Source organism: Rhamphochromis sp. 'chilingali' (assembly GCF_963969265.1).
Source record: "Rhamphochromis sp. 'chilingali' genome assembly, chromosome: 20".
Taxonomy (NCBI): Eukaryota; Metazoa; Chordata; class Actinopteri; order Cichliformes; family Cichlidae; genus Rhamphochromis; species Rhamphochromis sp. 'chilingali'.
The window spans coordinates 19,600,974-19,745,152 of record NC_137947.1 but is presented as its reverse complement, the minus strand read 5'-3'; the positions used below and the strand labels follow the sequence as shown (position 1 = coordinate 19,745,152).

General features: G+C 42.3%; 2 protein-coding genes and 1 long non-coding RNA gene across 11 annotated transcripts; 2 read left to right on the top strand and 1 right to left on the bottom strand.

Moving 5' to 3' along the window:
• Positions 1-39,093: 39,093 nt before the first annotated feature.
• On the top strand, positions 39,094-58,358 carry LOC308388405 (methylated-DNA--protein-cysteine methyltransferase-like). Of its 2 annotated transcripts, none has more exons than XM_080869117.1 (6): positions 39,094-39,185; positions 41,426-41,571; positions 50,354-50,514; positions 54,931-55,070; positions 57,532-57,687; positions 57,791-58,358. In XM_080869117.1, the coding sequence occupies exons 1-5, from the start codon at positions 39,168-39,170 to the stop codon at positions 57,658-57,660; spliced, it is 594 nt and encodes a 197-aa protein (XP_080725243.1). In that variant the 5' UTR covers positions 39,094-39,167; the 3' UTR covers positions 57,661-57,687; positions 57,791-58,358. The 2 variants fall into 2 exon arrangements, with proteins under 2 accessions (XP_080725243.1, XP_080725242.1); XM_080869116.1 differs by having other exon boundaries at positions 39,102-39,185; positions 41,423-41,571.
• Positions 58,359-67,360: 9,002 nt separating this feature from the next.
• LOC308387993 (transcription factor COE3) lies at positions 67,361-133,638 on the bottom strand. 8 transcript variants are annotated; one of them, XM_080868417.1, is made up of 16 exons: positions 132,911-133,638; positions 132,465-132,621; positions 132,091-132,154; positions 131,753-131,808; positions 129,732-129,805; positions 127,988-128,056; positions 93,768-93,849; positions 91,629-91,770; positions 86,761-86,894; positions 86,490-86,616; positions 75,921-76,009; positions 70,797-70,862; positions 70,398-70,569; positions 69,844-70,029; positions 69,254-69,421; positions 67,361-67,950 (listed from the first exon to the last, which is right to left on the bottom strand). In XM_080868417.1, exons 1-16 carry the CDS (start codon positions 133,039-133,041, stop codon positions 67,919-67,921), a joined length of 1,749 nt encoding a protein of 582 aa, XP_080724543.1. In that variant the 5' UTR covers positions 133,042-133,638; the 3' UTR covers positions 67,361-67,918. The 8 variants fall into 8 exon arrangements, with proteins under 8 accessions (XP_080724543.1, XP_080724547.1, XP_080724544.1 ...); XM_080868421.1 differs by having other exon boundaries at positions 69,332-69,421; XM_080868418.1 differs by having other exon boundaries at positions 86,761-86,891.
• Positions 133,639-133,766: 128 nt separating this feature from the next.
• Positions 133,767-140,445, top strand: LOC308387994. Its single transcript, XR_013970023.1, has 3 exons — positions 133,767-133,840; positions 135,441-135,576; positions 138,050-140,445. It is a non-coding gene; the product is annotated as an uncharacterized lncRNA (long non-coding RNA).
• Positions 140,446-144,179: the final 3,734 nt, after the last annotated feature.

Below are 144,179 nucleotides of genomic sequence, written 5' to 3'. Positions count from 1 at the left end.
AGGGGGAAGAGGAGGGCTGTTCTGGAGGTAAAGATTTGTTAACCCTCTTGAACTTGACAAGAGACAGGACCGAGGCACAGATTAGCCTCTCAAAGCTGGCTTTTGCAAAAGGTTGCTGTGAATATGCGAACATTGGTGTGAAGTGGCGCGTGTGTGAGTGTGTGCCTGTGCATTTGCGTTTAAACAAGTTTGCCTGTTTGCACATACTATATGCAGACATGTACAGTCATAATGACAGCCGCACATTAAACGGTATGTAATTACAGCGATGAAACCATTTAATTATGTTGTAATTACATTTTACTTCTCTGCCATTACCATATGTGTCGACAGCAAAGATTTCTTTTTCATTTGATGTCATTAGATTTCATTGCAACTATTTCGCAGGGCTGCACCACAGCTTAACTTTCATCAATTCAACGAAAGAAGGAAAACACATCGACCCAAAAAAGTCCCCACATGTTTAAATGATTCAAAAGCTTCTAAATGGAAATATCTAACGGGGCTAAACTATTGAGGCGCTAATACTACCTTCATGCACGGGGGTCACGGGCTTGAACATCACATTACTTTTTAAGAACAAAAAAAAAACATGTAGGAAAAGTCCAATGATTTTGACCACATCAAGCAACAAAGCAACAAGGGAATGAGGAAATGACAGGACAGTGAAGTAGGAAGAGGAGGTGGAGAGTGGGGTGGGGGAGCAAGAAAGCACAAAGCCTGGGTAAACACAGCTAGGTCTGCATCTGGAACCAACTAAAAAGATGCTTAATAATGCAGAGCCGTGCAGGCGGGCCCTGTGCAGCTGTTGTGTGCGCAGGACCATGAAAGACTCTCCATCTGACAGCTGGCTCCATCTAGCTGGCTCCATCACCCTCTCCGTCTCTTTCTCTCTCTCACTTGCTTCCCTCTCTCCTCTGTGGTCCAGAATGGCAAGGAGACAGCAGATTAGGGATTAGCCAATCCCTGCCATCCTCATCTGTCCCATCTGCTTGCCAAGCAGCCAAGCTTCTGATTCCAGGGAGAGACGGGACATTACTGGGAGAAGTGGGGAGAAGGGGATGTGAGACAACAGAGGAGACAGCAGGAGCGAACGGGGGAAAGTGTGGAGAACTGAGACGAGGCAGAACGACACAGGTTGATGCTGGAGTGGGAGCAAAGCCGGACCGAAGAATGGGTGGGTGTCAGGCACGGGACGGCAAGACGAGAGTGGGATAGACAGAGATTCCCCTGCTAGGTGGACCACAGCTGGGGAATAAAAAATTAGAGATTTGACCATTTCAATGATCTTCAGGTTACTTTAACAATTTAAGTCAATGCCACGATACATGCCGTGGCTCTGTAATCTCATAAAACATTCAAAGAACCTGCCACTCTGAATATTCAACAACTTTTCAATCACCCTATCTCAATCTGCGACTCTTTGCTACAAGCGGCACATGAACGTATATTACATTCTGTGAAGAGATTTCACCTGAACAAAGCTGGCAACCTTTTATAGTTGCTAAAAATACACTCTTGTATTTTGTCTCAGTATCAAAGAGACCACTTGTCTTTTTAATAATCTGCCAGCTCACATTTGGCAGACACCAGAAAGCACACTCAGAGAAATAATTGCTGTTATCTGTTAGAGTCAATAAAACCTCTACAATTGCACTATTTGAGATAAGAGTGCACTCCTCGCCATGTGTTCCCCCCTAAACGAAGTCCTGCTAAATGATTTAGATATACGCTCACTAAGTATCTGCTTATACATTATGAGTGTAATAAGCTCCAGGCAATTGCAGGCTATTGGAAACATCAGTCATTGAACTAAATTGCAAGGAAATAGACACACATGCAAATGCAGTTTTGGCCCCAAATCATTTAGATATCAATATTATGGTTTCTTTTCATTTTGTGAACGTTTCATGGTATTTCACATATTTATCTTTGGCAACAAGTTAATGTACTGTAAACGTATATCCTGTAAGTATTACACTGTCAGATGCACATTAACGTAAATAGCAGAAGCATTACAGTTTTTGTTTAATATCATGTGAATGGTTTGGATTTAAGGGACCAAGGTCTGCTCGGCAGCTGGGGAATTTTTTTTTTTTTTAAGTTTGCTTTTTTTCTCTAGAAAGGCACCCGGTAGCTTAACAGGCCCTCAGCTCCAGTACCTGGTTCCCTCTGTGCACACCTTTAAATCACACCCAGGATAGTTGCCTTGTCAAAGCTCTCTCAGTAAGCCAGGCATCTGAGAAACATTAAAACACTTCCTCATGCAAGCCCGAGCCTCCCACAGGGCAACGAACAGGAGCAGAGCCTTTCTCTCAGGCCCAGTATCCGGGGAGGATACTGCTCAGTACCGTTTGCAAAGTCCCAGCTCGGACAGCGGTGGTTAATATTTTAATAGCCTACGGCTGAGGTAGTTATCATCCAAGTGTATTCTTGTTGGTGGATTTAAAAAACCCACTCTCGCTCCCTCTCTCTCTCTCTTTCTCACAGTTAAGAACCCGATTTGAGTTTTTAATTATTCTTTTTTGAATTCCCCAACCAGCTCTCCTCTGTTCTTTTTCATTTGTGCTGTGCAGTTTTTCCAAGACTCGTGCCCAGGGAATCCCTAACAGTGTCCTACTTAACTTTTCACTTTCTTTCCTGTGATTTGTTCTTTTTTTCAGTTTGAGGGACTATTACTGATCAATCCCCATCTCTCTAAACACCTGCATTTATATTGATCAGTCATCTGTTTTAGCTTCTTTTGAACTGAAGGGAAGACTTGTCAGTACAGGTAAAAGTGATCAAATCCCCTTATGAAGCCACAGCTCTGTACCGTGAAATGCTTTACTTGGGAACAATGTTTGCCCGCAAGTGCTACGCTTTGGAGTTAAATGAGCACCACAACAATTTCCACCATTGAACTGGTCTCCTAGCACAACTTTGGAATGACTTTGGTGTCTCCACAGTGTACGATAGTGTAGGTCTTTCATTTAAAACCAGAGGAAGGGAATCAAGACATGTGCGCGCTTGTGTGTTACTGCCTTCACTGGCATGTACATGAGCGTATTTGCATATGTTTGCATGCGAACATTTGTGTCCATGCAAATGTGGGTCTACAAGTCTTTTTCCATATACGTGTGTGCGTGTGTGGCTGCTCCGAGCCAGCCGTCAGCACAGCCTGCAGGGAAGGGGCCAGGGTTACGGCATCAGCTGCAAGCAGGAATGAGAATGGCTGAGAGTCAGACAGACACTGCCGTGGGTTATTATGTTTGAGTCAGACCAAGCACTCCTGGGAGTACCGAAAATATTGCTGTTACAGTTGTAACATTATCACAACAGAATAAATAAGAGCGGACCCGGGACACCCAAGGAAAGATTTAAAAAGGAATATATGCATGGGCCAAAACAGAAGTGGAATAATTAATTAAATAAATCTCATCACAGCACTCCTCTGCACACTTAATTGAAGTGCGCTAAACGCAGCGAGTGCTTTCAAAATTGAGAGGATGGGTCAATCCGAACCTCTGCACCTCCATAATGAAAGAGAAAAAGGAAGATAATAGCACACATAACCTCAAGCAATTAAAGGGCTCTAGAATGTGGTGAACAAGCTTTGCCCTCTTGGACACTGTTGACCCATGGTGCCCAACAAGGCCCCCTGGGAAATAAGCACTTATTAAAAATGGAGGAACAGCCACAATCCCACTGTGGCTGTAATATACTATAGAGTAATTTAATTCTACTTACATGTATCACTTCAGCTTCCGTGTAGAGAATGAAGCAATTCAGCATTTCATTTGACAAAATATGACCTGTCAAGAGACTGAATAATAACACTGTTAGATCAGATGTGCGGACTTGCAATCCAGTCTTGTGCGTGGTTCCAGAAAAAGGTCCTGCCATTCAGGAACATAGCATCTCGACATAATTGTCATTTCCTCTGCTATCTCGAAACATGCATCATCGTACAATAAAAAGCAATACATAAGAAAAAAAAAACCTCATCTACTTAAGGGATTATTTTGAAAGTCTCTCTTTACCCTCCAACAGACTGATGAAACACACTTCCATGCTTGATTTGATCATTCTTCATAAAGGAGAGAGGGGGGGGGGGGGGAGTATACAGCGAAATCACAAGTCCTGGCATGGTTTTGGGAATATTGGTTGTACCCTTCTCAAGAGTCAGGAAAATCCCTTGGTATGGATGCTCTTTCTTTGTGCTGTGTAGCTTCATCGCAAATAAACATACTGTCTGTTATTGTTTTCCCATAAGAACTTCAGAGTTTTAAAAGTATATTTTTTTCTTTTGCTCTTCAAAATGAAATACAGGTCAGTGTCCTACATAAGTTTGCTGGAGTTTCGAAAACATTTCTGCATCATATTTTAAACGTGAGTTTGTGTTTTTGCCAAATTTGTCAAATTCACTATAAGTATATCCATTTTTTAAATCGTTGCTTTATATAAATGATCATTATTGTAGATATATGTTTAAATGTGAGTCTGGAAAAACAGCTCTGAGACGCAACCATGAATAAAACAACTGCTTTAGGGGAACAATTTGGGATGTCTGATTTTCTCTGTGGGTGTTGAGATGAATAAAAAAGGGCCCTTCTTGAGCATGCATGTGTGGTTGTCTTTGGGAGAGCGGCCATGCCCTGTGGACAGATAAAGGAGTGATAGGACACCGGGGGATAGGGCAAGGACACGTGGCGGCCCGCCCCTGGTCATTGGTGACAAGAGCAGGGGGACGTTAAACACACACACTGGGCTGACTCCACACTTTGATTTAGCGTTTTTTGCCTAATGTTACAAAGGGGTTTACAGAGGCCCATTGGAGATGGGATCAGCAGATCTCACCAACTGTCGTCATAAAGAAGCCTGCGGAGGGCTCAAACCTCGGCTCACATGTGATGCACGAGCTAAGCGTGCGCGAGCGTGTGAGTGAGAGGAAGAGAGAGGAAAAGAGGGGTGGTCCGTAGACCATAGAGAACAATACACAAAGGGCATTTAATGATTCCATATTGATGCTCTGTAAATGGCTTAATTTGTCTGAAGATGCGCAGCAAAGGCAGTGTTGTGGTGAAAACTGTATTGACTCAAAACACATGATTTAATACATATTAATATTGGATGAATAACTCATTAGACAAATCATAATACTGTGTCATAAATAGATTGAGGGCTTTTAAGAATTTATGGAATATTGGATTATTTTCCGGAAGACTACAGCGATACAGACCCAACTTGCACTGATAAAAGTCTTACACCGTAGATGCAGGTAAATAATCTCGCTGCCTTCTTCTTCTTCTTTTTTTCCAGCTAGTTACTCTCACTGTGGGCTGGGAGCTGATCTCTGCTCCAGACACTTTCAAGTCTACTTAATGTAGCCTACATGGGCTTCACAGGCTGTTTCATGCTCTTATGGAAAACAGGCCTTTGAAATCCCTCAGCAGCCCAATCTTAATCTCATTTGTGAATATGAGCCGAGCCACGACAGGACCAGGAACATCCTCGTCTTCCTAAAGCACCATTTCATTTGTCAGGAGATTTGGGGCGGTTGACACTAGAGGAGTGATTTAATTGATTTTAATCACACACCTGAGATAGGGAGAGTGAGGGGGCTGCCCTTAACGATTATTCAGAGGGCCCATCCCGTGCTGTATCTGTGCTTTCAGCCCTCTGTTTGTTTTGATACATCAGCATTTTGATGGATAGGGCTTAGATTATGAACTTACAAAGCGGTCTGGAATTTTAAACATGACCTTGGACTTAATATGCCAATATGAGGAATAAAACCATTGTTTGTCAGAGGGATGTGCATCCGAATCTCGCCCGCTTTTGTGAAAAAGCTTTTCACCAAGCAGCAGCATGCAATATGGATTTTCTATTTCCAAATGTTGCTGTCAGCTTCCTGACAATATTGACTTATTATCTGCAGTTGACTGTCTTCTCAATGTTTAACGGACACACACTGTGAAAATGTTCCACAGGCAATGCTCAACTTTGTACCACTTAAAGATGAATTTTTCCCTTATGCCTCCTCAGGAAGTTGGAGCATACTCCCTTCCCCTGGCGTACCACAGTAATTTGTTATGAAAATCTAGACCAAAAGCAGAGGGGGAAAGCAGGACCACGTTGTTGCAACCCATTAGTTGGGAAAGCTGTTTGGTGAACATTATAATGCAAACCAACCCAAGAAAAAAAGAGTGTAACACAGCCTGGGGAGAGAGAGATTTAAATATGTAATAAACTAATATTTCATTTATTTCCCTCACATGGGAACCTGACCATTTAGCAGCAGCATAGTCAGATCAGAACCCTTCTCCTTTAATGAGTTAAGCCAGCAATTATACACATCTTGGAAAATATTTAAAAAATGGATTTGGAGTAGCCATTGAAGTGTTTCACTATACAGCTTTTAGTATTGTTTGTTGTTATTGTCTTGAACATATCTATATAACTGCAATGTCTTTTTTTTTTTGGATTCTCAGTTGTGCTTTGACTTGAATTGAGAAAGTAAAAAAAGAGTTATAAGGGTGTATTTTGCTGTGCATTTTATGCCTTCTTTTGCCCTCATTCCTTCATTCACGGCATTTCTCTGAGCTTTGGTTTTCCCTGTTACAGAGGCACCGTGGAAGCCTGCATGTGTTATTATGTGATTTTGCCCTGTCTTTTCAGCTCCGCGTAGAATACAATGGCATTCATTCTTGATGAGGTTGCTGTCACTTTTAATTTCTGCTAGTTTGGGTAAAATGAATGACAGTCAGCCTTGTAATAAATATAACATGCGCTGCATTAATTTTTCAGAGAACAAGAATGGGAGGCTCCTGTTACTAATTCCTTTTCAAATGTTTAGATTTATGGCTTTCTCAATGAGTGAATCTTTTTCAAACTTTGTGGCAGAAATATATTTCCATCTCATTAATGAGCAATTAAGGAAAAGGGGAGTATACAGCCAGAATCTCCATACTAAAGGACACGTCTTTGATGAATCTTCATGGTCTTCGCTTCTTGTGTGTGTATGTGTGCATATTATTGCACGTGAATGACTCTACTAATTTTGTGTGTATATCAAGTATTTTTAGCTATTTTTTTTCTAATGCCAGCACGTACATTACAATGGTTCTTGAGGAAGGTCTGCATATGAGTAATGTTAAAATACATGAGCCCATATAAATGTAATCTGCAGTGTGTGTGTGTGTGTGTGTGTGTGTGTGTGTGTGTGTGTGTGTGTGTGTGTGTGTGTGCGCCCGCGCGTGCATGCATTTCCACCTCCCCAGATAGATTTTAATTACTGTTGACTCTTATCCCTGAGTTTGCACTGTTCCTGCTGTCTGGATATCATCATTGACAGGTCTGCTCAACTAACCCTCAGACAGTCGGGGAAAGCCTCAGCATCACCTCAGCTTATAGCCACATCAGCAAAAAAAAAAAAAAAGAACAAAAAAAGGGAAAGATTTTCAGGACATAATGGTGCTTCTCAGTCAACGTTTTCAACCCAAAGTGAAAGTAATGATGGCTCTCTAATAAGCTCTTTATCAGCCATCTTTGTACTTTGTTAGGCAGGAAATTCACTCCAGCAGTTTTTTATCACCCTGAATAAGTTTGTGTTGAGTCCCTACTTTGTGGCAAAAATAGACTTTAAAAAAATGAGAGAGGAAAACGTTTGGATATGCTCAAAAGAAGTCCTCTCTCAAAGGCAGAACATCCTCAAAGAAGTTGGGGGAATCTGATATTCTTTTTAATGTCTGGAAAGCTGTTGAAGACATGAACTACTGTATGTCCTTGTAGTGGCTCCACTGTGATGATATATTACAATGGTCCAGGTTAGCCACCGGGTATCCCCAAATATCAAATAAAAGTGACATATTGGACTAAATAAATGCTCATTCTCTTTGTTCAGGTGGGCAGTAAATAAAATATAAAATTACAGGTCGTAAGCAGCTAATCCGTAACATCATGTGGTGAGATTAGTCACAGATATTTTAACAGTTTCATTTTAGAAAGAACAAGGTGGCCTCAGTTCCATGTGTGCTTTACGCTGAGGTAATAAAACCCTTCTATACAGCTGCAATATGCAGGCCATAACACTGATATACTGCTCAATGAATGCCTTATTCATACTCTAGTAAATATAACTTAAGTCTAGGCAGTATGTAAGAGTAGTAGTAACTGTTATACCTTAATTACAAGCCTGCAGTAGCCACAGTAATTTCAAGAATGTTTTTGAAATTTACTAACATTAATTTTCATTATAATGGCTGTAAAAAAAGAAAAGAAAAAAAAGCATTAAGCATAATTTAGAACCAGGGAAACTAATAAGAAATCAGTGGCAATTCCATTTCCATCCAGGATCTTCTCGGAGCAAATGTCATTCATATTTTAGCCCTTATTAGGAATGTCTGCTCCTGTGTCTCTGAATTATATTTTCAGGATTTCCACTCATCTTGAAAGACAAAAATCATTTGAATTCTGAAGATGGCAGGCATTGACAGAGGAGAGACAGAGTGAAAATATATATAAATGCAGAAATACTTTTTCTTCTGGGCTTTTTTTAATGAGCTAAAATCCCCACTTCTTGCCATTTCCCTGCTTTAATTGATGATTATGTTGTTACACAGTAGAAGCGCTTCCCTCTCTCCTCCCAGTCATTATGATATGGACAGGCAGCTCTTGAAGCTTCAAAGGCAGAATGGAGTGATTTAAGCTCAATTCAGCCATTGCCTGGCCCACAGGTAAAAACCCTTGTAAACAGTGAATGCTAATCGCTAATTAGCCCTGTGGCTGAATCACACAATTTTTGTTTGAGCTGACCGCTGTTACGGTCCTGCTTAAGGGCATGTTGTATCTCTTTTGACGGCCCAATTAGAAATTCAGCTGCAGAACCATAAGGCAAGCTCGTCATGAATATTTAAAAAGACTGCCACAGACGAGCACGAAGGGGGCACTGAACCACATGTCATGGAGGGAATATTCGGCAAGTAACCACAATCAATAGTCTCTTGATGTTCTCTGTATTAACATGATGATTGCTGTTTTTCTTGGGCCTGTAATAGAGGAAGACTACAGGTCAGGGTGATGAGGGGGCTAAAGTAATAAGGGTTGGGTTCACACCACTGAATGTCCAAATTAAATCTCCAGTGGACATGATCCTATCTGACTCAAAACATAGCAGGCACTCAGGAATCAAACTCCAGCCTCGGTGGTTCAACTCAATCTGAAGGGACTGGCAGGTCTGTGCCACTGCCAGGGAATAATTAGGCTACTGTCCTTCACAATATGTCAGGCTAACTGACTGAGGAAATGCTGCGTGCTCTCACTGCACTTTCACTCTACCGCTGTATGGTGAGGTCTGAATATAGAGGCAGCTCATGTGCTGACTCAGTATTGTATCAGGCTATTGTGGAACATATACCGTGTCAAATGCAGACATGTCGCAAAGGGCAATAAAGCTATACCATTATCACCGCTGCACAGGTTCTGCACCACATATTGGCAGGTGTGATGTCAATCTGCTGCTTATGTGTGTTTTGTTAACTTCACTGATTTTTTCTTTTTTGTGATAATTTATTTTTGCATGCCTCAGGATTTTTTTCCTCCCCAAAACAGAAGATGTGTATTAGGAAATAATGGGCTCCTACTTCCTGCTTCAACAGTCATTACAATGCAAGTGTCAGGTAGAGGTTGGGTGTTATGTGGTTAATTGGTATTTTAATACACTGCATCTGCGACACCTAAAACGGATTCTTCATTTCCAATAACACTGTAAAACAGCATGCTGTAAAACAGCATGCTACCTTGCTTAATTATTTCAGTGAATATGAAAAGTGCCTGTTTAAACTTTATTCACCCTCACCTATTCTTTTGTGCATGGAGCCGTGAAACAGCATTCAGAGGAAAACAGGAATTGTGGCAAAGCATTAACAGGCTTGCATTGCCTGTCACTGAATTACAGAGGGTTCAAACACTTTCAAGGTAAACATGTTTTTTGAGCTTAGGGGCAATTGAATAAATTACCATTTCTCACCCTTTCTTTATAGTTATGCACTGTATGCAAGCTGTACATATATATGCAGGAAATATTCCGAATCCAGGCTTGTTTTTGCTCTAGAGGGGGGCATTTCCACATTATCCCAATAAATTCATCTTGTCTACATGATCACAGATAAGAGTCTGATTCTGCTCAGAACACGAGAGCATCATTTGGATGAGCAGAAAACAACAAGTGTAAACCTCTCACCCTCCACTCACTTATCCCGTATCACTCCAGGCAAATTGTTTTTACTCTGGACCCCACGACAGCAACTAAAGACCCACCTGCTCATCCAATAACAGCAAATCAAATCACATAGGCTTCCCTTTCTTGGTTTCAAAGGGACATTCTCTAAGTTGATTCTTTTCATTTAATTCCTGCAAAGGATAGAGGCCCCCCTCCCCACCCCACCCCACACTCACCCTTTATCTGCTCGTGAGAGTGGGGGAAGAAACAGAGGATTATCGATTTGCACTCAAACAGTGGGCCAACCTAAAAAGCCCCAATGAATTGTCACTCATTATTGAAATTATCAGGCACTAATTAAACTGGCAACCCTAAGCCCCCTGGGCTGTGCTCATCTCCAACTGAATTTCAGCTCCTCAGACAGTAATAGGGAGGCAGCATTAGCCGCTACTGGATGCTAATGAGACCTGGAAGCTGTCTCTCCCTCTTAGGGTTTCACAGAAGCAACTGCTGAATGTGAACCGCAACTACAGTGCAGCACTGTTTGTGAGCACTTGATTGGCAGAATGAGCAAGAGAGAGAGCGAGTGTGTGAGAGGGAGATTTAGGCTGGCGACTGTATGAAACTGGATGGTCCTCCGAGTACAGCGTCAACAGTTACATTCAGCAATAATTTTAGTACATGGATTTGAAAGATTTGAGGCTTTTGCGCATAATACCTCCCCCTCAGTCTTTGCTCTGCATATTTCCACCTCGCGCTGTATCTCTTACAGCTGTACTGAAGTTGTTGACTTACTCCTCATGCGCTCTCTGCTTCTCCTCTACGCGAATCAACAGACACAGTACCAGTGAGAGTCTGTCTGACTTTATCACATGGTACACAGCTTGTTAATAACTTCCTCTGACAATTCCTCCTCATCTTTGCTGATGACCAGAGGGACAACTGTGATTGTCATGTTTGTAGGGAAGAAAGAATCTAAACAATGATGTCACGTCAGCCTCTCTATTAAAAGACTTCATATTTTGAGCGGCATAATTAATACTCTTGGGCACGTCGCTTCCAAGTTGGCACTCCAGGCAAAGGGCTGCCACTCACCTGATAATTATTTTTGGAAATGGAGCCCAAATTACAGTGATTGACAAATGCAACAAAGCAGAGACAGCCTCGAGCATTCATGAAGAAAGAAATGAGAAAATACTTAAGTGGTTAATGCACTTTCACAGTGGATTTAAAGTTTAAATCAGTTGTCCTTTTATGTCTCAAATGTAACTTTGGCTCGGGTCAAACTATTTAGCTTCTGTATCCTCATGAAGGAACTGACAAAAAAAGGCCTCTGCAGGAGTAATTAACACTTTTATCATTTCGATTTGCGAGCAAGTGAATTACTTTATTGCTATTTTTGATAGTAGCCTTATGCTCGCATATTTTCAGTGCAGCATTAACCAACTGTTATGTGTCACAGACCTCTTCACAAATCACAGTCAGCAATTCGTATGAATCCAAGTGTGTCCTCACTTCGCAGCTCTCTGCAAAAAAGGCAAACAGTTGTTAGCCTGTCGGGTTGCATCCATTAGATGGTAGATAGAGAAAAGCGGCATGCCTCTATGCTTTTTACACCTCTCGCCATGCGTAAATCAGCCACTCTGTCATTCTACTCGGAGGAGAGGGGGAGGAATTATGTCAAGTTATTTGTTTTGTACCAAAATGAAATATTTATTGGGAGTGAACACCTACCAGGAACAGACGATAGGCCAGGGTGCTTCATCTTCTCAGACTCATATTTGGCTTCCACCTCCGCAAAGGCCAAACCACGTCCTGAGGGTTTTCAGTGATTCAGGGAAGTCCGCTAGCTTTGAATCCACATTTCAAAGCCCGTGCTGAACCGGAGGACTGTGCTGGAACTGGAGGGAGACATGTGTACACACACTCTAACCAATTATATGGTGATCTCCTTGATTTCTCTTTGTGTTTGATGGTTACAAGATACATAACTTCATGCTTCTTTATTTTTCCATGTTTTCATAAAGGCTCTGAAAGATAATCTAACAATTCTAGATTGAAGCGTACACGAGAGGCTGGTTGATTTATGCCTTCGTGGTTGGGAAGTTTTCCACCTAAACATTAGGCTGTGAGGGAGACGTTAAGTTGCACTAAAGTCATCAGGGGTTATTTTGTTTTCCTTCACAACACATTGAACACACATCATTTCCCATAATTTAAGCTTGAAATACTGGTTTAAGGGAGGAAAACGGAGCACTTTCTGGAAAGAAATGCCAAAAAAACATGAAGATGGAAACCTTAAATCCTCCAAGTAAAATCAAATTTTAGGTCCATTTAAGAGAAATAAAGTCTGACAGGAAAACCATGACAAGGCGGTGCGGTTTTCAGAATGAGCACTCAAAACAAATTCCTGCACATCAAATCTTATTGGAGAAAATACTTTTCACAGTGAGAGGCAGAACGGTGGTAGAAGGGGAAGTATTATTTTCCTACAGTCCAAGTAGACCACTTAAAGAGTTGTATTATTGATAGTGGCAATAATGTGGACCTCTGCTCCACGTCCTTCGGTACGTCATTAAACCTGTTTTAACAACAGCTTCCACTCTCCCTCCTCACTGGTAAACCCATTACAGACGCCGAATGCTAAACGCATTAACAGAAAAGGATCGGAAAGCAAAAAGAGAGAATCATTGTACCTTTGTCCAAACCCATTACAACACTGACCCCTCTGACTTCAAAGTAACAATGATTGAGTTGGTGTCATCACGAGCCCAGACTTCCCTGCCAGTAGGCCTACCTGGAAAACTCCTTTTCGGAGAGGGCTCTCGTTTGATCATGCATGCGGGCGACGCATGTCAAGCCGGGTTATTCCCACAGTTAATATTCTTTCATAACCTGCCATGCGAGCTGAACTTGATTATTTTGGCACCTGGGCAAACAGCCACAGCTTTCAGGTGGTTCATACAGTATCAGAGACCCTGGTCACAAGGGTGATCTATTCGCTGAAAAGGCAGGGTTCTGGCAAAAGACTCAGCACCTTGGAGTAATGAAGCCAGCCCTACTCTGCGAGCATGGGCAGAACAGGTTACATTAGAAATGCATGAAGGCCAATAGGTGGTTACCTTAGGTCTGCTCCAACCCATTTATATTCCATCAACTGATATCAAAGCAGGAAAATGTTTTTGGAGAGGAGGAAAAGCGGTGAGCGAGGAGGTATATTGAAATGTCCGTGTATCAACAAAACATGCAAAAATGACTGTCAAATAGCACTGGGCATGTGAAAACGTGCAGTGGTGTCCAAGTCGATGGTTACCACAGAAGGCAAGAGGCGTTTCTTTGGAAGCCTCAACTATGGCTTGGATAAAGGTTGGCTTGGATAATGAATCTTTCCTTTAACAACACTTAAAAAAAAGCTCCATGATTTTTACTTTGCTGTCTCATTACCAGTGTCCACTTGGCAGAAACTGGAGACTGCGCTGCCCAGAATTAAGGCCTGAACCTGGGCAACTTTCCTGCTGTCCACCCACCCTCTCTGCTTTTGCTTTCTCTCTTCGAGACTTGGTGCTTACTTAATCATGATTAATCGCTGCCTGGATAATCAGATACAACATCAAAAGGTTGGAGATGACAGTCCAAGGACGCTTGGGAGGAAACAAGGTATACCAGGCATTCATTAGCTTTGGCATGGCAGTCATACATTAGCCCATAACCCTTTATTGTCCTAATTAGGCTGGAGAGGAGCTGCTAGCATTAACACGACCAATATTATAAATACACTTGCAGCAATATAGTTCACTCGACTTCTGACCACACAGTGTAAGGCGCACACACATGAAAGACCTTTTATGTCTTGCGCTTTAGGTCCGTTGTTATTATTTTCTCTTCTTCCTCTTTCTGCCCAGGTAGCAGTTTGTCCATGCAGTGTATTATGTTAGCTCACATCCAGCCACTAAGCTGGGCAGTGTTTTTGATTTACAATCACCTGCTCAGGACAAACATAAGACAGGCTTCCCCTTCCTCCATTATTTTACTCATCTCACTTCACACTGTGAGGTGCAACCCATACTGTATATTTCATTTCTTTTTTTTCCTCCTCCCTCCCCTGTTTTAAGTCTCCCCGGATGGAGCCTGGCTTGCAGTGCACCATTTTCCCAGCTACAGTAGCAGTGGTGCTGGGCCCTGTTCAACCCCATTATTTCTGGGAGCCAAATTCCCATGGTCCCAGGAACAGGCGTGCCAGCTCTGCCTTCTTGGCTCTCTTCCCTGGTATTGTTTCCTTTGTTACATCCAGAGCTGCATTTCAGCCCGTTAATGTTTGCGCTGGGAGGTCCAAATTCCCAGTGTTCAGCTTTAGAAAAGGTAACTTGAAGTTCAGAATGCAACCACTTTTTTTTTTCTTCCACAAATTACGTCTTTTTCACTTTTATTTCTTCCATTTTTTTTTTGTTCTTTGTTTTGATATAGCATATATAGTAGTAACGGCACTACACTTGTTTTTTTTAAATCCTTACATGCTGGGTAATTTTAAAATCATGCCCTGCAAATGGTTTTGGGAGACCACACTTGTACTGCAATTAAAATGTAATTATTTTTCAGCCGTGTTTCAAAAATACCTCTCTGAAGCTAATTTAATTTTTATCTCTTCTACATTACTACACAATTAAACTAAAGTGTGAAACATCTCCACCTTTAATTCTAGCAACATCACACTAACTCCAGATTGTACAAGCGCGGTCGCCAAATGGCGAATCACTAATATTAACATTTTGAGTCTGACTTACTATTCAAGCATGATGGCATTTCCCCATCTGTAATCCATTTTATCACCCATCATTCCAGCCTTAGCACCCTAACTCCTTTTCTCTGATGTCAACTCATGTAGCCATCATGGCAGCTCACACATGGGATTAAATGCAGGGTTTGTTGGCTCAGCGCAGCATGGAGGGAGCATTTCCGACTGATGTTGGCTGTTCCACTCCGAGCCACAGCACTGTCTCCCAGAGCGCAGACACGACGGTGTCAGGTAATTCTCTGAGGAAGAGCCACACGCCCCTGCAGAGAGCAGTGGGGGAGCCTGTATCACATCTCAGGAGTTGTAATAGCAGCTTTGAAGACTTCAGTCCACTAATCCCACATCATGTGATCATGTGTCTAATAGACCGGTTCCTAATTCACAGCATTGTGGGGGATTTTTAGCTGTCACTTGCACCGGCAGAGTGTTATGTTTAGTGAGAATAAATGTAGGAGACTTCAGCACACGGCTACACTTGGACACACATCCTTTAAAGCGCTCACACAAAGAAAAATACACTGTATATAAAGAACTATAAAAGTAAAGGCAGACATTTAGTTAAAATTTGAGCAGGAAAGTGCAAAAGTAAGAACAGAATTTCATTCATCTTTCTGAAGTCATAGGAATTACGGTCCGCAGTGAAATAAAATGATCAACAAAGAAAACTCTTTGTGCAGGACTAAAGCTCTTCCTTAATAAACAGTTAACAGAATTTATATTAGGTCAGCCTATGATCAATAATAGTATCTCTGGTGACTCTGCAGACAGTGTGATCACACATCACAGAAGATATTCCTTGTAAGAAATTTGAATCAAATACCTTGAAGACTAGTTTCATACAGTAGAAATTGTCTACTCCATAGTCATAAGCTGTCAAATCTTAGAAAAGAGAAAAATGCAACAAGACCCTCTGAGTATAGTGTGTGATCATTGCAGAAGCCCTGGTCTGTTGAGGTTTGTGTGACATTTTTAAGTCCTTTTTGAGTGATTATCTCTAAGGTACTATGCACATTAAATGGCTGAGTTAACCTTAACACATGTAAAATCATTACGCCTATTGACGACAGCAGTGTGTAATCCTGCTTTGCAGTTTGATATTGACACTCATGATCAAATGCTAAGCTCTGCTAGCGGATAGGTTGTCCCTCTCTGGGGGACTGAAAGACAGGCAAATGAAGCAGCACCAGATTGATGAGAAATGAGTGCTCTGTAAATTGTGGTGTGTGTGTGTGTGTGTGTGGGTGGGTGGTTGCATGTAGTGGATGTGTGTGCGTGCACGCTTCTCCTGTAAGGGATACTGCAAAGCCAATCAATTAATACTTAAAGTGGAACCAATTCTTGTTTCACTTGGGAACTTACTGAGGGCTTTGCCCCTTCATTTTAATACTGAGGTCTGCATTCCTAATTATGAACAGTGCAAATAGATGTTAAGCCATGCCAAATTAAATCTTAGTTCATTAGATATAAGCTCTTTAAAGATTGAAAGAAAATATTTGAATTTTTAAAAAGTTTCAATGTGCAGTGTCCCATTTTTAATGAGGGCGTTGCAATGTGAGGGAGGAAAAAAGGGAAATGTCTTTGTGTGGATGAATAATCTCACCAATATGAAATATTAAGTCTCTGTTTTACCCAGTGTTTCTCCTCAGGCTGCAGTGTTAGGCTGGATAATAGAAGATTTTCCTTTGGTGAGGTTCTGCTTTGAATAAAATACAGGGGTGCATGAAGGGGAAGCTCAACTGTCTAGAGGCAACTGGAGTTCTGAATTACATTGTAAATATATTCATTATTCCTCAGAAAAAGGCATTGTTGACAGACGTCAGCTTCATCATTAGAAGCGTTCCGAGCCATCCAGTAAATAACGAAAGTCCTTTTGTTTTTCTGCGGGAAAATTCATGAAACTTCCCAATTTCAATTTTTAACGATGTTTGCCGCCTAGATAAACCTAGTTATCATAATGTTGGTTTTATCTATATTGAATGTGCAAGCTTACAGGAATACTGTTTCTGCAGTAACACTTACCTGTAGCTTTTAACGTGCACAGCTTGTAATGGAGAAAGCAGATGTTCAGCGCGGCAGCACCTACTTGCTGCCTTCCTAACTCCGCTTTCGCACCACATGAGGAGACCGCAGTAAAAATCTATAGAAAGTTTCACACCAGTGCTATTAAAGGAACATTTCTTCACACCCGCTGTCTCCTGAATACGGCATCAAAAGAACATAATGTAACACATTAGATTGACCTGTTCTTGTCTTTGCTCCGCTATCTTTTTGTTATTTCTCTGTCATTGACTGTCTTACAAAGACGGATCTGCTTCTAAAATGGAAAGCTCCGAGGCCCCGTGTTGTAAGAGGTTTACACAGTGTCCATTGTGTAACAGCTGTAAAACACAGACCAAATTATTATTAACTCCGCATGCTGCTCTGCCTCTGCCTCTGATAAAGTGGAATCCCAGAACAACCTTTGGATTTTGGCCAATAACCTTGGAGGGAGATGGTGATTGAAAACAGTAGTATGAATCCAGGTCAGTCATTATGTCTGCACTGCTGAGACAAAGATACAGGACTAAGCTGAGGTTGTGGTGATGCCATTTTATGCATCAAAAAAAAAAAGAAAAAAGAAAAGTGGATACGTGAGGACTAAATCCTCCTTTGTTCAACACTCGAGACCAGTTAGGAAGAAACCGAAATCTAGTTTTCAATAAAGTTTCGGGGAAAGGCGTTCACCACTTTGCAGCCTGATGGGTTTCTAAAAGGGGAAAAACCTGCTTAAAATTTTCATCTGCTTCTGTAATTTCACAATCACTTGGTTTTTTGATTCTCACTTTACCTGTTGGGACATACGGAAATGTCGAATTTGCTCTAGCATCTTTCAGCTATGATATGACACCCAAAACCCAGAAGTGACGGTGTCTCTTTCCCCGCAGGAAAAACAAGGAAGATGATTTGTTGAGGGGCCCCGGGGAACAACTGCGCCTTGAAAACAGGTGGCGCAACATCGCACTGCAGCATGCCTTTAGGGAATATTTGTAGATATTCAGGAAATGCACAAAAACAAAACATTTCCCTTCCACAGATGCCGCAAACGCCACCTACAGTACAACACAGACTGAAGAGGTGATTAACTCAGCTGCTGACATGTTTCCCCTAATGTCATTTTCCTCAGACTTGAATGATCTTTTTAAAGTAAGTTTTTTTCCTGAAGATGAATGCTTGTTATGACTTTGGCTCTCGTATATTCAACACGGACGGCGGTGAGCATGAGCAATACGTCGCTCGTCTCGTCAAGTCTCACCAACTGAGTCACTCACAGCTGAGCGAGATAGGTCAGCAAGAACAATTTCTTCATTTTGACAAATCACTCCAAAATGTATTAGCAGAGAGGCCAACTGTCAATCCAGTTGCCCAAAGGTCCTTACAGGCCCTTTTGGTGGGTCTGAAAAATGATGTAATCAGCCTGTCCTTCCTTCTTTCTCGGGCTCCATCCATCCTCTCTAAAGGCCCGGTCCCCTTGGCCTCGCTCTGGATCAAGTCCCCATAAGGCCCCCTGACCCCGTTAGAGGCGCATGATGGGCGGCCCTGTCACTTCAAATGGCTGCCGAGGTCCGGTCTGAGAGTAACCCCTCACTGTGAGTAAACCTCCACGTTATTTCTGTTTTATAGGCTACGGGCGGATAACTGCGTGGAATGGATGTGGACAACTTAGTTATTGTCACTCAGGGCGAGGGAGTGAATGTCGTTACTGGGTTGCGAATGGGAGTCGATTGAAAGGTATGAAAAGTTATGTGGTGTAGTTTCGCAGTCTGAGAAAAGTACGGCACATTTCTTACCGGTGTTAGTTCCCACTGACGAGGGAGCCTTGCTGTCACCGAATTGTCTCAGTCGACTGTTATACATTGCAGTGCATGTGGAATTACATAGTTGGCCAAAACTTACCAAAGACAATGTTCAAAGGAGTTATTTAAATTTCAAGGAAGATGAATGACTCATATATGATGTGTATTTTCACTTCTGGAGAGCTGTGCCTTTGATGGCAAGAGGGGAAGACGTGGGTTTGTTATTGAAGTAAAGAATAATAAGGCCACTGCATGTTGGCCGACTCTCCCTGTACAAAGACCTTGATATGAATCCAATGCACTATGTATGCCCCTTAGAACAAGCAGGGATACAGGAAAGCATGTGGCTTTTGATCCTGCTTTCCTTCTGTTGTCTTTCATCTGACCCATCCTCCAAAATTGTCACTAGAACTCATGTAGAAGACCGAGCAGAGATCTACTAATGTAACCCTCCGGGGCTACACTGTTTTTCTTGCTCACTTCCAGTTTCTGAATGCTCCTGGACATTTTTAGTCATTAACTTGCAGAAGACAGTGCCTTAAGTCTTAAAAACCTTCCACTCTGTATGTTGTGGACCAAGTGGGTATGAAGTGCAGCACAAAAAAAACACAATTCAGTTTTGATTCTAACATTTTTGCTACCTTTAAAAAAAAAGCCCTCTCTTCCATGAGTAAACTGTGTTGAATGTTTGAAGAGGTGCCAGGTTAGCTGCAGTATCAGCTCCGTATCCTTCCCCTTAGAGGTAGAGAGAGAGAGCATGTTCTCCTAAGTCTCTGCATGGTGAACATGTCAGCGAATTACACACTGTGAACAACTGATTGAGGCTATGAAGAGGAGGGCATACCAGAAGATAATATGTTTGGTTTGGAGGCGATCCGCTGAACATACATTTTTTCTCCCACATAAATTTTCCTGGTCCGCCCTCTACAGCAGAGTATCCCCCCCCAACACAGTAGCAGCCGGCTTTAATTCTCCGAATTCAGCATTTTGGCTTTATAAATTTTGTCCATTTCACCTTAGGGTAGCATTTGTAATCAGAAGCATGAGTTTATAAGTACAGTAAATGATGCATTTGAAAGTTTTAGTGTTACCACAAGCCTGCAGTGGCTCTGCCGGCTAGGGAGTCTCCACCTCCAGATACTTATGTTCAGGGACATGGGTTTAGATTCCAGGTGGTTGCATGGACGAGTCTGTGAATCAAACCGTGACTTTAGCAGATTGAAAAGCGATAAAATTAAATTGTTACTGTAAAACTGAGCAAAGAAATGTTTAAAAGTTCGCCTCTGAACTTCTCCATTACTGCATCAAATTCCTCCCAAATGTTTGTTTTGACAACGGCTGAGGGCTGAATTCCCGGTGATGAGTCCTATACATATAAACAGGGGCCTATATTTTCGAACGCAGCAACCAGGAAAGGCTATTGCGCCAGTCTTCCACATCGATTTTAAGGCAACCTCGCCACTTCCTAGGTAACAACGAGGCATTCATATGATAATAATCATAATATGTCAAGTATCTCCAGCCATCAGAGATGCTAGTCTCAGTTTAATGATTCTGGGAAATTGAGGATTACCCAGGATATGAGAGCAAGCCTACAGTTTTCATATAGTGTGGGAGGTTGCAGGGCTCTGTATTAGTAATCACAGGGGAGAGCCGAGAGGTGGGAGAGAAAATCTGCTTCTTCTCTTCTCTCATTCATCATAGCAGTCCTCTGGTGAGGAAACATGGCAAATGGCCAAATGAATGCACTTCATAAAGCGCAAATGTCTCCTCTGATGTGCCTCTCACTGAGGATCTGGAGAGTGGGGGAAAGATTTCCACAGATATATTATTGTCAAACTCTGCTGCCCCCGCTTCCAAGTGTTATTATGATATTGTAGGAGATTTTACAATAAGATTTGGTGACTTCACTCATGCAGTTACCATAACAATGTTACAATGATGGCAGCAGTTTTCAATAGCTGCCTAAACTGAATGAAGCATATTGTCAGAGTGGATGATAAGTTTTCTAAAAGAAGCACTCGTTTTTAATGTTTTATGAGGCTGTAATTTAACAGGGTAATCTTAAAATGGAAAGCAAATTCTCACGTGGTACATAAAAGCGACTATAAGTTGAAGAGATGTAAGATAAGATATTGAAAGTGGAACTAGATCACACTACACACAATAAGATGGTCAGTACCACAGGGAGGTGCTATGGATCTGTATCCCTTATTACAAGAAGCATATGTACTGTATTTATAGATTTTATATATTATATGTATATATATTTTTTTCACTTACCAATTTTGAAGCACGTCTGCAAAATGAGTTTAATCTCACATTCTTTATTATTCTGATTTAACAAAAGACAAGATTTAATGTAAAGCAGGAAATCCATGACAAAACCTTGCAAACTTTTTTTTTTAATTTATTAAAAATCTGAAAGGAGTGGCCAGATAATTAAATTATTACAATCACAATAAATAATTTTAACTGCTTTAAATATAGTCGCTTGATATACGAATAATTAAAAATTATTTCCCTTTTAAATGCAATTAAATTGTGTTAACTTTATACACTTTAAAATGTCAGTGAGTGCAGCCCATTTAAAAATAAATAAACTTAGATTTAAATATTTAGAGCCCTGCCTGTATCTGTCTGTTTTTATGCTTTTGTGAAAGCACATTTTGAAATTTCTTAAATAATTTAAGAAGAAAAACTAATTAGGTGAATAAATGAGTGACCCACGAAACACAATAGAAACATTTTTGCTAATTGAAAAATGTCTAATTAATGCTACCACAGGTCCGAAATGTACTTTACCGTGCCTGTGTGGAATAACTGTTTTCTTGAATTTAAAATTGTGTAAGTTCAACCCTCAGCTGTGCACTGAGTTTAAGTTCAAGTGAATGGCAAGACACTGAAAAAGCCGGAGTAAAACTTGCAAAAAAAATGTTAAAGAAATTAAGGTTAAAGTTTATTTCTAAAATCTATAATAATAATAATTACATTTTTTTTAAATCACACAATCATAGCATTAGTTGACAATAGTGATGATGTTCTAAATGTACTAATTAGGTACCTGTGTTTACAGTCTCTATGAGATTAGCCCAATTATGCCTTTTTCATATGGTCCCTTTATATCAGTGTATTAATTGCAGTATTGATGCAACTTAACACCTAATGCCCAAAAAGCATAAATCACATTTTCCATTTAATTGTGCATTTGGACTAATTAAACACAGCACTTTTGTTGCTGTTGTTATTGTAAAATAAATATGCATTATTGTTATTTATTATTTATTCCCTGTGCTGTCACAGTGCAGTTCAAATGCAATTAAATTGTTTGTACATCCCTAAATATATATTTAAATGTTTTGCTATGAAGACGCCAGATATTGGGTTGCATTGTTTTATTGGCAGCAGTCACTTTATCCTTTGTTTGTTTTAAGTAGAAGTAAACAAGTAGACAAAGCTTTTTAGGATTAATTTGAATATTTTCAAATATGGATGCCTCTTCAAATGAGATCTTCATTCGTAACAATACTGTACAGTTGCCAATCATGGCATACGTACAGTATTGTACTGCAGCTTTGCTTCATTTATCATGCCAACTTACAGTTACATTTGGACATCTAAAGTGAGACTGTAAGGAAACGAGTGGCAAGAGAGGGCAAAGGAGGCGGGAGAAAGGGATCCAAGAAGGCTTGGCTTGTATAATTACACTCTCAAGATGGCATATTTACCGTCTCTGCCAGCGAGGTCATGCCTTCTGTCGTAGTAAACGTAGTGAAGTATGAAAGAGCCAATTACAGCACACTGGGTGACCTTTTAACAACTATTACCACATCCCATCAACACATTATCATGATGGAGATTGTGATTCCACGAGAATTACAACATTATCCTGTCACTTCTAGACCAAGACGGGCTTGTTGTGTGATGGCAGTGACAGCGCAGCTTTGAAGAATCAGCACAATAAAGGAAGACAAGTGAAATGAAAAAAGAGATTGAGACAGAGAGAGATATGGAGGAAGGATGAGAGGGGGGTTAGAACAATAGCCCCGTACAGTACATTAGCTGTGGATGTCAAGCACCCCAGTCATTCCCAATGAAAAGCACAACAAATAAGACGTTGGCCTGTTTGTATTCATTATCAGTCAGCACATGCCCCGGCTCCTGCATTAAACATTAGACTGCCTCTGATGTCTGCTTAACAGTTTAATTCCCTCCCCGCCGCTCAGCCTGTCATAATAAACCCAGCGAAGCACACACAAAGTCAAATAAGAGTGTGAGGGGGCCGCCTTTGTGTGTATGTGTGTGTTTGTATGCCTGTTTGTTTGTGCGTGTGTGTATGCGCGGTTGAGTGACATACAGATCATTCATAATAGCCCGTGCCCTCTATTGCCAGTCTTGCCTTTATTGTAGTTTATCTGATCACAGATTAAGTAGATTGTAGAGTGGCAGTCCCGTCTGCCCATGATCTGTGGGAGTGTGTGTGAGTGTGTGTGTGTGTTGGAAAGAGTATTTATATCTGTGTATTTACATCAATGTTACAAGTGCATTTTTGAGTATATGTGTGTATTCCTGTTTAGTTATGTGCGCTGATGTGTTTGTATTCCTGTCTGTGTGTGTGTGTGTTTTTTTCCTTTCTTTTCCTTTTTTTTTTCCTGCGCACTCCCTATCTCCTCGCCACAGCCAGAGGTTGGCACGAACACCACATGGTCATAACAGTCTCCTTGAGAAGGGGACCAGCCTCTTAGGCTGGCAGCCTGGCAGCCTGGCACAAAGACGCCAATCTCAGTCAAAAAGGAGGAGACCAGTGGGCACAGAAATCCCCCATTCAAAAGAGATGATTGGATTAATTAGATAAATCCACTGTATCCAATGCAATTGTGTGTTGTCCAGAAATATGTTCATGTTATTGGTAAAGGTATGGCCTCTGACATGAGCGTTCACACAGTAACACTGGCATAAGGGTGACCATCTGCTCCCTAATCTGACAGCGCCGGAAATATGAAGTCCTTCACTTCCAATAAACATTTATATTAGATTTATTCCACTTTGATAATTTAATCCACTTATGAATTTATTCAGTGTAGCCGGCTGTGCTAATCACTAGCTATGAAAACACTGCAACAAAAGCTGTCTTCTAATATTAATAAATCACAAGCAGTGGTGCACTGTAAATATGTTTCAGCAACATTATCAAAGAAGGGGAGGGTTTCTCTTATTTCTCTCTCTCTGGGAAAATATTGTAATTACCCCTTGGCGTTGTAAGGGAGAAAAACAGTTTGGGCTTTTACTTTTTCATGACATTTGAACAAAGATATATAATATGTAAAAATAAAAAAAATAAAAAATTTAAATATCAGCGGTTGTCTATTATTCATATGCTAATGTGTTCTCCCTGAAAAGGGTGTGACATTAGTAATTCAACACGTTATTATTGTATTTGGGGTCCCTTTTTTTTCCTGGTGGAAAGCTTTTATTTGCCTTGTAAACGAGAGTAGAGTAATACAATGCATGTATGTCTTTTAAAAGCCATGTTTAGCCAGCAGAATGTTAACTAAGGTAAGCAGTGTTGTTTTAGCCCCTCAGTAACCACGCCAATTATCTGTAAACTTATTTTTTTCGACTTCCATGCATACTTAATGCATCCCCTGTTTCCCTCACACCATCTGCCCCCCCACCCCCTCCGTGCCCCCCTCTCGCTCACCCCACCCCACCCCCTCTCCTGCTCCCCTCTCTACCTCCCCCCCCTCCCCTCTCCAACACTCTGGAATTTTTATGAGATAGGACAAAAATGGGCACTTCCCTTATTAACATCTCACAGTGGAAATCAAATATGCAAGGAAAGTAGTGTATCTACTAATTAGTGCTGAATTCATAATTACTGTGCTCATTGATGGAGATACATTTGAATACGTTCATTTCCTTAGGGAGAGAGGCAGGCTGTCCGGGATAGACTGGGAGAAAAAAAAATCCCCTTCAGCCCCCCCTCCCTTTTCTTTTGGAAATTAGGGATCCGTGGCACATGGCGATACTACCAGACTAAGATCCGAAGTGCCCGCAATTTTCTTCAGATATAATTAATCAAGTGAAGCATGTAACCTAATGAATGTGTTTGATATCCGCTCCTATTCAAATATGGGCTTTATCGCGATGTGTGCCGGAATTGCTTAGAGCTATGCATAGACAGTGACATTGCTTGGAAATGTTCTTCAACAGTTTCTCTTTGCGTGTAAACAATATCCATGCTTGTCAAGGCATGAAAAAAAAAACAGACAGAGAGACACATTTTAATTGCAGTAAATTAATAACAATTAAGCCGCAGGATGCTGGGTATCTTGACAGTGCTTTGTTGTTACCCTGGAGATAATTTCACTGAGTGCCTTGCAAGTCTGACAAGCAGGTGAAAAGGTAGAAAAGAGAGGGGAAAAAACTGGCATTTTCACAAATAGGACCCAAACAAGAAAACAACTCTGGCCTGACTCTTTTTCACAGTAGATTACATAGATACAGACTTAATTAACCAAAACATTGACTTTGCAACTTGGTGAATTATTTTAAGCCTTTGACCATGAAAGTTGATGGATGATTGGAACGTTCAATCGAAGAACTGTCTGCCATGTGCACCAAAAAATGAAAAATGTGGACGCGAACGCACTTGCAGTGCTGTGCAAGAAGACAGATAGACAAACGGACATTGCGGGAGGAAGATCTATAAGTCCTTACTGTGACCTCAGAGTGTCAGACCAGCAGAGTCACGTGATGGACAAAGGCTCTCTAATTAACAGAGAGGACTCTGGAAAGCCTCTCTGTAATGAGGCACCATGCTGGACGGGCCTCCAGTGAGGCACTAGGCCCATATGCAAGGCCAGCATTGCAGGAATTTACATACTGCAGGTCAATTGAACATATGCACACTCAAAACTGACTAATGACTTCCACTAGCGCTCTGATTTTATTTCACAGACTGCTCTGAGGACGAGCATAGTATAGAACACTAATGAGGATAACACTGGGAGGCAGATGAATGCAAGCATTAATATATGTACTGAGACATGGGCTCAGTATTAAACCTGGTTGCTGGGGAAATTGGAACAACCACAACATTTCTTTGGGTACAACTTCAAGCTGCATGACTGAACCTTCTGCACAAAGGAAGCTTTTCATAGTGTGGCTGATCAGCAGGGAGCAAAAGGCAATGTCCAGTAAAGTGCCCATCCTTGTCTTTTTGCCGCACATTTACTCTCAGACAGCTGATGCCCAGTACCTGTAAGGCCACCCATTCACTATTAAACTCTTCCCCCAGCACCCCGCAGTTTGGACAGTTTGGGGGCTCGGCGGGGGTGTGTGTGTCCATCTGTGTGTGGCCGCATGCTCGTGTGCCTGACTGCTCGTGTGTGCGTGCATGCATGCAGCCTTCATGCATGTGTATGTATGTGCATGAGGAGAGGGGGTTTATGTTGAGGGGGTGGTGGCGAGGAGTTGGAAGGTGTTAAAAGTAAGAGTGCTGGTGGTGGTGGAGGGGGTTGGGAGGGGTGGCTCTTATTTGGCTGGGTGTAAAAAAATGCCCCCAGGTCTCCTGATGGAAGAGACAGGTATTAGCTCTGAGACCTCCATAGTCCCAGCTTGCCATTAGTTTCCTCTCCAGCTGCACCAGGATCCGGACTATGAATCTGCCATGGCTGGTCATTCATCAGTTTCACAGTCCGCACCAGCACACACACAGATTCCAATAACAACACTGTGAAATAGTGAGTGAGTGAGTAAGAGACACAGACGGGGAGAGAGGCATAGAATGAGAGAGAGTAAAAGTGTGAGAAAAATATCTTGTCATACAGACCCTTTGACTCCTGCAAGTGTGTAAAACCACTACATACTGTACCTTTGACTCAAATGGTAGGGTACATTACCACATCAGCATGTGTATACACGTGTGTGTGTGTGTGTGTGTTTGCTCACAAGCATGCATGACCAAAAAGACCCATGTTCAAATGTTTGTCTCTGCCTGATTGTGTACATGTGTGTGTGCAGTCTTCCACAAAAAGGTGATGAGACACGATATAAATTAACTCTGGGTTCTGCGTGCTGTCGTTTCGCACAGTTGAGTTTAGCTCAGGTCCCATGGAGTGATGTGGAACTTCCTGTCAAACAGGAAGCATTTAAACGTTGGCTAGAGAGTTATGGAATTGCCTGTAGAAACATATTGAAGGAGGTCAAACACAGAGGTCAGCGGTTTCCTTGACTTCCCATGTCAAGGTCCCACTCGTCAGACCCTTCAAGTTTTCTTTCTCTTGTGTTTTGTTTAGATTGTAACTTGCTCCAAAATTCTTAGTTACATAATCGTAATGAATGAATGTAAGTAACTCCCTGTTTACATGTTATGGTAATCAAAAGTTTCCCAAAAAAATTGCAAATCAATCAAAGCATTTGATTTCATCCACATGACCTACCAAGCCAGAAGAATCTTTTTTTTTTTTTTTTTTGTGAGTGAAGGCCACACGCTCTGTCATGTAGTGTGTATGCTAACTCAAAAGGAAGGACAGGTCCTAGCGATTCGGTCGCTTGGGTTGATGTGACCAGGACATGGCCATGGCAGCAGTGAAAGCCCGGTTGAGCCATAGTGACACGTCGTCTCCATCCATCTTCAGTCTGAAACATTTTACGCTAACTGACAGAGCGTGGCGCTTGCTTACCCACCTCCCAGAGGAAATAGTCCAGACTGGTGTCTTCTTGACATGCACTAAAGAGTGAGCAGTCCAGAGGTCCAGAGGGGCATTGTGTATTCAGTCCAAGACGAAAGGTTAGATCCTCTGAAAAGAAAGAGTAGTTCAGTATATATTGTTGAAAGTGACAATGACTTTTTTTGGTGTGTTATTCAAGCAAATAAACAATTCTGTCAGTCCTTTCAGATTTTTGTCCTTGTTGCTGTTATTGTGAAAGTGATGCTGCATGCAAGAATAATGTGTGTATTTGTTATATGAAAATTTTCATATGGAATGTAGTAGATTAAGCTTATTGATGAACTACCAAAACAGAATTTTCTTAGTAATTGTGCAATAAAAATATCTTACTGGATGTTAAATAATCTGTTTGAACAGGTAAAAAAAAAAAAAAAAAGGCCAGTGCTTTTGCTTTTCCTAATTAATATTGCATATGTTTGACAAATATAAGCAAAAAATCTTTAAATATTCCACCTATGCAGTGTGCTCGCTGACAGACTAAATTTTGTCTACACTTCTGTTCATATCCTGTATCTCGGTCAGGTACCAAAAGAAGAGGGGGGGGAGGTAGAAAAGGAGAATTGAGCAGTGGCTGTAGTAATAAATCACACGATCGCTGGTGACATTCATACAATACGGATACAGTGTTAACTCAATGAGTCGGACAGCCCTAGCCTGTTCCTCCATCCTGACCTTGCCTCCCTGTCGTAATCAATCATGTTGGCACGGCACACACGCTCCTTATTTATTATTACTCTGGACCCGCATGTACAGTAAACAATGAGTAGAATACATTCGAAAGACTGAGAGAGTGGGGCGCTATTATAAGAGAGGAGGTAAAGGTCCGGTGGAATAACCGGGGGGCATATATGTCCAGCTGGCTGGTTATAAGACTACTGAACAGGACAGTGAACAACCAGCATGGCCAATAGTGGGCTATATTGTGCAGAAATAACCAATACTAAGCGCACATTGCACCAAAAAGGTCCCATTATTGTCACTAGATAAAATTGTGCTGCTGTTGATGTTGTAAAACAACATAGTGTCACGTCTATTGGACTGCTTTTATTTTTTATTTTGTACATGAGTGGCAGCACTCTTGGATAAGTGGACGCTTTTTAAGGGAAGGTGGTGTTAAAGCTTTTCTCAGGTCTGTCCTTACTTCTAGATCACATTAAGAAGCCGTCAGACAGATGTCACTTATTTCTATGCCGTTTGACTGTTTTCCTTTTTGAAATATTCTAATTTTGACTTCTGTTATTCTCAGGTAGCAGGTGTATATCCTGAGTGACAAACCATTTTCTTTGTAAAACTAATAGCTTACAAAGTAGTGTAAATTAACAATGACCCAATGTGAAGCCTTCATAACACCACCATAACAATCCATGAAAGCCAGCCAAGCCAGACGTCATACAGTCCCATATGTAGCCTATGCAGGGGGCCTGTCTTGGCAACAAAACAGGGCCCCCATGTACAGCAGAGGGCCCTGAACTCTTCATGAAGGATGGCTGGCTATGAGGAGGGCCGAGGGGGAGTCAGTTTAAAACACATACCATATGCAGTTAGGAAGAGCCTCATTTATCAGCCCCTGAAATTCCTTGGTTTTTACACCTCAGACCCCCCAGCACTTTCTCTCCTCCCTGAGGGGTTAGCCACCTCCTAACTGTACACCACAGATGACAGGTCGCTGAGACCTGGCTTTAACTGCAGACCACAACTCGGATTTGTCTCTCCGTGGAAATAAGAAAGAACTGATTATGTAAGAAATCTAGTGATATGCTGTTCATCGGTAAGCATTCGATAAATAAACCATGAAATGAATTGCATAGATCCTGTTGCAGTTTAGAGCTTATTTTTTTGTTTGGTTTTTTTTTTTCCTCTTAAGTCCATCAACCTTCCCTGTCTTTTTTCGCCCTTCTCCTGCCCTTCCTGTCCAAACTCTTCTTCGCAGTTGGACATCATCTGGCCCGTGAATGGCACATTGTTATGCCTGTTCCTCAGTGGCCGTCTGAGCAGATGCCATGAGCAGCCGCAACACTGGTCCCTGCACAAGGTTGGTAGCTCACATTCAACACGAGGCTGTAAATTACATCCCGCTAACACACAAACACTCTGCGCTCAACTGAGTTTCAGCAGTTCAGAGCACCACTGAAGAAGCATAGCATATCCTGATTTTGTTTCAGCGAAGACCAGTTTCAGGCAGCGGGGGAAGTGGCCCCTGTGGTGCACAACCATGGCCTAGACGAAGAGATCATGCACAGACAGCTGGGCTTTGAACTTCTTACCCCCACGTTCCTGGGGTCAACAGCTTGGTGGCCGCAAGGGTCAGCCAGCAGCAAGAAGCCGTCTTCTAGTAAACTGCCGAACTTATTTTGACTGGGTCCCTGTGGCACGATTACCCCATGGTGACTGGAGGTGCTCCTCTTCTGAGGGATCAGGTGAAGCAAAGTTTAGAAATAACACTTGAATAATATGCCTGCACATTACAGTGTAAGCAAGGAAAAAAATGCTACAAATGCTTTCTTTATTTGAAGTCTCTTCGATTTAAGACTTAAACAATTATAAAATACCTGCCAACAGTTTCATGTTTTATCTGAGCAAAACTTCAAACAAAATCACAGAGTTAAGCTTGCTAGAAGTTCAGTAAATAACACTATAGATCTGAGATGACACACAATAAAGTGTGATTTGTTATGATCCAGGGAAATACATGGCTCAAAATCCAATCAAAGATATCACCAAAGTGTATTTGAGGAAGAATCATCCTTGTTGCGACTTGCTACAGACAATATTTACACACTCAAATCCCACGTCTTGTCAACGGATGCATAGTGGATTGCTAAGATATATGGGTTACTTTATTCATAGCACTTCAATTACAAAATCATGTATTGGGGGAAGAATAAATTAATAATAAAACCCCCTATCTGAACTTCTAATATTTTGCTTGGCGAAGGGAAACGAATTACCCTTTTCAGAACTGATGATGTATTACTAGCGTTTGATCCTTGGAGGTTTAACCATGCTCACATTCATTACTTTCAAGTGCTGAGGTGTATCTGCAATTAGAAGCACCTTGCAGTGGATTTCTGACACTCCCGCAGACTTGAAACACCAGATCATAGAATCATCACAGCATTATACTGCAGGAGAGGGGACGGTGTCTCCTTCGAATGGAGGCAAAGATGTGGGGGGGGTTGGGCGGTGGGGTGGGTGCGGGTGCTTAATTTAACCATGTGCCCATAAGTGAGGGGAGACGGTAAGCAAATGAGGACCTTTCATTAAATCAAAGGTGATTTTTGTTCTGCTAATGGGTGCCCCAAAAATCTAGTACAGCAGCGAAACATGTGATCATTCTCTGTGGAGCCTGCTATACTGTTACCGACCGGTCAGGGCTATTCTTATAACAGTATGCATAATGTAATGAGCATGCTTGTTTAATTTAATCACACTGAGTGGACTGTGTTAGTATTTCTTTGAAATGACAAAGCCATACAAGAATTTGGTTTGACAAAAAAAAGAAAAAAGGAATAAATAATAAAACCAATCAACCAACTTGCATAGTAAATGCATTTGCATTTTCACAAATGGCAACCATTTACATGGTATAGTGATTTCCTAACATGGAGACACATAAGCATGTGTGCTTCTGCAGTGTGTGTGTGTGTGTGTGTTTCTTCACTGTACAGTCCAATTTCAAATGTGGATGTCCAACTCTCAAATGCTTTTGGAATTATTGTTCTCAAGAATCGCTGTCATCCTCAAGTCCTGGTCATGGCAGGGCCAAAGCGGCCACTGTTGTGAAACACCTCAGAGAAGCAAAGGAAGTTTAGCCAAAAAACACGCTGAGCCATTATGTTAAAGTAAACGACAGCACTTCCTAATGTCATTTGGCAGAGCTAGCGCTCAGCAATTAGGGCCTCTCTTAATGCGACGCTGGGAGCATTTCTCCTCAAGGTTAGCGCCTCATTTCCCCACGATGGGTCTGCAGGGCCGCACCAGATGCATTGTGGGAGCTGGGGGGCGCGAGTTAGGACAGGTGTCTGCCACCTTGGATATCTCCCCTCGCAGCTGGCACCAGCTGGCACCCCCAGTGCCCCATCCGGACGGTCTGCTCTCCCTTCTCCGTGGAGGAGGAGGAGGAGGAGTACGAGGGGGGCATGTCAAGGGCAGACCTGGTACAAGCTCACTCACAGGGCACCCATGCCATGACATGACCTGGCCACTAGGGGACCTGCCAGCACTGAGGGGTAGGAGTAATGCGGTGCAGCCATGCTCGTTCGGAGACCTGCTCCACTATCCCTAATGGACCGGCGATGATGAGGCCCAGCAGTGCCAGAGGGTCAGAGGCAGCTTCTGTGGAGGACGCTGCTCTTCCCGCTAGAGAGCGGAAGATGTCATGTCTGAAGGTGGTCTCTCTGGATGCACAGCAGCTATTTTGCCAGGAGGTAAATTGTAGAAGAATTACTGTTTCTCCAAATTACAAACAAGAATCCATGGAAATGATATTGTGAATGTACATGCATAGATTTAAACAATTATTATTTATGTACACATTAACTAACACTAACTATTTTAAATTTATAGATAAAATTACAGTAATATATTTTTTAAAAGAAAATTCTTTTTAATTTTTGTGAGAAAAACACAAGGAAAATGTATATTCATGCTTATAAATCTCCCCACTTTAGTAGTTAAATAATATTCATTTTCAAAACATGAAAAAAAAAACACAGATGCATTTTTTTTCTTTTGCTTTGCTTTTGCTTTCTTTGTGTGGGGTTAAGGTAAATTATTATGAATGCAAACTGGCTGACTTGTCTCCAGTCAGGAGAAATCACTTCACATTATAAGCACATTATGTTCCAGGCAATACCACACAGTGCTTTTCTACTCATGATGTGAGTTAATTCACTTAATATGTCTTTAATGGGAAGAGGCTTTTCTTAGTGTAAAATGGTTTCAACGCTGACCATTATCTGAAATCAAGCCTAATGATGGCTCCGGTTTATGATAATGACCATTATCACACACGCCACTATCATGCCTGCCAACTGATCAAATGATCTTGCATTTCTTAGCAGCGGTCTGAATTTGTTAGTCATGTAAATTTAAGCCCTTGATGAAGCGTACCCCCCATTTCTCCTCACACCCCTTCTGTATAATATTAGACATCTGATGCTTTTGCTGCTGTTGTGCAGACCTTATATTGAACTAAGCCTGCTTTTGAAGTTCCTAACAGCATATAGCGTATCAACTTTGCCCTCATCAGCCCTTAATGGGCAAACAGAAGCGTGCAGGAATTTCATAGTCTCCTTAGTTAACACAGTCATCAGCTTCAGTATATTAAGGTAACTGCGAGGCAATAATAATAATTTGTAATAACACACACTGGCTCTTGGTATCTGATGCCACATGAATCCTTTGAAGTGCAGACTGTTGATTACTGTAAATGAGAGCTGTTTCAGGGTGGATTGTGGGTAATTATATGCAGTGCACCCCAGGGAGCAGTGCTAGGACCCAGGGGACAGCAGTTCCACAGGAGAGTGAAGCACAGACAGAGCAACACATGCTGGGCCACCGATTCCCAGCATGAAACAAGTCAACAGGCCTGTCTTTTATTTCTAATGTCTGTGATTTACATGAAAGAACCACTGTCACCCAACCGCAACAGAGTGTTGTATACCGCAGTTTGATTGACAGGATTTCATATTTCACTTGTCCCTGCACCCCCTACTCCCTCCCGAAACAACTTGATGATGATTGCAGCATTATATCATAAAGCATATTGCCAGTTTAGCTGCTATAACTCCTCTGCATGTAGTATGCAACACGGATGAAAAAAAAAAAAATCTGTTACACTCTGAAAAATCCAAAAGATAAATTATAAACTAAGTGTGAATTTAAATTAATGATAGGTTTAATTATAATATGAAAATGTATCCAGTGGCTCTTGTTTTTGTTTTTTTATATTTAAAACGTCAATCACATGCAAAAACAAGACACATAATATTAAACACTTAATAAATTTGCACTTTAACATAGTAGCAAGCAGACAGAGAAATTAACGTGAAGTATTTGCTGTGTGTAGACATTAATTATTATAAATGCATTAAGAATGTTGTCAAGCTTTACGGAGGCTAACGGGAGCACGCTAATTTCTATTTACTGTCTGCAAACCGTATATTGTTTATTTACAAACTGCAATCTAGCTGCAAGTGTTTATTAATTTATCAACTACTACTTCTTCTGTGGACAGCCATATGAATGTTTGCGTATAAAAATAATAAATAACTCAATTGTAAAACACAGACTTTCAGTGGTATGTTTATTTTTAAGTGAAATTGTAAACAATGTAAGCTAATGGATATTTCAAAACTGCCCTAGTATCTTCAAGCAGCTAAATTACAGCGTGCTGTAAAATATCTATTAAATGCTTATGTGCTGCCTCCAAATGCTAAACATGCAACGCTAAAGGCACCGATTTTTCCGAGTACATATTTTCTAATTGTCCTTATCTATCAAATATACATTGAAAATTGAATTCAAATTAGGATGCAATGTGAAGCAAAGTTTCCAATCATGCTGGGAGCCCTGCAATCTCTTTCTCTTCACTTGAGCTCATTTCTCCACTAATGACTTTGCCCTCTGATGCAAGCCAAGGGATCATCAAAGGTCCTTGAAACAAAAAGGGAAATATAGCAATTACTGGGACTTTCATCGGCGAGAAAGAGATTAAAAACCCTGTGGTTGTATAAGCACCCGAGAAGCAAACCGAGATCTGTTTCACTATCAAATGTATATTCAAGCACTTCACTGCAAACGTTATTCATCAACATGTTCTTCCTTTCACCACTCTCATTCATTTTTTTCCCCATGCATGATAATGTATTATGTATTACTAATCACATGATAAAAGCCTGTGGTGCTAGTAATGCATGTAGATTCCAAAATGCTGTGCATGTACAAGAAAAGTCATTGCCTTTTTAACAGTGGCCTGAGGGAATGGAGTTGTCCCTTAGCCTCCATAACCATTGACACAAAAGGTCCCCTAACAATTTCAAATTACTGCTTTATTTCTCTCTCTTATATAATCCACCCACATTATTAAATCTACCACCTTCTGGGACTTTACTGATACAATAATATTACAGTGCTAAGATGTTTACATTCGAGACGCCAGCTTTCCTTGTTATAAACATGTATGCCCTTAGGAATTGTGCAATACGTATGCATACTACTTGGCCTAAATGAGGCACAGGTCATTTTGTTTTTAAGAGGGGTCAATATTACCTCAAGCAAGGGGCCAAGGCCAACACCAGAACCTGACTGAGCAGAAAATGGCTCCTGATTCTTACAGATGAGATCTATTATACATTAAACATGCTTGTAAATATTCACTAGTCAGACTATTCAAATGGAAAATATGGTTTAGGTCAAAGGTCTATGAAAATGTTGTCTCCAGAGGAAGTCCCCTTAGAATAGAGGCAATGATGATAACAGGGAGAAACACCCATAGGGGACTAGGGAGAACATTAAGAGTTGTTTTACATGTTTGACTGTGGTGCAGCGATGATACCAGGGAGATAAATGATGGGCACTTATTAGACTGGACTGACCTAGAGTTATGTACCATGCCTAATGGAATGTAACACTCCCATCAATTTTACAAGGCCAGGCTGAATTACAATGAATTAGTGTCCAATAAAGTTTTCTAAATAATTTCGTTCAACTAGTTTATTAGCATAAAGGATTTTTTTTTAAATGTAATAATGTCCGAACAGGTATTCTTATTTAACACGACCACGCTTATTGAAATCTATGAATAGCAAAGCGCAGAAGGTACAGAATAATATGTGAACATCAGTTTTATTAGTGGTTTGTCTCACTGACAGGATCACATGGCTTGAAAATTATTTCATCATGTTCGAGTCCAACAGTGGGACCACGGTGTTATCTTCTATTTTTGTCTCTCTCAGCCGTATATTTCAGAGGCCAGGAACAATGTAGTCTGACAGACATATTCTTTATGAGGGGCTCGTGGTCTCTCTAATTTGACACAGTTGTCAGAGATAAAGCTCCTTAGAGAGTGTGGCCATGCTCTGGGTAAGAATGGGGATTAAATTAACACCCCCACCTTCACATTCTCTGACCCCAATACTGGAGAATAAAACATACATGGTGACTCACTTCAACACCCCAGATCTCCCCTCCAACTTCATCTTTGAATGTATTTGGAGTTTATTCCTAAATAAAACAATGATACTCGGCTTATAGGTTAATATTATTCAAATCCATATTATAAAACAGCTTTGCAAAAGTGACCAAGAGCATAAATTCAGTCTGCTAAAAATAAAAAAATACATACAAAAATTATTTTTATAATCAAATTTAATTATATGAGGAAACAGTGCTGCATACCTTCGGGCATTTTTTTACGATAAATGTGACCAGTAAAAGCAACACAAAACAGCTTACAGGGTGTAACAATACACTCCCACTCCTCGGTAGCTTCCTATCAAATGACCCGAGCACGTAAAATCAAATCAACACTGGAATGGATCATATCAAATTCTAATGAAAACATAATATGCTCTTAAAATGTGTGTTGGCCCGGCAGCCAGTCATCCAGAGAGTCTCCCCCAGATGACGTGATGAATAGGGAACACCGATGGAATATGCATCAAAGTCGAGCTCATGATTTATGTAATAGCAGTCACTTGGACACTGATTAGCTGCTCTGTCAAGCGTGTAATACGAGAGGCACAACCCCTGGTTTATCAGTCATTTATCTGAAGTGCGTCCTGATATTATCACTGGATCCTAATGTCATCATTATGCCGCACAGCATGTGCGGGCCAGTGTGTCATGGTGCCGGCGACACTGCCTGTCAGGAGTTCAAGCCTCTTCATTTGCAAAATGCTCAGACATTCATAGCACTATGTCAACAGTAAAATAGAGAAGCCACATCATACGAGAGATGGAGGGACAGAGGCACACAGGTACACTAAATAAGTGGACACAAGAGGATACAAGGAAATTTTGTCACCTCTTTGTGGCCGTGGAATTGCTTATATGATCATCAGGCTAATTCTTTTGAGAGGAGTGGAATAACAAAGTGTCAGAGTAAAAAGAACAAAATAACAGGTTGCTTCTTTTTTTTTCTGCGTCTGCTTCGTGGTTTGATTTAGAGGAATAGACACATCTACTGTACACTTGGTACACAAAAGACCTCCTCAATGTGCAATGTGAGGCCCACAGAGCCATTTTTCCTGATTAAAATGCACACTCACACACACCACTGTGTGAGACGATGGCGGTTGTTCAGTCTGTCAGGACTTTCCTGTTCTCCTAAAGAATATCTGATATCATAAATGACTTCAACTCCTCCCACGCCAACATGCGAGCGAGGCTGCAAACACAGGAAAAGAGAGCAAGACACAGACTGCCAGTATATGACTGAGCTATGACAATCATACATTACCGGATGGACAAAACTGCTAATAAACAATCGCTGTCATTATTACAAAAAAAGGTTAGGGCTGTTATTCTCGCAAACATCTGGTGCTGTACACTAAAAGGAAGCTGTGCAACGTATAAGTCCGTCAACACCTCACACAAACAAAAATAGTGAGGGAAACTGAACAGGAAAAGGAGCTCTTTGAGTCCCAAACAAAAGATATCAGCCCGGCTGCCAACACAGACAGGGCACCACACCTTGGCAATGATGCCGCTCACAATCAAAGGAACAGTCGTCATCAGTGGAGCCGTGTTTTTAAAGGATATCTTTAAAAGATTGAAAATATGTGTCATTATGGAAAACAATTGAGCCTGGAGCCTTTAGTATACCGAGTTGTTATGTCACTCACACGCACTTTAGGTTGTTTATTTCAACACATAATGGCAAATATGCTTCCTGTTTTTAAACATTAGAATTTTTGCACACCTCATAATAAATGTATATGATTGTAAAATGTGTAAAGCAGCCTTGATGAGCCGGTGGTAATTAAAATTAGCACACAACAAAAATTGCATTACAAAAAAATTAATAAATAATAAAATCTGTCTTAGAAAATATTTAAAATTGCACATTTCTGTCATTTTTAGTAAATGCAATAAAGCAAACACGGAACGGCTTTAGTGGCTGCCACATATGATAATTGTCTGGCCACTGAATGCAGCATTAAAATGATTTCAAACAGTATGGCTCAGAAGATCCAGCAGAGGGGGCTGCTTACTGCAATCATATGCTGATTAATTGAGCTTGATTCTCCCCATGCTGCGAACATAAGTTGTCCCACACTGTAGGCTACATGTTGGTATGTGGTTAAAGGTTACAAGGCTTTATCGAAGTCACCTTTTACCACAGGTAGCCCCTCACATCATTTTTGATGAATATTAAGAAAACACTGATTTTCTGATTATCCCTCATCAAGCCTATATCAAACTAGGTTATGTTCATTTTTATTAATCGTGCATGTTGCTCTCTAATTAGCTAATGAGAGACAAAAAGCAGGTTTAGAGCAGAAAATGCAAATGACTCTTAGAAAATAGCACAAAAAAGTAAATGGCAAGGCTGAGAATCATCCTTCATTGAAATGTCAGAGATAAATGGCTCAAATGTCACATCAATTAAAACGGGGGACAGTTAGTAGTTCATTAAAGAGAGAGCCATATTGCACCGTCGGGTACCGTTGCCAACCCTTACTATCTGGGGCAGACTGGCAGCGGGTCCAGATGGCACGGAAATCCTCACAGATTTCAAAATGGTCTCTGCAGGGGTGGCGTTTTCTCCCCCGCTCCCACCCTCACCGCTGAGATGGGGTGTGGGCCACAGGCCCATGCCGGCCTACACATTCCAAACGGAGGCATGCAGAGAGCTGAAGGCATCACAGAAACAAAAAAATAAAGCTGCAAAGGACAACAGACAGAAGAAAAGAAAAATGCGTGACTGATGCCACACACTTGGTCATAATGACTGAAATATAAGCTTCCACTTAATCTATGACTGCTCCAGGCAACATAAGGCAACCCCCCTCTCCTTTAAACGGCATAAAAACTCTAATAAAAGGATTGAGTGCTGCCCCATGTGTTGTTCATAATACTGACTTTATTAGTTGGTAATACATAAGGTGTTATTGGTTGCTGCAGTCACATAGGTGTTTTTTTATCCACAAACATTACGCTTGAGACCCTAAAGACCTCACTGAGAAGCTGTCACAGGAGATGCAGAATTGGATAAATGTCTCAGCAATAAGTGGAAAGATAACAGTGTTTGAAATTAATGCTCAAAATATGCATTATCATATTTTTTCCTGCTGTAAAAACATCAAGCAAATCAAATATCTAAATCACTACCATTACTAGTCTTCGGCGTACTGGGGACCCCCTGAAGGACCCCAAATCCCAACTTGAGACCTATTAGAAAAGCCTTCTTCTTAAGTCTGTCCCTGGCAAAGGGGAGGAGCGGAGACTTTCTCTGGACCAATTACAGAGCGAGAGCGGACTTTTGCCTCTCGTGATTGGTCGGCTTGACCACGCTGCCTTGAGAAACAGGAAGAGTTCTGCTTTGACATGTGTTTTGCAGAGGGGGGAAGAGGAGTGGGCATCGCAGAGACACCGTTTGGATGCACACGGTTAAATTTGTAAGCACCGGCGTTAATTTACAGCGTTAAACTTTCTCTAACACAAGCTAACAACATACACAAAGCTGAAAGTACGCGTACGCTTAAGCTAACGAGGGCTAGCGTTTGCTAATACGCCTTTCAGACACGAACTCTCGCTTGTTTATTTCATTATTATGATAGGTATATTTTTACATTAAAACAGATACTCACCCAAGGAGCCGTCATCTGAAACAGCACATTAAGGACACATGTTGCATTTTTACACCTGCGCAGTCACGGGGCGCTTTCTACTCAATTAATCACGCAGGTTTGACCAGGAACTAGTCTAATGAGAAACGAGTCAAATGATTGACGAGCATGAGGATGCCGCCAGTGATTTTTTTTTCTTTTTAACAACACAATCTGCTTATTGTTTGTTGTTCCTCACCGTGAAGAGCTGGGTAAACACCCAGGCACTCACTTAGACTACTCTACTGCACCGAAAACGGCACAGAACAAACATGATAGCATTATTTTTAATCAGCGCAGACTATTAGCCAAGGCCATTATTGCCAAAGTCCATTATTCTATCTATGAGTCTATTACCATCTTGCTAAATGGCACGGAGTGTGTGCAGCGCTTATCCAAAGTGCACTGTACCATTGTTTGGCTCAGAAAATTTCTCGCCTTTATTGTCAGTTCAGGCAAACCCCTGATGAATACAGTGAGAGCTGCAAGAGTAGAAACAAGAAAGTTGAAGCAGACGCATTTGTGATCACATACCATGACAGATGTGGTGGTGGTGGTGGTGTTGGTAGTATGCGTGTGTGAAGTGCGGATGGGGGGGGTGGATACGGGAGTAATCTAAAAATAAAAGATATCCATTCTTAAATTAAAAGTAGAGTGTGCAATGAGCAGTGAAGTGTTTTTGTTTTGCTTTGTTTAAGGGCTACAGCTTGTGATTATTGTTTTATTAAACAGTCTGTAATTTTCTGAAGCTCAAGGTGTCATTTTCTCCACTCCACAGCTCCCCAAAATTCAGTTTACGAGCAATGAAGACAAAGGAAAGAAGAAAGTGCTCTTAATTTGAGAAGCTGGATTGTTGAATACTTTTATTTTTAGTAAAAAAAAAAAATCAAATAAAAGGATTAATTATTGAAGTAGTTACCAGTTGTGGTTAATTGTTTCATCTGTAGTTTGTTTTGTTGCTTCCTTAAATAACTAGTGCACAAGATTTCACGTGGTGAGCATTGAAAATTTGATTATGGGACTTAAAAATGTTATAAAAGTCAGTTTAGCAGAGAAAGAGTTTCACATCTGTCAATATGCTAGGCCTGCAAAAATTAAAACAATTAGTTAGTCATTAAAAAAAATTTGTTATTCCTTTTTTAATATCATTCCCTCTTTATAGTCTGTCTTGAAACTTTAATTGTCATGTGTCATTTTTATTTTAATTAAATGCAACAAATAATAATTCATAATGAAAATAAAGTCTAGTCAAAGCAGTGCACAGCTCCCATCAATGTACACACACGTGCGAGTTAACCATTTAAAAACACGTGGTATGTGTAATATTGAAAGCAAAAATGGAGATATTGCATTTGTGCACTTTAAACTTTTCAGATCATCGTTCTGGGAAGGAAAGGTTACTTGTTTGAAACTTACAATCAATGTGACCTTTATTTATTATAACCCCCATCTCTCAAAAACTCACATATAACATAGTCAATCATCTCTCCTTCCCTCAAAGTAAAAATAAAAAAGGAACTGCTGTCTGGTTATTGCCAGTATCCATCTCAGTCGTCAGAAAAGCTGCACGTTTTTGCTGTTGTTAAGGGCTGGAAACCAGAATCCCATCGGAGTTGCACCCTAAGGAACAAATTTAATGCTAGAAAAACATCCCGGCCATCAACCAAAAATGACGGATTGAAAATAATGTCGAGCTATCTTGGGAATCCCCCACCAGACAAGGGAACAGACTGCATTGTTTTTCTCATTTATGTGATATATAGAACAGAAAGAGGGGAAAAAATGGGCGATTTATTGGTTAGATAGGCGTATTCTTTTCCATACACAGAAGAAATATTGGATAGTAATGTGGGGATCAAGTCACATCATGACATTGTTTGGAGGCAAGGTGTTCAAATATGTAAGTCATCTTCCGTTGGTGGCCCGCTAGGTTTTCAATAGATCATTCAATGCAAATATGTGTGGGAAATTGTGAAAGTTGCCACATGAATATGTCAATGAACGTAGTGTAATTTGTACTTCCTCAGCAGGGCAGCAAGATGAAGAAGCAGGGGGAGAGCCAGTGCACTCAGAAGACCATCTCATTGCTGAGCCCCCTGGGGACGATCCAAGTCAGTGGATGTGAGAATGGTGTGCACACCATCCAGATCCTAATGGATGTCGCACCTGCTGAAAGGTACTGTACAACAGCCGGGCTGGTGACGTGATAAACAAAGGTGTGAAATTTACAGGCAGACAGAATCCACTCCTGTGATGGAGTGCCACCATTCCTCATTGGAAGCAGGGCATTTTTGTAGATCCCACAAGAAATATCCTGGAGAAAGTTGGGCAAATATGAGCAGGCACTAGAAATATGAGGGGCACTAGAATACAGTTGGGCTTGAAATTAGATTTCTGATGGCATGTGGTTGTGATTCTTCCTGCAGTATATTTGAAATTTCAGAAAAATAACTTGTTTATTACCCACAAGGGAGTTGATTAGAACTGATGTCTGTAGGGTCAGCAAAGGCCACGGGGAGCATGGACTGTTCTCTCCTGTTTATTTATGTTTCCTTCAAGTTGTATGCAGTAGTTCTGAGTGTCGACTGACACTCAGAAATGTAATATGTGATTGCATTTCTCGGCCTGCCCATCCCTCAAAAGTGTCAGGAACGTTGACAGTCTTACTGAAGCGATTGAAACTGATTAAAGGCAGCATTAATAAGTGCCTCTTCCTTATTTTTACAGGTCCATATCCTACAGCTCAGATTAGTTTTGATTAGATTGAAATTAAATATCCATGTATCGCAGATTCGCATTTGATAAACTTGAATGGTCGGGGAAATTAAACGATTTCCAAATGCACCCGGATAGGAAGTTATCCTTTTGAAAATGTATGTTCAAATTCTAATTTATGGAAACCCATTAATGACCTTGTATATTATACCTCAACATGTGTTTCCTTCTCGACTGTCTGCTATTTCCTAAAATTCATCAAGCAGTAAAAAACATTCCACTTGTTGTTAATGAGTTGAAGTGAGAAAATTAATAATATGGAATTTTGATTATGGAAGATGTCCTGTAACCATGCACAAGCACCTTTCTCCGTCTCCTTGTGAACAGGGTTTAATTTGTGTGTTCAGGTTCAGTAGGAATATGCAAATGAATTTAATGATTCGCATCACTAGATCATTTCTCACTTTAATATCATTTGCTATGTCGGTCATAAGTGAAGCTCTGATCACATCGCTGTATGTTTGCAAAGGTGTGAGCCTCCCACCACCCCCACCCAAGAAAAAATTACTAGTAAAAATGTTTAGATTTTATCTCAACCGGTTGAATATATTGTTATTGTCACAGGACGGGGAAACTAGAGCCACCTTAGATATATGTAGTAACGCAATGTAAACAGGCATTAAGGGAGGCGAGATAAAGTGACAAAATACAGGCTTATCTTTGCAACCGGCTTTACATGTAGATCTCACCAAAGCCCGCCTGTAGCAGTAATAGTTCAGATCAGCCATTTCTATTGATTTATTTATGACATACTAAACAAGGCTCTTTCCAGCTTCGGATGTGTTGTGGTACAGGCTTAGAAAGTCACTGTGATAAATGATCTCTAAGAGCATATTTTAGATATGGGAAATAGATAATGTCCATTCATAGCATAAACTCAGACCTATAGCAGATATTTGCCAACGAGCCAGAGCTTTGAAGGCTTACACAGCCGCGTTTGCCTCCTGCGTTTCTCAGACTTCACTATTGCTTGGCGTTGAACAGCTGGGCCAGCAACAGAAGCATTTGTGGCATTGATAGATAGTTATTGATAAATGCCATTATAGCTACATAAACGCCCTTGAAGTATTGCTTACACACCATGACCGTCAGCTCTTTCTAATAGAAACGTCTCAAGCCCCTTTTGCTTCCTAACTGATCTTAGGAACATTTCCTGAAATCAACCTCCTCTGCCAGTCTAACGACAGCCCTGAAGGCACCATCAGATGAACAAATTCATTACATCTCAACAACCCCTGTTGGGGCCCTACGCACCAGCCTCCCTGTTAACCAGTTTCCCCCCCCCTTTAGTTTTTAGCATGGCTTCAGCGTTCACAGAAAAATGATACGCATTTTGTTTACAGGAGATTACTATTATCTGAAATATGATGCTTCTTGCCTCTTTCACACAGAGCACAGACACATAATACAGAGGAAATCATAGAGCACTTTTTTATTAGGGTGAAAAATGAAAAAAAAGGGCTGGACTCCTGCCCCGAGACATTTTGTGAGCATATTATTTTACAATGCTTTGATCAATTTGTCTGTCAAGCTGGCTGAGATGTGGGGGAGCAGGAAAAAAGCAATTTAGCTTGTGAGGTCCTCAATAGAAATGTACTACAGGAGCCTGTGTATGACATGTTGCATTAGAACCTGAGTAGCCTTTATTGCCTGATAATGTTGCAAGGCAATGCTGATATCAATCACCCTTTAACAGCCAGTGTGATGTGTTTTTATGAAAAAAGAAAAAAAAAAAACTGAAATAATGCATGAAACATTTTTTGGAAAATAATTGATTTAATTCAGAGCTGAGGGATTTCTACTTTTAACAACAAAAAATATTGTGTTGGTAAAAACATGCACAAAATGTGCTAGGAGCTAAAAATTGTTAGGAACAAGATCTTTTCGCATATGCTCCTATAGAAAATTGTAATTAATTTTACACGGATAAACACTTCTGTCTCATTTGCATATAGATATAAACAATATATTTGTGCGTCTGAATTCCCAGCACACTCGGGTCACGTGATCTGCCTAAAATCCTAAGTGGCTAAAACCAAAAATTATCATTATACTTCCCAGGCCATAAATCCCCCCCCCCCCCCCTCCCCGTTTTTTTTCTCTGACACAAAGCCTTATAAATCTGTGTCTGATTTTTCACATTGCACATTGTTTTTAGTTAATGATTTTCATCTGTTTGTTGTTGCTGTGATAGCGGGGAAATGTACCATATGCTCCGGCAAAAGACAAATGATTAGCAAATGAAATTCTGGACAGCTGTCTGACTGAAAGCGTTTGGTTGATAGCATTCTGCTACCATAATTAGCTTAAGCTTTGGGTTAATTAACTTTCTACCTGGATATGCATAATAATAGCATTCTGGAGAAAGCCAAGGACCTTCCAGTATATCAGCAGCAAAGGCTGGCTTTTTATTTTGTATTTCGGCTGCATATTTCAATTTCAAGAGGCGATTTAGCTCGGGAGCATCGTCAAATATTGTAGATTTTACTCCCCAAGCCAGATAATTCTGAAACAATAGGGGTGTATTATGTGGCAGAAATGCCATTTCTGAATGTAATTAAAGCGGATGAAAGCAATCACCGATTTTTAAACGCTTTTGTCTAGCATGAGGCCTACTTGTAAAAAAATACCCATCAAGAGGAGAAAAGAGGCAAGAGAACCCCCAAGTCCTTATATAAGAGGCCTTTGAGACTGAAGTGAAGTACAACAGTAATTAGTCTTTTGTATGAATTTGCTGGCCATGGTCATGATTAGTTAAGCATATGAGAGGACTGCAGGACTGCATTGCTCTTAAGGAGGAGGGTGTTAAAGTCTATTTATCACCAGTTATCCTCACAGCTTTCCATTATCACTGACAACACTGGATGGGGCCTGAGAACAGCCTAATTGTTCTGAGGTGGAGTGTTTTTGTGTCAAATCTGCCACCCCACTCACATTGGCATTCATAAGCATCCAGACATTTTCCATCTATCTATCCCTAATACCCAAGCTGTCACAACAGCTTTTACACACTACCAACGCTAGTGTGAAATATCTGAGGTGATGCATTTATCGTTTTTTGTTTTTTTTTTCTTCTCACACTCATGTAGTGTTGTGAATCAATGTCCTGGTTCACGCTGAATAGCAGTATGGCAAATGTGTTCCTTATTCTGAGGGGCCTGTTTACATGATGTGCTCACACACCGGGAAATATAACAACTCTTTTTATTCCACTGTAATTTTTCTCTCCGCTTCTCCATCTATGGTGTATTTCATCTAATGTAGGATTTTGTTCATTTAAATTATAATTTTGCTTGATATGTAGATATATACATACATACATATATATAGACACTGCTGTGTGCTAAATAAACTGCTTACATTTGTAACTAAAATGCTTTGTCATACAAACCATGAACTGCTGAGATATTGAATGAAATCATCAATAAAGCAAGGAGAGATTTTTTGACGGAGTCCCTTTAGAAACGGTATGAATAATTCATTGTGTAATGATATTCTGATGATTTTTGTTCTATTTTTTGCTGCGGCCTTAGAATATTGTTTTGCATGTTGTGAAGTGTAGTACTCAGCTGCGTATTCATTAAGGTGCTGCTCCCACTGGCCCTTGGACCCATCTGTGCTCTATGTTTATGCCTCCATCTCCCGGGACCGTCCCAATCAGGCTGCATGTGCCATTTCCTGTGTAAACCAACACCTGTGTAACACACTACCTGTAAACCGCCCCACACAGACGAGACACTGACATTCACTCAGATGAAAATCTGCAAATGTTGTGGTTTCTAAAGCGGAGCCTCCAGGGTGAGGTTTTGAGTTGAATGAGAGTTGCTGCTCACTGTGGAGATGCAGCTAAAAGCAGCTCCTGCAGTTTTTTTGTTTCCCTCCCCTTTCCCTGCTGTCGACCGGGAACTTTTTCCAGCATAAGGGTTGCGCTAGTTTGTTTTAGAACTTGATTGGATTCTATATCTGCAACATGCAGAAGTGTACAGTGTGTGACATACTAAGGCAATATGCAGAGAGATGATTCCGCTCTGACATCTTGGAGAGGAGTACGAGTCAATTATGCCCAAGTGTTGTTCTTGCTTATCTTCCTGCGGCACCAAACAAGGATTTAGTCAAGGATTTAGGGGTGAGGGGGCGGTGGTGGGGATCATGGTAAGCGGTTCACAACAAAACACTCAAAACTCTTGGGAGCGGGCACTGATTTAAAAATAAATTACAGAAGACGAAGCGCTAACACTCAAGGGCCCTCAGCAGTGCTGGCGTACACAGGTGAAGATTAGCCTCCTCGCTAATCAGAGGAACAAGGCAGTAATTTGCTCTGAACACAGACAGTAATTAGGACTTGGTGACACTGGATTCCCATAATGCCTTTGTGCTTGACGTGGTCAAATTTTGACAGAGGCTATCCATGCAGGGTCACTGTCCCCCCAGTCTCCCGGCCCTCTTCAGTTGAGGCTCTAAAAGGTCCCTGCAGTTACAGGGGATCCCTAATGTACTTTATGCCTCCCTCACTGGCTCCTTACCATTCGGGTAATTGGAGTCTCTTACTGTGGCACTTGAGAATAGAGGCTAAAAACGCTATTTGAAACTGCTCAGTAGTCTGTTGTAGATAAACATTGCGGCGTCGGGGTGTGGATACACTACATAATGGAGTAAGAGTTAAGGCTCTGGTAATACATGCCTTCACTGACTCCTGTGGCTAGCCAGTTGGGAGAAGACCTAATTGTTGTGTGCTTTGTTGCCTACTCTGCAGTATTTTACCACCACCTTTATGTATTGGATTGAGTGTTGCAGCCTCTTTGGCGGACATTCACTAATAAGAGTTGCGGGATATCTAGAGAGCAGTTTATCCGGCCCAGTTGTTTTTATTTTGAAACAGCGGAGCACAAAACGTGCACCCCAGAACAGAGTAGGAAGCATTCCTAACAGCTTCCCACTTCAAAAGCTCTCGAGTTTAGTGCTGCACTGCCTAGATAGGCATCTGAATGATCTTCCGATGGTTGAACGAGCTGCATTGAGCAAGTGGCTTACAATTGTATCACAGCCTTTGGCTCAGAGACCATCAGGATCTTGACATTCATAGAGACATGCTGTATTTTTTTCCCTTTTTAGACAGTCATTTTAGGCTTTTTTCATGCTCTCTTGAGTCTTTGACGTCTCTGAGTTAAGTATCTGCAGCTATAAGGCTGAGGAAAATATTGGACTGCTCTTGGCCTTTTCTATTTCATCCTCTGACCCGCCATGTTACCCATGATCGGTGAAGGAGAACTCTGGCAGGCTGTGTCAAAAGTGACAGCCGATCGAGTCAGGATGAGCGCCATCACGCTTCACAGGATGGAGGCATGAGTTCTGAGTTTTTCCCCTTTTAGTGCAATATACCATTACACCCTTCGCCAGATTCCTTTCAATTAGATTCTGTGGTTAACCTGTTTCATTCTTACGTCTGCAGCTGATAGAAAAAGTCTTACTGAAGTCTTGTGCAACTAGAGATACAGAAAAAGACTAATTTAATGTCAGCTATTCTTTTCTTTTTTTTTCCCTTTGTCTCCTTTGATTGTTTCTTCCAGGATGAACAAAATAGCCTCCAACATTGTATAAATGCTCAATTCATTCTTTATATTAGAGTTGGAAAACGGGTAGAACTCCAAATGAGTCCCACTTTACGCAACAATGATTTATGGTAATTGGAAATTGATTGTGACAGGAGCACAATATTAGAAAATTTCTCAAATCGCAATCTTCTATCAAGGGAAATATTCTTTTTAGTGCAGCAGATCCTCGGCTAGTTTGGAATTAGTTTCTGATTTCTTTACCTGTGATGAAATAGTAAATGGCTGAAGGACATGGAAAAAAATATGATTTATGTAGTCAAAAGATAATAAAATAACAATTCTTCTTTAACCCAATTTGAATTGTTTGTTCTAACGTCAACACACTCGCTACACACGTTTATTAAAATACTCTTTATAATCACTGCTAATTATAATTCTTGGTTTTCATAGAGCGTTGGCAGTTACTTTAGTACAATATAAAGATTGTTTCCCCTTGGAGAGTTTTGTTGTAATTAGTCCGACATTTATTAGACATCTCTAATCTCTCATTTGAAGGGCACAGCTTCTAATGTGCCAGTCTGGACTCCATAAAGATCACATGATGCTGCCTGATTTCTGATTCACTGAAGCGGCTGGAAATGTTGCAAGCACAAGTGCTACATCTCCACTGCCCACATGCTCTTTTAAAAACAATCCCCCATTGCACCTAGAGGTGACAGACTTCAGCTCAACTGATGTTGTTCCCCCCCTTTTATTTATTTATTTCCTTGTTGTTTGCCAGCCATAACATGTACTGCATTGCATTAACTTTTACTACTGTCAATGTTGTATCAGTCAAACACCTTTTAAAAACGGGTGCATCCGTAAGCTGGGAGGAGAGGAAAATTAGCCACAGTGACAAGTCTGAAGTGTAAGCACAAGGTCAAAGGTGCCAAGCCTTAAGCAAAGGTGCACTAGCCTTTGTCCGGTAGATTGTAAGGGCCTGCGGGTCCAACAGGAACATTTCCACACACAATATCCCCGAGCTGTCAGTGTGCAGCGGCTGGAACATCCTCTCGGAGAGAAAGAGAGGGTGTGGAGGGGCAGAGGAGGTGGTGGTGTGAGGATGCGTGTTGTGGGGGGGTTGAGGGTGTGTAGAGAGGGAACAGTGGCCTGAAGATCCTTGCTGAGAGAAAGAGAAGTTGGGGGATGGTGTGTGTGTGTGTATGTCGGGGTGTAGGTGGTGGGGAGCCAAAAGAGCTGGAGTGGGAGGATAGAGCAATAGAGAGGGGGAAATGAGGAGGGAGAGCTGGGGGAGGGAGGGGAGGGGATAGAAAGGAGAGACAATGACAAGTAGGGGCTGGCTGGGCACTCACCCATGCCGACAGAGATTGCCATGAGCCATGGCCATTGTTTGAGCGGGTCTCAGCACAGAACCCGCTGGTGGGTTTCCAAGTTTTCACCACTCAACTATAAACTGCTGTGTGGTTTATTTAGAAATGAGAGTATTTACACCTTTTACTGTATTTACACCCACTGTTAAACGGCACCCGGGAGATTTTTATCACACAGCCACAAACTAGCAAGCAGAGTGGTTTCTCTGAAAACTGACCTGCTCAGTCATAACACTCCAGTAAACCTCAGCTTCACGTGTCCAATATAAAACGCAGCTCAAACTGTGACCTGCACAAGTGTAAAAACACTTTAGGGCCGCGCTGTTACGGCGTGCAGGAGAGAGACGGTCTGTGTGTTTAACAAAGTAAATGTCTATTATTAATACCGTACAGGACAAGCCAATTTTGAAAAAAGGGGGCACTTAAATGGTGGTATTATTTATTTATAAGTCCTGTACACCAGTTAATGGAATTGGCGGGCCTGCTTTAGATCCACGACACAGCTTGAGGTCCACTTTGGAGTAATGCACATGCTAAGAGAGGACTTTCCCAGTAGGGTCTTTAAGTGTCAAATATGGGTCAGTCTGCTTGCATTGACCTGGGGGGTGGTCAGCAGCAGAGAGAAATTCAGCTGTTAAGTGATGCCAACTCAACCGTCGGCAAATTCCTCCAAGCATCTACTCAAGCTAAGATGCATGTCCAAGTGCGGCGCTTTTCTGGTCAACATCGCTCTGGCCAAAAAAATCCATTTATTCTTGTCATGAACTATAAACTAGACCCAAGCAGAGTTGAAACTGTTGTTAATGCTGTGCTCTTAACTTTTGTCTGCTACTTTTCTGTTTTAAGAACCGTTTTTTCTCCCTTAAAGTAGTTTGAAACGAACTGTTAGCGGTTTCTTATGACCTGACGGTTGTTTGTTTTTTTGTCTTTTTTTCCCTTTCGTACTCTATTATATCTACTCTTGAGAAAATTCTGGATTTTGCCTTTTTATCTTCCTGAGGTTTATTCTGTCTTCCAAAGCTCTGGTATCCGTCAAAGCCGAGCGACATGCAAAAATGTACAAGTTCAGATTTTAAACACGTCTTAATTTACAACTTCAGTTCCACTCAGCAAATTATGTCATCTTGCATCTTTGTCACTCGTGGCATGTTATTACACTCTTGTGACATATTTAGCACTGTTCAAGCAAGAATTGGGTATTATGATTGCTCCTCTGATCCCCACCTCACCTCCCCATCCTGCCTTATATCCCTCACAGGAGCAGCGGGGGCCCCCTGAGCTGTGTGGTCAACGATAGCCTGGCAGAAACGAGCCCTGAGTTGCAGCGCTGCGTTGAATGGCTCCAGGCGTACTTCAGTGAGCTGCAGACCACTGGGAGTCTCCCGCTCCCTGGCTTTCACCACCCCGCCCTGCAAGGAGGTCTGTCATGGATAAATATTTGCAGAGCCATGACTGGGATCAGGCTTTCACTCTTAATTGTCAGTTACATCACTTACACTCACTGGCTCAGTGTGTTATAATGAAGTATTTTATGGCTGAGAGAGAGAGCGAGAGCGAGTGTGCGAGGAAGAGAGCGAGAGCAGAGGAAAAGTGAGTGAGTGGGTGAGTGAAAGGAGAGAGAACAGAACACAGAGCTGTAACTTGGTTCAGTAATCTGTGGCAGCTCTTACCACGCGTGTTAGTCTTGGCAAGCTTTTCCATGATTCTTGGCACATTCTTTGAAACTGATCGAATTCCACTCTTGACATTTTCAGACAGGAAGCTTTTTTTTTTTTTTTTTTTTTTTTTTTAATGAGAACATGTGAATGGTGGTAAAGTTTGAATGAGCTTATTGTTGGCTTGATCAGTCACCTACTGTGAGTGAAATGAAAGCACCCCCCCAAAAATGGACAATTAGTGTCCTTTCAACCGGTAGCTTCGGCGAGGCGAACGACTAAAGATGCAGAGGAAAACAAGAAAACAAAAGCAAACAAAATGAATATTTGATTGCCAACCGTGGTTTCGTTTCGAGGAAATAAATAATATCGTAGCCCGACGACTCATTTTTGAGATCGTAAACAGAAATTTGTTTTCAAAACAATTGCGGGCTGCTCCTTTGTCACACTGAGATGCTCATCGCATTTTAACTGAAAGATTTTCAGAAGCTCTCATTTAGACACAGAAGCACACCTACACAGGAAAAAAAATGACTTTAATATATGCATTTAACAATTGTGCCTCTCTTCCCCTGCAATCAGGCCTTAGTTGCTCTCTAATTTCATGCAGATCTGCAGTGCTTGAGTGATGGCATTTTCAATGAGCAGGTACTCCATCGAGACCCTGTATACAGCTATGAGTCCCACGCTCCCGCAAAGGCAATGCAGAAATACATCAGGACCAATTACGATATCAACTTTCAGTGTGATTCCCTTCGCCACCAAGTGCTTGTGTACCAGCCCCAGGCTCTTTCAAATCGCATCTCATCTGAAGTCTTTGGGGTTTTAATTAAATTTCAGGATAGATGGAATTCTTCATTAGTACCTGATCTGAATAGGTGATTGTGCTGTGTTCCACCTCTCTCCCTCGCCTGTTGTTTTGGGGCTCCATAAATACAGGGTTTAGGCTTGGATTGCTCTCAGTAGTCAGAACCATAGGCCATGCCAGTATAAAAATGTTAAATGTGAGCATCAAGAGTATTTGTCTTTTCAGGGGGGAAAATGGAAGGTTCTTTTTTTCTTGCTTGTTGATTCACAAATATTAAGTATCTTTTCTTTTTGCCTTATTGCTGTAAAAATTCCTCCTCGATCTAGTCGTGCAGCCTCTGCCTGCCTGGGGAAAAAAAAGATACAAGTTTAATCAGGTCATTACAATCTGTGACAACCAACTTTTGTTTGCTCAGTTATCTTGTGGGAGAACCTGAGCGCAACAGCGCTCTCGCAGCACTTGTCATGTAATATTGAGTTGTGACCTTCACTTGAAGTGTTGCCATGTTTATTTACACATTTCTGACAAAACAAGCCACTTTTCATATTAGCTGTCACGATATACCTGAGAAACAGAGGTGACATGAAAGGAGATGCAAGGTGCAGTTTTCTATACCGTCTCGACTGATTGTCATGCACAACATCACACGCAAGTTTGGTCGGCGGGGGTAAGGGAATGGCGAGCGCTCGCGTGCGTTATGCTCAGTTAGCTTGTGTTTGCGCCTGTGTATGTGCGCTGGCTGCCTCAGAAAAACACAGACACCAACGTGGGTTCTTAAAACGATGCATATTCTTATCTCATTAATTATACATCCATATGTAACAGACGAGAGGATCTTAGTCTCGGTAAGCGGCGCGGGGAATGTGCGGGGAGGGGGCCGTACAAAGGGGGGGAAGGGCGCTCTTCAAAGCCCAAATGACTGTGTTCCTGCAGGAGTCTGAACCTCCCCCTGTGCACAGCGCAGGGCGAGATGAGACACTCACCAGGACTCGCCCCTGTGATGTGGAGAGGAATTAGGGAAATGAACGTTTTCAGAATATCGAATAATCAGAGAATCATCAGCACCCCGTCAGCCTTCAAAAGTATGGATCCCTCAAGACTCAAGAGACACTTTGACTGGGAGTCAAAGTCTTCCCTCCCATTAGACACAAAGGATAATGAGGTAGCTGCATTTCCACTATTGTCTTTTTATTCTCACCACCATGTACGAGGTGACTGTCAGCTGGAAGTCGTCTCTCCAAATCTATCATTAGCAGGGCTGATGGATTTCAGTTTATTGTTTTCCTTTTTTTGGCTTTCAAATTGCTCCCATACACAGAATTATGAGCAAATCAATCATATATGTCAATACCATCATAACTGCCGAACGTGTTCGATTTTACTCCGGGTAAATCCATCGCAGCCGCAGTGGCTCTGTCACCTGGCCTCATGGCAGGTAATGACCTGTGACATAATTATGGGGATGTCTGTAAACATGTAAGTGGTTCCTCTCAACTTTTATTTAAACAATTGACACCAGTGCTCCTCGATCTAAAGAGGGTCCTGACCCCAGACACACCGTATTAGGCTCTTTATGAAGTATGGGGCTAGGGGACTGCTCTCCAAGTCATTGCTGGTCCCCTCGAGTGACCTGCCTGAAGTCTCTGTCACAGCCACTGATGAGGGCAAAGTTCTTTAACCTTTGTGCCCTGCAGATAAAAGTACAGACACTTTTTGTCCAGAACTGTAGGAGATGTGAAAGCTTCCAGGAGAAACAGCTGCTCAGGATTAGTCAAAGGTGTACACAGCGCCATAGCTTGTTGCTCGGTCTGTTTGTAGGCAAAAGTTCCCGTCTGCGTCTGCCGGTGTGACTTTGGTTGTTTGTCAATAACGTTTCCATCACTGTGGATTTGTCGTAGCTGCAGTCTGGGCAAGTTGTCATCTACCCCGCCGGTGACAAAAGCGAAATCCTTATGTATCACACACATCATGTGGCCAAATCCGAGCTTTATGAGGGAGAGTAATGCATGAAAGGAGTTTCAGGGGTGTATCTCATCTCCTCATAACATTAAGTCTGTCTGCATAAGAGCCCGTCATCTCGTTGACAGTGTGATTATTACCTGAAAAATTATTAAACAGTACCTACGGGCCTTGTTCAAGACAAAGAACTCACATGGGTGTGCATCAATCAAATGTATCCCCTTTAGGTTTTACACTTATTCCCCCCAGTTTAGGCAAATTGCCTTGTTCGCGTGGCTTTGTGTAGCAGAGAGTGACTATAAGGTAGCGAGGGAGCCTGGGGAGCAAAGGATGTTCACTCTGTAGAAGAGAGACAGGGGTGTGACATGTTTTCACACAATGCCAATTTAGAAGGATTTCACATAGATCACTTGTCATGTGCTCTCTTAGACCATATAAATGAGAGAGAATGGGAGATCACTAATTGAATTTTCATGACTGAGTACATGTATATACTAGAAGAAATTCACCCCCTCTTGATAACGAGACCATTGTTCCTCATCTTGTTCTCAGTGCAGAAAAAGAGTGTTTTGTGCTTTCTGCACAACCTCGGTGCATCGGCGTCTTAAGGTTTTTGAGATGCCTCAAATACTTTTCTTCAGCAATCAGAGCTAGACAAACATGCCTCTCAGTCACCGCCTGGTAATCCAGAAAAAAAAAGAAGAAAAGATAATGCTACTGCTAAAGTGCTAATGAAATCAAAGCCGTTAATGTGGTTGGTTAAGCTGTGGATGATTTGAAGAATTCTGCCATTTAAGTGAAGATGATATAATGAATCTACTCTGAATAGAAAGCAATTAAAAGGACAAATTGGTCTGATTAACCTCAAAGTCATCCCGCTGCCACAAATGGTGTGCAACATTCAAATTATTATTATTAAAAATCTGGAGCAGATTTGCAGTCTTTTTGGCCTCTCTTAATCCTTTTAAATGAAGGAGCGAACTTTTTTAATTTTAGCTGTGACCTTTCAAAGCATAACCTAGATTTTTCTGCCATAGGAATAATTTTCTCACGTCAGCTTCTGTAGCATGTTAATACTAGTTCTAAGGTCAAATTGAGGGACTTCTCTGTGTTTAGGTGCATAATGAGCAGTGTAAAGATGGAAAGAAGAAAAAAGATGGAATTGTAGGGAGCCAGGATGGACATTATAGTGTTCACCAGTAGGTGAAAATGCATTAATGAGTCAAACGTTGGCTTTTTAATTAAAAACAGCAGAGAGTTTAAAAAAATATAACACATGTTTAAAGTTCCTTCATGTTATCAGCCTCTCGGCTGGCTGTTTGAGTTTGATTGATTAAATGAGGAACTCTCTCTTCCCCCCTTCTCCTTTCCCGTCTTTCTGTCACTCTTCCGTCCTCTTGCTTTCTGGCAAAGATTCATTCACCAGCCGCGTGCTGCAGGTACTTCTGAGAGATGTGACGTTCGGAAAGACGGTTTCATACAAACGCCTCGCCGAGATGGCGGGAAACCCCAGAGCGGTGCGGGCGGTGGGAGGGGCTATGAGGAAGAATCCGGTGAGTATGGTTGACATTGATTGACAGGCTTCTGTCTTGCTTACTTTATTTAGTCAGACAGGTAAAGTAACGGTTTGTATTTTTTTTTTTTAACTTTATTAGCGACTTCAATATTTAACACATGCAAGATTAATTATGATTAGTTTTTCGGTGAATTTGCCCTTTAACAGAAAAGTAATTTTAAATTATTCTTAGTTTATATGTTGTATTAATACGTGGAAGCAGATTGCTGTGAACTATAATATTTATTGGGTAGTAATTCATTTTGTACAAATGCATGAAAAAATGACAGAATACATAAAATAGGCAAAGATCACATTTGAGGTCATTTCCTGGTGAGGTATTGTCTCTCCTAGTTTCCTAACTCGTGTGCACGACTGAAGTTTTCCAGTAAAATGCATTTTAAAAAGTTTTCCCCGATGCATGATATGTAATCTAAACTGTAGGCGTGTTCGAGTACGTGCGATGGCGAAATAAACACCTCCCTCTGAGCACAGCTGAGGAGGGAAAGTCTACCTACAGCACAATTTTAAGCCCACACCTTTTGTTCCTGTTCTCTCAAGTCTTTACTGTAGATGTTCGCTGCAAATCTCCGCTTCTTGTAAGAAACCTGGCCCGCATCATTTTGCCCATGAATCCACTGTGTACAAAATGGAGGGCTAGAGGGCAAGTGGTGTGTCTTCTTTTGATCAAACCCTTTGATCAAAGCCTGTTTAACTCTGCCCATGTAGTGCTGTGGGCACCACCGGTGTGCTCTGTGAGGCAGAGAGCACTTCTTGTACAGCAGCAGTGCAGCCAGTGAGATGTTCTCCCTCATATGTGCTTGTGTGCATCCTCGTCTTAGTGCTGGGTCTCCCAGCATGTTGTAATTGATGTTGGGTGGGGACAAAAAGTTATTTATAATGAGAGCGCTCAATTTATAACCCAGAATAAAATGTAGATAAACTAATTAATAGTGTCCTCTGGATTCTCTGTGTACTTTATACATTGCATTAGCCAGTGGCATTGCTGCTAGATGGCTGTATAATACCGCTCCGATTTAGCATCAGTATGTTTTACAGACATTTCTTTCCTCTCGTCCAGGAGGCTGGGAGCCTGAGCCATCAGCTCCTGATTCAGATCCAGAGTCAGATTGTCAGTGTCAATTACTTGTCAGTAGCACTGCTCCACTCAGGCTTCAGCTGTGAAAAGCTCAGTGTGCTCAATCGATCCTCCCCTCTCTGTGGCACTTCTTCTTCACCAGGATTTGAGTATTGATAAGCCTGGTGTAGTGCTCTTTTCCCCCCCAAGTGAAGAGGCAGATCCGAAGGCCTTGAGGGTACCCTGCTCTCCCTCCAAACCCGGGGAACAGTATTGATCTGAATACTCGAGCAGTATTTCTCTGTCTGCAAGGTTAATCTGGGGCTCGGAAAGTTTTATTGCTGTTGATATGGGAGTGGGTTTAATGATGGATTGTTCAGTTTTCATATAAAAGGCTGGAGGTGCAACCGTCACGTCAGCCTAACACAGTTACATTGGAGAAATACAGTCGCAATGCAGCGACGGTTGTGTTGCCTTTCCGGTTAGTATAACAAGAACAAAATGAGGGCAACATTAAGAATATTTTAAAAGAAATAATTGCTGTGATTCATTCCCAACCATTGCCACTCTTCTTGTTCTGAATTCACAATGATCGAAGTGTTTTAGGCTTGCTTGTTTAATCTTTCTCCAGCCATTTAGTTTACAAAGAACTCGGGACCCCCCTGGCAGTCGTCTGCAACAAGAGTAAACGCTCCACCGACTTCCTCTTTTTAATGATCACAGGGTTATCAGATCTTAATGTTGACACCCTCTCGATTGAATATTCATCCTGCTGGTGTTTTTGCCCATTAATTTTTGATTGCTTCTTTGCTTTTCACTATTAAAGAGTAAAAAACATTTATACCCAAAGACTGAGCCATCACCCTGAATGTGGATTTGTGCAGGATCAAACCAGACACTTCTGGTGTGGCACTTTGTTTTCATGCAGTGCATGAATATAAAAAGTGCTACAAAAACAAAAGCAGTTCATATTTCCTGCACGTTGGTTACTTTTAAGTCACATCGTTTATGTGCTAAATCAGAGATTCTTTCATACATAATACATATCTACTATCAGCACTTGCAACTATTGTGGTGCTGTGACAATAAATGTCAACCTGAGAATAAGTATTTGATTTTTTTCCAGCGGTCTAATCTGCGTTCCTGTCTTACTCATATATTACTTTTTGTTCCTCCACATCATAGCTTTTAGGTATTTAAATTTCTAAAGTTTAGTGAAAAATGTCCTTTTTCCCCCCATAATTCTGACCAAATGTAAAAATGAAGTAGTTACTTTTTATTAAAAAAACACATTTTAAAAGTGGGACTTGGTCCTACAAATTCTAATATTTGTAAAATTGCACATGTTTATTAAATCCCCGTCTCTCTCTGTCTGTGCCAGGTTCCTCTCCTCATTCCTTGTCACAGAGTCATTTCTAGCAGTGGACAGAGTGGGCCGTACATGAGCGGCAAGGGCAACCATCTCAAACAATGGCTGCTCACCCATGAGAGGCAGGGAGGGGAAGGCTAAAGCATGACAGAGCCCAACTGTCCTTCAGTCAGTGCACACACGCACACACACACATATATATATACACACTCACAAGGCCAGGGTTTTTTTTTATTATTATTCTTGTCTCTTTTTTTTCTTTTCTTTTCAGAACACAAAACAGGGCCATAAAGTTTTCCTTGCTTGGCACACACCGTGGAACAACTGGAGTAACTTGTAAATATTCAGTTTATAATCCTTTTTTTTTAAATCTAAGAATAGAGATGCTGCATAGTTAATGTGATACAGAGTTGTTGCAGAATTAGAATGTACAAAAATAACTTAAACAGAGAACAGTAGGAATTACAAACATATGCTCCCGTGGGTCTCCGTTGCGTTTGCCAGATAGTGCTTGGAATGGTTTTTCTAAAGAATTATTATTCCCTTAAAAATATGTCTCTTGCATTGTTGTTGTTGTTATTTTTTTTCCTAAGCAGAATTAGTCTTTGTACCTCTCGTTGGTTTTTTAATTTCCTGCCAAGTGAATGCTTTGTTCAACATCCAGTGATAAAGGCTCTGAATTTTACGGCTACAAAGCTTTGTAGTGAGGCATTTGTTTTGTCTTCATTTAGATCTCATTGTTTGCTCTCGCCTTATAATCCACCTCGAGTGGAGAGTTGTCCTATGCATTTTATACTGTACTTTTGTTGCGTTAGACATGTTTAAATAAATCTGTCTCAAACTGACAAAATCCCGTCTTTTCATCATTTTAATTGCGTTTAATTTAAAAAGTGATTTCATGTAGCATTCACTCAGTTCAGCTCATGATTAATTATGCTGTACGTCTCTCTCCTTGCTGCTGCTCTGTATGTCACAGCTCCTTCTTTTTTATTTCTGAGGGGTGTTTTCCATTAGAGGGCAGTACAGAACGGGAAACAGAAATCAACATTTCAACCTTGAATTCATCCTGAGCGTTTAAACTGTAATTTAAATGTTTATATCCTTTCTTTAAAAAAATACAAATTTCACCACAACGTTATTTCACCCCTTTGGGATATCTTTTTTCCTTCTTAAAAAAAAAACACCATATGGAGAGGGCAGCAGCAGCAGAGGTGCATTTAGAAAAATCTGTTACTTTAATTGAATTTGCCCTTTAGTTTTATTTTCGGCGTTTTCTCGCAGTGATATTTGTAACAGTGACAGTTTATCCTTTTCCCCTTAAATTCGTGATTCTCCTCACTCTCTGGTGAAACTCCAGAGTGACCCTTACTTGCCCATAGTTATTCCTCTTCTGTTCAGCCCAGGTAGCCTAATAATCCACCCTCCAAAAATAACCTCAGCTCTAACCTTTGCAGAACCAATTCAAGTGGCCCTCTCACTGAATACATTTGAACTTTGCTGCATTTTTGAATTTCTTATCCGATCAGCTCCGTGTGGCTGTCTTGCCGTGCTGCTGGACTCACTTACTCTGCCATTGGAGCACCATCGCAGCGTAAATGTTGAGGCAGCAGACAGGCAGATGAAGAATGAGACTCAGTCTGTGGTTTCACAGAGGGCTAATGATGCCTGTGGTGACTACAGGCTACAGTCAGCCCCCTAACGAAGGGAGCTGTGACACAGCCACAAGGGGTCCCATTTAAGCCAGGCGTACTCTGAAGTGCACTGTAAGCACCCTCCTTTTTTTGCTTGTGGCTAAGTAAATTCTATGGAATGCTATGAATTTAGCAACCAGAGATACTGATGTCTGTAGAGTGCTGTGGTTGATGTTAAAAAACAAGTCCAGCATCAAAGCTTCTGACATGCTGCCAGTAATTGGCCGTGTAATTTGCGGAGGTACCTAAGGAGTCTCCTAAAAATAATTCGCACCTTTTATTTTGTCCAGTTTTACACTCTTGAGATATTTTAGCATTTATCGGTAACAGTGTTGTTATTATTACGTCTGTATTGTTTTGTTGTTGTGCTTTCACCTTGCATACCGCTTCCACATCACGCTGGCTCAGAGATAAAAAGGAATTAGATTAAAAGACGCTGAGACGATCTCATCATCCGCACTGTTAATCTCTGTGAAACCTTTAATTTTGGCCTAATATCTGCCTCCATTTCATAGAGAAAGACTATATAAGTGCATGTGTGCGTGAGCATGTGGCCTTGCATGTTGGTGTGCGCACATGTGTATGTCCATATGTGTGTGGGTGAAGTGGATGATATTGAGTCTGACTTCATAAATCACCCAGACACTGATAAACTCCCCATGCACCCACACACCGCTAATGGGCAACCCTTAAGGAGTGTGAGTGTCTCGTGCGGCGTTTGATTCAACATTTATTAACCCCCTCACACACACTCTCTCCCTCAGATACGACACACACTCATTTGAGCCCCAGAAAGAGCGAGGATATGGTTGGTGGCATCCGTAGCGGTAGCGCAGGGTTTTGACCTGGCCGGGCTGTATTAATCATGGCCAATAGTGGTAAGGTACGTTTTGGCTTATAGCACCACAACAACAACAGCCTCTGCATTTCCTAACATTAGTTTCCCTCTCATAACTTATATCCTGTCTCCAACTCCCTACTTCCCATCTCATATCCTGGCACCCCTCCTCATTATAGAACAATTTTCTGCCCCCACATCAAATACAAACACACTCTGTGCTTCCATCTCCTTCTCTTCATACATGTCGGCTCATAATTCTAATGTTATCGCAACCTGCACCCCTTGGTACGAGGCGCAAGCTTAGTGGGGACTCTGCGCAAGTTAATTCTGCAGCCGCTTCGGTGATCGATAAACAGCTGCTTTTATCCTTCCAGAGAAGTTTGTATGTTTAAAATGAATAAAAGTAAGACTTTTTGGAATGTGTAACTCAGCTGCCAGCCGTGCTCTGTTCCTGGGAACACAGAAGGAGTATCCGGCATGCAGATAGGCAATGTCCAACAGTGAGTCAGAGATAGACGCAGGGATAGATAGCTGGATAGACAGACATTAGACTGGGGCTTGGCTGCACTATCAGGTTTCCTCCCCCTCTGTCTGTCTGCCGGGACAGCCTGGCCTCAGAGGCCCTGACACCGAGGCACCACACAGCCAGCCACGACAGCTGCCACAGCAGCATCTAATACCAACACACTCCATGCTATGCCACGACTACAAAGAGAAATATCGTTTCAAACATGGCATACTTTGATGCTCTTGTAATGATCTTTGTGTTTTGAGAGAGAAAGCGAGGGGACAGAGGATTCGTATGGTGCGCCGTCTATTTTTTTTTCTTTCTTTCTCATTTCTTTAGAACAAAGAGACTCCTCTCAACACGAGCAAGTTTAAAACAGTGTTGATGAGATGGAGCCGGATTAAATGAGAACGTAAAAGAAACCCTGAGCGGTATCAGCATGCGAGTGCGCGCGCGTTTGTAACCTTGTATCAGCATGTCATCGTAACCTCGTGAACTCGAGCGTCGGTCTGGGGGTCTCTAATTAGGAACGGCTGATGAACAGCCATACATTACGTGAGAGCGGGGGCCTGTGAGCGTGTATCCCTCTATGTATCAATCTGTGACTGTGCCGGGTGGCTGTCAGAGTGGTAAGGAGAGTGTCTCAGCCTGGAGAAAGTGCAGGTCTAGCCTTGGTCATGTTGACGGAGGGGGCGGCACTTCAGAGGCTCCAGGACCCCATGGCACCAGTCTCCCCAGTCCCCCAGACAGACTGGGAGCATCTGGGCTCTGTCAGCGCCTCTGGCCCCTGCAGACTCCGATCTATATGACGAGGGAGAGGAGTGCATTGGATCAGCGAGAGGGAAAATATGAGCCAGATTCCTCGACTTATGAGAAAAACCCGCGTTGCCAGTTTGCATGTAACACGTGGACGCATGTGTGGCTGCGTTAAGGCCTTATAACAGGTCACAGTGATTAAATTTGTATTATGTGAGATGGGGGGTATTGATTAGCGACTAATGCTGAAAAAGTCCTTTTTAAAAACTGTCCGATTAAGTATTAATTAAAAGTACGCCACGAAAAAATATGCGAAGCCTGTTCTGAGTAAAAACATCAAGATAAGACTGATAGATATCATTCCAGACTTTCCTATGAAAGCGAGCAATGATTTGATCAAGTAGATATAACTCTAAGCTGTGCCACATGAAAACTGATATACACACACTTGCCAAGACTAATTAATCCATACACTAAATTAGGAATATAAATCGCGGTCCCAATTTAACAAGGTCAGCTTTAACTTCTCCCTTTACACTTTTATTTAACTGTGTAGTTGCGGGAAAAAAGAATCCCTATCAATGTGCTTCGCTTATTATGATTGACGATTGATGATTAAGTCCTCCAGCTGACACACACCACCAAAGCCGGTGAGTTGGAATTGGATGTGACACATACACAGTTCTGCGTGTTAGGTAATTCGTTGACGAGGGGCCAAATTCATTTATGGAACAGCGGTATTGGCAGGCATGGACACTCTCTGCAAAAACAACGATAATCACAGAGGTTTGGCGCGGCGTGACAAGGACTCTTCAGGGAAAGGCCCTTACACGCTGCTTTGTTGGCCGTTCCTCCCTAAGATGGAGGGAAACATCCGCCACTGTTCTTAAGATGAGAGGCGCTCAGAGCAGGAGGAAAGAGGTTTATGTAAGGTGCGGAAGGGCTTCATTAGCATTCGTCGAGTCTGTTACAATATCTGAAATGACCAAATTTTTATCAATATAAATTTAACTACTCGCTGCTTTTTTTCGGAGGGAAGAAGTGAGTGATATTCTTTCCTTTTTTCCCTTTTTTTTTTGGTTCAATTGATGAAATAAAGGCTCTGATAAATCCTCTGTAATGAAACATGAGGGGGACCCTGTCTCAAGTCATTTAATCTCTTTTCACATTCTCCATTTTTTCTGCTAATGAGCCTTATTGACAATCAAACAGAAGCTGTCATCCCCCAGGATGCAACACTCCCAGCCCCTGCGTGTTTGTCATAGTGTCCTGGCAATCAGAGCTGCCTGCAAGACCAGGCTGGCAGTTAGTGGTTCTCACAGCAGCGCTGCCTGAAAATGGCACACTTCCTGTAGAGTTGCAGCTGCCACCTCTGCTACTTCCATTACTTTCTATAGCATGCAGATGTTGTATCAACATTCCCTGCCAAGGGGACTGCAATAACTGTGAGATTCATGCCATGTTTCAGAGGCACGTCAATTTCTCAAGTGGGACAATTAAAGAGGGAAATACAGTACCAGGTTTTTCACAGCCGCTGAAATCGGAAAAGGGCTTTTTTCACGTTTTTTTCCAAAGGGTGGCTGTTTCATAAGGGTTCAGAAATCCACCCGATTTTTACTGCCCTTTTCCTGAGTCGAGCTGTTCTGTGAGCCTTTGTGCGGCAGACCTGTTGTGACCCACAGCGGATATGGAAATGGGGCTAAGGTTTTATGGGCCAAACGGATTGGACACAGTCAAGCTCAGGGGGCATGAATATTGGATGTTATTTCTGCTCCCTTTTTATGTAATCCATTGCCAATACATTATTAATAGATGATATCATATCCAGAACTACTGGACAAAGCACTACAGAGGAGTGCTATGAAAGGAGCTCTATGTGGTGGAGACTGTGGCAGAAAAATACTGTTCAAGTGATATTATTTTATCACTGCAGCCTAGCACTCCCTGACCAGGCAATCTTTATAGTGTAATTTTTGGGCTAGGTGAAGTTCATGGAAGGAAAGTACGGTGAATGCTCTATTTCTACCGCGGGTAAATCCTGCATTTGTGGGTTTGAAATGTACTGAAACATTGATGAAGTATCAAATGACACCCAAATACAAGTTTAATGGATTTTGAAGCACTGGGATACTTTGCTCATCCTTCTTGACTGCAGTGAATGAAGTGGAAATCTTTGTGAGGATCTAGAGTTTTCCTTCCAAAGCTGACTCCCAGTGTACAGTAGCAGGGGAGCAGTGTCTTATCTGATGTACAGATTTACAGACGGGAGACGGCGCTAATGTGGGTCAGATTCCCAGTTTTGATTCAAATTTCAAATCGTTCATAAAAGGTCACACTCCCTATTTTGAGTTATTGTCATCTCCGAGTTGTGATCTGCAGTAGTGCGGCTTTTATGAGTGGAAGAGGCAGCTTCCCACTCATGTGTGAACTTCACGGGAGTTGCAGAGACTTTTTTTTTCCCCTCCACAAAACACATCACTCAGCGGCTTCACAAATCCTGTCTGTCCAAGAGCAAATCCTTAAAAAAGTACTTCTCAGCACTGCCCATCAAGCAGAGAAGATAAAACAAAGCAAAAAAATCTAGCGTCCAGCTTTTTGTTTTACGACCCGTCCGGGTACTGTGCCCATGTTCGCATTACCACATCAATGTGGGATAATGCATTAAGAGTGAACGTATAAGCCTCAATAAGAGTTACATAGAGAGCGGATACGTAAGGTAATATTCCCTTTTTAAGGTCAGTTTGAATTGTTTTTTCTCATGGGAAACAGCAGATTGATAAAGAGCAAACAAAACCTCTTTTCTGAAAGCTTGTCCTCCACGGCCTCAGTGAAGGTTTCATTCCTTTATATCATCCAGCCCAATTCCCAGCATGCACGGCCATTGTGGCTCTTTCAACTGGAGCTCTCCATTGACTGGCTTATTGTCCGGTCGCTCTTTTGTGTGCGCTATCACCAGAGCACAATCTTTCACCTGAACAGCACAGGAGCGCAGCCTGGATATAGTCACGTTAAAAAGAAAAGGAAGGAGAGAGAGAGAGGGGAAAAAAACAAAACAAACTGAGTCACTCGTGTAGTTGCCAGGCGGCGCAATTAACCCCACGCCAGTGAAGAAATGTTTAGTACGTATACTGCGTATCAACTTGTAAAAATCTCAAGTGATGCTTGTTAATAACGCAGTTATTAGTCACGCTTGAGCGGCCCGCGTCACAAAGAGATGTTCAATATTACTGCTCAGGCTTATATTATCGAAAGGAGGTTTTTTTTTTGAAATATAACAATGCACAAGCAGATGTTTGAAGAGTGGCCCTCGGCAACACGAGGCCAGTTAAGATCGATATTGCTTTCAATATTTCTTTCCTTTGACAGATAACCAGTACCGAGGAAAGTCTTGATAAGAGTGGCAACATATGGATGCGGTGAACCTCGCTCTCTTTTGATTGCGTGACCCCTTCACCTTTGCTTGTGTTTGAGAGCGAGGCAGCCACATGGTATGGTGGGGGTCTGTCAGGCTTTGGATGTGGGGCATTATTGACCCAGGATTTATAAATATTTAATGCACACATTAAGATCATGGTGGAGGGTAGCCATTAGAGTTCTCCAATAAAAGAGGCTCTCACGATGATTGAATGTTGTGGCAGAGCCAGTGGCTGATTGTTGGGTACAGGGAAACCTGCTGAGACAATATACTGTACCTCGAGCTCGCCTGCCAGGCTTCAGAGCGCTCAAAACTAAACTTGTCTTTTTTTTTTTTCTTTGATTGCACTTTTACCCTCAGTATTTTTCTTTCTTTGGCTGTTTTTGCTTGGTTTGGTTTCTAAAGAAATGTGCTGTTTGTCCTAACATTTTTTTAAAATAATAAGACACGGCGGTGCGCAGGAGATGGATCCAAACCTGTGTATCTGTGTGGCTGTTGTTATCAGACGCGCTGGATTATCGAGGGAATGATTTAAAGAACAAGGCGGCTGAAAATTAAATAGCTCTTTTTAGCGTATCTGTCCTTTGCGCTATCAGCAGCTCCTGGGCTATCTCCGGTGCTGCCAGATCTGCGCATGCTGTTTGACATAATAAGCTGCGATATGCTGATTGGCGCTTAATTGTGCATTTATGGCAGAGGTGGCCTCGGACAATGTTGCCTTGATGAGAAATTGACATTTTGCGACCTGCTCCCCGCGACCACTCAGGATGGCAGATAAGATGCTCAGTTGTTTTTAAGGAGAACCACTATTCTTCCCTCAAACACTTCTATCCTTCTGTTTGACCCACTTGATGAGTATAGATTTCACCACGGCCCCCTTTCAACGCTCTAACTATAAGAGGTTCAAAACGATACCAGCCCTTATAGACAAAGGATAACCTTGCTCTTTCAATGTATTGATTCTTTATTAACTAGGTGGCTTAATGCAATGAAATGAGGGATTTGAATGAGCCCCATTTGGGGTGTTTTGAATAAAAAGCTTGCACTGTTTATGAATGGCTACAATGAACCTTTGAAGCACCACAGATGCAGGATATGCTGATACAAAGACCAGTAGGAATATGTCACAATGTCAGAGTGCTTTGCTGAAAGAATATGAGTAAAGAGCAGTTTTCATCTTTTATGGATGTTACACTTTTTCCACAGGTGTCAAACAATTATCTCTATAGCAATGTCTAAACACTACATCTTACAGACGAATCACAGGTTTGTCCTCAGAAGTTTCTACTGTCTTTTTCTTGTTCCTGATTGTCAGTTTGTCTGCCAGCCAAACTGTACTTCAAACTGAAGAAGTCCACAGTTGAGTAGCTATTGTGTTTTTACTGAAAATTTTAATAAAACATCGCTTATTCATTTCTGTTTCCATTCCAAATGTTGAACAGTTTTAAATTTGTCTTCCCTGTAAACACAAGTAAGCTATGTGGCAGAGTCATAAGTGGTGAGTAAAAATGACTTCTATACATTCTACAAAACAGAAAAAAATACAACCACAGATGGAGTGTTTTTTTTTTTATCTCCAAGGTTGTCCCTCATGCACATTAGTCTCTATTGGATCTTAACAACTATCATATGGGTCACAAACAATTTATTTGACAATACAACCAACAAAGTTTTCTCCAAAATGGTCTGTATAGATAATTTAAAATCAATACAAAAATAAACAATGAAGTTTGACTTCCCCTTTAAAAAATGGACAGAGAGTCTTGACGGAGTAACACAAATTTTGAGGATACACATGAAATATATGCACATTGCATTTCATCAAATACAAAAAGAAAAACAAATGAAGGCAACAGTTCTTGGCTGAATTATCTGTGCTGCATCACTATATTAAGGGCATGACGATTAATACATACATAATGAAAAGCAATATACAAAATTTCAGAGATAAATACATTATTTATAGTTGATATGTTACAAAATTTCCCTCAGTGAGCGCAAGTGTGTATTGGAACAGAAATATGACAATGAACTACTATAGTCCTACATTGTCAATGGATTGTAATTTAGTTTTGGGTTTTTTTTTTTCTTTTTTTTTTCTTTTTTGTTGATCTAAAAGAACATGAAAAAGACAGATGTATAAATATTTAGCACACGTTTGGCAATATCACAATAGTCTACAATTTTTTTTTTTACCACATATAAAACACATAAGGGAGTTGGAGCTAGGGGGGGGAGACTGCTCCTCATCAACAAGAAACAGACTTCACAGTAGCCTAGGAATGCATTAATATACAGTGCTAGCAAAAAAGTTGAAAAACATGGCAAAACACACTTGCTTAAAAGGAAGCTCTAGACATGGAAGTACATCATATTCATCAACAGAGCAGTGTTTTGTACACATCAGTGTGCTTGTTGAATCAAAGAGGATTTTTTTTTACTTTTGAAGATGATTTCTAGCTACAATAAATTACAAAATTTAAGTTAAAATGCAGGAATGAAACATGATACAACGTTACCCACCCAGCCCTGCCCCTTTTTACTCGTATTTGTTGTACTTTTATGATCGATTTTCTACATTATATATCTCATATATTTTCCAGTTGAAATTCAAACTGTCTTGGCCCCTGTGTATTTTTCTCACACATAAAAATACAAAAAAGTCACATTATAAAGACACACAACTGTTGTGAATCTATTAAAAGAGAGTTGAAACAGAAAACAATTTCTGAGGCAAACAAGTTCATTGGCAAATGTACTGTACATCAGTGTTTTTACTTTACAACCAGATGGTGAGTCCACAGAGTCCCTTCCAGTATTGAGCGTGTGGTTGATTGGACAAATCCGAGACCGAAGCGCAACCCAACAGGTATACAAAATAAACACTTCATCATCCTGTGTCCTCTTCAAGGGTGATAAAATGGGAGGAGGGTGGGGGAATAAACAAAAAAAAATCCCACAGAAAAAAAATATTGTTCATCATGAAATCCTTTTTTTCTGCAGGCTGTGAAAGTCAATGAAAATTTAAAAAAAAAAAAGTCTTTCTTTTCTTTCTTTTTTTTTTTCTTCGTCTTCAAAAACAGAACAAGCGGTGGACTATACATTGCACCAGCCTTTTGCAGTGTGCTGAGGGGGTGCCCTGTGAAGTGGTAGTGGGTAGACTGGTGCTTGAGATGACGAAAGTGCATTTACATTGGAGGGACAACTAGGCCGGACATGGCTGGGGACAAAAAAGAGAGAAAGGTAACGGAGATTAGTTTATTAGGCTAAAGCAGGTATGGATATAAGTATGAAAAACTATTAAAGTGTTGTAATTTAGTGCATGCATGGCGTGTGTGTGTGTGTGTGTGTGTGTGTGTGTGTGTGTGTGTGTGTGTGTGTGTGTGTGTGTGTGTGTGTGTGCGTGTGCGTGTGTGGCCATCTGACAGTGCGCAAGTGCGTGAATGTAAGCCTTAATGTGCCTGTTTGCGTATGAGCCTGTGAGTGTTTGCCGTGTCCGCCAGCCTGCTGCTGCGTGTCCTCCTAACGGGGAGAGTTTGAAAACCTCCCTCCTGCTCTGACATTTCAGCCCCCAGCACGCCAGTCCTGCTATGTGTGATATTTCTCCTGGCATTGGGGTAATAGCAAACACTGGCCCAGACTCCCAGGAGACACAGCCGTGGTGACGGCAGAGCAACAACACGGTCACTTCCCACAATGCCACAATGCTACAGTACCAGACACCCAGACTCTCCTCTCCGCAAATTCAGTCCTATCACTTCCTTTCCTCCCGTCATCTCTTCTTTATCCTTGACTCTCCAACACCGAGCGGCACATTAGTCCTACATTTCCCCATTCCCCAAGTTATGCCTCTGCGTCATTATCCAAGAGAGATTAGGCAAGATCAAAGGTAGCTTCCGTTATTTTACCGAGACCATCTGCTTAGGATATCATTAGCAACTGTACCTCACCCTGAGAGTTTATATATTCAGTATTTTCACACGTTTTAACAATTAGGTGACTAGTGAAGTGCTGGGATGATATATTATTATATTGCTCTGAGTATATTTGTAGAGTCATGGTTGAAATGCTTTTAAGTTTGCCAGCGCAGATGATGGCAAGGCATTGCTCATTAATTTCTGCACAACATGTATTAATAAGTATGAACGTGTAGCAAGATGAACTTTAATTTCCCACTTCATTAAGCCCAATGTTATTAATCTTGGGGCACACACTACGGCTAAGCTTGTTTTCAAAGCAATCATGTTGGTCATGACACATGCACAAAACCTAATAAACATAATTACTAAAACAATTCTGGGAAGGTCTTTTCCTGCGACATCAGAGGGGATCATTTGTATGAAAGGGCAACAAGGATGTATGTTTGTGTGAATGTTGGCGAAGACGCGGGATGAAGCTTGCGCTCCTACGCTTGTGCGTGTGTGCAAAGGCATGCTCTGTGTGAGTGTGTGCGTCTGAATGTAAACTGAAAGGTGTAAATTGGCCTGTCAAAATGCATATATTTGTAATGATTAATCCCTCACCAAACCGGACAGAGGCCTGAGCAGCGGTATCTGACCAGTAGTCCGTAGGGAAGGGATGAGGGGGTGAGGGGGGCTCACCTTGCAGTCCGTTGCCGTTGGCGCTGGTGCAGGAGGGGGGTGGGGAGGCCTGGGGTCGGACCACAGGGGCGAAGGCGCTCTTTTGTTTAACTGTGGAGACGATAGGGAAGGAAAGGAAAGGAGGGAGGGTAAGAGTGAGAACGTGCTGTGAGTAGTGCTCAAGAGGGAGAGGGCAGTTAAGGTAAGGCTGGGATAGTATTACTGCCAGGGGGGATACACGATCAGTACTCACAGGCCCCTACCATCAACATCTTGCCCAGTTGAACAAACACAGGTGGCAAACGGTGAAAGACAAAATGAATATTTCTTTGATTCTAAGCTGCGCGCGTGTTCTCCAAAGTGCTAAAACTAAACAAGCCCCCGTGAATAACCGGTAATATATTATCACCATCGGTAATTTTATAAACCCCCGTCAGAAATGATTCATAGAAGTGAAAACGAATGTGGGAGCTGGAATTAAATCAGCAGCAGCTTAGTGCTACTACAGCGTGCGATAGTGGCAAGCTACTCACTTCCATATGGGGAGTTGGCAGAGGATCCGTTGAGGAACCCAGGGGAGCTTGGCACTCCCAGGTTCATACCGGCATTGCCGTAGCCATTCATGCTGTTGCTGACGGTGTTGTAGCTCGACTGCTGTGGGGTGCTGCTGGAGATGTAGCCCCTGGGGGACACGCTGCTGGTGTTCCGGCTGTAACCCACTGAACAACACAAGAAAAAAGGAGAGGGATATTTTTTTAATGTATGTGGAGTGTTTGCTAATTACAGTAAAAAAAACCAATGGAGTTTTGCTGTTGCAGTAAAATTTTTATATTAACGCATGCTGCGGATGCTAGTTTAATAAGAAGAGAACTTGACACGTTAATTGGACCCTTTTTTTAAAAAAACCCAGCGTTCAGACATAATTCCTGTTCAATTTTCTTACTTTAATAAGAAAAAGGAGGGAAATGTAACTATTTCTCATTTTCCTGCAAACCCCTTGGAATACCCTCAAGGGCCCACCTCCAGGTCCCCGCACCCCACTTTGGAAACCCACCTGAATTGCAGAGCCGTATCCAAAATCTCATACCTTGGTCATTTCCTTGTGACTCAGACACATTGACTGCTAGTTGGCTGCTGAAGGAGTTGACTCCCATCATGCCGTGGGAGGCTGTGTTAGCGAGAGAGGGGATCTGGTTGTGGTTGCGGGGAACGCTGTACAGGGCCTCTGCGATGTCAGCTGCCCTCTTCAGAATGATCTCCTGAGAAGCACAGGGGAAGGTTTTGTTATTTATGTTGTTGTTTTTTGCTTTTTCTTTATAGCTGTGCTTTTTCTTTGATGCATGGTTCATGACTATATGGTTAACTCACAATGCACGTAGCCTACATTGTTCCAGATATAGTGGTAAAAATACCCTTTGGTGATACTAAATTGTTTCTTACTTAGCAGAGGTACAAGCATGCTTAAATTAGCTGTGTGGACACGGACCTGATTGTTGTGAGGCATTCCATACAGGGCTTCAACGAGATCAGCCGCCCTCTTCAGTAACACCTCCTGATGAGGAAAGCAGTGGGAGTAAATGTTAAAACCTAAAGAGATTACATTGGAGAGCCCAGTGGTACGTACAGTAACAGAAAATATCAAAAGCAACATTGCGCAGCAGGGTCGTGGGGAGCTTTAGAAATGTTTACATATTCAAACACTAAATAAAAGCCACCTTGATTTAAGAGGCACTAGAGCTGCATTTATATGGCACTACCATTTTACTCCTTCCAACCATGCAGAGCAGTGAATAATGTTCCCTATCTTAATTAAACTGGCATAGTCCTTTAAAAACAACACCTCACCCCTGATTCTGGGCTTCACGTTTGCTCCAGAGTTCACCGCTGAGTCCCCTCTCTTCAGAACAATAAAGTGAATTAGCTCTGGGTTAATCTAGTTCTGTTGTAATGACATTAAGGAATTTTTCAATTAACCTCTTTGACTGGCTGTTGCAAAGGACTTCACAAATGACTTCCCATCCAGCAAGAGCTGGGTGCTTGTGCCTTGGGGACACGGATGCTCAGGATGTGGTCTTATCCATGTCTGCATGCTTGCCCCCGCTTGACAATGCGGATTAGCTGTGTTGCTTTGGCTCTTAACACTGAAAATGAGTTGGCCCCGGATCCCGTTCCCCCCCACTCTCTTTCGGGCTTTCAGCAAGGTGGGGTTTGGCCCGTTTGTGTATCTTTATCTGCTCTTTGAATTCAGCACTTACAATTAAATCCCTTTCAAGCAACCAGGCTGCTCTCTTTGTTTTCTATAATACAGAAGGCAATATGCTCAATGAAAAATCCTCTCCTCCTTTTAGAGTGCATATAATCTGACAAAGGCAAGTTGCAGACACGGCTCTCGCGTGTGTTTTAAAACGCTCGCTTGTTGTCACCTGCTGTAGAGCAGAGATTTGTCGCCTGTGCTGTTAGAACCCTGGTTAAAAGCAATGCAAATCTGTCACCAGAAACATCTCAGATGGTGCTTGTTTTCTTCCCACATTCGCTGTGTTTCCTTTTGCGGGCCCCGGTAATTTGTCTGAAGTGTTCCATCACTTGGCAATAGCAGTGTGGGATTAAGACGGCAGCTGCCATAAATGAATGTAAACACAGCCTTCGCGCCTTCAAACAGCGGCCTCCAAGACTTGGCCTGCATTTCCAAGGCACAGCGTATGTAGTGTGTATGGAGCGTGTGTATGGGCCCTTTCATCCAGAGGAGCATATCTACCACAGTCCTTGATTTATCAAGATGAATCACTGTAGAAGCCACTTCCAGCGTATGCCATGCTCTCTTATAGAAACATATCGCTTAATCCACCCCAAGTTACCGGATGGGTGGCTCTTAGAATGGGCATTTACCTCTGAAATTGGTGTGTATGCTCAACGTTGCATGCATCTAGTTTGCATACAAATAAAGAATTATGGTTGTCGTGAGGCAGGTAGACTAAATGAGAGGACCAGCTGTCTTGATGTGTTCTCATCAGGCAGAACAGATTTCTCTCTCTCTTGCTGAGTGAGATAAAGTGGTTTTCTTTCTTTTTGTCTGCAGTTAATAATTACCAATAATCTATTCTATCATATTTCAAGATCTCCTACATGGCTCTCAATTTTAAACAACAATTAAAGCAATTAAGACTATCGCGTTTGCAAGCCATGTTTCATTCTCTGTAAAACGTCCTCTCCCTCCTTGTCCATATGGTACATTGCAGCAGCGACATAAGGAGAGCTTGGAAAAAGGAGGGAGGAAAACGATATTGCCTCTCATCCTTAATCTGTCGTTTACCGCGTGGTGTCTTAACTAACCAAGTTGACTCGCAGGGCTATGCTTAAGTGGCAACCTAGTCATATCCGAGGATGATGAGAAGTGCTGCACCCAATCAAGGAAGAAGTTTGTTTTCTTCTGACGAGACGCTTCCATGCGTATCAGCTCACGCTGTGAATACGATTAACACGGAATAGTGTTCTGAGGGCATTTCCATGTAAATCTCAATACTGCTCCAGCATAAGTGTAATTGGCTTTCTTGTCATGGAGACATATCAGAACACACCATGTTAAATTGAAACAATTAAAGGCTTCAAATGATTTCTGTTGTTCTGTGACAAATGCGTGACAGATTCCTTCTATTGTTTGCCATGCTTTGCATAAAGGTCTCGTGTTCCGCAACTGTTTAAATGGGACTGCTCAGATAACAGATCACCTAAGATTTAGGAGCCGTTTTATGTTATTGCTGAGAAAAAAGGCGACCAGGGGGTGGGGGTGGGGGTGGGGGGGGGGGGGGGGGGGGGGGGAAGCCATATCAAATGATGTGTTATAAAAAATATCTAACAATAAGGAGATGTGGTCTAAAATGGCCCAAATGTGATTCTTCAAGCAGTAGATTAACATGGATGTTGTATTTATATTATCACAGTTAATAAAAAAGGGCCTAGGTTATGTAGCTTGGAGTGCTAATGCCATTATAAAACTGTAAGGCAATTACTCTGTTAGCTCTAGCCTGAGGTAATGAATGCATTTAGAAGCATAGGGCCATTAGATGAAGGTACTTCAAAGAGCACAGGAAGAGAGATTCATTTAAATACATGGGTAATTGCTTGACATGAACACATTTGTAATATTTTCTCCTTGTGGATTACACAAAGAATTGGAAAAGAATGGGCTTATGCTCATTTTGGGAGGAAAGAAAAGAATCCAAAGCAATCAGCTTAATAATAAAACAATATTGAGTTTCCACTTTTAATTTCATAATGAATCTAATTTGTTACAGAAGAGAGAAATTGAGTGTGATATAATGTGATATCCAGTCTATTTGTCCATTACTGCCAGAGGGCACAAAATGGTATTATAAATTGTCTTTTTTATATTATGAATAGAAAATTGTTTTATAACAAGATCTTAAAAGGGAGGGTGAATTCCAAAGTCTCTCTTCACTTAACGCAATGCCCGCAAACCAATCTCCTTTCTCATCACTTGACTGCTCACACTTATTACTTTCATATTCACCCTGGACTTTGCATTGAATTTTTATATCTCCACTCCTCCCACAGGGTCAGACTGTCATCTACGATGTTGTCTTAGAATTACGAGGTAAACTTCAATCAGAGGCAGCTTCCCCCCTTTTTTCTCTGTGTAGCAACAATATTAGCGTGCATCCCTTGCTATCCATGAGCACTCCCATATTGGCTTTCTGTCTCCTTACAATTACCACGTGTCTTACTGGTCCCAGGGAGAAGGCTGGTGGAAATCAATAGTGGAGTAATATTATCAACTGGAGGGTGAAGTCATGGGAGGGGGGAGTAGAGGTGGTGAGTGGGCTTGGTGTCGATTTGCCTTTCTGCTAATGTACACCGCGCGTCCTCCAGCTTTATCTTCTTTTTATAGAGTCTCCCTACCTCACCTGCACCCTGTAATGGCTGTTCTCTATATGCCGTTTCTGTTCTCATTCCAAATGTACATGCCAGCCTCGGCCCGCCGCGGGCTGTTTTATTGGGAATGTGCTTTTGACCCCGAGAGCTGACCCTCAGATGGCAAGCTTAACAATGACGAATCACTTGGTGGGATCATTTACATGCCCCCTGAACCCCATATTTGGGTCCATTAGAGAGCAAATCAAATATTTATGTTGTTTATTGGAAGTGCAGGGTTTCATCTCACTCTGTGATTGTTTCATGCAAAGGCTGGGAGACCATGCTATATTAAGTATGCGCACACCCAGGAAACTAATCTTGGGTTCAGTGTCAAAATCTGTCTCAGAGCCAACAACACTTTGTATTCAAGGAAAAAAAGAAGCGAAAGAAAAGAAAGGGAAAAAGGGAGGAGGGTTTCTCTGTAATAAAGCTGTGTTAAACACTGTTGCTCTCTTTGTTCACAAGATGTGGATTTCACAAAGACACTGGGTGACTTTATAAAATAAAAACAGTGCAGCTAGACTGACCTGTGATGCCTGCGGAGATAGAACGAGTCATGTGGATATGAAAGGGTAAGTGTACTTTACCTTTTGGTCTACGTTTACAGTTGAAATTAGAGTAACATTTCATGTCTAGGTGTTGTTTCCTGTCTCCACAGGGACTGGGTCTAATTGAAACACTTCATATACTGAACCAGGGACTAGCTGTGATGTTCCATTTCTCCACATTGCCTTGGTCAAATGTCTATAGCTACCACACAGTCTGTTCTTTATTAAATTGTCCGTTGGACATTAATGATATTGCGGTGTAGCATGCTGGGATTTAATAGATAAGGTCTTTAAAGGTTTTACAGTATTATTAAAACTCTGAGGTGGCCTCCACTTTACTGCGTGCCGAGGGGTTTTGAAAGTACTAATCAGTCATATTATTACACTTGACACATCTGGAACGTCAGTCATCAAAATGGTTACTGGCAGGGTAGCAATTAGTGAAAACACACAGATAGATTTTATCAATCGGAAATGGAAAGAGCGCAAGAATCAAAGGGGAGAAAAAGAATAAAAGAATCAAAGCGGTTCTGCAGGGGAGGGTTTTTTTTTTTTTCTCACTGTTTGCACCCAAGTTTTCGTGCTCAGGTCTTTCAATATGCCAGCGTCTTTATGTGCCACACCGGTGTGTATAAAACTGATGTGGCTTTCAACTCCTTCACCAAGGTTCAAAAGAAAACAATAAGAAAGCCAAAGCATAATAACATGCAGTCTTTGTCTATTAGCCGCAGTAAGACTAGGGGGTTTACGGCACAGGGTTCTGTAAACAAAAGATTAAACCAAATCGAGCTGCAGAAAATGAAAGGAAAACATGAGTGGGGTAATGAGGGTGCAGACGTCGTTTCTGACCAGATTACCATCTCCACAGACTACTGGAGAGGAAAACGCCTGATTGAGCTATTTTACCACACAGAGAGTTTACGCCTCTCTCCACACACAAAACCAATAGCATTACCACGCTGGTTAGTGGGTAAGCCACATATGTGAAGAAAATCTGTTAGAGTTTTGGGTCATACTGCTCTGCTTGGTTGTAATGTTGTTTTGTTTATTTGTCGAAGAATTATAACCCAGACCGCTCTGTGTCATTATGGTTCTTTTGGTTTTCAGTGCAGCAGAGACACTGTACTGACCTTTGGTAACCTCTCAGGGTCGCCGGGGTGTCTGGGGATGACTTTCTGCAGCCTCTGGAACCCATAGTCGATGGTTGGCTCATTCAGGGCTGAAAAAAAGACGAGAGAAGGTGAAAATTAGAGCGTTGTGGGGGCTAAACTAATTGAGAAATGAGTTAGAGTTTACAGTAAAATAGTCATTTCCAAATCCAAACCTCAAGGGCCAGACAGTGTTTTATACGACACAAGTTCCTCTGACACTTGTGCCACTAAGTGCTATTCCATTAAAAGCCATGATGACCTACATCAGTCTGAGGATTCTTCAGAGGGGCCCTCCCCCTTTTTATCTGCTTGAGAATATTGACTAAAGCAAACTACATAACGGCGGTCTTTTAATCTAACAGAGCCTTAATAATCTGTGAAAGGCTGTCCACACATTGATCTAGTGTAAGTTGCCGTCATTTCACCCTTCTGCACCAACTGTACTGCAACACTGGCCGTGTGAAATACGGCAGCAGATCCCATGGAGCCATTAATCTCTCCCACCCCTCAAATAGTAATCTGGGGCATGAAGCATATTGGGCGATGAATCAGAGGCACAAAGTAAATGAATCATAACCCAGACTTTGGTGAGAGCAGGGCGTTTTATGTCTGACAGTCCTAATGGGTAATTGAAGGTTTCCTTACAGCTCCGCCTGATTCTAAACAATCATGTGTACACTCATAGGCAGGACAAGGCGAGGGAGGCAGGGCAGAGGAGAGAAGGAGGGGAGGAGTGGAAGAAAGGAGGAGAGCAGTGTAAAGGGGGAAGGAACGACTTAATAGAGAACATCACTTCTCAATGTAGATATCATTTTCAGGAGAGTAACTCCACCGAGCAAGGCGCTTCATAAATCAATGGCTTTCTATGGAGACTAATAAGAGCTGCCTGCCTCTATTCATTGTTCAGCCTGTAATTTGGCCCATCACTCATTACTCAGCATGTAATTTCAGCATTAACACCGCACAGCTCGCTGAACCTGCTGAACACCAGAGAATGTGAAAGCAAGCAACCCCCCCCCCCCCCCCCCCCCCCCACAAACACACACACGCACATAGAGGCAGGCAGGGCCACTGGAGCACAAGCCAGGGAGTCAGGGCAGGAAAAGGAACATTTATGTTTCTCATTCTTTCTTTTGTACATCAGATACACATGCACAACCCCGAAACACACCCATAAGGCATACTGCACCTACTCACGCATACTTATGTTACTCACACACATACTTATAATCGAACACACCACTTGTGCTAAAACTCAAATACGGTAATTGCTAGCTCAACCGTGCTCAAGTGGAGCAGTTATGTGTTCAAGCATGGACAATGCAGGGTGATAATCGATAGCAAGGATCTGGCTTACAAATACAGTGATATTCAGCCTCATAGGCTGGACACACCTGAATAAACCCATGCCACAACAACATACACTGCTGGAAATCTGATTTGACATGTCATCATGCGTCCCGAAACGACAAAGGTCTGCCATGGAATGTGGGGGAAAGCCATCTTCTCCTTAATAAAGGATTGATCTGCCGTATTGATCGTACATGACAAGGCTATAGCAAGGAATTTGCCCCCTTTCTTTTGTTATTTCCACCCCCCTTCCCCTTCTTATCTATGCACTCTGGCAGTCCTGTACATGTGTGCATGTGTACACACACGAGTGTGTAGATGTGAGTGCATATGGCCGGCAGAGAGAGAGTGTATGTGCACGGCAGCCCTGCCAGACCCTGCTGCTCAGTGTGATGTAAATTGTGTATGTGTAAAAAGCACTCCATAATCAGGCCATCCATCATCAGAGGCTGTCAGTGGGCTCTCTCAGGGTGATACATCACGCTCTCCTGTCCTCTGCCTCAGTTGGGGCCTACACAACCCGCCAGGCATGCTGGGAACACAGCCGGAGAGACGTACAGTACAGGACAAGACCTAGGTTGGGAGAGGTGTTCTGTTTGATGTGCCTCTCCAATGATAATGATGCCCTCCTGTAAATGCATGTTTTGGAGGGTAGGGTCTCCTTAATCCTTGAAATGTGGTTTATGCTGGATTTTGTCGACAGCTTTCACAGTTTATTACACTTCTAAATATGGAGGAATCGAAACGCCTCGAACTAAACCGATATTAGATGTAAAGTTTTCTCCGTCATGGTTTAACACCTGGCAGAATCGCCTGCAGTTGTCGTCCAAGCGTCAGGCATGATCTCTACATGTCGACATGTCACCATCTCATCTATCATGGAGATGATCTTTGTAACAACCCCGGCATAATGAAATTGGTGACACGGACCGCCATCTGCTATTGATTTCATGCAAATGCTTTTGACAGCTGATGGAGACTTGCATTAGCGCTAAACGGTGCTGTCAGTTGATGAGTTGACAGTTTTGTAGTCATAGCATGTACACTAGTGCAGACAGACACAGACAATGTCAATAATCCTGTAAGAGCTGATGATGATATATACTGAGCACTTATATTCAATCTAGACAATAAATGTGTTATGAGTGCAGTCGTTGCATTGCGCCTCACATTTTTTCTTTCAGGCAAAGATTTTCTTTCATGTGCTGAGCTTTTACAAGAATCATTGGGACTACTCGCCTTACTTTTCCTCACACCACACACATTGACAGCAGCCCCACCTCTTCACCTCATGTCTTTTTTAATCCTTGACACATCATTATGTTCCAACTTCACACTCTGTCGTAAACTTTACTCTCTTCTAAAGAGCAGCTCTGTGATGCCCCGGCATGACTCGATGCATGCCAGAATTTGTTTGCTCCTTCCAGTACAATATGGAGAGAGAGGTGGGATGAGGGTGTGGACAAAGCATGCCCCCCTCCCCCTAACCTCCTCCTTACCCCTCCTTGTAAGGCTTCTCAATCGCTGCAAGGAAACATGAAACCCTCCACACACATCCCATAAATCCTGAATTGGGTGGGGAGTCTAGCCGAGGGGAGGGGGGGGGGGACTGGAGGAGGTATGATACGGGTGGGGGGGGGGTCGCTGGCACGTTCCAGTCACGCCCGCTTCCCGGCCCGCGGCCAATCAATACCACTTTCCTGTTTTAGAGGCGGGTAATTATGAGGTGGAGAGATTGTGTGACCTCTCACCCCTGCTGCATTACTCGCCTGATATTAAGATAAATTGCCTGATTTTGGGTAAACATATGCTGCAATTCAAACTGTCAGCACTGGTTTGCTCAGGGATAATTTGTATTGATCTCCTGGCTTCTTCCCCATTTTGCTTACTGACCTCATGGATAATTAGAGAAAAAGAGACACGGGGAGGTAAGGCAGGGCTTGCATTTGAATACTTTGCAGGAGAGATGAAGAGCACATGCGGGGGGGATGTTGGGAGGTGGCAGAGGGAACATTAGAGACTAATAGAATTTTCATTTTCTCTCATTTTCGGCTCAGATTTAGACAGGTTACGTGTTTTGTTCAATTATATCTCTTTTTTTCTCTTTCCCTGCCTGTCTTATATACACAGCGATGGCCCGGGGTTTAATTTCTGTCGTGATACAAATTTTACAAATATAATGAGACAACAAAGCGACGGCGAATACGTTTCAAGTTAAACAGCTGATAACAAAAGGATTTATTGCCATATGTGAGCAAAATTAGCATGGTAAGTGACGAAAGAACAGACGTGATAAAGAGTATGCTTCCCCTTCACGAAGGTTTGGAAGAACATTTTTATGAATATTTCAGTAATTTTCTCTCTCCAGAGAGTGAATGATCATGTTTCAGAATATGAAGAAATGGAATGCATGACTCAGTGTGCAGCTGTGACCATATCATTTCCAATTTTGAATATCACGCATGCGCATGGGCATGCATGGCAGACCTTCAGTGAGATTCCTCTGCCTGGAATGTGCAATTCCCAATCTTATTTTGATCTGATGCCTTAATCTGCCACCCTTTCATGCCACTAACACATTTTCTCTGAGAGCTCCTTTAGCCGCCTCAGTCGAGCCACTTTACTTAAAATGTAGAGTGGATGGCGTGTACATGGCATCTGAGTGTGGTCCGCTGCTCCTTCTCCATGTTCTCTAGAAATAGGACATGAGTAACCGCTCTACAAGAACACTGTAACATGGCCGTCTCTGGCAGCCAGAAGTGCTTACATGGCGATACAACACAGTGTGCCCACAGTCCATATGAAAGCGGATTGAACACTTGTATTGGCTTACAGTATCGAGGTAAAAACATAGGGAAATGTTTGAGCAAAGCAGTAAATTTAAAGGAAATTGTTCCTTGTTAAGTCTATGAGCCTGAATGGAAGCTCGCACAGTGTACTAGCATTCCTGCCAGCCATTACAGCTTATTACGATAACTCTATCTTTCCAGGAGATAAAAACCTAGCCTTGTTGCCATTTGCCAGCTATTACTTTCGCTAATTATACTTAACTGCTTCGAGCTTATCTCCACTCCTCCTACACCATTGAGCAGTTATTTTTTTCTTTCCCCTTAACACAAATTAGAGGTGGAGTGGGAGTTGGAAAGGGGGAGACAGATAAACAGCACAGGCAGAAGTTCATTCAAGTGTTATTGCATTTGTGACTTGTCAAACAGTCTAACTGAAGCCTTCTAGGCACCTGCAGTCTGTTAGATGGATGCAGTTCACAACAGCATCAACACACATAACGACCTCTTCTCGTCAATATTCAACAGCTGCGGACGTAGGACGAGCGTATATCTTCACAGCGTTGCGTTAAGGAATTAAAACGGACTCCTGTGCGTACAAGGAAGGCGTGATATTCAGAAGTCATGCTGCTGCTCCTCAGTATAAATGTGTTCCAGTGTTGAGAGCAGAAAATACGCATGCAGACCATCTTAAAAAAAAAAAATCAACCAACACCAAACCAAGGCAAATTGAAATTTTCACAGCAAACCCACGCAAAGCAAACCTCATCTGTGTTAACACTGACCATATCATCTCCATCCACTGCAGCCAGTTATCACTCAGTGATTCCATCTCCAGCAGTCTCAAGATGAACAGGAAATTAAAATTTCAAAGATCTGCAGTTAAGATAAATCAATGGAGACAGATCAATGTTCATTGAAATTTCATGAACTTTGAGCCAATACAGATGAAAAAAACCCAGACAGTTACAGTCTCCAGCAGATATTGCTCCTGCAACAGATAAAATGTAATTAACACGCTTAAAAGGGAGCAATGTTACAGATTGCCCATCCATAATTCCAGACTCCCTTCATATCGGTGGTATTATTAGAAAGGGCCGAAGACACCTGTTCAATCCTCTTAGATGACATCTAAAGTACTTGTGCCACTTCTCTGAGGACGTCAGCGGACTTTCACACATTACCGGCCAACAGAAATCAAATGGGTTCCCTTCACAGCTGATTGCAAGCGCAAATTAATATTGTAAAATGAAGATCAATACATGGACGGGGCACAGATCGATGACGGCTAAATTACGGCCGCATTTTCCCCCTCATTCAAGATGAGTTGTGTTTTCCTCTCAAAGTCAATACCGTGCTGCCTCCCTCATTCATTTCTCAATAAACTTGCCGATGAATTTCAATCAAAATGCGGCAGAGGAGGGGGCGGGAGGCTGGAGTTCTTTTAAAGCCCGTTGGGTGCAGATCATACTGAAAATGGGGCAAGAAGAGGAGGTAGAGAAAAAAAGAGGAGGAGGGATCCTCGTCTATCAAGAGCCCCCCTCCCTGCCTCCTGTGTCTATCTTTCCCGTGGCAGAGGACTGATGCTGTGACTTCATGAGGACAATCCATTTTAAGAGCTATTACAAAACAGACCTCTAACGATACTGTGGGACAAAAAGTGGGTCCAATTAAAATTAAATCAATGAATACCATCCTTACTGGGAGGAAAAAAAGCACGCACCTATGCTTTCATTTTTCTCATGAAAGATAACCACAATGCATTTCACAGAGAGATGTAATGGGGGAAAATACATGCTCAACTGCAAGTGCTTATTTCAATCAATTTCCTGGAGCTGGATTTCACAGGTCACTTGCTGATAACACGCTGTGGAATAATGCCACAGTGTGCTTCTCAAAGCCTACCTGACAAGCTGCCTGACAGTGGGGGAGTGCGAGCACGTGTCACGTCAGCCCTCTAATTGGACACAAGGACCTTCCTCCGTGGAACCTTGTCGTGCTCCACACAAGCTCACAAGGCCTTCAAACCAGGCCCATCTAACTTGGCAATGAGTGTCTGCTCCACTCCCGTGGAGCTGGTGCTAAATACCAGAGTTGTAATGAGACAGGTAGGTATGGGGATATGGCTAGTGGATAACATGCTTTGACACATGCTAAAACTGTTGTGCCAACTGGTTACAACCCACGTGACTGTGGCAGTGACATTTATAAATGCCTATGTCATCTTTTCTCATTGTAGCAGTTCATACTGCAGGGGGATTTTCTTTTTCCTCCTTTAAATCAGCCTTTTTTTAGAAATATCACAAATGTTGTGCGGAGTGGCTTTAAAGGGTGCGGAAATATGAAGTCATTTGGCGTGTGTGTTTCAAAGAGCTCCTCAAAAGCAGATCTGTTTACATACCTCCTTGAATGCCTTTGATTATAGCATATCTTTGCTGTAGGCCACACCCCGTCGCTGACCAGCAACCAACCGAGTACCAAACCCAACCCATCAGGACAGGAAATGAAAAGGAAGCGCCTCATCTGATCAGCTTCTAAGTCTGGAACTTCAAAGTGACGGCAGGGCGGAGAGGAGACGCAAGGATAGGGACAATTCACGAGCTGGTCAGCACAGGACCCTATCTGATGTGCTTTGATAAAGACGTCTGCATTTGTTTGTTTAATTTTTCCCTTTTTTTTAGGGAGAGTAGGGTCCACCGCTGTAACACTGTGTTCCTCTTTCTAAGAGCAGAACATTAAGTGGGTTTAATTTTGGATTTGAGAAGTGGACTTCACTATTTATATCTCTGATTTGTGCATAGAGGTTGTCAGCTCAGTGTGGGTGCATACATGTTGGAGACTGGCATTAAATAGTTTGACTTTCATAAAGCAGGAAGCTTTAGTGGAAGTGTATTTACAAAGAACCCTTACTTCTGCACTATCAACATCTCCCTTTTCCATCCCTTACAAGGTTGACATTTCTTGAGCTCCACCAGTATTGAGTGAAGCACACATGACCCCTTTGTCCTTATGTTGATGAATGACTGCCTCATACCCATTTTGTCAGATTTTGGTGCAGTGGAGTCGATAGCATCACCTTGACGAGGAAAGTTTGTGATCCATCAGCCCTCAAGGCTGTCTGGCCACAACTAAGGCCTGGCAAGAACAGAACACTGTATGGGGGCATCCGCTTCATCCAAAAATCCTTCACCCAGTGTGTGCTGCAGTCTTGTGAGGTCGAACGAATGGCTCTTATTACTGCCGCTTTACAGTGAAGGGAGAAAAAAGAAAAAGAAAAAACACTTGACTTGTACTAATAGCTGCGAAGCCATGCTGGTCACCAAAGGTCTGAAGACGAAGCACCCTGTCAGTGCCCAGCTTGGGAAATTAGCAAATAATGTTCCCTTCCCCCTGACAAATGTGTGACAGCTCGCCTTCGCCAATCATTCTCTCCTAACGTTATGATGCATGTCCTGGATCCCCACTGGAGGATACAGGCGAAGTTTACTGACCCTCAATTTACCCATGACAAATGGGGTCCCGGTAAATGTGCGTTTTCTGGGGCACGGAAGGGGTTCATTTTAAGCAATCCTGGTTATGTGGATGTCACTGATTAGGATAAATAGTGGCTGAGTGTGTTAGGACTGCTTGCAGAACCATATTACCAAGAGCCCGCATCGTTGCCCCTGGAGGGGAGCACTCGTGGAAACTTGGCCAAGATAGAAAACCAAAAGCTCTGATGCAATTAGGAGCTTAAATTGGATGAATTGTACACTCAAGTTTTTATTTATGATTTACTCTTTCATACACTTATGTAAGTATGCAATAAAAAGGTGAAAATGCTGCAAATGAGGCCAGAAAATTGAGACCTTTTGGTTTAGAAATATTTAATCTGGCCCGCACGTACAGGTTTTAGGGTTTAATAAAGTGAAAAGTATAATACAGTATTGACTCAGATACAGCCAGGACTTTCTCCTTTTGATTTTCTACAACCTTGCTGACAGCTGGTTCTACCAGTCCTGTCCTGACCAATAGATAACCAATATATGGATTAGACAGAGGACAAATCAGCAAGCTCCAAGGGACGACAAGCTTTTTAGAAGGTAAAAGGTATAGACTGTAAAACATCAAAATAGGCAACAAGTCATTCCTTTAAAAATGTGCCACTTAAAGAACGGATATAAGCTATTTAAAGCAGTCGGTAAACTGCAGGCTTCTCAAGTTTTATATAGTATGTCTGTTTGTCTCATTAGTGTTTTAAACATTCAAGAGTCGATGCCAACAGGATTATTTGACATATACTACACCGTGCTCTCTTTCTGAGAATGGATTGTGAGTTTTGGAGCCGTTCCAGGGTGCTAACCCGAGTGAGGACATGTCCCTCTGCTGTTCGAATTGACTGCAGTCTCCTCTGTGTTGACTCTTGGTAATTTGTGATAATTTCTTAAATTGAGCGAGTTAAATTTCCACAATTAGGGTGGTGGTGCAAGAAGAGTCAACATAAAAAAAAAGTCTAAAAAGGCACTCCTCTCAAGCCGTGCTCTCAAGTCATGCTTGAAGCCATATGCTTTGATAACTAGACCTTTGATATGCACATGGTGCTCTCCAATATGACACCGTGCCTTTCTGTGCCTTTTAGACAGCACTGTGTCACTACATGCCCTTTTCAGCCCATGTAATGTGCTATTATAACTCCAAATCTATTTGCAAATGAAGTGCCATTTGCTCAAGAGTCAGAAACAGAAAGAAAAGCTATAGCTGGAAATGAGTTTCATTCTTAAATACAATATCTGCTCTCTTACACTCAATGCATCAGCCAATTGTCATTTTAATGTCCGAGAGATGTAGCTAACATCCTTTTACCTACTGTACGTGTGGAAGCAGTGATATCTTTTTCTAGCGTTATGCATTCTGCTCTTATAACGGTTTCGTTCTCTCAAGCGTCAACCCCTGTACAATCAGGGTAAGCCACATAGGGAATAGCAGAGCAGAGGAGCCAGACCTGTCTATTGGTGACTTTCTCTTTTAATTCACCACACTAATCAATTGTACCACCGTTGCCTCGAGGGGTAATTGTATCTTTATACTAACTGGAAGTGAGTAGGAACCCAGGGAAGACAGAGAAGAAGAATGGTGGGAAAAAAAACAACAAAGATAGGGAGAAGGGGACACGTTTCCCCAGTAAAACCTGATGGTAATCATCCCAATCCGCTTAGCCTCTGTGACTAATGGGGTCTGTTCTTAAGGGACCTGGCACTTTCACTAGGGTGCTATAGAAGCCATTAATGTCTTAACTTATACACCTTCTCAGGGCTGCACAGTAACACATGTACACACATACACACACATTTCCCCCTCACTCACTCTCATACAAATACACACATACACTTACGCAGCCACACTACACTCCTGTTTCATTATCCCAGTGCCTTGTTGGCCTCTGCTCTGCTCCTGCTAGGGAGGTTAAATGCAGGAGAGCTGGGCCAGAATGCATGGTTGGAGGAGAAGGGGACGGGTGGTTGGGGGTGGTGGTGGAGGTGGTGGTGCTGGAGATTTTAGAAGTGGGAGGGGGGACTTGATGAGAAACAGCTGCCCCAGGATGGAGGGGTCTGGATGGGGATTTTGGGTGAGGGAGTTGGGGGGGGGCTGCACAACCCTGGCCTTGAGCGTAGCAAGGCCAGGGTTGTGCTTGGAGGCTTGGGAGTGCAGGGGGAAGTGTGAGTGCCTTGACGCACCCCCATTTCATTCTGCCCATCAGAGTTGGAACAGTCAGAGGCTTCCAGGTCAGACAGGCTCTGACCCCCAGAACCTCTGTCTCCTCACCAATGATGACAGATAAGACCACCACTTCCTTCTGTTAGCCAAGATAATCAGATCCTTTACTTAGAGTGTGACACACACACTCCCCTTCTCTCTCACGTACATATCTCTCCCTCTTTGCCGTTAATTCTCTCCTATGAATTCATGTTCAGCATACATGAGAATAACCAGATATATGTGTGCACTTAACCTACAGTAGATATGGCTTTTCTAATCTGATTTATTGTAAGAAAAAAAAAGAAATCACATTTTGGCTTATAAAAAATTGGCTCATTAGCAGAAAGCATTATCTGTCTCACTAAATAATAGATAAAGAGAACTGGCAGAAATAACTTTCCTGACAGCTTGATTCTAACAGAGCTTGGCAACGACCTTGTATGGTGGCAGGTCAGAGAGGGATCGAGTTGCACTTGTAGTCGCCCCCCTCCACAACAGCTTTTCACGAGCAGTGCAAATCTCACACATTCAACATTCAGCAAGTCGGACGGTTAGTTCATTATTAGTGCCTGGACTTAAGGCTGGGGGCTCCATCCAGAAGGAAGGGGGAAAAGCGGGGGTACATGAATAAGCCTGTAGAAAAAGGGAGAGCAGGGTGGAGGAAGTTTTGACTCACCGGTATAGACGAATCTTCCAGGGGCGCCTTTGCAGAACTGCTTGGACTTGTAGGACAGCGTTACTTCCACAACACCGGGAATGTGCCGAGGTGGAGTCTGGACGCGGATGGCGTGGGGAGTTATGAGCTGGATCACAGAGATTTAAAAAAAGCAAAAGAAAAAAGGGGTATAAGCGGTCATTACTTGCTAGAAAGTTTGTCTTAATAATTATTATCCTAATATTGTGGATGGGTTTCAATTGAGTATAAAATGTGAAATTCTACATCGTACCTCACTCCATACAAGCATGGTGCCGAACACAACTTGTAGGCCATCGAAGAAGTTGTCCCCTATGAGGATGACAGTGGCACCTCCAGTGGTCCATCCCTCACTGGGACTGATAGCCTTGATGCATGGGGTGGCTGCTTATCCAAGACAAAGAGAAGAGCAAATTCAGCACCTAAGCTTCAGCACTAGGCCTCACGTCTCCTTCCACTCAGACACATTACTGCGCCACCTCTACGTTGAGCCCTCCATATCTCTCTCACAAAAGACATATCATGGAAATTGCCCCTGGAAAAAAAATGATGGATTTGTCCTTTAAGGCACGAGAATCAAAATCATTTATCAGTGCGCTGGAGAGATGTAGTTAAGCAGACCCTTCAAATGGTCCACTTCACAAAGGCTAAACGCCAGGCTCACCAGGAAAATGATTTGATGGAGCAAATTATGTGTCAGGGCAAATGTAGCTATCAGAATTGATTAAGCATGCACCCGCATGTACAGTAAAATTTCAAAGTTGAACACATCTTAAATGAGTCAAGAATACAGGCTGTTAAAGTGGAAATGACAAGCTAAAGCTTTGCTGGTTCATGTTATTTCATTACCTTTGTTCTTCATGTGCAGTACAGTGCAGGCGGTGAGCGTAGTTTCAGGTTTCATAACGTGAAATGCACTCATGAATTATTCAGATTGTGTTTTTTTTTTCTCTCTTTTTGTGATCGATTCAATCCATTTCATATTGTTTATTACAATGCTTTTCATCTGGCATGACTTCTGCTACGTAGCTCTGCCATTCATCAACAGTCTGGGTTGTTATTATAATCTAATTTGAGTGATCTGGTGCCTCACATTCACTGTCATTTGATGCATTACCTTAATATGGTGCTCAGCACAACACTGTGTTTACAACAGAAATAGCATGACAGCTAGCCATAAAATAGCAATATCAAATTTAATCTATTTCCATCAATATCTTTTAACACACTATGAATTGTGCATGTTTTCCCTTTTCCTCAAAATACGAGCAACTATTTTGCAAGTTCCTTTTTTTTCTCTCCCCTTTACAAGCTCACTTCTAAACCTCTATTATCCTTTCCATCCAGTAAGTAAATCACAGTCAGCCATTGTTGTATGGATCACCTCAGACAAGACATCTCCCTTTGTTTGCCTTGCTGTTGGGTCTGTTCAGGTCATGTTTGCTCTCTCTCCGTGCCCATAAAGTGCACACACACACATTGGTACTACAGGGAATCTGACTTTAACAGGCGCTGTTGACTTCATGCTAATCACCTCGTACAGATTTTCATTTGTGAGGCCTGGAGGAGTGACATTTGCTTTCCTTAATTGCGAAGCAGAGCGTCTGAAAGAGGACCAACCCTCTATGGGCATGCTGGGCCCCCTCTAAGGGCCTGACCTTCATCAGTGCGGACGATTACAGCAAATAATTCACCCTTCAAAATTACTGTAAACAAATTGACTTTGGGGATGAGAGAGCGAGGGGGGCAGGAAGGAGGAGGAGGCAAGAAGAGGGCCTGATGGTGACGGTGACTGTTGGGGGGCAGCTGCAGCCTGGAACCTGCGACACGCACACACAATCACGCACGCACGCACACAAAACCACACACACGCAGACGCACTACCTCGGAAATCCCAGTGCCCCCTCCCACACGCAGAAGGACCCATGGTGAGGCAGCGACTGAGGCCCTAAGCCGTCCACCCTTCTGCCTAAAAATTTGCATATGTCTCAATGCACAGACAGAGAGGGAAGCATGTGCTGAATGGGGACCGTGGCGAAGTGGATTACACAGTCAGCGCAGGCGATCTGATGACAGACACGCACAATGCCCCCTCAGCAGATGATAGGCATCATGAGGAGTGGACGGATGAGGATGCAAAGAGCCGCCCTGCCGCTCTGAGTGTTGCACCACTAAGTCTTTTGCAAACTTTGGGCTACAGCTGAGGAAATTCACTGAATTTGAATTCATATGTCATGGCTTGTTTTGGGGGCTCTTTTGTCTCTCTCTCTCTGTTTGCTAAAACGTTACCCTTGTCCATTTTTGTTTGTTTGCTTGACTTTTTTTTTTCCAAGATCGCCTTCGCTGTGAATTGATCGCGGGGTGCTGATCTGGGATCTGCTCTAATCTTTGTCGTTTCTGGTTAGGGTTAGCCGCGGAGGACGTCAAAACGGATCCAAGATCTGAGCGGAGGAGGTCCTAGCTCTAGTATTGTGACACTCAAACAGGTCTGATGTGGCCCCGTGAAGCCGTCCTTTGTTCTGCCTGCTGAAATGTGTTGTAATTGTGCTGTGGGATGTCCAGATGGTCGGTTGATAGTGCAGCTGATGGGATTATACCTTTTACCTCTCCCTGGGCCATCTGTTCCCTTTGACTCTCTCTCTCTCTCTTTCTCTCTCGCTCACTCTCAGCCTCTCTCTCTCATACTCTCTCCTTCTCTTTCTCCTTTCCTCCTCTCCTTTTCCCCCCCTTCTTTTCTCCTTCTCTTTCTTCCTCTTAGGCCCAGCAGTCTGGATTCACTTGTCTTTATTGCATAAACCCTAACAGCATTACAGCCACTTGGCATGCAAATGAGGCAGGCGCTGCAGGCTCTATGCTGAGTCTCCTATATTGTCTGGGGCTCTATAATGGTGGAACTGAGCTAAGGAACGTGTGTGTGCGCGAGTGTGTCTGAGTAAGTGAGAAAGAGAGAGAGAGAGAGAAATTCTGTGTGTGTCAGTGCTGGTTGTTCGTGTGTGTCTGTGTGTGTGTGGGGGGGGGTGCTCTGTGTGAAAGACTCAGCTATTTGTGAGCATGTTTATGCACCTTTGAGCCTGAATCTATACATGTTTGAGTGACAGGCAGCCACAAAGAACATCCATGTCTGAATGCATAATATGCTTGTTGTGTGACAGTACACACAAGTGAACAAAAATGTCACATGGCGAGATTCAGTCTGTCATCCACAGGCTGTGGCCCCTCTGTGCCAACAGGGGGCAGCACTTCTTGATCAATGCGAGGCAGTCGTGCAAGTGCGGTGTGAGCCGAGAGGAAGGATGCCTCTGTGTTTCAGCCACACAGTCAGTCAGCCAGTCACATATCTAAGGCTTCTCGCCCAGTGAACTCCCAAGGAAGAATGTGTTACTAATTTAAAGCATGCTGTCTGCCTGCTAGTTGTCAAAGCAGTGTGGAGGACATGGCTGGAATTACATTTTATGACCGGCTCTCCTTTTCTCATGTGTCACATTTCTGTTTGTTAAAGGTGACGCAAACAAAGTGAGCAATCGCAGTTGATGCATGTTAAATTAGTTTGTTATGGAGCCGAGCCTAAGAGGGAGGGAGGGGGGAAAAAAGAGAAAAAACAAATCTCAACTTGTGTGAGCACACACAGTTAAGCAGAGGGAAGGTGTATTAAAGTTATTAGACAAAGACATGTTCAACTGGGCGGTTGACAATGGCTTCTTTTCTTGCTTTACGGGGCGTCACTCTGCTGCTTTGAAGAGTGTGGTGAAGGGTAGAATAAAAAAGGATGGGTTAGGGTAACCTGTAAAGAACACGAGCGTGCACACACGCACACACACACACAACGCAGGGGGTCCCATGGGAGCGGGGGAACATGGAGGCGAGGGCTCAACCTCTTTAATTGCTCTCCTCATTAAGAAACTGGTTGCTAGGCGATCCACACCTATCGTGTCATAAACGTGAAACACACAAACAGAACGTCAGCGAACATAATGACTTTGGTGCTCCGGGCAGGACTTTAATTATTTGATTTTGTTCTCCAGTAGAGGAGTCATTAATAAAGACAAAAACAAATAGATTAGCTTTTCCCCCACTAGGACTGGAGAGCACTGAGATATATTAATTGTCTGGTCTTTTTTTTTTTCTTTTTTTTTGTATTAGTCGTTGTTGTATTAAACATTACATTTGCTTTTGGTGATAGAACCATTAATGCCCATTAATGTGTAGAGAAGCTTGTTTTAGTCAGTGGTGTATATAAACTGTTTGCCCAGCCATAATTGGCCCTTGAAATCTGAAAATAAGCAATTTGCACAATTGGGCTAAGTCAGTTAACTTTTCTTTCTTTCTTTTCCTTGCAGTCTTTCAGCTGTGTGTGCTCCCATCTGCAAGCGGAGGCCACAAGGGTCAGAAGGTTATGTTTAGTGCATTTTACTTTTTGGATTTCCCATGGTTTGGTGGTCCTACTTTTCTCTCTTTTGGCTGAGAAGGCAATCAGTCTATCATATGGAATCAGTTGGAAGAAAAACAGTAAGTTCTGTTTTTCTCATAGGCCACCCCCCACACCCCTTCTCTCCTTCTCTCTCTTTCTCTCTGTTTCACACACACACACACACACACACACACACACACACACACACACACACACACACACACACACACGCAACCCCCCTTACCTCCCCCCTCTTTTCTGTCTTTCTCCTTCCTCCCCCTGTTTCAGTTCTCTCACAGCTAAAACTGCAGAACCCAGTGGCAGGAAATTGACCTCACAGCCAAATTCTTCAGCAATTTGATCATGTTTCACATTGGCTTTTAAGACAAATGTAGGTGCGTAAGGAGACTGGAAGTAGTATAACATTTTAAAAGAGTGAATTAGTCCGAGTATTATCATCTTCGCTGGCGATACTGAAATGATAAACACTGACTAATGCATGTTGCTTCCAATCAAGACATAACAGCAGGTATGAGTGAGGCCAAAAGCAACTTAAAAAGTGAAAAAAAATGAAAGTGATGGAGGAACGAAAGCTTCTAAGCAACTAGAAGCAACTAGGTGTGTGATCTGGGAGGAAAAAAATGGGAGGATGTCTGAAAGAAACTATGAGAAAAAGGAGCGTAGCAAATTATAAGATGTAAAAATGTGCCTACCATTCTCCAGATAAGGAGGCGTACCTTCTGAAGGGTCGAGTCTGCGAGCCCTTCGCCCATGCTTGGAATTGTTGTGTACAAACATGTTGTCAGAGACAGCCAAGACATGGCCGTCCACATTGACGGTCGTCGATACGACAACCTGCGAGAGGAATTAAAGCAAAACATGTCATTGAGCAAGTTTGAAGGTGATAATAGTACATTTTGGTAAAGGTTTAGGGACATTCTGAGGGATGTATGAATAGTTTGTTGTGTCCAGGTGCTAAAGCTCATGAATTGGTTGTCCTCTTTGGACAGATCACATTACATCAACCTCCCCTCCCTGCCATTTCCTTTTTTCTTTTTACTGTCGTGCATTTGTGTACAGCTAATTGACATTTCAATCACTAAAATACCATTTCCGTTTACCCACTCTACCAACTGTCATCATAGGCGAAGCTCGGTATTATTGATCAGCTTGTCCATCTCTTTGAGGATGGAAGGCCTCCCTTTTAAAATATTACTGGAGTCATTAGCAACTGAACAGTGCTCTATCCCATCTCTCAGCAAACATTTTACTAGGATCAAATTCCAAGCCATACTCCATATTTCATAATGCTTATTTTTGTTGTTGTTTTTTTGGCTACCACATTCCAAACAGTGAGCCACATGTGAATGGCCAAAGTGTTTTTGAGCCGGAAACAGAGAGCCCCTCTCAGGTTTGCTTCGCCGGTAAGTGACCTCGGTGTAGCAGTGGAATTTAGGGGGGTGCTTTTTTTGGTTGGTTTGGGGTAGGTGGGGGTATAGGGAGAGGAGGGGAGAGAAGGGGAAGTGAAAGAGCTCCATTCTTGTGAGCAGGTTCAGAGCTGGGCCAAGCTGAGGATGATGGATTGGGCCCTTTCTGGCCTCCAGCTGGTTTTGGGGTAATAAGAAGAGTGGAAGGCATGCAGAATACACAACTTTAGCCAGAGAAACACCTACGGTGGCACATCTGGGAAATCTATTTAGGGCAAATGACATACTAACTGCTGGAATAAAGGCAATCGATGATAATAAAAAGTAAAAACATCTTCTGTTTTGGGAAAATAATATAGTTACACAAAAAGAGTGATGCAAAAAGTTCTTGCATTCCTTTTGACATATTGGAGTGAGAGGTGAAAGCCCTTGGTGGCTGTCACGCATCAGTCCACATTCAGCCTGAGGGAAGATTTGAAGAGGCAGGGGAGGTCTGATGGTAGTGACATCAGGAGGGGACACCCTGTCTTGTCTGTTTCATATCTGGGCTTCCTCCTGGAGGATGCTGGCTTATGTGTCTATCACAAAACAGTGCTGCCAGTGACGGCCGCCCTCCTGTAGGCTGTCGTTACCCTGATAGGACAAATCACACTAAACTCTCACTGTCTCACCTTGACCTAGTGGGCTGCTTGTGGTGATGTGGGCTGCTGAGTAGGATAGGTAGACAAATGGAACAACAGGGAGTCAATCATTTGAAGGCTTAACTATTTGACACTTTAGATAAGACTGAGTTAAGAGACGGTAAAAATGTATTTTAACTGGCAGTATTTTGTTAGCTTACAATAATGTTTTCTTATTTTTTTTAAAAGCATGGTTTTGACATAAAGTACATGCATATGTGGATAAACATATATGCAAGGGTTCCTAGCGTGTATCCCATCTATCTATATGTCTATGTGTGTGTGTCTGCCTGTGGGCGTGCTTGCAGATATGCGTGTGCAAGAAGGTATGCGTTTCCGCTGCCAGACAGTTCGTGAGTTAACACTGTTGTTACATTTGGTTGGATCGTCCTCCCCTCTGTGCAGAGGCTCAGAAAGCTGTCAGGGACACAATTGATGGCACTCTTAAATCCTATATCCTTATTTGTGTCAGATGGTATTCCCTAATAAATATTCTGTCCAAGAGCACACAGGACACAAAATCCCTCTCTCTCTCTCTTTGCCTGGTTTTTGCCTCCTTCAGTGCCAATAATAAAAATGTATTCATATGTGAATCTGTGTCAGTGTGACTTAGTATAGTGGAGCAGCTGTGGCTGTGCATTTGCACACCTGTGTGTGTGAGAGCGTGCGTGTCTGCAAAAAGAGAGCGAGACAGTGAAAGACAGGGACAGAAATAGAGCATATGTGTGAAATAGATTTCAGTCACCTGGAATCTGCGCATGTCTCGTGGATTCCCTGCATTCTTCAGACAGTTCTGATTGCACTTGAGAAAGAACTTTAGGAAGAATCTGTGAGAGAGCAGAAAAGAAAAAGCAAAAATATTAATTATACTTTTGAAGCTGGAATTTTAGCTGGCGAGGTGACAGAATATTTCAACAGGATTTCTCAAGCACACCCATTTTCCACATTCATTCATTCACCGTGTGAGCATCACGGTATCTCGGTTTGAGAAGAGCTGTTTGTGATCTCATCCTCTCACCTGAGTTCACGGGTCTTTCCCAACTCCCATCTGCCACTAACATATAGGAAGTCACTTGATATTCCACCCACCGCTTTAATCCCAGGACACCCCCTGTGCAATTAAAGTTCTCCTGTTCAATAGGGAAGCAAATGAGGCCCACCTGTGACCAGGTCTTGTTTGAAGAGCATCAGGGATAAAGGACCTAACAAGGTGAGAGCGCGCCACAAAACTTATAGTCCTGTCAGGCAATTAGGCGGACACTCCTGGGACCACCGTATGCCACACACACACACACACGCGCACAGACAGACACACATACACACACATAACGCATACACACACCCATGTTCTTGTGGGTGGGTGAGGCAATTATGCCACAAATTACAACCTGGCTAATCGTCTCTGAACAAATGTCACGTCTGAGTGAGATCTGGGCTTGCTTAGTTTGTAAGCAGCCTTCTCAGGTCTTGCTGAATTTATTGATAAGCCCTCGTACTGAGAGTTCTATATCAGATGAGGCTTTACAGACATCAAATAGTTAAAGAGAGGAAAACTAAAAACAAGACCAATAAGAGAAATTATCTCAGATGTAGCCCATTGTGTAAAATCCCGCACAACCACACAGAATAAACAATGAAATCGACTTGTTGTTTTTGCAAATTCTCCCCACAGAATCATGACTGATTGCGCCTTTGCTTTCTCCGATTCTTTATAAATACAGTGCTGTGATATTTATTTTTCATCACATTGCACTAGCATTACTATATGCAATACTGCGGTTTTCATTGTAATACTAACTTGACTCACAGAATTGCAGCGGCTCATTGGATTACCATAGATTGCACCATAGATTGCACGGACATTTCATTCAGCTAAATACAGTGGCTTGTGTGGCCTGCGAGGACGCTTTCACAACACTTAAGACTTCTCGTTCGCCCAGTGGGATCCTGGCCAAGCCATAAATCAGAGTCTGAAATGACCCTTCTAACCCCGGCCACATTAACACATGCACTGGTCATTTAGAAGCGTTCTTCGATAGACTCCTATACCTTGTGCTTCGCGGAGGGCCCAGGAGGGAGAGGAGAGGTGAGAAAATATTTTCACTCCACATCCAAGAAGCTTTGGCTTGGACATCAATAAAAGACGTTTTAACCCATGCCAGAATGCTGATTGCCTGTCGGTGTGTGGTGAGGCCATAAAAAACCTGACTTGTCATTAGTGCATTTCGCTTGATTGTGTTCACTGTGTTTTCGGGTTGCATCTGTTGGCTGATCATCAAAATGACCATTATGTACTCTAATTCCCTGACCCTGTTTTTATTTCCCCAAAGAGCCATAATGTAGAGCAGCAGACATCTGCGGAAAGCAGACCTGAAATACGACTTTTATTTGTCTGTCGCCTCTCATATAGATTGGGCAAGGCGGGTGGTGCGTATTTGTGTGCGCGTGTGCACACATCTACATGCATATGTGCGTGCAGGCATGCGCACGTACATCCATCACCGGTTGGTAAACAATTTATATCAAAGCAAGAGATAGAATATATTTCCCAAGCAATGCATTGACTTCATAAAAGAAACACATTACTTTCAGAGTTAGTCTTGTCTCTTTTCTGGGATACTTTAATGCTTTTACATACTGTTCCCACTACAGCAAAACCAAAAGTTAAGAAACAATAAACACAAGAAATTGAGTGCCCACGCTATCATAAAGTAGCTCCTTTATGTTTACTGTTATGAAGGCAATTAAGCACAATTTCTCTCCTAAAAAGATAAGCTTAATTTTCATAGTCCACAGCAGTGGCAGCGCTATAGCATCCATTACATTTGAGTTGGTTAAGATTCTCCATGAGCACAGTGCAAATTGGTCCTTGGTGAAAAGGAGAGCAATTAAGACAAGGCCCCTCTCTCTCTTTTACTTCTTAAATATCTACAGAAGTTTGTGCTGGTGTTTTGGCACGCACAGAGACAAAAGGAGGTTGTTTAATTGTTTTTTAATGGGATATCAAGTCGTCGCTGCCATTAGATGTTGGCAATGGAGGGCAAAGGGGGATAGAGAGAAAGAATGAACTGCAATTAGGTTTGATTAAAGCTATCCTTCTCAATAATCAGCTGTTCTGACAGGACAGGGGGACCCTGGTGGCCGCTGAGATGGAGGAAGGTGTTGAGTGATATTAAGGCCAATGAAGGGGATATTAACATGGCTAATTAAAGCTCTTCCAAAGCCGGGAGAGGAGGCTCTCAGTGGACCGCACTGGATGAAATAATCGGCCAAGGCAGCTATCAGTTGGAGGAGAGCGAGAGAGAGAAAGGGTGTATGGGAAGGGGTGGGGTGGGCTGGGGTGTAGTCCATCTGAGAGAAAGAGAGGAGTAGAGGAAAGGAAAGAGGGAGGCGTAGAGGAAAACTACGAAGTGTGAAGGAAGACAAAGAGGAAGACATTGACAGGCATATAGAGAAAGACTTTCAGTGTAGCCACAGAAGCTCATTCTGACATCAACCCTCTCTGTCTGCATGCCCGAAGTCTGCCAGTATAACTAAGACCTGACATCAGCTTTTATCTCCGACAGCTAGTCATACAGGTCCACAAATCAACATTAAAACAATCCTGCTCATGCCTTGGTCTAAGGCAATTAATACGATTCTCCTGTAGTACCTCCATGCTCGCCCACTGCTGAAGCTACTAATCATGCCATAATGATTTCTCTCCCTCTGGTCAAAGGGGAAATAGATTGTCTCTTTAGTAATGCAGCAGGCTCTGCGCCTTCCACTCCCTGGCTTCACAGACCCGGTAATTGAGGAGAAAAAGGCCGACTTTGGCACTTTGACTGATTTGAGGGCTGCTAGACCCTCTTATCTTTACTCTGATCATTTTAGGCTGACACTCAAAGGAAGACCCATCGCCCTAATTCTAGCTCACCCTCTCCCATCATCAAACAGAAGAGGAATAGGAAAAAAAGAAGAGAGGGAGAGGGGGGAAAAAAACAAACAGGCGAGGTGAGGAAGGCCCTCTCTCGTTTAAATGACCAACTTAATTGCCGGGTTGATGTCACTCATGCATAAATGTCCATTCCTTTGATTTGAGTGAAGAGGGCAAATAAGGATAATGTTATATTATTAAGAAGGCTCTATCGACAGTGGAGGCTCGCTGTCCTGTCAATTTCATTCACATTTTTTTCATCCATTTCTTTTTCGGATTTTTTTATGACTTACAAAAAAAAGTCAGCTTTTTTTAAAACGTGTTTTCACCCACCAGTTTCTTTAGTTGCTTACATGAGGATATATTTTCCGTTCTCTAATAGTACACCTTGTTCTTATTGTTCAAAAGAGCTTGCCCATATTTACTTAGGCTGCTACACAATACACTGACAGATGGCCATGGTTTCTGTAAGAGTCAGGTATTGACAACTCTAAGCTCCTGATTGGTGCCCCGGCACTAATGACTAGCATGCAGTGTCCACAGCCGGCAGCCATGACAGTGAGGTCATCCGTTGCAGGGCGGTGAGTATCGATCACCACCCAGCTCCAGCCCATCAGGCCCCAGCTGCCTCCCAGACTCAATGGGCCCCTGTTACAGGAGCCCTGTAAGAAAACGGTTCCCAACACCAGACTACAATCTGCTGACACCAGATCTCTACGCTGAGATAGTAGTACACGGGTCAATAGCGTATCGGATTTCCAAAACGCCAGGGTCTTAATGTCAAGCCTCCTGCCTTCCCTACCTACTGCTCCGGTTATTAGGCACTTCACTGAACTGCATTCAGATCCCTGTTGTGACAAGGCGGAGCAGGTAAAACGAGAAATAGAGACACTTATAGATCTTAATCTTCCCGAACACTTATTTATGCAACTGAGTGGGCTTGGATATATGTGCCAGTTAAGTCCCTGGGAGGGTGAACTGAGCTCCGTGGCCATTCCCATCGTATTCATGTTTGCCACTGTCTTCTCTCGTCAAGCAGAGCTGTTTTTCTCGCCTTAGCTGAAGTAAACCACAGCACATTAACAATATTTGCTCTACCCCTGTACAAGCGCCAAGGGACCAGACCCACAGATCCTATCACTTCTTTATCGGGGAACAAGTGCCTCACTATCCAACCTTATTGGGTTTGGAAGATTAACCCCTTCCACTCACGGGCTCTGCCCGTCTCCTCCGAGAGCAGCAAGGCAGATGTCACTGTGATTATTATTGTTCGGCATCAAATATCCCAACAACGTGTCTCAAAGAATTTATTGGGTATTTCCAAGGCCTTTTTTGTTTTCATTTCTTTATTTTTTCCTGCTGCTATTGTCAGTTCATTTTGTTGTTTCATATTTCATATTTTTGTTGGTGGTATGTGTGTTGTGAGGGTGTCACAAATAATTTATGTGCTTCCTCTGCACCGTAAGATGTAGCTGTGTCCCTCCATTCATCCCTCTTTACCCTCTCCTCCACCATCCCCCTTTCTCTCTAATGGGCAGAGTGGCATTGACATTATTTCACTTGAGGATCCCTCACTCTGTCAATCCCTCTTCATTTACTCCATGGCTACAGGACTCATTATTGTATCTCTTCCTCCTTCTCTCCCTCTCTCGCACTCTCACTCATTCTCCTCACCTCCTGTCTCTCTCGCTCTCTAACTATCCCTCTCCCTCACTGGACACTGTTAGTTTCTTACTTAAGAGAATCGCTCGTCTTCACAAATGGTTTCACGTCAAACCCACTCCTAGCCAGCCCCCACTGATTCCCTTCAGGCTTTGGCACAGGTTTACTGTAACAGATTAGACGAAGACTCGAAGCTCCTGCTAACTATCCATCACTTGCTAACAGTGGACTAAGGCTGTGTGCTTTATGCAGCTTTTAGCTCCAGCCCGCCACATACTGCATGTTTAGCCCCAAGCTTTCTCTCTGCCTCTCCCATCCCCTCACATCAAGATACTGCTGAGGCTGTGTACTGTTGCACGCTGTTCTTTGTTTTACTCTGAATACAGCTTTTTCTCTACTAGGACTTTGAACACAATATAATAAGACACAAAACATAAATAATTCTGCGTTGTTTTGTCTTGCACGGCCCTGTTGTAAAAACGAATAAAACACTGGTTGCTGCTATAGTGCCGGCATCATCTACATCCAAACTGGAACTCCTAGATTTTACTTAATCATAAGCACCACAGAAATGTGATGATGATTACTGATAATGACCGTGACAGTCTGAGTGTTCCTCATGAGGTGGCTGACATTACAAAAATAATCACGTACATCCACAATACAGCCCTGAGGAATATTTACTCTGCTCACCAGCTGGACGGCATAGAGGTATCTCCAGGTTATTTTTCTGCAGGAGGAGAAATATGGTGCTTTGATTACTGGTCAGCGTTGGAGCTTGAGGCCTTGAGGAAATACCAGTCAGCACCTCCCTGCACTAGTGAGATGGAAGATAAGCATATGTTGGAGTAACTGGCCAGGGTGAATAGTAGTATTTAGGGTGTTGGACGTGGGGTTCTGGAAGGCCCCAGAGCGGGTTTACAATGAGAGCCATACACCGCCGCCGTCTCTCTCCTGTGGCACCTTGGAGTGATCAGACCCAGGCAAGACGGAGAGGAACACATCTGTACAGGCAAGGCCGGCAGGGGGGCTTTGACCATTTACAGAAAGCCTTGCTGGACCCAGCAGGCCAGCAGGGGCTAATTTGCATGCGTATGTATATGAGCGTTTGTTTGTGTGTAACATATAGGTCAGTGAGTCAGTGGTTTTGCTGTCTGCCCATGCATGCTCAAATGTATGCAAGTGTATTTTGGCATTGTATTATTACTAATGTATAATACATACATCTAAAGTGGCTGTCAAAACTGGTAAGCCATCATGAAACATGAGGCTGCGACATCGGCACCACATTAACGCATTCTCAGAAGAGTTTAAAAAAAAACACCCACTGTGGACTGTCATGTAGGTGGTGGGGGGTATAAAGATAGAAAGACAGAGAGCGGGTCGGTGCTTAAAGCTAACAGGTAACCTTTCTGTGCACCTAGGACAAAGGCAGGGGGAAAAAGAAAATGTCAAATTAAGAGAGGCCAGGCAGAGAGACGTGGCTGCCATATTTGTGTGAAAGCCCAGTGCTGTTGGCAGCAGAGATGGCTGCTTTCTGATTCATCTGGGGCCGTATGGCAAAGCTTTGTCAGTCTGTGCGAGGTATAAATAATTCAGGGTGAGAGATGGCAATTACAGGGCCCTGCACAACCAAAATGAATATTTTATAAGGACTAAAACTGCCCTGGAATGAATCACACACATGGAGTCACACACACATACACACTCACACGTGCACACACGAGCGTAAGTGAATGTGCACACGCGCACACATGAGACCAAACACACACACACACAAAGGTAGCACATATGAACCCATGGCATAGCTGTTGCATTGTTGACAAAAAACAATTCTATTATATAAACCCCCGCTTTTATGGCTTAATAATTTTTAATATTCTCGTGCGCATGTGTAAAATTTGGCACGATATTTAGTTAAGGGGTGTGTTATATTCATTTATCCGTGTTCTTATTCTGTTATGGAAAAGAAAAAAACAATTCACCACAAACAAATACACATTTAAGATTTTAGTGAGCTACCCAGGAGCCCGAGTGAAATCCATTAGCTAAATAAATTCTAAAAAGTGTTGCAAATATATAGGAAAGATCTACAGAAAAAGCAGTCTCCAGAGACCCAGAGCCTTTACTTTTGACCCTGTAAATATGGTCTTTGTGTGTGAGCATAGAGGGGGTGGAGGTGGTGGTGGTGGTGTGTATGTGTGTGTGTGTGTGTGTGTGGGGGGGGGGGGGGGGGGGGTAAAATGCTAATGGGAAGAGATTAAACCCAAAAGCCGCCTGGAGCATTTACCTCTAAAAGGTTTTGTCTGTCAGGTTTCCTGCAAAACTCTGTCCTTATAATTCTGAGACAAAAAATAACATTGTTCCAGAGTCCTGAGGACCACAGTGGCTTGGTTGAATGGCCATTGTGTGGGCCTAGCTAATGATACCTTAGCTTTTGTGAGAGGGAGGCCAGGTAGGTCTGTGACATCAGCGCCACACAAGTGCTTCTCTGTCCGGATGTTTAGGGAAGGATTTCGCCGATGGTGGGAAAAGGGTATAAAGAATAAACAGGTCCTGTTTTTGTATCAGCATTTTCAACCCCAAAGCCTAAGATAGGCCAGGTATCTTTTAAAGGAGGAAGAAAAAATTAAGGCAACTTTTTTTTCTTAATCATCCTTTAAATGTGAGGAAATCTGCACACAGGTTTGTGGAGAAACTGCTTCAGCAGAAAATGATGTAATTCCAGGAATCTCTTTTCCTTTTTCCTCCCTCTCTTTTTTTTTTCATATTTCAGCGTGGGCGTTTTGTCAGTCCAAAGGGAAGATGGCAACCCTCTGAGGGAGGAGAGACCCCAAGCATGAAGACACAAGGAACGCATGTGTTGGAAAAAGTGACAGCGAGGCAAATGCTAAGAGAAAGCTGCTTCCTTACCGAAACGCACACTGTTAGCGATATAGCTAGCTGTTGTGAAGGCAGCTGACAAACTCATAGCGTGGCATGTCTCGCCCCGTTTGTGAATTTTCAAAGAGTGTGATTTGCAAATAACATGAGTCTCTGGGCATAGACTGGGCATGTAAGTACGGTGAATAAAGCCCCCCTGCTCTGCTGAGGGAAACCCATACTTGTCAGCTCAGTTCTTTGTCAGGAACCTGACAGATAAATAGACAGTGTTTTGCCGCTCACTCCTCCTGCCTTATGTACACAGAGGCGTGTGTCTGCTTCCACATACAGGTTGACTTGCTTTAGGGGAGGAATTTGTTGAAAGATACCCCACCGCTTCTCAGGGCAATGACTGAAAATATTGTGGGCCACTTCAGACAGCCTCAAACAACAAACAATGGGGGTTGATGTGTAACCAGATAAAACACAGATCGGATAGCTGGGTCTAAGCACCACTACAGGGCTTATTTTTCATGCAAATTACTACTAATGAGCTTCCTGAAATCTGACTAATTATATCAAAGTGATTTCTTTAATTAGTTTGTAATAATTCCTCGCATAAACATCATAGTAAACAGATTAAGCTATATAAAAATATCAATTTGTCACACTTATATGAGACGCCATGCAGTCGACGCTAATCTAGCTTCTCCAAAATGCCAGAGCAAACATTTATTAAAGAATTAAATATGTACTCAGAGAATGTTTGGTAACATTAAGGGCGTGTATCTTTCACATATTTGTCACGGTTTCCCCGCAAAGATCTCGATAGCATATAAGGAAGAAGCCTGAATAGTGAGTGTCAAGTGGTAAGAGAGGTTTCAGTTAATAATTCAATGCTCCACATAAAGTGCAATATTAAATTCTGTAATTGAAAGTCATAAAAAAGCGTATAAGTATTTAACTCAAACAGAGCTAGTGTTATTGCAATCCAACATCAGAGATTACACCAGTGAGTGACTGCAAGACTGCATGTCAAATCCAAATACCCGTTTGAAAAATAACAGATGACTTCAGAAAAGATAAGAAATTGAATTTATCTACCACTTTACACCTTTTGTTAATCCAGCAACATTCCTAAAACCCCTAAAGAGTAAAAATATCTAATATACTAGCAGTCACGAGAGAACTCGCACGACTACCGATCTTTCTGATACCCTCAATCTGCACTGAGATGGATTAAACATTCAATTTGTTACTCGCCAGACCACCACCTAGGTTCACCACTTACCATACAAATGGAAAACACGCTAGTAATCTATTAGCCTGCCTGGCCTGACACTGTATTATGTTGTATTTGTATTATATTTACTTCAGGGAAATTACGATTCAAGTCATATTTATCTTCATGTGGAAATGTGTGTCTAAATGGAAATCACCTATAGTGCGAGGGTGGATGCAGAGCAATACTAATGTGATCCATGAACCGTGCGATTTAGTCACCCTCTATGGATGCACTATGAGCTGATTCTACATATCAAACATGCTCTCCCCCTGCTAAAGCCCATACCCAGAGCCCCCGATGCTGTTTGATAATTATTACGCTTACATTACAACACAAGACCTTGCCTGTGGAGTTGGAAGAGCCACCCCCTTCCCCGTAAACTAACACACACACACGCTCGCGCGCACACACATGCACACGCACTCTTTGTCATATACAGTAGTAAACAGCTTCCCAGTAAGCTGTTTGCACTTCACTGCCCGCTCTAGGAAATAAAAACAAAGAGCAAATTGGGGGTTTTGCGTCTCAGTGAATAAATAAGGTTGTTTTACTCACAGAATCCATTACCTTTTTAAAACATGCGCCTAATGCGTTGAGCCTTTTCATTCTACAAACAAAGCCTAAATTAGGAATTAAATACATTGGTATTTAGATAACGGCATTAGCTTTATGACATCAATGTAAAAAAGTTGGATGCCATCCATATCATTCCCATGCTTCCATTGTTACGTTAAATTGCAATATTAATCCTGGCTCAAACCAAGGTACTGTGGCTTTTATGCAGTACACTTGAATTATGCTATTGAAGTAATTGATAGTGATTCAGTCATTGAAGGTACTAATCCCATGATTCAGTTCATCTCTCTCAGTGCCATTTACCTCCAGATGTTTAGAGTTTGGGGTAATCAATAAAGAGGGAATAAAGATTGGCATTCACAATACTCCCCTTGACAAGCTCCAGCCGAATGTTTGTCAAGCAAATTAAACACACTTAGACTTTTCACCTGCTCCTACAACGACACCACATATGGCCGTGAAGTTAAAAATAAGAAACTGTGCATACATTACCATGCATAATGCACAACTCCCTCCATTTAATATGCAAATTTTGTAAAATATTACTGAATACCTTCTGTTCGGAATGAATAAATTTGAATTGCAATTAGAATAATCTTGTATAATTAATGAAAACTGTCAATTTTGGTTCCGAAGTAATTTGATTAGCATGTTGATAGGACACTTATCAAGTTCAGTAAACTGTTAGATTAAGAAGATGAAAAAAAAAAGATTCTAAGGATATTTTTCTCAACGGCTCTGACATTTTCCCTTGGCATTGTAAACAAAGACAGTAGCTGGCAAACTTCCTGAATCGAGGGGCGAGAAGGGGAGGGTGCAACAGAAAAAGAGAAATAGAGACGAGGACAGAGATAGAGAGCCTCTTGAGATAATCTGTGAATCTCAGTCCGCAGATGAAAAGGAGTCTATCGTCAAGGCTCCTGAGTGAGCTACTCATCTCTGCCCTCTGCTCTCCAGCTAAGCCCAAGTTTATGGGATTTATCTCGTGAACCATTTGTAGTTTTCACATCACATGATGAGTTAAAAACAGCATACAGCTTTTCTAAATGTTTTGAGGCTATAAATGTTGAGTTCACAGCTAAAGCCCACAGACAACTGATTCCAGTCTGCAATTCATCTGAGAGTAGCTATCTATTAGCGATCAACAAATTGATGTACGCCATTGTTGTATTGTATAAAAAACAACCATCTGTACTGTCTACAGATGAACAGAGCTAGTGACCTCCTTTTCCCCTCTCTTTCTCTGCTCATTAGCTATCCTGAACCTCTTTCTCTCCTGCCTTTAGTTTTCAAACCCCCAAATGAGACCTAAATCGCTTGCAATACAGGTTAGCTTGAGGAGAAGGGGGGCAAACATCTGTCGCGCTAGGTACCCGCATGCAGCTCGGGGTATCTCCTGCGAGGAACTTTGGGGATGTTTAATTCATAAACGCTGTCATCCATGTAAACCTCCTGATTTCATAATGACTAACTCTTGGTGGTTTAATTAATTTAATAATGCCTTTCAGAAGCCATAAATGAAAGGGTCTCTGAAGTGGTGCATTAATTAGCCAGCTCCGCTGCTAGCCCTGTCAGACTGGCGGCTGTCAAAAGCAGGGCAAAGCGGAGGATGGGCACAGCTGACGTCCTGAGTTCAGAGGTCATGCCAATCATGCTCCTCACCACACTTAATGAGTCATAATTTGTGTCTGGTATACACATGTATTAGGGTCAACCTGTGGTCATGTCCATAATTCTCTCCCCTTGCTAGGCTACATGAAAATAAGTGGCGGGACGACAAGGTACTTACATTCTCAGTAATAAGCTGTGGCATGGCCACATTATGTTGCTTCTAGTATTTACATGGAAAGTACAATCCATCAGAGCCATTGCCATTACCTTACATATTGTTTATGCTGTTACCCGCTACATATTTTGCTTTAATGACAATGTTATGACTTACTTGTTCACAAGATTATAATAAAGAATAAATCAAACTTCATTAAAAGTCTCAGCAACTCAACGCATGAGCGCACAAAATCATCACAGAACCAGCCAGATTATATTCCAAAGTAACACCATGCATCTCATAAGGAGGTTGTTTTCCTTTTTCATATTTCATAAATATGAACCAGGGTGGTTTGTGTCTGTGCCTGTCCATTTATTACCATAAAAATCAGCTGACTGAAGTATCTCACTATCTGTGGAGGCAATTAACTGTTTTGAGAGAATGCGTAATACGGGACTTTGTAATGGTATCATTTGGAGTCAAGGCACAGATGCGCCGTGCGGAGCCATACTGTAATTAGAGAGAAACGCTGTACAGGTTTTCCACTAATTAGCAAATTATGCTGAAAATAGCATCAAGCTAATTAACAGTTATTATGGCATTTTTGAAAGTATGACTTTAATTAGCAAAGTCCTGACGCAGGCAATTTCAAACTCGTCTCTGAGAAGATGAGGAGGAAAGGGAAAAAAAAACATGGGGCATGATCAAGAAGATACCCAGATTATTACGATGCTGTCAAAAACTAAAGGAAGGGGAGAAAAAAAAACAGGAGGGGAAAAGAGAGACTGTGTGAGTGAGCGAGGGAGGGAAGGGAAGGGAGGAGGAGGGCCGGGGGGGTAAAGCTTTTGTGTGTTGTGTCTGAATCTCCATCCAAATGAGGGGACATGTGTGCTGTGCCACGTTGCCAAGAGGAGCCCTGAGCCGTGTGCCCAGTGTCAGGTGGCAGCGGCTCACCCCTCAGCTACCAGGCGAAGACGAGAGTGAGCTCAGCTGGTGCCCACAGCCACTCACTTATTCTACTCCGCTGCACATTAAAGGAGCCCTCGAGTAGAGCCAAGCAACGCCAGCCAGCCAACCTGACAACAACACTCCACCTCCTCCTCATTTCCAACAGTTCCTCTTAGCACTTCCAGGGACCCACCTTGGATCTAATGACGCCCGGTGACAGCGGATACACTCGGAGAATTACGCATCTTCTTAGCTTACAAAGAAAACGCCTTCTCCGTCATTTTGGATTGGCCTTGTGAAATTATTTCTAATTGGGGAAATGTCACTCATTAACATCACAATTGTTGATACGGCGTGTAAGCGAGTATTTCCGAGGTGTTTCGTGGATAATGTGTCTTAAAAGGCACCTGTGCAGAACCTTTTGAAGGGAGGAATTGTCACCAGTGGAAGTGGGGAAACGAGAAAAAGAGGAGTGGAAGAGATGGAGGGAAGGGAGAGGAGAGAAGGAGAGGGGTGGACTGAAGGGTCTTTGAAGGCCCAGTGTGTGAGAGAGAACAGAAGTGTGCCTAGCCCCAGGCAGCCTACGGCTCAGGCCCATTAGCTAGACTGACCTTGCCCGCGCCTTTGTCTTTGTGCTCTCCTCCCGCTGCTTCCCCTTCTCAAGCATTCCCTTTTTGTTGTCTCCGAGCGAGATTGGGAAGAGGGCCATATCTTTCAGCTTTCTAACCCCCCCACAATCTACCACTCCTCTCCACCCCACACACAACACCCCCCACACTTTGCCTGGAGCTTGTGCCCCCAGAGGGCTCGGTACAGTGACACGCCTAGCCGGTGGCCACCTCTGCCCCGACGAGAACTTGGCTGGAGTGGTCAGCGCCCCGAAGACCTCCGGAGAAAATACTACATATCAGGGGGCCCAAATCATGGCGCTGCAGGCCTCGCATACATGCACCCACTCTGGGCAGCCTGCCTCTTTATTGCCTGCCTCTCATTTGAGAGGATGGAGACCGGCTGCCAAGTTTTGACACCGCCACATATGGCCTCCTCCATCAATCGGACTAATCAAGCATCAAGGGGAGGCAGGACCAGCTTAATTGCCAGCCAGATATAGCTGCTCTCACTTGACGTGCAACCTGAAATAGAAACAGGTCTAAGGAGACATGACAGAAGATAAATGAATACGGCCATTGTTCTAATAATTGTAGAAATACATTTCTTTACACTTTAAATCTTAGCCCCAACACAAGTAACAGCTAATGCAATAGACGTGCTTGTTTCAACATCAACACTATTGCAAATATTGCCTTAATATAGCATCATCTACTCATTAAAATGTGGATTATGTTCACATTTGTAATGTTAGGTACCTCAGGTTAGAGAAGTGTACAGTAAGTTGTTAGGGAGTTTTTTTTTCCCCATGCAGGCAGAAGAGCTCTGCTCCTCCAGAGTCCTTGAGGCATTCTGTCTGCCTCTGCCTGCCTCTCTCAACTTCCTGTTTCCCTACACCCCCCACTGGGGTAGCAGCCACGGAATAACTTAGCACATGGAATGAGGAGGAGAGATCAACAGCAGTGATCCATTCATCTTGAGTTTCTCCTGTCACTCTCTCTTTCCGTTTGTAAACACTGAGGGTCTGTGGTCAGAATGGCCTTTTGTCCACTGTGTTTTTCTGCATCCCTCTCTTATTCACTTCAAAGGTAACAAGTGACAGATGTCTGTCTTTGCTGCGGTCTTAAACACTAAGGCTCCCGCGATAGCATCTGGACTGAATGTCAAACTGTGAATCTACCCTAAGAATGTACTGTGGTTATGCCAAGCTCATTGTTATTAATGTCAGGGACACTGCCTACAGAAGTATTTAAAATACTCCCTGTAGTTCGCAGCAGGGTGCGCACCGGGGGAGGAGTTGGAGAGGGGGGCATGTATGTAAAAATAATGGACAAAGATTATTAGAAAAATATTAAAATAGAGAAATTATAACAAAGGGCAAAGTAAATGGATGAATAGCTCAATTAGATCTATATCATGATTTCCTGGTGGGCGTGCAACTTCCCAAAGAATTTGACTCTGCATGAATCAATTTAGCCACAGGAGGTGATAAAACCGAAAAGGAGGGGGGGGAGAAGGAGGAAATATAAAACATGTTAAAGCAGAAGTTTAGCGGGATTAAAGAGTTCCCTGGAGTTGCAAGAACTGAAAAAGTGGCAAAGGTGGTGGTGTTTTGAGCTTGTAATCACAGCACGGTGCTGTGTTTATTTAACTTTCCCTTCTCCGTCGCTGCCTGCTTTTGGTATTTACATGTTTAATTGAGAAGTGTGCTGCTGGTTTCTTCTGCCCATCTGCCGAGTCCCTTCCTCTTATCAAGCTCATTCCTCAAACTGACAGCTCTCCCTTTCTGCATATCTCTCTTTCACTCCCGTGCCACTACACTACTAACTCCTCTCTTCCTTTCCATGTCCCTCTTCAATCTGTCAAGTTCGGCTATGAGTAATGACAATGCGTTTTCTCTCAAATCAAACCAATAAGTAGAAACACGCACAGGCAGACTCGCAAGAAAAGTCTGTGCCGCCGGTGTCACGTCATGAAACTCTCTGTTGTGTGGTCCGGGGTTTGTTTGTTTTTTCCTCTTAGTACCACGTCTAAATCATGCGCCTGTCAGACGCAACATGTGTGTCATTGTATCCCCATCAGCGTGTTTCATTGTACACACTACCACCTCTGAAGAGCTGCCTCTTATCAGTGGAGTGTCAGAAAGCCCCCAGCACCACCACCTCCTCCCTGCTGCCTTTCTAAATGCTTTTCTATTAAGAGCAGTGTTGTGTCCCTCTGATAGCGGCAGCTTCTCCACTTCATCATTCATAATCCCAATGGGCATCAATGGACTCCATGGCCTCGCCATCCACACCAAAGCCTTTGTCATTCATTGCAAATGAAAACAACCTAAATGAGAGAGAGAATCTAAGGAATCCACTACAAGAGATGGGGAAAAGGCCCAATGGGCCAGAGCACTCCAATCATGAATAGTCTCCGCCACGGTAAGACACAGGCGATACCTCATATGTTTCGAGTGGGCTTTTGGCCTGCTTTAATCCTTTCTAGATGGCAGAAAACATATGGTGATCACTATATAAGTCTGAAATGGTACCACTTATGTGCTCAGGCCTTTTAAATGCAGTTCTATTTTAGCTATCTGCATGGCATGACAGGGAAAAAACAATAAATTCCCAAAGGTAGACAAGTGCTTTGCAAATCAAGGAATGAGCGCCAGATGAGAAAACAAGAGATGAAAAAATATCCACTATACTACATTATAGTGACGGCGTAGGCTAACTTTTACTAGCTCAAAAAGTCTAAACTGATGTTCCCGCCCTTCCCAGCATGCAGAAGTCCCGCTGGGGGCCTCAATGTGATCAGCAGCATCCCCACCACGTCTCCTCATTATTGAGTAAATAGGTTTGGGCATGTCCTCAGTAAACAAAGCCAAGACTGACAGTTAAGGGAGTGAGGGGAGTGGGAGGCAGCCTCGTTCCCAATTAGAGTCGCCTCAGGCAAAACTTTAAAGAGGAGATCAATCCTACAGATCGCTAAACTGATCCTGTCACAGGCTGGGGATATTTAAACCGTGGTGCAGAGCAGAGCGGTGCAGGGCAGTTCTCAGTACAGTTTGACTGTGTGTGCTAATGACTTGGGGGTAGGCTCTCTCACCAGGACACACACCCCACAGCGAGGAGGCCGTGATTGACGGGTGAAATCGGACCTCAGCTGCAGTTCTCGGCACAGTAGGGGCCAGATGGGGAAATAGTGATTTGCGTTTTTTAGTATGCAGCGCCTGCACTTACGGATATGCCCTAATTGTCTCCCTTACTTACCTGTGAGGCTGTTTCCCATCACAGATGCAGAGTACATTTCAAATTAACCCAGGATGTTTTGATTTTTTTTCACACCCTACACCTTTGAAGCAGACTTATTAAAATGTGCCAGTGGGGCTCATCCCTGTTCATCTACTCAAGGTAAAAAAGTTAGTTCTCACTAATGTCGAATGGACTAACAAGAGTTGAATGAAGCAGGTGTTGTGGAGATGACACCAGAGTTTATTCGCATCGTCAATTCATGACATCCCGCTGAAGCGCCAGATACCACATCTTTGACTACAAGTGAGAAACATGCCTACTCCAACTCCCAGGCATACATTGGTAATGTGTAATGAGCTACCGAGTTTTCTGCAGCTGCAGAGGAGCTGCACATTTAAATGAGCGAATAATGTATTCTGTATATCACTGAGATTTCTGCGCGGGAATTAATCATGATCATAAAAGCCAAAGACAAAACAATATACCCGGGCCACTGCTAAATTGTTGTGATCTAATGTAAAACAAATTCATTTTTCATGCCATTAAAGATAAAGAAAATCTTAAAAGGTTTGGTTTTGCTTGTCTGCGTCTCTTATTGAGAGTCATTCACTTTCAACTTTATTTGCGGATTATTGCAAATCCCCGGTACAAATCATATCATGAAATCATGTAGCTGGGACATTGGATGTGTTCTGCTAATGCTCAAGGAAGATCCCCTGAGGGAGCCATTGAGTGGGGGAGAAGGAAAAGAAAAAGAAAGACGGGATTGAGGCAGAAAGAAAGAGGGAAAGCAAGAGAGAGGTGGAGAGCAAGCTACAGGATGGAGGAAAAAGAGAGAGGAGGGCGCGAAAGGAAGACAGAGAGGAGGGGAGGGCGGCAGCAGTCAAGCTGCACTTTATCCTGACAGATCTCCTTTACACACTAATTTCCTTGTTAAAGAAGAGAAAATGGCACTCAATCCGGAGAAATCCTTTTCTCCTGGAGCAGGCCTGTCAGCTGAGGGATGAGTGGATACAAGCGTAGCTTTCCTCCTCAGGCTAGCTCCCCCTGGCACACAGCAGCTAGGCTACCGCTCACAGCAGAGCTCTCTATCTATAGCCATAATTAATACACCATCAGAATATAATGAACCATACCATGATACATGAATTTCAGTGGATGCTGTCGACAGCAGTCATTTAACCGCGCGCTGGAAATCAAATGTGAAGTGAATTGATTTTTTGATCATGTCATCTCCATCACAAATGGCAAACAAATCGTGTACAAACATTTCATGCTCAGTTGCTGTTCATAAACAACCCCCATGACAAAATAGTAAGCCTCCACCCCCCCCCCCCCCCCCCCCCCCCCCCACCCCGCCCCCTCTACCCCTGGCATTCCGAGTTACCGGCAAAGACAATAAAATCCAGCAAGGGCACCTCTTTCACCGGAGCATATTTATCACTGAATTTGTAATTCACCAAAGTGTATTAGCTCGGATTTGAAGAGGGGAGAAAAGAAAAGCCTCTTTTATTTTAAGTCAGGGGTGTTAGCTGTTCACTCTGGATGTTCTCATCTCCCAAGATTACTATTCGCGGGGTGTGTGTCAAGACTACTTTTCAGAAATCTCGGTAACAATTCAGATGCGATCGATAAGGAGTGACAGTTTATTCTAAGGCTTAGCACAGGCCAAGAAAAGAACGAGTGAAGCATCAAGTTTAGAGGAATGAATTTGTTTTGTATTTGATTTTTCCATTAAATTTATCACCACTTTAACTCTCCCTTTCCCCCCTCACTCCTTCTCACTCTTTCCCTCTCACTTTCTCCCTCACTCTGTCACTCACATCAACAACAAGGCTGTAAACGGCTGTCAATTTCTCATCTGTGATTCCCATGTCTTCATTTTCATCCATTTTTGATTGCTTCACACCCTGTACCTATGGTGCTTTTAGTGCTCATCGGTGACCTTGCGAGATGATGGGGGAAATTATAAAATACATTTTCAGTGGCAGAGTGACGGTGCCCTTTGTAACACTTCATCATATCTGCTGTGGACAGAAAATAGTTGAGAAACATTTTCTTACACAACTGCCTAATGCTGGTTTGGCCCAGAATCATATGGTAAATCTATTACCACTTTGTCAAGAGAAACCACTTGAGGTTTCCCACAGTGTAGCAGCAGGCAAAGTGGGAAATTGTAACCCTGAAACTGCTGTCCGATTTCTCTTATTAAAGTGTTTTCAAAATCTTCTCCCTTTTCGGATTTAAGGGTCACTGAGAAAGCCAATCAGAGGGACAGGCCAGTCAGAAAGCCAGCGGCGTGAACAGGACAGGAACCAGCTGATGAAATTCATCCATACTTCTCACTTATGATGACATGATTGATTTTCCCTCAGAGTGCTCAAATGTAGGATTGTCTTCCTACCCCCATCTCCTCCTCCATCCCGCCTCAATCTGCCCACCCACCCGCCAAGCCAGCAGCTAATGGATAAAGCCTCTGTCTGTCTCAGGCATGGCGGAGAGTTGACGAGTGGAAGAACAACTGCAACGAATGAAGGGTGAAATCTGAGAGTGCAATTTTCCGTCTGTCAATCTCCCTTCAAGAGAACAAGTTGACCACCAATCAGGGGAGTCGATTCGGGGCTGGCGGTTGATGGGAGCATTCTGAGTGACAGCATCATGTCACTACATTAACACAGCAATGAGAGACATAAAAAGGAATTTTTTGAAGGGCCCAGCCAGTTATTCGATTTCTGGATGTGATTCGGGGGGTTGGGACCATACTTTTCTGCCTTAACAAATGAACTAACTGACAGGTTAATGCATAACATATCACTCTATAATTCATGCTTCTGAATTTGGGAGACTCCTATCATCCACTAGGTGCTTCAAAATACAACCAATTAAACTTTACTTAATTATTAAAGTTAGAAAGTGAGGGAGAAACATGCCTTAAAAACTCTTGCTTGCAGTCAATTACGATAAAACTTTAATGAGCCTGGATAGAGAGCCATAAAAACTGATAGCCTCTGTGTCATGAATTATATATCCATATCGATTTTGTTGCTTTGCTATAAGAATTGCAGGTAATCGTATGTTACCACATGTAAAGTGCACTTCCCTAGTGAGGATAAATATTAACTATCAAATATATATGAGGTGTGTGTGCATTTATGACCAAGCTCATGTAGAAAATGAAGAGCAGAGATGTCGAGGCGAGGGCCACTGGGAATGGATGAAGGGTGCCATTTCTGACAGTAAGAGAGACCCTTAGCGGCGCTGGCTTGATATGTTACCTAGTTAGCGTCACAGAGAGAGGAATAAATAGTTCTTTATTATTTGTGGTTGCCATCATGTCTCTCCTAATAGACAGGCTATACTGAGTTTAAACCACATTATCCTCTGCGAGACCATTGCAATTACTCTTGAGAGCTTGGTCTGATGTGTGGATAAGGCAGGTCGCCCATGTCTTAATGAACACAAACAATGTGAAATGGAGGAAGGAGCAGTGGGGGGAAAGATAATGGCAGGGGAGGGCTTGCTTTAATAGAGACAGCACTAAGTTGTTTGCTATGATCTATGCGAAGTCTGAGAATGCTGAAAACCTCCACTGTTAGTTTGTAGAGATCTGTTTTCATGATCCTATTACCCAATAAATCCACACTCGCTCCTCTGCATTTTGCTGACAAGCAGCAGGCACAAATCCTGTTTAGAAGACCTCCAGTTGTGGACTTGTGTGTCTTGCTGTCATTGTCGCGCAGTCCTGCCTTGTTGGACACTCACAGGGGTTAAAGGGCACCAAACTGGATCACTGTGACGCCCAGCACGAGCAATATCCCCAGCACAAATGGCTCAGCGCTGGATTAATTGATAAACTGCCGCTCCACTTCATTAGTCAGACAGACCAGGCTTAACGAACGAACACAGAGAGAGTGTCACTCTGAATATGTTAATCATGACTAGCCATTACGGGGCTCTTCCCTCTACCTCCTTGTCTCAGTCTACAAAGACCGTGGATATGGAATCACTTCCGACTGTCTGTATGCTTGTAGTGAGCAAGGCTATTTATCAGTGACAATGGAAAAATAACAGGAGACAGACAGACACAAGAGTGGTCCTTGGTGTTATTGAATATAAATATATAATAACCATGTAAAAAATGCATCATTTGGCCTTTTCACAAAGGCAGTTGTAATATAGCGCTAGGTGAGCACTGTACTTGACGTACACACTGGAGGTGAGGGTGTCAGGGGAGAGCTCGCTGGAGAGAGAGGAGGTTTTTATTGTTGCCCAGCCCTTCCGCTTAAGTGCACATGGCTGGGAGGAAGCCGGGACCTCCAGCTCTGACCTCTGCGCATGTATATTTAATAGGCCATCAGTTGGCCGGGGCAGCGCTCTGATCAGGATTCAGAGAGGGGCTTTGAACACCCCTGTGTATTCCTGAGCGTGCAGCCTCAAGCTGCTCTCCCCAGCTGTGTCAATCCGACAGCACTGTTACAGGCACCCAGACAAGGCGCTGGGCACTCCACTGCTACCGCCTAATGACTACAGAAAAAAAAAAAAAAAAGAAGCAAAACAAACACAAAAACAATAACATTTGGCGTATGGAGCTCTGCTACCATCTAATGAGTGGTTTAAAAAACAGAAATATTACACCAGCTGATATACTGTAGGGTGCGTGGAATGCCTTCGGATTACATCAGCTATACTATACAATGCTATGTTCCCTTTAATAATAACAAAAAGGCAATCTCACGGTGACTGCACTACACACGCTGGTAACGATTGAAGAAACAAGACGGCAAACAGAGAAGTGCCACTCGTGTGTCTTTTCTTCTAACAAGGTATCACTACTCTTTGAATCAAATCGGCTTTGTGTGCGTGTGTGAGCGCATGAATGTCACAGCGCACGCAAGTGTGTGCATATGCGTGTGTGTGTGTGAGGGCAGCTTAACGAGGGTGGTTCATTTGACAGGCAATTAGTTTGCGGAGCTGCTATTGACAGCCCCTGTGCTTGTGTTTGTTCAACAGCTCTGGGTGAGTTCCACGCTCCCTGGGCTACGTGACAAAGCACCTCCGACAGGGAGCTCCTGATCTCCACCGGGGCTCGGAGGCTCACACTGTGAGGGGGGTGGATATGTGACAGCCTAGCAGAGAGAAGAGAGGAGAGAGAAGGGGGAGAGATACAAAACCCACAAGGGTCTATTAGGGGGTTGTTGCAAGTTAATGTAGCTACAACACACTTTTTGTGTTGTATTTTGAAAGGCCTGAGCAATGATGTTGTCATTTGTTGTTTGATTGCGGGGATAGCGGAGGGTAATCTTAGGAGACGCACAGGCTCTCACACTACATGCACACACATAAAAATGCAGAAAGAGAGGAGATGAGGAGGTGGGGGGAAAGCTTGAGGGAGATGGAGGAGAGGAAAAATATAACAAGATCCAAACACTCTTTTATCCTCGAAAATCCCATATTCTAATGCAAGGGCCCATCCCTCTTTTAGTTGCAACCGTTTCGTTTGTAGAGCCAAGCTCCAATCAATATCATTATTTTCACAGAGGATCGAAGTGCCTTCACCGAGTTAATGGGGGATTGAGGTGGTAAACGTTTACCCTCTCACTGTCAGCAGAGCAGTGGTCCATAGTGGGCCCAGATGACAGCACTGGCCCCACTGTGGACACACTATGTGGAGATGTCCTGTGGGTAGACAGGCTGCATGGACTGTCAACCGCCTGCCATGCCCTAGATGGCCTAACATATCAGCCACTTGAGTTAGAGCAGCAGCATGGGCTCTGACTTCTGCTGGAGCTAACAGAAACAAAACGGCCAGTGCAGGCAGCAGCACTACTGCACCGCTTGACACTGTTATTGTTGATACGAGGAAAACCGAAATTACACTTTGCTTTTCCTTGATTTATTTTATGATTGGAGACAGCACTGATGTAGTTAAGCAAAATATTAACATGTATTAGTTTTTGGACAGCACTCAATGCTGTTTGTGACTACGGATCAGCTGTTCTGTCGGATTTTTGAGAAATGAGGACTAATCTGCAGCTGGCAACAGCAAAGCAAATTCTCTTGTATAGCAGCATATGCTAAATAGCTCTTCAAGCGCGCAGATGCATTGCTGTAAAATACTTCTCATGTCTGCGTATCTGCATCTCCCAGATGGGTCCCAAGCTGTGCCAAACTGCATCTCATCAACTGCTATGAACTATGGCATCACATGACCACAGGAGATATGTGGAGTCCTATTCTGTCTTGCCTTGGCACAACGTGGTCAAGCGATGCATCATCGGTGAGCACACACTTTGTCAAAAAATGGGACGAAGGTGAAGGAAAAAAGGGAGGCAAGGGAGAGACGTGCCTTTTCTGCTCAAACTGTCGAAGTTCTGTTCAGTGAGCAGAAGAAAAGAACAAGACTTTTGTCTATTTTTTTTTCCACTTAAGAAAAAAAAACGACTAATCAGCAGAGTTTGAGTTGATTCGGGTTTGCACGAGGGTGTGACAGAGCAGTGAAAGATTTCATGGGACGTTGCCCCATGATTCATTGAGTTATTGGTTTCCGCCCTGTTTTAATCGCTGACGTGCCCGAGCCAAAAAATCTCGGAGGATTCCGGAGAGTTCTTTTCTCCACCATTCAGCAGAATGGAATTTGGTCTGCAAGTGCCTCACGTCATTCGAGGCGTCCTTCACAGTTTCGGGGGCCCTAATTCAAACCACATGGAGGCCAGCGTCCGGTTACGGACCTCTGCGAGAGAAAAAAAAGGACATATTCCCATTGGCTGCATCAGGGCGGGAAATGGAGTGTCTTGATGGAAAAAGATAACAAACAGATCTAAGTGGGAGTCACAACACAGCCTAAGCACAAACATATTCACATGCATAAATATACATACACATGTACGTACACGAGGACATATACAAATATACATGCATATACACAAATACACACACAGACTGTGAAACATACACTTGGGCCTGCAAAAGCTGTTTGCTTGACATGATGGAAGAATGAGCAGCAGGCTCTGTAATATTGCTCCTATTCTTCATTGACAAGCATATATATATTTTGCTGTTCCCAACTGACTTTGCAGCGCTGAACTCCATTTATGAATTATCTGACATATTTCCTGCTATTTTTTTGACAGGAGTACTCAGAGGAAATTTCAAGGCACCTTTCTCCTGACAAGTAGAAATATCAATATTTGAATAAATTGCAGATTTGGATCTCCTCACATGGATGCTCTCCAGCAAGAGTGTGTGTGTGTGTATACGACGGCATGAATGTGTGTTTGTGGATGTGTGTTTTGCATGTGTGTCTGTGTTTGTGTGTGAGTGAAGGGAATGGGAAGGGGTTTGTTTCATTCTGTTACCACGGTCTTATCCCCCTGAGCCCGCAGGCAGAAATCTGTATGCAGCATTTCATTAGGAGGGAGCTCGACTGAGTGACATGTGAAGCACACCTCGCCGTCGACCTGATGAAGTTTACTTCTCTCAAACGACAAAAAGCCACTTTGTAGACTAGCCTTTTTTCCACTGAGGAAGAGAGGGGGTGATGGCTGAGCACCAATAAAAGAATCATGAATGCTGTTTCACAGAATGACAGGCCTATCTGTACACAAATATTTCTCTTCGAGAAAAATGTAAGCTTCAGAGCTTTTTTTTTTCTCCTCCCCTCTTTTTAAAGTAGATTTGACTTGATAGAAGTGACAGTGTTCAAAATATGATCACCTAAATTCTAAGCCTTGTAGAAAAAAAGGTTGACAAGAAGCACAAAAGGGAGGCTAGAAACCGATTGTTCTTATCTTACAAAAGTGGCAAGTTTTATGTGAGGAAAACAGCATTTCACCCAGTGAACTAAATAATTTACAAACAAATACACCGTTGTCCTACAACCTTGATAAATACACACTCTGTGTATAAGAGGTCAATGTCAAGCATCCATAACACTCAGTGCTGTCTTCTTAAAGCTCCTGGTGTTACGTATGAGAGACTTCTGCCTATCTGTCTCACTCTGTTTAGCTGCAGTAGCTGCCATGCTGTCTGCATGTCTCCTGCTGCCGCTGATAGATCACTCTCCTGCCCACCCCTTCAACTTACCCCTCCTCTCTGCACCCCGCCATCATTTCAGGGAGCTTGAGAAATGGCTTAGCCATGTGAGGTTACTCAGGTACCAAACAGGCTGTGACCCTTTGACCCCCAGATCTGACCTTCCTGACCTGAACCTCATACTTTCTCCCTCTCCCCCCCCAAAAAACAAAAACAAATCTAATGCACCTTAGCTGCTCAAAGAAAATCGCAAAGCTTTATATCAACGTGGAGCTTTGACAATCATCTGTCCACATGACCTGCGATTTCTCCAACAGGGTCTGCTTGACACTTACAATAGAGAGGTGACGGCACGCAGGTTGTCCATCTCTCGTCTCGCCTGCCCTTATCTCCTCTCCTCTCCATCTCTCTCCGCCTTGTGTGCACAACTTAATAACCAAGCAAGGGGTAGATTCCCATTATGGAAACCCTGGAAAATGGCCCGGACATTTTCCCCCATATCTGGGATCTCCATCTGGAGGACGCACTCTCGCTCTCGCTGCCCCCCTTGTCCAATCTCTGTGTGTGTTCTGGTGAGCCTACGCTGCAGAGATGGCTTTCACTCTCCACTGGCTACAATGAGATTGGCGCACCAGGTTGACTCTATTCGACTCGACAACCCATTTCAATAACGTAACAAAACAGAACAGAGTGGTGATGCTGAATAAAACATTTTTGAGGGGTGCCCAGGGGGCAGTGTGGAGGTCTTAAATGATCTAAATCTGTAAAATTTTGAAACACTTTAGCAGACACATACATTTATGTAGCTATAATCTAAAATAGTGTCAACTTAAGAATAGCAGGTGATTCTTGCTAGCCTGAGCTGTATGTCAGTACGGCTCTTCTCCAATCAGGCTTCATAGCTAGACTATGCGGTTAATAGACTAATAAAGATTACACTGAGGTCAGCAAGTCACTAATCCCTGGCATTATTAGTAAAAACAAAGCCTACAGCTTTGCACTATGCACCTTATCCCATCTGAGTGCCTATGCACGTGCATAAAGTCCGAACATAATATGTGTGACTTAAACCATACAATGAGAAGAGAAAATAAATATGCTAAGAGCAGCAGGGGTGGACCAGGCCGGGCCTCTGTGGACCTATGTCATCGCTCCCTCTGGTCTCAGCTACACTCCCCACCCGAGCGAAAGGTTCAGTGATTACGGAGGCTCAACTTCCCTCTAAGAAAGCAAACCGGAGCTGCAGTCCAAACAAGGCCGAGCCAGCAGCGAGGGAGCACTGCTGCACCAGGCAGCTCGGGTTTACCGTCGCCTCCGACCTGGCTGGCCCCGGGGCTTGCATTAGTCCCCAGCCCAGCCTCCCTAGGACAAACAAACAACCACCACTTACACAGTCAGACGAGCAGTGAGGCAGGGAGAGCTGGTGCCACCAGCACTGTGTGGAGGGGAACCTGACCCAATTGGATTTGCTTTATCACCCCATATAATGACTCCCAGACTGGCCTGTTCCAGTGGTCGAAAATAAAAGATTACAAAAAATATCTGCCTGCTTGCCATTCTGAGTTTGGCCCAAAATGGGCAGCTCCCCCAAAACAGATGGGGAGGCATCTCAAAAATGTTCTCTGCCTCTGGGGACATGTGGTTTTCCCCATCATTATATAACTGTAAACTCCTGGATGTCAGAGATTGGGGATAATAACTTTCAGATGTTGGCAGCCCGGGCCAAAGCTGGGACCTGCTGGATGGGAACAGTTATTTGGCAGAGAAGAGGAAGTCCGAGAGATTAGGACTAAGATGTGACAGGGAGGAAAGTGGATCTGGATGGAGCTCAATAGGTCCTGTTAGTCTGTTCCAGTGTGTTCGGTGTTGTATTGGGTCCTAATGATGACCGTGTGGAAGGCAGGGGCCCAGCGTGTGTGTGCGGGTGGGATAGAGAATGAGACATGAATTAATATCAAACCGCAGGAAATCATGTCATCGTGTTAACACGCTGAAATCAAGCTCAAGCGATCCACCACTTTTAGCATTCCATTTCAATTTTCTGAAAGATTTGATATGACAGTTTTAGCACTCCCCACTGCAGTGCAGATGTGCCACTAATTCAGAAACAGACACACCTCCTTCAATAAATGAGTCCTTATAGAAGTGTCATCCTGTTAAACCATTTTTATTGGTTTGTCTCACATGAGCAGGAGAGGATCATTGTTCACTGCAGACGTGGTTGCCGGTTGCTGGCGTGGTCAAGGTTTGGTCACTTAAACTCGCACTCCTCTAATGAAATGAAACATCTCTTCATATATATTTTTTAATATATTCCAGCTGGTCGCTGCATGGTAGAAAGAACAGCCCTGTTTTTCTTCTTTTTAAATTTTTTTCCCCCCCTTTAAAGTATCGATCGCAGTGCTGAACAAGCAGAGGAGTGTTTTTTATTGTAAATCAATACTGATCGATCTGCAGCCTGGGTGTTGAATATGGATCAATATCACACCAGGCTGTGGAGGAGATCTGATTTCAATTGGCAAGAGAAGCCCACAGCAGGTTTCCATCAAGCGGTAATTCAAGACATGGGAACATAAGTCAGATGGATTGATATAGACTAGCCAGGACCTTTCTTGCCACTGAACCAGCACAAGGAAATTTCTGTCATATATCATTAACGCAGTTGGGGCAGGCAGTAAAAAAAAAGATGGGGAGCAGAGTACCTCAGTGACCCTCAATGAAGAGCTTTGGTCAAACACTAAAAAAATATGCCATTATTACTGTGAACTTTATGATTTTTATAAATAAAACCCAGAATAGAAAAACAACTGAAACAGTAAAAGCTGAATATCTACTCTCTGTGCACACACACACACCACAGTGTGGTCATATTCTGCAGAACTCCTGGTACTGATTATGCAGAGGTCAAGCTGAGATGCATACTGTAAGCTGTTATTAATTTACTGAACAAATGTCCTGCAGGAAAATCTGGTGCATGGTGAAATGTTTTTAGTACACTTATCACGGGGTCGATCTTTATTAAACCTGCACATTTGTTTAATTTACCACAGAAATGAGACACAAAATATCATTTAACAGCGCGCGTGTGTTGCAGAGGAGCATCGAGCATGTGTGTATGGTAAAAAAGCTGGTCACCTGGTTCATTCATCACTTGTTTGTGATTCCTGAACAGAGAGGCACTGTTCCAAATGACAGCATTGTAAAACAATAAAAACAGAGCTATAGTTAGAAATAACTTGTCACTTTTAATAAATGACACTGGTTCAGGGTTCTTTCTCTGGGGCTTCTCCTCCGATACATCCCAGGCACCCCTGGGGCCAACAGAGCAGCCAGCAGACCAGCTCGTTTCCCCGAGGTAACTGATGACCCTATCCCTGAATTCCCCCCATCTTTGTCCTGTGACCTCACACCAGCGGGAGCAGGACCATGTCCGATGAAATCTTCAGACTGCTTCCCATCCTAATCTAGCCTGTGTCACACTACAAATTGCTACATTCAGAAAATGGAAAAAGATTGCGGCGGTGGTGGAGGGAGGGACTGACAGAGGTAGGGAAAAAAGGAAGGATGGGCAGGGAGGGGGAGCAGAGGAGTGTGCATCGACAACCAGTCCCCTAAGAAAAATACTTGAGGAAAGAACGACTCGGGAGATCCCAACATGGAATCACATCTCAGCGAACATATTGATCTGATTTACAAAACCTCCACTCTAATGCGAAACAAATGGCGTGGGCGTGAACTGGTACTTAACCATAAAACCCCAGCATTACTCCGTCTCCGATGAAATACCACATATATCCCTCACCAGGGCCTAATGTGCTGTTTTACGGCCAGATACGACTGAGGTTGACCCAACAGTTTGTTTGACAATTAGGGGAAACCTAATAAGGATTGAATGGGAGTAAGAACATGCCAAGAGAAAGAAAGGAGACTCTTTTTCAACTGAAAAAATAGCACAAAAAAGGAAAAAGAAAAAAAAACACACACACATAGGTCTGAGTGACCTAAATGTGATTCACAGAATCGGGAGCTGTTCGACAAAGATCTTGCGTCATTAATGCTTTAAGGAACCAAACAACATCATCACAACAGCTACAAAGTTTAATTATAAAGGAGAGCTGCTAAATATTTGAGAAAGAGTGGCATGTTTTATTTACCTCAGATTTAATTTCAATAATGTAGGATTTTCACCACGGTGGCTTATTGCAGCAGTGTGTCGGGGAACAGTGAATAAATCTCGATAGAGTGTTTTCGCTCATAATATCAAAATAAATGATCGCTCCGCAGCTGGACATGAAAACTATGGAAAAACAAGTCGGCGAATAAAGATGGCAAACTTTAACAACATATAAAGACATACACCAAAAAAAAACAAAAAAAACAAGTGAATAAATAAATATAAAATCTTTGATAACCTTTTCTTACTCCTCTTCGGCTTGTGTGTGTGTGTGTGTGTGTGTGTGTGTGTGTGTGTGTGTGTGTGTGTGTGTGTGTGTGTGTGTGTGTGTGTGTGTGTGTAACTGTGTGTAACTGTGTGTATACAAGGTCCAGTGTTGCTCTTGGCCCAGCATTCATCCCATCACCCCAGCTCTGGCCTTGTTTCTGTCAGCAGTGAACCAGGGGAGTAAAAAGTGGAGGGGGTGGGTGGTTCGGGCAGCTAGAGAAGGAGAGAGGAAGAGAAGGAAAGAGGGAAAGAGAAGGGGGGTGGGGTTGGAGGGGGGGAGGGGTTGTCTCAATGGACAGATGGACTGCTCTTTCTCAACACATGTGGAACCATGTTTCGTCTTTCACTGCCGTCAAGCTGGAGCCGAATCCGTCGCTCTGTTGGCCCGCGCCACTTTCGTACTGCACACCTCTCTCTTTAGCACAGCACACACACACACACACACACGCGAGTGTGTGCACACACTCAGAGATGCAGGTACACACACAAAACACATGCACACACGCCACACAAACATCTCCGTCTTTCTCTGCACACATGTTAAAGTCATCACCCCTGCTCAGCGCTAGTAAAACACAACACCCCCGGCTTCTCTGCTGTTGTCAAGTCTTGCCATTAGCTGATGCCACTGGGGAATCCTACCCTAGTGAGGTGGGTCTCCCTCGGGAACGTCAGGCACCACGTTACATTCAGCCGCCACTCATGTGAACCCAAACATGTGAGCATAATTTGGAAAATATCATTTATACTGTGCGTCTTTGTACGTGTCTTGACATTTACAAACTGCGATAAAACCGACATGAGGGAGGAGGGAATAGAAAACAGGGCGAGTATAATTTGAGGTAATGTTTTGCTTAGTGAACAGTATTACCCAATCCTGGATGTTGGAGCACTGGGAAGGAGGTTCTGGCTCTGGGGCTGCAGAGAGGGTCTGGGTTTCATTTCTCGGCAAGTGCAAGCCAAAGGAGGGCTGCCAAGTACAGCTTTCACTCTCAACACTTCCTGCTCTTCCTACTCTGGCTCGGGAGGAGACAGGCTTCACTCAAACATCACGTCGACTTAGGCAGGGGTGGCCAGTTTATTCTCCCATTTCTCAATGGGCGTGAAAAACTCACATCTGTCACACGAATTACACCAAACACAGCCATAAATCCAACAGCAAGATGGATATTTTATTAAGCCGCAAATAATAAGACATTTGCAGGTGTTTGCATGCGTGTGTAAATATAATAACAGAGCATTTCCTATACATGTTAACAGCTTTAAATGACTCACTGTAAAATCTAAAGATCCCACAGCTCAGTGGTATAATGTTAAAAAGAGAAATAAAAGTAACACCTGCAGCAATCAACTCTAAATCAAAACAACAGTGACCCTATCCACTGCATCATTTTCATTATGGATGGTGGGATGGTGTTAGATTAACACTACCTACCGAGTGCCATCTTAATTGCCCCTCTGCAGATGCAGTGAAAACATGTCATTTAGGCACTTCATAAACAGACTTCTCTTTGCAGGTTATCAAGTCAGCCGCTCAGTGAAAACACACCCTCTTTTCCAATGCTGATGTGCAATTAAAATGGTTTTAGAAATCCTCTTTGACAGTCCAGGGCTTAGCCAAAAATGTAAATGACATTAAAGGAGACAATGAATTTAATTTTGTTTAATGTCCCCTTTCGCTGATTCTCATTTACATCACATTTCCACATAAAGGGCTGACCTTATAAATACTGGCATTTGTTCAGCTTTTGGAGGTAATCACGGTTTTGCACAAACCAGATGGGAGCGCACAAATTTTCCGATTTGTTTCTTAGAAGGCCGAGGGAACCACATGCGAGACGTTCTAAGGCTGCGGTCTTTTGTTTCTGGTAAACAACTTGACAACAAGTCAAGTGCACTCTGGGAAATGACCTCGTAGGTGTTCCACAAATGAACGATAACGCAAAGTCATTTAGAAAATACAGGCTCACTAATGAGGGACATAACAGAAAGCTAAGCAAAATCTACATTAGGCAAAAATTTAATTGCATTAACACACGAACAGGTGCGGTGAGGCCTTTATAAATGAGCTAAATGAATAAAAGCCTCCCACAGCACAACCATGTGTGCTGACCAAAAAAAAAAGAGAGAGAAAGAAAGAGACAAGGGGAAAAATAAGGGGAAAAAACAAGTCAATGTCATGAATTATTCAGTGGCTGGGCTGCACTCCAAAGGTCAGTGCTCTTTGACCTTTGTGACAGGAAGTGAAAGGGAGGGCCGTAGCCGCTGGAATAAATGAAGCTGACATGTTTAGATATGGTCCAGAATCTGTTGGTGAATGGCAGCGTAAACTCACACACCTTAAAAAAAATCCAAATTCATACACACATTTGCCGCTTGTCTGTTTCAATGCTACTTGCATAAATTGCTCGAGATCCCTGTGTAAAATGTGACCTTTGAACCCTGACAGTCAGAATGAGTCATTTTCTCTCCTCTTTCAACAACATGTGCCGTCTTATTACAAAATCCATGTGTAAGCCGGAACAATGTATCTAATCTTTCACACAAGAGAGGACAAAGTCAATATGCAAGAGAGTGAAGGCAGATACCCAACCAGAGGAGTCACCGTAAATTGAGTTATGTTTGGCTATATGTGTACTGTAAATGGGAAAACCATCTAATCAGATATTGGGTGCCTCATCACTATATTTCTAAAGACTTAAATTACCAGTTAAATCAGCCTACACTCCCACTTACTTTAAAGGACCATTAACTTATAAATGTGACAACTGTAGCACTGCTGGATTTATAAATGAGACATAGCAAAGTGTACAGCTATGCGATCATAGCAACAATGCTACAATTAGTGGCTGTTTCCTTTATTTAACAAGCACGGACTGACTTACTTTTTTTTTTTTTTTTAGTTTCTGGTTTGATGTCTGAAGAAAGGAAAAAGAGTGCTCATGCTCTTAACAGTGAATCGACTTTTTTGTAGAGCAAAATACAAACTGACTTTTGCAAAAGACACTGAAACTTTAGTAGCACATATAAACCCACCCAAATGCAGCAAAAATAGGGCCTTTCTTCATCCAAAAATTAATATGAATTATGCAAGGGCATCAAATGTAAGTGCTGAAATATTTAAAGACCAAGCAGTGCTGAAACTTTGTGACAGCTGTTGGGCCTATATCTAACCAACTTTTTTTTTTTTTTTAAAGAGAATCCTTCTTCTTCAAAAATCTGAGTGAAAATCTGTATCAAAACTCTGAGAGAAAATAGGGTAAACAGATGTCTGGCTTGACCGCAGGAAAATAGGACACATTTGGAATGATAAGTTTCCCAAACTCCGTTGGATATGCCAGATCCATGGGAATGCCAGTTAATGTCTTGCTAGATGCCAGCTAGCTGTGTGCGCTTTCCCCTCTTACCATCTGGGAAAATGTTACAGAGAATGAACGCCATCAATGATTCACTCCAAATCTGTTTCTTAAGGTTCGGCCATGCTACTGTTTCTCTGGGAAATGTGGCAGTGCTAGCTGGTTTTCATACTGTAATTGTAGACAGATGAGACGTGCCTGATTCAACAATCAAACCTCTCCTCTAGGTTTATGTCACTCAACTATGTTCTACTCAATTGGAAATAATCAGTTTCTGCCAGCAGCGACCGCAGCACAGGTGCCTGTAATGATGTGCATGAGAAAATGACAGATGTAACAGAAATGGCTGTAAAACATGGAAGCTTTAACAGAAAAGCTTACCCATATGCACAGCGGGAAAAGTCAAGTAATTGCAGTAAATAAGCTTACATAGCAAGCCTACAGTGTGCTCTGGCCGTGTCCGTAACTCTTGCTAAACCCTGCAACCTTTCACAAGCACCCCTCTCTGCGAGCCTCCTTCAGTCACTGGGAACCTGTGTGGGTCTGTTAGGGTGAGCTGACGGGCTCATAGTTACGACATGGAGACAATGGGAGGGTCTAATGAGGAACATATGCTTTTGTGTTTCAACAGAGCTGCTCATTGTGCAAGGAAAGGGATACTCTACTCCTATTCAGACTCGTCACAATGAAAATCCGAGCCCTCCCTGAGCCAGTTGAGCTTACAATATCCATCCGCTTCTTTCTTCCCTGTTCTTTTTTTCCCACCCCTCTTCTTGACTTTAATTCTCCATGCATTCATTTTGCTTATTGTACTTAAGTTACATGTTTTGTCCCGCAGATTGAAGAACAATGGCGTGCGAAACTCTAAACAGTAAAAGGCAGCAGAGCAGCACAAAGCAAACATGAAAGCGGCGGAAATCAGGAGACGTAGACGTCTCAAGTTATATGTTAATGTTTGCACTATCGCTGTCACTATTGTAAGGAACAAATGCACCTGACTAATGAATTAAGAAATCCTTGCAATCCGGCGAGAAAAAAAAAGGAAAAAGCTATACTCTTACGATGCCCTAAAAAAACCCTCAATAGTTTTCTTGTACTTGCATTGAGATACATTCAGCCACAGCAACAGCATGAACGACATACAAGCAGCACGCGTGTGTGTTTGAGGATGTGCATGCGTGTGTGTGGGTGTCTGTCTGTCTGCGTTTGTGTCCTTGTCTGAGTGTGCATCTGCGTTTATCTACATGTGTGTCTTTGTGAGCTTGACTTCAGACAGCAGTAGCTCTGGTAATCCATCCAGGCTCCCAGGGCAGCCAGCTCCTACTTCCTGATGCATGAGAAGCCGCTGGAGTGGAGTGGCAGCAACAACTGCTCAGCCCTATTTGATTACTAATAAGAGAGTTGTCCCCTCTGTCAGATACCAGGCATTCTCCACTAAGCAAACAGTGATTCCAGCTAGTCAAACATTAGCATTGCTGTCTCTCCCTACTACGTGGTGAGAGTTACATTGAGATCGACGCTCAAACTACACCCCCTACCTCACCTCTATAGCCACCGAACACACATAAGCACATAAGCGCGCACACCCTCGTACCACCAACCTAAACATATTCACATTGACCAAGACCTATAGTTTCACAGTGTGAGGGAAAATGTCAACGCCTGGAAGAAGGCCATTTATTCTCCCACTTTATAAAGTGATGAAGGTAATATAAAAGTGGCAGATAACTAGCCTGAAGGTGCAGAACAAAACAGCAGACATAAAATGTTTATCCCTCCTAAAACAAAGCTTTAATGGCACCTAGCTCACAGCTAACTTGAACAAAGGAAACAGTCAATGAAAAACAACTATTGACAGTGTAAGCATCACTGTCATAAACAAAGAAAGGAAGCCAGCCAAATAAATGCGAAGTTGCCTAAGCTAATTAGGTGTATTCCCAGCATGATCCTCTAGTGATTGAACCACCTGTGACTGAACAAACCCTATCCAGGTGGTGACCGCCCCTCAGTGCACAGGTACTTGGGAAAGACACCCCTCAGCCACTCACACAGAGTCACCCACAGTTCCCACACTGTGGGCTGTAAGATGCAAGTCAGCCCAACTGGGCCGTCTGGTACAGCGGGAGGGGACTAATTTGTTCACTAGCTCATCCATGTGCCTGCTCATCCACTCAGTCACTCATGCATTTAGTCAGTCTGACGCTCACTCATTCACTTACTCATTCCCTGTTCGCAAACACAGAAAAGGAAAAAGCTGCACACGGCCTACCTGTCAATGATCACTGGGTCTGAGGGAGTCTCGTTCCTGTTTCCACAGCTTTTCTTGTCACAGCATCGGCTACAAAAACATAGAAAAGTGTGTTACAGGGCAAGCGATACTTTGCACAATAAATACAAATAAATAAATAATGCACAAAAAAAAAAAAACATGCATGTATTACGCGTATCTGAGTGCTTTTGATATGGGGGGTAAAAATTACCATGAGATTTCCTTCACTCAATCTATCCTTTCCATTGATGCTGATGGCTGATAAAAATGGTGAAAACAACATGTTGTGTTGTTTGGCTTAGTGTTGGAGGGGAGGGGAGTGGGGATTGGGCCAGGAGGCAGGGGAGTCACTTTTCACAGCTTCAGCTTTTGTTTACCTCTAATTGCCAAGCTGCTATTTCTGAGGGAGATGCAAGGTGCCACCCTCAACCAATATTTCTGCGGGGCATTTATCAATTATGGCCTCAAAAGCACTAATCTATCTTCCACCACATGTTTCAACCATCTCCTCCCTAAGCCTATAGCTAGCTGCCTTTCACTTCTTTGATTGGGACTGGAATAAAAAAAAACAGCAAAAATAAACAAATACATCATCCCAGCTTCCATTTGAAATGAAAACATATAAACATATGTGAATAAGATTGATTTATGCCATATGGTGCAGAAAGGGAAAACAAAGATTTTGTGCAAAGCTACTGTCAGTCAAGCACACGCTATTTAAATATCCCTGATTTACATGACTTTCTAGAAGCAATAATAAAAAAGTGTTTTATGGCTGCAAAGTACTGAGAAAAAATATATAATTCAAAAACTAGTTTATTACACGGCTAAAATAAAATATGCTTTAATTAGATAATATATCAAAAGAATATTCTCATTATGTATATCTTCTTATGTGATAATAGGCAGCAGTTGTAGTAGTTGTTTTATTCAGCAGCAAAATGCACTTCCCTTTGGAAAAAAAAATATATTACCTCTCGAGCACGACCATATTCAATGTGTCACAAATAAGTGATGGATGCTTGTATAAATTGAGCGTGAGTGATGAGTTTATGCATGGAAAAAGACAAATCATTCTCAGCTCTCATACTGCACTTGCTCTCAACCAGTAACTTGAACAATGCACCGGTGCAACAAAGGAGCGGTTAACCGACAGTATCCGAATTCAATGTTCACAAAGCTCATGCTGAGCTCAACAATAACAACAAAAGGCGTTTTTCCTTTTAGTATCAATGACACCGCTGAATAGCAGCGCAATATGAGTGGAGATTTATGTGGTTAAATGACACTAAAAGGCTTGCTGATCATTGTTGACAGGTGGGATCAACTGAGAATTGAGTACAAAAAAAAAAAAGATGCATAGCATGCAGCATTAATGCATAACAGAAGACACATTGTCCCTGGCATGCTGATATATAATTCTTAAAATATAAAAACAAACTAAAAGATTAAAAAAAACAAAACCACAACTTATGTACTTTGTCACTGAGTGTTTATTACACATTCAGTTCCCCTTCACTGGAAAAGACCGTTCATTTTCACTGTCATATTCATATCAAAGTTGAATCACATCATATCAAAGTTAGAAATGACAGCAGCTCTCTCTCGCTCTGTGGCTGCTGAAGGACCACAGGACAGTTTTGGCTCGCTGCATCACATCATGAGTGTCAAAACTTATTGAAGGGGAGGGAATTACTTTTTGCTTGAATCTGCAAAATGGACAGAGCAGGAAAATAACGCTTACCTGCACATAATTTCATGAGTAAGAAGAACTCTGCACATTTCTGGATTCTTGTCTTGACCCTCATAAACTATGGCCTTTGAAACAAAATGAGATGGAAATAAAGTGAAAACACAGCCGTCGTTTTCAACACACACATCAAGAAAACTCTTGAACTGGCAAATAATTAGGCTACTGTTTAACAAAATAAATCAGGGCATGAACACACGTGATGTTAGAGCAACACAATATAACAGATGAGACCAAATACTGAATAGGAAATGTGGTTCAAATAATCCCAGCATTCCCCTGTGCTGTAAATTATACTGATTTCTATAAACATAAATGACTGTCTAAATTTAACTATTAAAAAATGCACAAATATCAACTGCTTCTACATTTTTGTGGCAGCAATAGTAAAAATTTATATAAAAATAAAAGTAGCAATCCATATATTTAATAATAATCATAAACTGTATTTTTTATTAATCTGGATAATATGTGGCACAGACAGACAGAGGAAGAGAGAGAGGGGGGGAGACAGAGGGATTTTCATAAGGAGAGATCCAATAGAAGTGTCATCAATATGCTTATAATCTGGGGATATTTGGGGGAAAGTGTTAATGGGCAATCTGTTGTTTATTTTGAGCCGCTAACAATGATCTTTCTGTGGATAAAAAGCGGTGTCTGGCGGTACGGTTGAGTAATTTTTGAGCATTGGCTGAAACAGATGGCGTGGAGCTATCAGTTCTGCCGCTCTTCTCTCCCTCCCTCGATCCCTCCCTCCTTCTACCATTTCTAAGGATAGACACTTTACTCCCTCGTACGCTGAACCGGCACCGAGTGTAAATGCAAAGCAAAGCAACAAATTATAAAGAAAATATTGCACATAATGCCAAAAAAATCTACATATATATATATATATATATATATATATATATATATATATATATATATATATATATATATATATATATATATATATAAACCTGATAGGTTGCATTTAATTTTTACGTTATGTTTGCCTAGAATGAAATTTGTATTTTTTGCCCCTGACTCTCTTTATGCCAACAGGAAAGAATGACTTTGAAAAAGTGACATATCTGAACCAGGTCGCATCACTCTCTCTCGCTTCTAAAAGCTGTCCTACTTGACCTGCTGTGGGGTTTTTTCCTCCCCTCTCTTCTTTTTTTCGGGGGAACCAGGCGATTATCTATATTGGTTTGATTTATGTGGCTATTTGCAGCTGTAGAAACAGAAATCCATAAATTGCTTGTTCTGCGTCATTGACTCGGATCATTCGCACAGGAATGTTGTCTGTGACCAGTGGTCCAGGCTTCACGGCTCTATTCAGGAGGCTGAGGCTCTAGCTAAATCCTCTGTTTAATAATAAAACACGATATGGAGAGACGAAAGCGTGGCGTCTAATTTTATTTTCCCTAATCATAATTAAGTTCGGTAATCTAAAAAAAAAACAAAAAAAATACTCATAAGCATTTTTGGGGGGTTATTTTTACGCTATGAAAGCCATTCACGTGTTTACACCTGAGCAGAATTTTTTAAATGTCTATTTTTATAAATATAACATTTAAAGCAATTTTTAAAAAAAAAATGTTTAGACCGTCACCTCTGACTCTTTGCAGGAAAAGTCAAATCGGATCATATGGAGCAGAGGTAGTGTTTAAATTTTAATGCTGGACAAACTGAACCTACAAAAAAAAAGACTCAACTCTGGCGAAGAGAAATTGACTTTAGGGTCTTGCAATATGATATGGTCAAACGTAAACAGTCAAAATGGAAGCTGTCTCTTCTGATTCCATCTGTAATTTGATTTTTATTTTGTGCCACAACTGCATTTTGCAAGCAGATTTTTTTTTTTTTTTTTTTTTAGAAAACCGAGAAGTGTGTCTATGTATCTCAGGGGTGACGATTTACACGCCATGTTAAGATTTTGTTTGGCTTTTTTTAAATGTTTTTTCCTCCCCCACTTGTGAACCGTGGAGTTTGCACTGTGCGCAGAAACAAGTGTAACAGCAGCAGCTTACCTGCTTCGTCATGGAATCGATTAACCGTATGTAAAGATCCTGTTCTGTTCTGACGCCTGGGGAGAGAAAAAGAGGAGCACTTTTACATTTTTAAGGAATTGTGGGTAATGAATTTATGAAAATAAATAATAATAAAACCCTCAAAAAAAGAGAAAAAAGAAAAAAAACTTTTCATTAAAATCTAAGAGTTCAGATAGTGATTATAATTTTATAATATTATTATTATTATTATTATTATTATTATTATTATTATTATTACATGTGGTTTTACGCACACAGACAAACTCACTGATAGATTTTCACATGTTTTTAAAAATATTAAAGACAGTTTCACTCACCGTTACTGTACAATAACTGTAGTTTGTAATGTATCCCATTGTTAGTTTTTTCACTGGTTGGTTCCTGCAGAAAACAACAGTTTGTGAAAATCAGCAATCAGAAAAACAACTGCCCATCACCACCACATGTCTATGCGTTTAAAAATAAATTCAGAGTTTTGGTGCTAAAGAAGAGAAACGGCTTTAGATGCTAAAATGACCCTCTGTCATCAAGGAATTGAATTTTTCCTTTTTTCCTTTTTTTTCTTTTTAAAGAAAATCAATATTACACGTGACTTCCCCTTAGTAACCCATTGCCCATTTCTGAGTACATAATTTCGATACATGTGCTGATTATGTAGAGAGGTGCATGTATTCTAAAATACACCGCTTACTTTTTCTTTCTCCACAAAGTCCACAAAAGCTGTCCTTTCGATCTCCACGGGCTGACCCTGTCTGTCATACAGCGCCAGGACGAAATGGAAAAAATTGGATTTTCTGAGGTTGGAAGGGGGCTGCTTTTCATAATGTGCCCGTGCCAAGCCGACACCGCTGCGGGGAGAAAACAAGAGACCATCTCGGTTAAGCACCGGACACCGGGGATACTAGATGATGGAGAAGCTGATGGAAACATTGGAGATGCAGAAGCACGCTTGAGTACGGGGGAGATTTCTTGATTTGTCACAATAATGGGTAATCTGATGTAATGAAAGAAGGGAAAGCCGAAGGGGGGGCATTTATTGGGAGACCGTAATTGATACAGAGTATTCAGGGGATTGAGGGGTCGATATGATGAGGAGGGAATGCGTGAGAAAAATCAGATGCTTTTTGGCATGCGTACCTTTGGGCGGCTGTGTTTGCATCCACCACCCCAGCTGTGTGCATCCAGGAGCGGACCGAGTTCAGTCCACCCAGCGGTTCCTCCTTCATCGTCGTCCCACCCCGCGGTATAGTTTCCTGAATCCCAAACATTTAGGACAATTTGCGTGAAAAAGAGCCTCCTGCGAAATTAGGCAAATAAACGTCCAAGCGTGTTATCCTTCAGGGTTTTTTTTTTTCACGGGATAAGTAGCGAGAGCCGATTCAGACTTGCGAGGGAAAACCCGGTCCACAGGTCTTGCCTCCCTCTTCAGTCCGTCCGATGTGAACAATTCTCAAAGTGCTGTACTTAGTTAGAGCGGTATCCACAGACTGGAAAAGTGAATTGTTCAATAGACAAGATTTTTTTGTGTTGCTATTGTTCCTCTGTTTTTTTTTTCTTTTTCTTTTTTTTTTTGTGCTATTCACAGAAAAATCGATGGCAGTTGTTTGTGTTTGTGGGTGATGCTGCTCTCAAAGTGCCCACATCCCTGAAGCACCGCATCCAAAACCTTCAGGACTTCTTGTTGAATAAAAAACCCACTCCTGAAAAGGTGCTGCTGCTTCTCCACAAGACAAACACAGGCAAAGGCTGATCACCAGTGGAGGTGTTCCTAGTACACAGGAGAGGTGGATAAGGGGCCCTTTCGCGTCGTGCAGGATGGATGGGAACATGCAAAACTAAGCCCTCTTTCCCCGAGGACTGAAATCTTTCCCGGGAGCCAAAACTCTAAACCCACGGGAGAGGCGCTGTCAGAATATGACGCTGAAGGGGCGTGGTTTTGACCATATATGGAGCTCTGACGGTTCCTGTCAGGCAGTGGCGCTCCACTGTACGGGTACAGCCCTATAGTGCAGCAGCTTGAGAACACTCATTCGCTCCACTTTTCCTCTTGCTTAGGCCCTATATGTGGTGAGTTTGATTTTTTTAATGATATGGAAAATTCAACCGGGTGTAACCATCACACATAATGAGGAGGAAAATAATAATAATAATAAAATAATCATAATAATAATACATAACAATTATTCGGAATTCAGTGCTTATTATTTTTAGCTGGCCTACCGATTGCAATTTCCGTGATTAGTTTTATTATAATGGATTAAAATTAATAGCATTTCATATATTTATTCGATTAAATTTGTTAACACCATTACAAATTGACTTGATGAGACTGTTTGTTCACTGACGTATCGAAAGCATCTCAGTGTCTGTGAGATTAAAGGCCATAAATCATATTTCAATAAGAGCAGATTATGTTTCTTCATAAAATTGATATATATTCTATTTCGTATTGTGATCGCGTGCTGTGGGTTATGTTATTGTAATTAAGGTGTAATTAACACAACGCGGAAATCATAAAATCACACATGATTATAAATATTTTAATTTACATTAACTTTTCATTGATCATTTTTTTTAACAACAGGTATTTGACTCATTTGTTTCGCTGGGGCAGTCGGGCAGGTTTTTTTTTTATGTTTTAGTTTTTGCGCACAAAATCCAAAAAAGGGAGCAAAGTTTGGAAATCAGACGGAGTTTTTCAGCATCTTTGTTATTAATGTCAAAACAAATCAGTCACATCGCGGTGCCATTTACTGCAGATAAAGTCAGGTCTTTTGACCTCTTTTATAGATTAAAAATCAGAGTCGGTGTCTCATGACATTAAACAAACTTCGGGAAATCCATGGTTCTATGTCTTCCGCATTTAATGCACGCCATGTACCTAATAATCAGAAACATCTTAATCATTTTTAAAGAGCCAACTGCCTACATGTCCGACTCCGTCCGAGAGGGACAAGCAAGCAATTCGGTTCATTAGTGGTGAAAGGGGGGAGAGGATGAAGGAGAGAGGGGAGGGTGCGAGGAAGAGAGATGTGTGCTATATCCTGAGCAATCTATCTAGCTGGTGCAGAGGGTTAATAGCTGCTGCCAAAGATAAGTGAATTATAAGCTGTTGCTTTCACCTCTACACAATCTATTGCCAAATTGCCCAGTTACAAAACCAGGTTGTAGATTTTTTTTTAAACTTTTTATTTTTGTTTTTATTTTTTATTTTTTTTTAGAGAACTCAAAGTTTAAATTTGTGGGGAGGGGAGGATATGAGAATGAAATCAAATGGGTGCTCTTTGTTAATTGTATTTTTCCCCCTTAGATGAAACAAATCGAGACGCGTGCTGCAAATGTTTTGTCTGTTCTACCGAGATTGCAAATATCTTTTTTGCACAGAACTCACTGTGCTTTTTGCACAGTTTCAAGTCGCTTATTAGAACTTAACCCCTGATTACACGCACCGAGGCGATTTAAATCTGATTATCAAATTAGGAGACTTTGAGACAAATCCTCTTAGATCTGATACTGTTGACTGGAGAGGGAAAATGGATCTCCACACCCGTCACGTAGGTAACGATGCTGTCCTGAAAGGGAGTTTTAAACCGTATTTGACAACAAATGCAGCTGCCCCGCTATTTCAGAAGATATTAAAGGAAAATGAATGCAAATCTGTGTGCAGGAGCCATCTGGACGTGGAGAGAGGGAGTCAGCTGCTCCACACACTGAGGCGCGGAGCCTGAATCCGTCTCAGCTCATTCTGTGGGATCATCTGCGTGGTGGGCTTACACCGTGGAAAATGCGCTCTCCATCATTAGGTGAAATGTTAGCATCAAAATAAAAGAAATGTTGATCCCCGTTTGTTTTAGTGGTTGCATGCATGAAAACTTTGCACGGGCGTGGAATTAGACCATCTCAGTCACATTTTCTTTTTATTACCCACCCCCTCCCCCACTCTCCTTAAGAGATTTTTTTTAAATCCACTTTTTTCAACAGCGTGCTAGAGGTAAGTGATGGGTGACAGAGAAGGGGAAACAATTGCAAACTATTTCATCTTGGCCGCATTAAGCCAGCCTGAATGCTCGTATAAATGACCGGCTGATAACACGGGGGCCCTGTTATCTCACTCTTTCTATTCAGTGATCACAATGAGTGAACCCCCAAAGATTTGGACCTGACCACTGATATAAAACCAAACTCCTCGGGACGCGTGGTTTCCACTCAAAAAAAAATGTTACAGGGTGACTTTAGAAGACCTCCCGTCTCGACGGGACGAGGGTGACGTCTTCTTTTTTGTGTGCGTGTGTCTATGTGTGTGTGTGTGTGAATTTACGGGGCGAGGCCCTCATGATCTCCTTAAATTTGCATGTAAATGGCGACATCAGCCTATACGCGTGCCAGGGGCCAGCGGGCCTCCCAGATGTCAAGGCAAAGTCAATCAGCCGGCCGCTGCCCAGCTGTCCATCGATGCACTTTATTGGGACAACACTTTCATTATGCTCACCTGCATTGTTTCCTAATGGATTGATTGGTAAAAAGCGAAGTGAAGGAAATTTTATTAGCACCCACCAAGCAAGTTTCCTCACGGCTTTATCGCAGAGGTTGTTTTAAAGTGATCTTTTTCCCCCTTCTCCTTCTTCTTCTTTTTTTCGATTAAATATTTATCAAGTATGCCCACAGTTAGGCATTATTCCAAATTCCATACGGAACAAATAGGCAATCAGCCCACTTACTGTTTACAGCTAACATCGCCTGTTCCGTTGTTTAGAGCTACAATATTTTGTGAAAATATTTGAAGTTGAAATTTAAGTTACACCGCGCAAAGAAAACTAATTTAGGGAGCTTCAGCCTACAGCCTTTGTTTAAAATTTCTGTCACTTGTAGCTGAATTAGAAAAGATTAACTCCAGCTGATGCTTGTGCGTTGACAATTTTCTCATGAGTAGGGAGGAAAAAAATACACATCACTTATATCAGTTTCCCCCATCAGTTTTAATTAAATTACCAAATAGCTTGATTCCGCATCACATATATATAAAAAAAAACCTTCAGTGCAAACTTTAGTTATTACAACTTATAGGCCTAATAAATGCACGCCTAAAATTCGATATCTCATATTAAAACATGGTTTTCACGATATTTTTTAATTATTGTAGTTAGAAAAAAAATCAAACGGCCAAGAGTGATGAGATCAATCATGAAGGCTGTTCGTGTCAAGTTGGAGCTAATAGACGGACAGCGCCCCTCGTTGGTTACACTTGAGATCATGGAGTCGATATGAGGCAGCTGTGTTGTTCAGTGACAAGATAGCAAAATCTCAAGTTTGGTTTATATGTAACTGCTTCCCCACTGCCCCACGAGCTACATTTTCTTTTTTCAAATTCAGGTACTATTTTAAAAAGCAACAGAATTATTTTTAAAATAATAAAAAAAAAAATTTTTATTTTTCTTTGTCATCTCGCACACTAGAATAAGAAAAAATAACAGATATTTGAAGGGCTAAAAAAATTAAGGAAAGAACGTTTTTTATGTATTATTATTATTATTATTATTATTATTATTATTATTATTTCTGATGTGTTTATTGTGTGTCTGAAATAAACATTATTTGACAATGTGCTGGTGTGACCTCACGTTTCGTCACTAACTTCTGTCAGAGTGTTCATGTTAATTGTGTGCAGTGGTGAGTTCTGTCAAGGGCATTGCCCGTGCGCACAATTTGCATTTCCATTCTGCTGTGGAAATGATGAGAGAGTTTCTGCGCGGTTTAGAGCCTCGCGGCGCAGTCTGTGGGCGAATTACATTTAAAGAAGGCGAGAGAAATTAAATAAGAAACCGAGACCACTTCAGGGCTATTAACATCTAAAATATCCCCTGGAAATTTAGACCAAAATACACATGACCAAATACCCAGGATACCTTCGCTCTTAACACAGCCCTGGTCTTGATTGTGTCCATCACTGTTTTGTAGGCCTATCTAAAATTCTTTATTTAAAAAAAAAGTTATCACGCCGCCTCACATTTCTCAGTGGCGATGATGGAAGTGAGGCAAATTTGATTATTCAGCTCTAAATCGGAACATATTAACTTAATATATAGGCGCCCTACTGCCAAACAGACTGTGACACTCAGAAAAATGGGTGCAAAAATCCGACTTTAAAGGTCAGTTTAAAAAAAAAAAACCCTCATCAGTAAGTATGATGTGGGCACATGTTGCATCGGGGAAAGTGGCCTCCAAAAGAGGAGGCATCAGCTTTAACCTTGTTCCTTTTTTTTCTTATTTTTTTTTTAGAGCGCCTGTGCATGCATGACCAAAGAGGCAGCAGCCTTTCCCTCAGTACTCCAGAGACCTTTAATTTGCCTGTTGACCCCAGGATGGAGGTGTTGCCAACTCACAGTGATACTACCTCACCCACAAGAGACTAATAATTCTCAAGTTACTTACATCAAAATATATATTTTCAACATGTTGCATCAGTGCCTCTAATTCGTTTTTCTCCTTTAGGGGCTGCCATTATAAAGGAGATACATATTTGATGGCAACTGGCAAGTCTACAAATGCATTTTGATTTTAGTCAGATTATTAATATCGGACTGTGTTACTATTAACAGAAATGTTAATTATGATGTCAAGACAGAGGGAGTCAAGGTGAAAGCTGCACAGCAATAGCTAAAAATAATCCATGCCAGCCAGAGTACAGTATGATCCTGCAGAGGAGTGTTACTGGCAAGGGACCTTTTTGCTGCAACAAAGAGGTGGAAAAGAGGAAGTAAATGAATTAGAGTACAAGCCAGATTTTGTCTTTGTTTCATCCACACTTGTCCTGTCCCTATTTTCCAACCTCTCCCTTTTCCTTGCTATTGGAAGTGCTGCAAATTGTATAATGCTGGTCTTTGTTCTACAGAGTCAAGCCACATGAATAGCCGTCCTGAGCACACACAAAAACACACTGACAAACTGATCATCTTAAAAAAGCAACGCCCTGGTGCTCACTTGGCCTACTTTCCACGGCAGCACTGGGACGTGGGAAGAGGAATAGAATTCAGGGGAGGATGTTCTTGCACTCTGGGAAACATTCAGTATAGCAAGTGTGATGCACATAAACATAGCCTTTGCATTGTCAACCTTAGACCGTATTTGCCCCAGATAACTAGTCCCCATGTGCTAGACTATTCTCTTTGACTTTGCAATTGAAATCCTGAGAAGATTATGCCAAAGCTAAAAGAGGCAAACTCTGGGGTGGGATTTCAATTGTCAATTCCTGTTGGATTTTATAGCATTATGACATATAGTACACCATCTGTTACGCTTCCCGTGACTAGGTCTACATCTGCACAAGTGGAGCTTATTGATGTGAACATCAGTACAACTAAGACCTGGTTTTTGAATGGACAGCAATTTTCAATCACCGATATTTTTCTCCTGAATCCCGTTTAACACAGATGTATGACTAAGTAGCGGGGTCTCTAGCTTACAAAACACCAGAGCAAATTAAAAAGGTGCAGGAAAGTAACCACTCCTAACTTTAGCTAAACAGACTTCCTGGAGCGCTAGATAATCTGGGGCTTCTATGTACACCGCCTAACCAAATGTCGACATCTGTGAGGGTGTGCATAAAGAAAAGCTCCTCAGAGAAACGGGGGATAATAATCTTAGTTCCCCTCACCTTCAGCTTGCCCATAGGGGTTTAAAAGGGAGATGAAGAAATCCTATGTAAACATGCCAAGTCAAATTTTCACTTGAAATGTGACATAAAGGCAAAGGGCAACCTTGGTGCATCGCTAATGTGCTTCCACGCATGAGTTTTCCAGTGCCCCTGGATGTAAACAATTGATGTATTCAGTCTGTGGTTTGAACACTGACTCACTGTGCACACTTAATATGTTTGAGCATCTTCTTAGCCATCACTGTACATTTAGTGCATAGGTGAAGAGCCCAAAAGAAGTCAACACAAAGCCTGTACACAATCAGAATCTCTGTACTCAATAGCTGCATGAAAGTGAGTTTTGCTCTCCTGAGAAACATACAAAGTTTGAGCATCTGTTCCATCATGTAGTCTTTGTTGAGAAATTAAATATTGAACTGATCTAGTGTACCATGAATGTTTCACTCACATAGTGATTAGACAGACTGGAGAGGCAAGACATCGCAGCACTTTACTCTCTACTTTCATATACTGTATTTGTTGGTCTTGCCTTTAAGTGTTTCACGCGCCAGATTGTGTTGTTGTTATGGAAAATGTTTTTTAATGTTGCGTCAATTATACTTAGCATGCATGTGTAACTCGACACAAAAGTAAATTCATATGCATGCTACGTATGTGCACAAACGCAATCATCCTCAGTCTGATAATTGCTGTATAGTGTAGTCCAGCTGAAGCAATATAATTGGAAAAAAGAGAAAAACATAAATTAGAGTTTTGGTTTTATGATTCAATTATGAACTTGGCAGCATCTGTTTTTTCATACTTTTATGTTATTGTGAATATGGAGAAAATACTGATTGGTTTTCTTGTCGCATCTCAGAATAAAGGGCGTCTCTTTTATAGTTTCTCATCCCTTACTCCAAATCAACAATTGTCTCTCGGGAGAGTCCCAAATGATGTTTCCTGACATAAACATTTTGGATTATAATGGGCAGACCAAGCCAACGTGCAAGCAGGAGAAGGAAACAGTATCATCACAGAGATCATAAAATGGTGTCGTGAGTAGTCTTTTGTCCAGGACCATAGGAGAGTTCTGTTGCTAAAGGGAAGGACAAAAGCAGAAGGCGCCACGGGTATAAGGTTCCCCTGAGCAACAATACTGAAAGTTTCAACTTGCAGCACATGGGTGTAACTTTAACTGGAATACTGTGGATCAAAGACTCACAAACAAAGTGGGTGGAAATGCTGAAGGAGTGTCTGTGCTCAAGTGAAGGACAGGTTCACTAGAGAGAAAGCGGGAGCGACAATTTCTGAAACACAGACCAGGCAATCAAGGCTAATTACTGAGCCCGTGTTTTGTGAACTCAAAGGGCAGCATGATTCAATTAACAAAACCGATGTGTATTATAATTCTGAAAAGCAAAATTACCTCTGTCGACAACACGCTTATCAGATATAAAACAAAAGCAAATTCAAATTAAACTGAACAGTTTTAAATGTGTTGCTGCTTCGTGCGCTTTAATAAGGAAGAGTGCACACAGTCGATTTTGTATTGCATCTCAAACATTCATTCCGCACTCTTGTCTTCACCTGTCAGCTTTTAGAGAGTGGGAGAATTATTCAGTTCTGCTTCTTTAAATAAAAAACACAGCCTTGAAATTTGTGAGGCTTAAGGCAATTCATCAGGTTAGATCACTACAATGTGGATGTGTAACCTTTACACTGCACTGGAACCTGCACATACAAGTGTTATGAAAGGTCCCCGTGGCACTCTGCTCTTCTGACATGGATTTGAAGACTTGCCACTTTATTAGCTGCTAAGCCCCCACTACTTGTTCTATATAGTGGAGGCCTATGTTATGAGCTGGGATCTCATTGTCTAGCGTTATTAGAGGTAGAGTCTGCAGCGCTCTCTTGTCTCCCCTCGAGAGTAGCCTGACTATTTGAAAGGAAGCTACAAGTGCAATTTAACCCATCTTATTTACAATACGATCTCTTACAAGGACATCATCGCAGCAAGGATTCACATATAATACATCTCTACAATGTGCTTCTTTCCTGTTTTGATTGTTTCAGGAGAGTTGTTTGACGCTCAATTGAGCCCTAAGAAGAAAAAAAATCTCTGAATGTGTCAAGTTAGAGCAGACACAAACTTTAGTCAACAACACTAGTCCGGTTTTGTATTTTTCAAAAATACTTCACATAAGATTTATGCACAACAACAAGTGTTTTCTGCTTAAAGGTCAAAAGAGTTAATAAATAAAAAAGAGTGGGTATGGGGTTCTTAATGATAGCATTAACATCGTGTCTGGGAAAACAAGCTGTTTGTGATCATCACTTTTGTCACCAACGCACACGCACACACACCCCCTCCAAAATGGAAATGATCTGTTGGCACTGAATAATAAGTGCCATAGTGCCATCTAGTGCACAAATTTGCACACTGAAGAATGACAGTCCCTGTATGTAAAACATACACTACATACTGCAGCGTACATGCAAAGGTACAGGGCTTAAGGGCTACTTGTGATTATGATAAAGGATGGTGTACTGTTTTCACTGATCGCTTGTGTGCTTCAGTGTGAGTTTCAGCTACACTAAATGACCACACTGAAAATTTCCACTCATAGGGGAAATAAACAAGGAGACAAAGGTTTGTCTTAGAAGCCAGGTCTTTGACAACCCGCGGCTGTGGCAAGCCGCAAGGATAATCTCCTTCAGACAATGAGACGATGTTGAAGGCTGTGCATGCAAATTATACTCTGCCATCTAAATTACAAAGACATACACAGACCTCAAGTCATCAGGCCTCATATCTCACTCATCTGGCCTCCTGGCTGTTAGGTTGCCAGAGGATACTATAGAGACAACAGAACAGAAATAATAAGAAAAAACACATGAGCCAAAACAAGAGTCTTGAATAATTGATTGTGTTTGTCTTTTGCTGTTTGTGTGTGAGAGTGTGTGTTTGAGTGAGAGCGAGAGTGTGTGTGTGTTAGGACTCAGGGTCTGGACAGAGCTTATGCCCCTGAGCAGAGCAGACACATCCACTGGCCAATGGTTTGTGTTAAAAACTGTCTGATTGACCAAATGTGGGGGAAGGGTATGTTTGTGCGTGCCGGGCAAAAATGAATGTGCATGGGTATTTATGTTCATGACTGTGTGTGTAAATTCAAAGAGAAATAGGTGAGGATAGTAGCTGCGATGTGTGTGATTTTTGGCAAACTAAACCTGGGCATGATTAGCTCATGTTGAAATCAGCGCTGGTTTTGTATTCAGTAACATGGGAATAAGATGAAGTAAAGATTTCCAGGATAACAAACGCTTTTTGTTAAACGGGCCAGGAATAGGTGTGTTGTAAGATGTTAAAAAGTCAATATACCTTCATTTTGTCTGTGCTGGTAATGAGCCATATTTTCTGGGGAAAATGGCTGCTTCTCCGGAGGCACCATGTCTACTGAATGTGGCCCTGATCCTGGATAAAACAGAAGGCTCACCAATCAATCTCTCCAGGTTGCCCACAGCCAGAGAAAGCAGCTGCACCACATGTTTGCCTTGCGCGATAGCGACAAGTTAACATACGGGCAGCACAGTAACCATCCACAAGCAGCCTCTAGCTGTCTTATAATGAATTCCCACAGGGATGGGGAACTATCAGAGTCAGTGGTGTTACTGGAGGCTCGGAATAAAGTCAACACCTCTCCTTATACCTGATGAAGCTACGGCACGGCAGCACACTCACACACATAGTCACAGCCACAACGCTCGACTCATACAAACGTGAACATTTCGAATGCACGCAACGATTAAGCTGTACAGTTTATTAAATCATAAATTAGGCTGCATTCGGGCATTACATGTTCACGCAATGATGGTGAACAGAAACTGCTTGCTTTTAATAATGCAGTCTTATCGGGACAGCAGTTTTGTTTAATTCAATGTATAACACGTTATAAAGAGACATTTTAAATTAACGAAAAATCGCCATTCAGCATTTTCTTTAATTTTTTAAAAGCCCTATTTTTCATTCTGATTTGGACATCAGTGTGGCGTCTACACCCACACACCTACTGCTTTCAAATCATGATGTGTTTGTACTGTATTCACAAAGTAATGACTGACACAGTGGTCCACTTAGTCAAACATTTAAGCAATCAAAGTACAAAACACAACAAACCCATTTGGTGCACAGGGCTCGACACGTAGAAGTCAAGGGTGTTTTAAAAGGTTTAAGCGGTTGTTAAAATAATGATGGTTTTATGAAACACTGGTGGACCATCTTTTGTTAATTTAAAGCTAAATGCCCTCACATCTACTAACTGCAAATGAGATCAATACACAAGCTGGTGCTGTAGAGTTTCTCTGGTAAACTGACATTAGTCAACTGCATTTCAGACAGCACTTTCAGAAAATGCATAAATTACACCCATTATGTATTCATATGTGGAATAATGTTAAACTGAGTGAGCAAGAAAAGTGCAATGCAGTCCATGTAGATAGATAGATAGATAGATAGATAGATAGATAGATAGATAGATAGATAGATAGATAGATAGATAGATAGATAGATAGATAGATAGATAGATAGATAGATAGATAGATAGATAGATAGATAGATAGATAGATAGATAGATAGATAGATAGATAGATAGATCGATCAAAGTGGCAGGTGTTGACCCAACACCTTATAAGAACATTTAATTTTATGCTATATCTGTATAAATATCTCTACGGACAAATATATAGATATGTCTGTACCTGTATAGATAGTTAAAT

Coding starts and splice junctions, on each gene's coding strand:
- LOC308387993 (XM_080868417.1), bottom strand. CDS start 133,041: ATGTTTGGGATTCAGGAAACTATACCGCGGGGTGGGACGACGATGAAG. Junction 86,617..86,760: donor CCATGCTTGTATGGAGTGAG/GTACGATGTAGA, acceptor TCTGTGATCCAG/CTCATAACTCCCCACGCCAT. Junction 67,951..69,253: donor TCAGGCCTCTGTCCGGTTTG/GTGAGGGATTAA, acceptor TTTTGTCCCCAG/CCATGTCCGGCCTAGTTGTC.
- LOC308388405 (XM_080869116.1), top strand. Junction 50,515..54,930: donor CCACCCCGCCCTGCAAGGAG/GTCTGTCATGGA, acceptor TTTCTGGCAAAG/ATTCATTCACCAGCCGCGTG. Junction 55,071..57,531: donor GGGCTATGAGGAAGAATCCG/GTGAGTATGGTT, acceptor TGTCTGTGCCAG/GTTCCTCTCCTCATTCCTTG.